This window comes from Pristis pectinata, chromosome X, assembly GCF_009764475.1.
Source record: "Pristis pectinata isolate sPriPec2 chromosome X, sPriPec2.1.pri, whole genome shotgun sequence".
Lineage (NCBI taxonomy): Eukaryota > Metazoa > Chordata > Chondrichthyes > Rhinopristiformes > Pristidae > Pristis > Pristis pectinata.
The window spans coordinates 9766279-9910457 of NC_067450.1; the positions used below are offsets into that span (position 1 = coordinate 9766279).

At 41.2% G+C, this 144179-nt stretch overlaps 1 protein-coding gene across 1 annotated transcript; it reads right to left on the reverse strand.

The window, feature by feature from the left end:
* Window positions 1-783: 783 nt before the first annotated feature.
* Window positions 784-114356, reverse strand: LOC127566856 (vitamin D3 receptor-like). Its single transcript, XM_052009344.1, has 10 exons — window positions 114280-114356; window positions 100620-100724; window positions 70331-70499; window positions 62983-63113; window positions 44408-44592; window positions 40118-40253; window positions 34345-34516; window positions 13205-13353; window positions 7771-7887; window positions 784-4911 (listed from the first exon to the last, which is right to left on the reverse strand). The coding sequence occupies exons 3-10, from the start codon at window positions 70480-70482 to the stop codon at window positions 4649-4651; spliced, it is 1305 nt and encodes a 434-aa protein (XP_051865304.1). The 5' UTR covers window positions 70483-70499; window positions 100620-100724; window positions 114280-114356; the 3' UTR covers window positions 784-4648.
* Between the last annotated feature and the right edge of the window lie 29823 nt (window positions 114357-144179).

The window sequence follows — 144179 nt, forward strand, 5'->3', positions numbered from 1 at the left end:
ACACAACAGGAATTAAATATATCAAACATGCCCACACTGCTAAGTGCAAGGTACAGAAGAACTTGGGATTTTGTGAGTATTCACGTAGATAAAGTGATATTCTAGTTCTGGCTTCTGTGGCAATGGATGAAAGTGAGATACATTCTTCCATTCCTTAAGTGAGTTTGAGGTAAAAGCTCACTTAAGGAAACTTGAAAAAATTAAGAAGTTAGCACAAGGCAAATTAAATTATTAGAATATTGTTTATTTTGTCCAGAGGTTAAATTATTTTTTGAGTGAGGCTGGAGACTTTGTTTCAAATTTTGGAAAAGACAGCCAATGCAAGGAACAAGTAACAGTAGCATTGGAAAAGATTCTGCAGCTTTAGATAATATCACAAGATACCTAGCAAAGAGGAATGCCATTTAACCCTTTTTTAATTATTCATGCAAAATGACTCAAAGTTATCCTCGATGCAGAATGCGACTGTTTCTTAAATGATTTCAGAAGTTTAGCCTTCAGAAATCCCCACATTGAATACTCTGATCAAAATCTTAAAATTTACCTTTTAGTACTTTGAACAAGTCTCCTGTTATTGATTTTAAAAAAGGGAATCATATGTGATACTCTTCATTTGTCGATATGAATGCACAGGATATGGTTTCCCCATAACTCGTTGAGCTGGACTGTATTCATGTGGTGGCTGGAGGATGCGGAATGAAGCAATACAGGCAACCCTCAAAAGACTAACATTATAAAAATGGCCTTGGCAGGAGAAGATAACTGGAACATCTATATAGCAATGTGCAGGTGAGTCATTTTTAAAATTCCTACTCTGCCAAAACTGACGTAAGATATGAAAAGAACTTGCACAGTTGCTGGCGTAAAAATGGAATATAAATTCTCTTATTTTTTAAAATAAAGATACATTTGTGGAATATTTGGGAGAGGGACGTGGAAGGATTCATACAGAGGGCAGATTATTGGTAGCTCATTAGGAACAGATGTATCTACACATGACCAGCACATTAAAGAAAAAGCACCACTTCACTACAATTAACTGCAGATTTGCCCATTCTCAGCAATAAACCATTAACTTTGTCATCAAGCAAGCCCAGAATAATGCAGCAGGATGCTATTTACACATATCTTGAACAAACCTCTTCTAAATCAGGAATAACATTACATTTTTTACACCTACAGAACTGAGCTCAGAAACAGAGCCACTATAACTTTTGGAGGTGGGGATAAAATGTTCTGCTGTCAAAGTAAAACTCTCTTATTTTTCCCAATAATAACAACCCTCTAGAAAATATACATTTCTTTTTGTATAAGATAAAACTGTACATTTTACAAAATATAAATTTACTTTCCTTATTTCTATTTGGTAAATTTATTTCTCCCAACCCAAAATGTCAGGTTCCAAGTATAAAGCACGTTGGATGAAAAAGTAACTATTTATTCTGAGCTACTATCGGATGGCTCACACAGGTCTCCTCGTCGTCTCGTACTGAAATTTGGTTAACCATGACCTAGAAATTCATGTGAATCCAGCAGTGAGGCACCAACAGTGGTAGTGGATTAGGGCCGCAGTGGTGGTCGGTGAGGGAGAAGGTTGAGGGTGTGGTCAGGACAATTGGGGAGGGGTGGGGGGGTAGGTGATTGGGAGGATTGCAATCTTGGTCTGGAGATGGGGTCTGCAGTGAGACCAGGGGGTGGGGTGGAGGGGATTGGTGCAACGTGGGAGCCAGGGGGATGGTGACTAGAATGGTTAAAGCCAGTTGAGGGCTTCTTGTGCATGACTATGATGCAAAAATCACATCGGAGGCGCTAGGATGATTCAAAGCTGGATATGCCCAGTTGGATTCCTGCAAATGATCTAGAAATGGTCGCTACTGCATTTCATTCCAGAGGAAAACTATTTTCATTCTGTGATTGAATTTCTAGTCAATGTTAATTATAATACAGCCACCAGAGGTTATCATAAAACATGCTCCCTTAGAAATAAAGAAGCCAGTTTTCCTGTCTGTCAACTTGCATAGGTACAGGAACCACGTTAAAGAACCACATCCTGCCCGTGGTATACTTTTGCATGAATGATATGCAGCTCCAGTGTGACGTATATAGCAGTAAGTGCTTTCACCCGATTATGAATTATCATTTCTCCAGGGTTGTATTACACACATTAGAATCATTTATACAACTCAAAGATTTTTATCTCGATAATGCTCAAAAAATTTGCCTATTTGTTGATAAGTTCTGCTTGTTCATTTAGTCAAGTCAATGCAATCTCTTGATGTCATTCGTACGTTCTATTCAATTTTCTTTTTAATTTCAAATTCCCTTTTCAATATTTAAGGCAGTAAGAATCATTACATCTATCATTTGTAACTGATTTCAAAAATAAAGTTTAGAGCAAGTGCAGGACACCCACATAAGCATCAGCCAGTTAGAGACACTGGCTGGGAAGGATTGTCTTTTGCAAATTAGTAAGATTCAGATCACCAGGGTACCTATTTCTACATTTTCACTCCCCGAGTCTAGATTCAGCACAGTACTTGATATACGCGAATATACCACAATGGTCAAAACAGATACCTTTAACAGCTCTATTTCTTTAAAACCTGAAGGGAATGCGGTTTCCTGAGTATGAAACAATGTTACTTGCTTCCAGAGAATAAGTGCATAAAATGCCTGCTGCTGCACAACACAGGAACTCTGGCTGATTGCTAGGGTGGGATAGACAGTGAATTATTCACAAACAAACCTATGTATTACAACTGTTTTGTGTACATATAGAGTGAGTGCATATTGTGCAAATATATAGACAATAAGGTCACAATCTGTTCGACAGGTCGGCCTGATGTCACTGCAGCATTTCCAGCTCATTCTAAAATCCAGAGTAAGAGAGAATTATTTAAATACCTATGGGTTCCCCAATAATTGGAAAGCAGAGCAATGTGTATTCTTCCTTTCCAGTAATTTTTACCCCTCATCTGAAGGTGTAAACTCACATGGGGGCACAGTTTCACAGGCACCCTTCGCCTTGCGCTGCGTAACTCAAACGATTGTTTTTGATTTAGTCTAGATAGCGAGCGGCAACTGGGAATTCTACTATGAAGATATCACCGTCAAGCCAACTTGAGTCTTCACCCAGCAACGTGCTATTCCAGCAGGAGCGTCCGCTGATCAGGAGCAGGCATTAATGTTGATTTACCTCTCCTTCAACTAGAGGTGTTAAGACCAAATGCCCCAACCATAAGTGGAATCAACTAATTCTGTACACAGCTGAACTGAACACAAACATTTCTGAGTTTAAAAATCAACATTCACAGGATACATTCTTGAAAATCAGGAAGCTCCAAATTGAAATTTTTAAAATAGGAACCATAAAAATAAAAGAATGTTTGGAAACGTGATGTATAATAGAGATTTGATGAAAGTGTACAACTCCAAGTTTTTACTGGTGAAGAGCTTCAATGCAAAAGGATATTGTTGCACAGTTCTGGAACTTGAACTGATTTAAAAACAACTTAAATAAATAGATACAATCTGCTTACATCTAGTTTTGCGAAAAAATTATTGAAAATTAGCCCTTCTTCCCAAGGGTGTGTAGGAATACTGGGGACCTGAGGGGACAGTAAAAGCCTCCCACGATTTCAGCTGCAACTTCCCAAATAAGTATGGGAAATATATTTTTTATTGTATGTTATATAAATATATTTTAAGTTGGACTTCAGTAGTGTAGATCATGACAATTACCAATACATCAATTTTCTGTCAATCACCTCCAGTGATTAACATTACCTGACGCTTGGAGACCAAGCACTAAGTATTTTTTTCTGGCATGTAGAAATGGTACAGGCTTTCAGGGCTGCACTTGATACTTGTAGTAGTCTTGTATTGAATAAGGGATGGACAATGCTGGTTCTATTGTCTTTGAGAAGTAAAAATGCTTCTGCTGTATCCAACTTACGTTCTGGGATTTCTAAAAAGTTAAATATTAAGAATGTAACTGTAAAAATAATTCTTTCCCTTCCAAAGTGTATGGGCAACACAGTCAAGACTAGCAAAAATAGTAATTTTTTGTTCTGAGGGGTTGTGGACCTGAAACTTTAATTCTGTTCCTCTTCCCACAGATGCTACCTGACATACCGAGCATTTCCAGTACTTTCTGGTTTTATTTCAGATTTCCAGCATCTGCAGTTTTTTTGATTTTCGTTTAATGGTAAAGTATTCCCTTGCAAAAACTGCACATACTTGTTACATGCTGCGGGCAATAATAGGTCACAGTATTCGTACTGTGACTAGTTAACATATCAGATGTATGTAGCTTATATACATCAATACATCTATTCAATATTTAAGATATTTCCTATCATTGCTCTTGTATAGTTGCATGTAAAAAGTACATATCTGTGAAGGGGAAATCTACCATTATTATTGGTTTTACATTGTACAGCACCTGTGCCATGGCATCTGTTTCAGAACTTTGCAATTACCACCCCACCTCTTCTCTCTTTAAATCAGTGGTCTAATAATTTAGAATAGCTTCATTAGTATCACATTTAATCACTGGAAGCTTAATTTTCAAAGGAAATGCTGTGAGTGCACCACCAAGCCTGCTACCCTGTGCGAACCTAATAAGTTAGAAATTAAAGCGAGTGATTCACTTATCTTCATCATTACTAAAGACCTCAAGCAAAAGTGGTGTGAGTTGCATGGTATGTGCAGGATGAAAAGACAGAAACCGGTACTGTTTGGCATGCTCCTCGCTCAGGCTCCGGAGGTCCGTCAGCTTCTGGATCATCTTTGGATACAACAACCGATTACCTGGGGGTGGATGCTTGACCCGGATGTATACCTGCAAAGTCTCAGATAGCCTATCTTGAATACGCTCCACTTGAGCACGGTCCTGTAATCCAGGACGATCTGAAAATGCAGACACAAACAATAGCTCATAAAACAGATTTCACAGTGGCATAAGCATGGAGAAGATGATAGTGTCAACCTTGAATCGGAATGTTGTGAAATCAAATCTCATGCTTAGGCCTCGAGCGCATATTCTGGACTGGCATGCTACTGCAAATTGAGGGAGCATGGTACTGTCAAAGATACCGTCTTTCTGGTGAGATGTTAAACTGAGGCCCCACGTGTCTTCTCAGTTGGATATAAGATACTATGACATTATTCAAAGAAGAGCAGAAACCCAGTGTCCTGACCAATGTACATCAAGAAACACCAATCTAAAAAACAACTATCAGATCATTATCACAGGATTTTGCTGAGCAGGGGACTAGGAATGGGAATGACTAGCTCTGCTAGAAGCCAGCATACCCTTGATGGCCTGAATTTGCTTCTTCTGCTTTGTAACAATTTTATGAATCTATAATTCTGTGATTATCATGATGATGATGCTTTAAAAGTACTTAATTGGCTTTGGACTGTCCATTTAAATATATTTACAGTAAACGGTTCTATGGTTCTAAACTCATTTTTCTGGCATTTATGCGTCTGGAATTCTCATGCAACTAGCATAAATTTCTAAGAATATTAAGCAATTTCTTAAAATATTTTCAGAACGTAAATTTGAATTTGGCTTCTTCATTCACACTATTTGCATGAGAGAAGGAAGGCAAGCAAGCAGACATAGGGGATCTGTTTAAGGAGGCTAGTAAGCCTAAATCTCCTCAGACTTCAACTTCAAGCAATGAAAGTTCTGTAGAACCTGATGAAATGCTGTTAGAGTATCCAGAACACAGTGAATAAATTGCACCGGCCTTTAGACATTAAGAATGAAGTGATATTAGTTTAAGCGGTAAGCCTAGCCCAGGTTAGGCTATGCATAGCCTTCATGAGATTGCTTAGTTTTTATGAAAATAAACTCAAACAGTGAATTTTATTACGTGTTATGCAAAATGAGTGTAAAAAGACATCTTTAGTATATTTACATTTATACTAAAGGACCGTACAGTTGTAGGCTGATTAGCAGCAACATCCTTTTTGAAGATTTGGGACGTAATGTGATGGTGACTACAGTCAATCATTTGATTTATTTTTTGCTGTATTTTACATTAATGCTGTTTAACCCTAAAATATAGAATTGCAGTGTGAACCATTGTTAATTAAAAGGGTAAGGAGATGATGTACAGTTTGGCAATTTAATTAAAAGTTTACGCATGGAATAATACTGTGTGATATACAGTAATGTTTTTCCAGAGCTATTCTCATGCAACCAGGACCCCCACACTCTCCACAGATGCTGGATGGCTGAGAATATACTACAATTCCTTAAGTCCACTTTTACCACTGTTTACCACAGCAGGTTTAGTTTTTGCTGGGCAAAAGGTGAACTAAATTAGTAAAATACTGAACAGCACAAAACAAAAGTAAAAACAATAAACAGGTTTGGATGAAAGTTATTTTCAGTTCCTTTCTTCCAGAATAGAAACTTTGTTGTTCTCATTGTGTTCTGAGATTTCAGACCATTCCATTACAAATGAACCTGAGTGTAATGTTAGCACAGAGGTAAATTAAGTTCTTAATTCATAAAGAAGTTGGCTTTCAAGTGTGAATTACATTTCAGGTGGGATACCTGAACCAACCTGTTGTCAACAATGAATGATAATTTGATATTACAGGGACCAATCACAATAATTACTGCAGCATCAACTGTATTCATTTAAACTCAGCACATTGGGTTGAACTCTCTTCTTGGTGGCTGGGATGGGGGGTGGGGGAAAGGGTATTCCACATGGGTAAAAGTTGACACTGGAGTCAGGTTTTTAAGAAAAAGAGAACTGGGAAACCTCGGCTTTCAAGTGTGATGAGAAGAATGGAATTTAGGAGGTAGAAAATTAGCTATAAGTTTAGCAATGGCAACTCAGTGAAGCTAGACACCTGACATGTTCATTTTTTTATTACATGAAGAAAAGGCATTGCTTGGGAGTCAGTCCAGGGAAAGCAGATCGGGTTTTGGAACTGGAATTGGTTTATTATTGTCATCTGTACCGAGGTACAGTGAAAAACTTGTCTTGCAAACCGTTCATACAGATCAATTCATTACACAGTGCATTGAGGTAGTACAAGGTAAAACAATAACAGAATGCAGAATAAAGTGTTACAGTTACAGAGAAAGTGCAGTGCAGGCAGACAATAAGGTGCAAGGTCATCACGAGGTAGATTGTGAGGTCAAGAGTCCATTTCATTGTATAAGGGAACCGTTCAATAGTCTTATAACAGTGGGACAGAAGCTGTCCTTGAGCCTGGTGGTACGTGCTTTCAGGCTTTAGTATCTTCTGCCCGATGGGAGGGGGAGAAGAGAGAATGTCCGGGGTGGGTGGTGTCTTTGATTATGTTGGCTGCTTCACCGAGGCAGCGAGAAGTATAGACAGAGTCCATGGAGGGGAGGCTGGTTTCCGTGACGCGCTGGGCTGTGTCCACAACTCTCTGCAGTTTCTTCGTCCCAGGCAGAGTAGTGTAAGTTTCTTTTCGATCTAGATTAAGGGCTTAATTTTTTCAATCAAGGCAAGATCAATGGAGTGAAGGTAACAGTTCATAACTGGGTAATGACAGAAACTGGAACCCTGGCTGATATCTTGCTCTATACACTCACTTGGCCAAGGACAAGTTGTGCACCCATCTGCAAGTCCCAGCCGAGTACAGAAAATACAGTACAGTCTGGCAATCATCACCACAAATGGTCTGCATGGATACCAAACCTGTGTGGGAGGCTGTCCTCATTTTTAGTGGCAATTTTGTTTTGTTTTAAACCATTGCTGCTGTTCTTACCTGGTGAAAGGAGGCAGATAGCCATGAGAAGAACATGTTCTTGTTCATGCAAATTTAGATTCTTTAGGCCAGCCTGAAATTTTACCAGTGGCTCCAGCAACTCCAGTGAATGGCCAGCTAGAAAGGATACAAAAGTGAAAATCTTTCTGGATACATTTTTTTAATACTCTCAGTTAACAAAATAACTAAAAACCTGGAAGTTAAACACTGGTTGAAAAAAAATCAGAAAGCCAATGTTACATCATATTGCATGTGGAGTTTCTTTCTCCTCATTCTTATAACGTTATGGTAGGATACTGAAATAACTCTGAAACTAAGTTATCATGAAAGAGTTATAATCATTTTTGTTCTTGCAGGTGAAACAAGAAGAATGCCGAGCTTGACATAGCCATGCACTAAATATCACACAAAATGCTGCCACGATGATGTTGATTAGCAGTGCTACCCATGATGCTGCTCCAATATTGTACAAAGTTTGATTTCACCAGCCAGTTTTCACCTGAAAAGGGAAACTAAGGTACATATCTACAGCTGACAAACCCAGAAATGCCAGCTATAAAACTACCTCTGTATCAAGCCCATTCTCAAAACTACAAACCTTTATATGTGAGTGGACAAAAGGGACATGTCTGGAGTATGCAAATCATTTAAAAAATAGAATGCCCTTGAAGGCCAATTATATACCTTTCTATTTTATTGTTTTCCCACACATAATTGGTGTATAACAAAACTGTAGCATTTATGAATGTGAAAACCTCTAGAGGATACATACAGATATACCAATGAAATATTTGCATGCAGCAATCAAAAGTAGAGGAAAACACCTGATGGAAAGTGCGAGGATTACTTCGCATGGTATCCTTGCAAATGCAAGTCAGAAGTCACTAAAAGACATCTTAAAATGTCTTGAGTCTTCAAGCCAGTTGCTTCATGTGTTACGTAGTAAACAGAAAGCTTTTCTTCTGTTGCAAGAACAAATTTAAGTGGGAACTCTGCGTGAATCCTAAGTAATTTTCCACTAAGAACATCACATAAATTACAACCTATAAGGACTTATAGTTCACTAACTCTGTCAAATCTCCTACAAAGGAACTATTTCCCTTAGCTGAGAGGTCAATAACCAGGGGGTGTTGGGCATAGATTTAAGGTATCTCGATGAATAACCTAGAAAGTTACAGGCCAAGAGCTGGGTGTGAGATTAGTTTAAATAGCTCCCTTTGTGATTGGAGTGAATGCTTTTATTCTGTGTTGTATGATTCAATGTAAACAGTATTCCAAATTGTGAGTCTAAGAAACTAAAGTCAAATATTTCATGAAAACAGCTGCAACAGGAAGCAAATTAGATTTTAGCCCAGAAATTCAATTGCATATTTATTTTAGCGTTACACAATTGAAAATGGATTTTTCCATGAGTGAAGTATGATAATGATCATTAGTAGGTCGTTTGCGTATCACTTGGAAAATTTGACCAGACATTTGCTGTCATGGGTCATCTTTGTGACCCCGATGTCACATCCACACCAGGGGCTCAAATTATGATGTCATTCCCTATCCAATACTCTTTGTTTAGAGGCTGACCATGTTTGCACACTCTTGGGCTAACATGGTCTTACTTCCATAGTGCCAACCTGGAAAGCTTGCAAGGGAAGTGAGATACTTAACCAAATCCTTGGTAGTGACAGCCTCCACACATGCCCCAACAACTCCCAATCTCCAGGCTGCTCCTTGAGCCTCTGATTTGCAGCCTCCCCAAACCTGCAATCTCCCACCCCAATCCCTACCAGCCGATTCTTTGACCTCAATCCCCCAATCTGTTCCAGCTTTTGATCTGCTGCTCCTCTGAATCCCAGACTCTGATCTCTTTCATTTCCCCCCACACCACTGCTGGGGAATCTCAATTATTCTACTCCTCACCCAACCCAACCCCACCCCCTACAAATGGTGGGCTGATAATTACTTCTGCCTCTTTCTCTCCTAGCCCTACCACCCCTCCTAATAAATAATAGTGCTGTTAAGTGCAGATCCCTCTCCCTCTATCACCTTGCCATGAGAAATGTACAAGTGAATAATGATGCCTTGCCCCAAGTCCCCAAGACCCCACCACCAAAGCACCATTGAATTGCGATCCCTTGTACCACCACATTTCCTCCCCCCCCCCCCCCCCCCCCCGTTGCACTAGAATGTGTAGGGCAATAATGTTTGATATCAGCTATTGTAGAACTGACCCACATATTAGAACAACACTGCACATATTCCATTCATGTTATTAGTGGGTGTCCTGGAAGAACAAATGAAAAACAGGCAATTCTAATGCAATAGCTGTCACTTTCATTGGTCACTCCATGAAGTGAAATGTCTCTGGGGTCAGATGCCCCAGAGAGGAGGTAACTCTTTCAAGGCATTGGTATCCTACATTTACTCTTTTCCATGATTTTGGGAACCACTGACTTGGGGGGGGGGGGGGGGGGGGGGGTTGCGCGGGTGGTGGTAATTAAGGAATTACTTTTCCTTCATTGTCTTGTTCCTTTTAACTAACCTGTGGGTACTCAGGAAGGAAGGGTAAATTAATCAGGAAATATTTGAGTTTATACAAAGGTAATATAGTCCAGCTTGCAATCTCACACAATCAACATCTTTTGAAGGGAACAGATGAATTAGCTGTGGTCTTTGACTGCTGATACTCCAGTATCTGAAAATGAATGATCACTTGAGAGATTTTTCACGCCAAGGAGGCAAATGAGCACATCTCCAGCTATGTTGTCTATCCAATTGTGATAAACAGGATCGCAGCACAAGAAACCCCACGAACAGTAATGTAGTAATATGGAGGAGAAATTCCATTGAGCACATTTCGATTAAGCATTTGCGCATTTGTAGCTTTGGCCTCAAAATAAATATTTTACACAATTAATCACTATATTTCTCGGGAAGAGTCCAATGTCAAATGGCTGTAAATAGATAGAGATGTCCTTTGTCTATTGTATGCCTTTTCTGATCCTTTGTGGATGGGATCACAGCTTTCACCACGTGACTCAATTTAACCAGTATGCAGTATGCACTCTGCCAGATTTTCCCTAGTTTACTCAAATACCCATCCTCAGAGTCTGTGGAGATCCCAGATGATGTGCCATTGCATCTGTGCGGCTATCCAAATGACAATGGTATGGAAAAGGTGCCCAATCTGTTATAATGATTGGAAGGCAGGAGTAAAAACCCAGGCACATTTTAAGATACTTTGTTTGATTGAAATTTGGGAGACTTCCCTCAGTGCATTATTAGTAATTTGTTTGATTATTATGCATTATACTCAGGGGTGATCCATGTAAACGGAATGCCTCAGAAGTTCTATCCCAGGTGAAGCTAGGACATTAAAGATGAGTAAAGTCTACTTGAGAGAGATGGGGTGGGGTGAGATATGTTACCTAGCTAACTTCCACATTGATTTCCTTCCATGTTATTTTGAAAGATTGGTGTGATCTGTCCATGATTTACATAGAATTCAATATCAAGGGGCATTAGATTCCAGTAGATTCTTCAGTTCAAGACCAGCATTTCCTCCGCACTAGATTCTACAAAAGAGAATACAGCATTGGCTAACTCAGGGAGGATGGATTTGTTAAACTAACTGAGTAATACACAAAACTGCATTGATTCTGTATAAGCACCTTTGATAAACCCAAGAACAATTGACAAGTTGAAATTTGGCAATTATTGGACAACCAATGAAGATATAAGCAACAGCGATCATGAATTTACTATTGCACTTTGCACAATTTTTAAAGCTGTTAGCAGACATGTTGACTCAACTACAGCAGCTCTTATTTTGCGGGCAACGTACCAAACATCCTACCTTGTAGCTGATGCAAAATCTGAGAGTGCAAAATTTTAATTTGTGCCTATTCATTTTGTGCTAATACTTTCATAGTTTTGTCCCTGAGGGGGAAGATTTCTTCCTCCTGCTATTTTCATTGAAATCAGAAAGGTGCCAAGAAATTGGATTTTATAGCGCTATGTTTATTGCACCATGCAATTTAATTTAATAAAAAATTATGGACTTACTGCACCTTTCATGAAGGCAATCATTTTCCTTCAAGATTCTTCATGTATCAGATGTGCTAAGCTAAGGAAGTAATTCTGGGATTTTAAGATCATCCACATATGGACCAAGGACAATGCAGGCTACTCCTACTAAAGCAGACCTTCACAGCATTCCACCACCCTTTCTGGACCTCCCACCTCCATGACCAGCGAACTGATGTCTGAGCACCCCTACCATCCACCAGGCCTAACCTAAGCCCCCCATGGATCTCCCACACCATTGCTCACCCTGACCACTGGCCCAGCCTTCACCTTGAACAAAAAAACTTCCTTGGCCCACAGTGCACTGCCTCGTTAATGTGCTATTACAGTTCGAGGCCTCGTTATTTTAGAATGGCTTTATGATCTCGATGCACATAATGATCAAAAGGAAACTCCCCTCAAACAATGCACAGGATTGATCACAGTTATTATCCTGTGACCTGTAAAACACCTGGCCAATTTTCCTCTACTTTATGTTCAGGGGACAAACAAAGATGATGACTCCCAAGTTATGTCACGTTGCCATCTCTTTTTGATGCAAAGGACTTGCTTGGGAGATCAGGTTTGGGGCAGAAGAAATGGTTATGCCCGCATCAAGCATAATCATGAACTATCCAATGGAAATTATGGACATGGACGTGAATTAGGCACTTGCCCACTTAGACTAGCACCCAGGGCCCAGAGCCTTGCACCTGACCCAGTTCAGATCGAAGAATCTGTGCGGCCACATCAAGTGGGTGGATCTTGTAAGCTTTCAAAACTAGCAGCCATTACCACTAGAAGTTAGACCCCATACCTTTTGTCTGCTTGTCTCAATAAGCAGAGACTAGTAACTAATTTTCAGCAGGTACTTATTATGAACTGGGAAACATTATAAATTTCCAGCTTTTGGAGAGGCATATGCATGCATACATTTAATGTAATGGGTGAACACTAATCCATGACTTTGCATTATAATATACATTTTTTTGGGGTGGTTATTGGGAGGATCTATGCCCCTGCTTTTCCTCCCTTGCACATGTTCTTATATTAAAGAATGACATAAAAATGTGCCAAGCCAAGTTAAATTAACAGAATATTTAATATTCTGTTTGATTAATCTAACTCACTCTTGTAAATGATTAGAGACATTTTTGACAATGATCGGTTAAACCTTTACTCAGTGGGAAGCGAACTAGAATGGTGAAGTCCTCAGGCTTTACATCAAATGGGAGGAGAACATGAGTGGCACTGAACATTTCTAACATCATTGTGGGTGCTCAGCATGTGGTTTTACCAGAACCTATCAAGCTAAATTGCAGTCATATATGGAGGATGTAGAATAAATATGGTTTTATTTCCTTTTATTGCTTACCTTTGGTGACGTCATTTACATTATATTTGAAATCATTTCCACAGTTCCAGGACATATCGTCCAATGTGAAGGACTCGTTTGATCGCAGCATAATAATTTCAATTGCACTTGACTTCAGAAGGGAAATTTGGTCATCCGCAGACAATTCCCTGAAGATTGAATAAGTTCTCTCCTTATTAAATATTTCTGCATCGGTACTTCTGTTGTACATTAAATTTTTGTTGATATTTCTCCTGTATCCTTACACCCTCCATCTATTATTCTGTTTCCTATTACTGCCTGTTACAGCTCATGGCCATTTTCTACCTTGGCCTCTTCAACTAAACAATTCTCATTTGATATTCTGTCCCAATTTTTCAGAGAAATAGTGTAGTCTATATCTTGCAAAGAGTAGAAGAGTACGAACAATAATCTACATCTGGAAAAGAGTAGTGAAGGAAGATGGAGGGAGGGTGGTGGAGGGGTGGGTGATGGGGATCAAATTGTAACAATGCTGACGGGGGTAGCAATCAAGCCCAAAACCTCTACACCTCTGACTTTTTGCTCATGTGGATAAAAGCCCCAATATGCAACATCATCTTTAAGCACCACTTCTTTTTACATCCCACTTCATTCTGCACTATGACTTCCAAAACATAGATACAAAAATATTGTTTAATCCAGATAAGGTTGAAATGAATAGAGTATGGGACGGAGCCATATCTATAGTCGGGTCTCAGTTCTGATCCTGTGCTAAGTTAGCTCATTTCAGCTGAGGCAGCTGTAGTGGTATTATGATTAGGCTTGGTGCCCATAGGCTAGGGAGGAGAAAATCTCTTTGAATCCCTCTGCTGGAAAATGTGTGGAAATAGCAAGCAAGACCGGGCTTTGTTGCAATGTTAATCAATTAATTTGCTGATGCCCAGAGAATGTACAACTGAGCGAGCAGCTGAATGATTGCAGTTGCAGAACTGTATGCCAGTTGAAGTTGCAGCCTTTAGGAGTGGAGTGAAGTAAATTAAAAGAGATATGGGCTTGAAGGCACATAAAAGCACTGCTGTACAGGGTGCACAGTGATGGTATTTTACTGCACACAAGGCCCCAGGCATCGTGCAAGGTCGAACCTGTCTAACAGAAAGACTTTCATCTGCAAGCTCCAGCCATTGCGGACAATGGAGATTGTATAGGAAATCAGTTGGTCAGTGGGTAGCGAGGGGTGTAGGGAGAGGAGAATGCGGACAAGAATGTTCCAAAATGGAGAGAGGGATGACTGCAATGGAAGAGAAGATGGATGTTGGGTTGGGTGAGGGTGGGGTTGGGGGGGGGAGGGTAGGGGTTTGGTTTCAGGCAGACAATCTGCGGGCACAAAGACATTGCCAGCGTGGAAGAATATAAATGCCTTCAACTCCCCAACTGTGGGTGGAACTGAAACTACAGGAAGTATAGCAAGCAGTGATAGGGCGGGTAACCACAGAGTAAGGTTGGGTCCACTTTAACAACTGCCAGAGCAGTTGTCGACCTTCTGGTTCAGGATGCTTCAGTGTGTGAGGCCCACAATGCTTGGAGGCCTTGAATGCAAAGTACAAAGAGCGTCGTATGATATTAGACATCATTGTGCATGCTAATAGCTTCCATGCTTTCCATGTCATAGGACCTGGAACAAAAACTGGAATTGTGATACCACACAAAAAAGACTGTTAGACGACTGAATTTCTATCTCACTGTTTCACAGAGCTCCATTCAGTGCTCAGTAATGGAAGAGAAGGAAAAAGGAAAGCTCAAGGTGGACAGGACAAAGGTCAGCTGTTAATGGTTAAGTTTTGACAGCTCCTTCATTGACATTATAAGTTATAGTGCCAGCAAAACAGTTACAAATTGGAAATTTTACAGGCAGCTCTTACAGATTCTGAAAAATTGCTTTTTTGCGGTCATCACTAATGCAACAAATAGCAGCCAATTCTTGCGCTCATTTGACTCACATATGATTGTATACGCATGTATAATTCTAAAAGGTTGAGCAAGATCATTTGGAATTGGTTTATTATTGTCACATGTACCGAGGTGCAGTGAAAGATGTATCTTGCATACCGTCCATACAGATCAATTCATTACACAGTGCATTGGGGTAGCACAGGGTAAAACAATACAGAATGCAGAATAAAGTGTAACAGCTACAGAGAAAGTGAAGTGCAGGTAGACAATAAGGTGCAAGGTTTGCAAAATGTAATTGTGTGCAGTGATTAAACTGTAATTTGTAAACATATACATATGCCAATTGCTAGTGTTCTTTTAAAGGGAAATGGGAACAAGATTATTTTGTTCATCATGGAGGGGGGAATGATCAGTACATCCATCTTTCAATGTAATGCCAATTTAAAAACAGTCAGTTACTTCTATTTTGCAATGTCTTAAAAACACAGAATCAGTCCCTGGACTAGAGTTTCCATGCAATGTATGGCTACACTGAACTGAACACCCACTGGACAAGGGAGATGGGCATCCTTTATACTGATGGAAACTCAAATCATGTCCCAGTTATGGCTGTGGCAATGAAAGCCAACTCGTGGAATGTACAGTCGAATGGTGCCAGCGTATGGCCCACAATCATGTGCTCCCACCCAATGCCAAACTGGTCCCCAAAACCTGGACATCAATAAATAGGTTGCCACTACCATCATTTGATAAAAATATCCAAATAGTTTGCTCTACTGAGACTATGCAAATTTTTAAAAAATTCTCACATCAGCCATTCTGCAGATTTGTTAATACCAAATCGCAGGCAGTTTTGTGTACAGAGCAACACACAGCAGGAACTTGGTTGAGATTGACCACACATATTTCGTGCAACCTACACTTGAATTGTGCTTTTAACACAGCATGGAATCCAAAAGCATATCTCTAAAAGTGAAAAGAACTGACACTAGCCCGAGTTTGGAGAGAGAACATACGGTTGGGTTTATTACATTTTAAGGAGACCCTGGGGTTCGGGAAAGGGGTCGGGTTAGGTGGAGGCACCAATGGTGTTTTGAAAAGAGTATGATGCACAGTGCACCAGAGGAAAAAGTGGAAGATCTGAGTGGGATTTAAGGCTGCAGGAGAAGACAGAGATAGATTTAATAGAGAGAGGACAAAAGAGGATATTGTGAGCAGACACGTTGAAGGCTGCAGAGAAGTTGGGGAAAACAAGAATAAGTGACCAAGGTTGACGCCATGGTGATGGGGAGGGGGGGATTGAGGGTTGTCATTGGTGACTTTGTCCAGATTGGTCTTGGTGCTATGGGTGGAACTAAAACCTAGATTCCAGCAATGGCAAAACAAGCTGTGATATGACATATGACCACAGAGCCAGGTTACAATTTTTGAAGACCTTAAAGATGAAAAGGTGAGACTTAGGGCAGTAGCTGGACAGAAGGTAGGTTTCGAGGTGGGCTTTTAAAGAAAAAAAAAGACAACTTTGAAAGGAGTGCACTAATGCACATGGAAAAAGCCATTATGTGGTCAAATGACCAGCAGTGATAAAAGGGTTGGATAATAAATCAAGGGAGCAGGAACTGGATGTCATGAAAAAACTAAGAGTAGAGCAAAATGGGGAGAACCTACAGGATTCAAATTCAGAAGAATGGGAGGAACATTTTGTAGCCCAAAGAAATCTATCAGTAATTAGGAAAAAGAGCTTCACTCCACCGATCAATGTTAGAGTTGAACCAAGTCCCTGAGGTGAAATAAATAACTTAAAAGTTACATAGTACCGTTTGATTTTCCAGTGCTTCAATACCAAGTATTCAGGCATTGTTACGCAAACAAATGTGGCAACCAAATTGCGCATAGAAAGGTCCAAACAGCAGCAAATGAGATGAATAAGCAGTTAATTTACTTCTTATCTTGCTGGTTGAGAGAGGAATGCTGATCAAGGCATGGGAGAACTTATGTTCTTTCAACTGTGCCATGAGGTCTTTGATACCTATCTGAACATGCGAACAGGGCTGGAGTTTAATCTTTTATCCAAAAGGTGACACGTCCGATAACGCAGTACTCCCTCGGTACTCCCTTGGCACTCCCGAGCTGTCGGGCCCCAACAGTGTACCTAGCCGGGTATTGACAACCTGTGTCAACCAACTGGCTAGAGTGTTCAAGGACATCTTCAACTTCTGCTGCGGTCTGAGGTTCCCACCTGCTTCAAAAGGGCAGCAATCATACCGGTGCCCAAGAAGAGCAGGGTGAGCTGCCTCGACGACTATTGCCCGGTAGCACTCACATCTACCGTAATGAAGTGCTTCAAGAGGTTGGTTATGGCTAGAATGAACTCCTGCCTGAGCAAGGACCTGGACCTGCTGCAATTCGCCTACTGCCACAATAGTTCCACAGCGGATGCAATCTCACTGGCTCTCCACTCGGCTTTGGAGCACCTAGACAACAGCAATACATACGTTAGGCTGCTATTTATCGATTATAGCTCAGTGTTCAACACCATCATCCCCTCAGCACTAATCAACAAGTTTCAAAACCTGGGCCTCTGTACCTCTCTCTGCAACTGGATCCTCGACTTCCTTATCGGGAGACCACAGTCAGTGCAGATCAGTGGTAACATCTCCTTGCTGACAATCAACACGGGCGCACCTCAAGGATGCGTGCTTAGCCCACTGCTCTACTCTCTCTACACTCATGACTGTGTGGCCAAGCACAGCTCAAACACCATCTATAAATTCGCCGATGACACCACTGTTGTTGGTAGAATCTCAGTGGCGATGAGGAGGTGTACAGGAGTGAGATAGATCAGTTGGTTGAGTGGTGTCGCAACAACAACCTTGTGCTCAACGTCAGCAAGACCAAGGAATTGATTGTGGACTTCCAGGAAGGAGAAGTCGGGAGAACACACACCAGTCCTCACTGAGGGGTCAGCTGTAGAAAAGGTGAGCAGCTTCAAGTTCCTGGGCGCCAACATCTCGGAGGATCTGTCCTGGGCCCAACACATTGATGCAATCATGAAGAAGGCACGCCAGCGGCTCCACTTCATCGGGAGTTTGAGGAGATTTGGTTTGTCACCAAAGACTCTTACACAGTTTTACAGACGTACGGTGGAGAGCATTCTGACTGGTTGCATCACAGCCTGGTATGGAGGCTCCAATGCACAGGATCACAAGAGGCTGCAGAGGGTTGTAGACTCAGCCAGCTCTATTACGGGCACAACTCTCCCCACCATCGAGGACATCTTCAAGAGGCTGTGCCTCAAGAAGGCGGTACCTCAAGAAGGCAGCATCCTTCATTAAGGACCCTCACCATCTGGGACATGCCCTCTTTCTCGTTACTACCACCGGGGCGGAGGTACAGGAGCCTGAAGACCCACACTCAATGATTCAGGAAAAGCTTCTTCCCCTCCGCCATCAGATTTCTGAACGGTCCATGAACCCATGAACACTACCTCGTTATTCCTTTTTGTTTGCACTATTTACTTATTTTTGTAATTTATAGTAATTTTTAGTCTTTCCACTGTACTGCTGCCGCAAAACAACAAATTTCACATCATATAAGTCAATGATAATAAATCCAATTCTGATACTGCAGTGAGGGATCAAACTAGGTTACAAATTCTGAGTGAGGTTTGGACCTACAGTTTCCTGTCTTAAAAGAAAGAATGGTCAAGGTTCAGACAAAGTGATGGTCATGTTATCATGAATCTATCAGATTTTCATAAATTTAGTGAAGGAAAGCTGGCACATTACCAGATTTGCCATACTTCCCCATCCCTCTGCTATTCTAAATCTAATCACTGACACATCGCTGGATTTCATGCCCACCTCTAATTTCTTACACATCGCTGGATCTTATGCACATCTCTAATTTCATTATTATCTGGTTTTGTCTAGGCTTAGAAAGATAGAAAGGATACTGAGGAGATTTGACGATATCGTCAACAATGGAAAATGAGTACCGATAGCAGAGGTTGGGAATGAAAATCAAAAATACTGCAGGTGCTGGAAATTGAAACAAAAACAGAAAATGCTGTAAATAAAACTCAGCAGGTCAAGTAGGGTCCGTGGAAAGAGAGGCAGTTAAAGTTTCAGGTCTGCAACCTTTCATCAGACCCGAAATGGGGACTGTTTCTCTTTCCACAGATGCTACCTGACCTGCTGAGTTTTTTCAACATTTCCTGCTTTTGTTGCAGGGGCTGGTGTGGTCTTCCTCTGGATCAAACTGAAATCTATAAAATCACATGGGGCCTAGATAGAAAGCCATTTCCCTTCCCTGAGAATTTAATAATTGGGGGTTATGGATTTAAAGTAATTAGTAGAAGGACTAGAGGGGAACTGAGATTTTTTTCACCCAAAGAACAATGGTCGTCTGAACTTATTGCTTTAAAAAATAGTAGAGACAGAAACTAGCATTGCTTGGAAGAAGTGGTGCAGCGGTTAACACTGCTCCCTCAGATCTTGAGAGACTTGGGTACGATCCTGACCTTGGGTGCTGTCTGTGTGGAATTTGCACGTTCTCCCTGTGACCACGTGGGCTCCCCCCCCCCCCAAGTTCTCCAGTTTCCTCCCACATCCCAAAGACATGCGGGTTGGTAGGCTAATTGGTTACTGTAAATTGTCCCTAGTGTAAGTGAGTGGCAGATGAATCGGTGGGGTGGGAGTTGATGCTCTTTTTGTCCATGATCTATCTCTCTATAACATGTCATTATGATTTTCCCTTGGATAATCAAAGGTCAATAACCTGTAACATTATATCTTCTGATATCCACATATTCTTGAACTATTGAGTGTTTCCAGCACTTTTTGTATAAATCAAATTTTCAATATCTGCATGGCTTTGCATTTCTTTCCCCTGGTTAAAGGTGCAGAATTTTGATTGCAGTTTTTATTCCAATTAAAACACCAGGCTCTGAATTCTTCCTGTACAAACACGTTCTTGAGCCTAGCTTTCAACAGCTGTGTTCTACATTTCAATTTCTTCTTCAAACAAAGATTGAAAGCTATGTAGTGGAAGGGTCTACAAGGGTTGGGTTATGATACAGCTTGGGTTATGATAGATTTGCATGATCAATAATGCCTTCTTAATCTAAGGGACTTCCTAAAATGGATGTGTTTGTGATGAGATTGATTTCATCACAGACTAATAAATTTTGCTCTTGATCGTGCACTGTCAGGAACAAAACTAGAAAGAATAGGGTAGACCTAGCATTGAACGTTGACATCAAAAATAGAAATAATTGCGTCATGGATCAATCAATACTATACAATAACTATATCCCACCAGTCATATCATACAACAGATGCACACTTGATTCCCAAATATATTCAACAATTTAACTATCACTTAAAAAAGCCAGAATACTTTCAGAAACACCTGGAACAAACACTCTAAAGTTAAATTGAATAACAATAGAGAACTTTGCCTTACTTTTCTTTACAGACATGTAAATCTATCATCTACCCTTGTATGATTGCACAGCTAGGACATAGAATTGGGTTTTATCTGGAACCTAGCATAACCTTCAAAGTTTCTTCAAGAATGCTTCCTGAACCCATGCAAAAATTAGCAAAAGAAATGAATGTGAACCTTATGGCATTCTGTCCCTGACTCATATCTCTTTTTTGGATTAAATCTGTCAACAAAACAGATAAATGCTCCACAAGAGCTAACAAACCACCTTGAGATATCAACAACAAACATAGTTTTCTGCCTTGCCAGTATCCTCTTCCACAGAAAGCCTGTAATCTGGGACACAAGGTATTTGTGCCTAAAATAAATTTTTATTTTCTTAGCATCAGAAGTGCTGTATAAATACATCCCTGCCTGCCAGCCCAGCAACAAGGAGAAGCATTGAAAATTTGCTTCTTCAGGAGAAGTGATTTAAAAAAAACTCAGATGGCTTTTATCGGGCATCCATACCTATCCTCAAGAAGGTGGTGAGCTGTTTTCTTGAACTGCTGCAGTCTATGTGGTTGCTCTTTGGGAAGCAAAATTGAAAATTTTGGTTCAATAAGGATGAAGCAACAGTAATATATTTCCGGTCCAGATGGTGCTTTACTTGGAGGAGAATCTGAGAGCTCATCACATTCCCATGTACTTGCTATTTTGCTCTTCCATCCCACCAATCACTCCCTGTCCTATGGCACTTCCCCATGTAAGTGCAGTGGATACAACGCCTGCCCTTTCACCACTTCCCTTCTCACCATCCAGGTACCCAAACACTCCTTGCAGGTGAAGCAGTGATTCACTTGCGTTTCTTCCAATCTAGTGTACTGGATTCAACGTTCACAATGTGACTTCCTCTACATTGGAGAAACCAAATGCAGATTTGGCGACTGCTTTATGGAACACCTGCGTTCAGTCTACTGGAGGGACCCTGAGCTTCCAGTTGCCTGTCACTTTAATTTTCCATCCCATTCCCACTCTAACCTTTCTGCGTGTGGCCTCCAGCACTGTTATACCAGGGCCCAACACAAGCTTGAGGAACAACGCCTCATTTCCGTCTGGTCACGTTGCAGCCTTATAGACGCAATATGAAATTCTCCAACTTCCTATAACTCTGTTTCTCTGTCTCTAGCAGAACCAGCTATTTCTGCTGTCAACCACCCATCTGCAATATTAGCTCAGTTCTTTCCCCCTCTCAATTAGCACACCCTGACCTGCTATTTGCAGCACATCACACTTCTTTGTCACCCTCTAAATGCCCCCACTAACCACAGCAACCCCAGCATTAACTTCTCACAGATATTCCCTTTGTCCTATGCATGCCTCCCTCTACATTCTTTGCAACTTTAAACTAACCTTTCTTCTCTTTTTCCCAGTTCTCTGTTTCTCTTTCCATAGATGCTGAATGATCTGCTGACTGTTCCCAGCATTTTCTGTTTTTATATCAGATTTCCAGCATCTACAGTTTGATTGATTTTCATTATCTGCTATTCTTCACCATGGAAATCACAGGTTTGTTCGGTGCTTTCAAAGAAACTTCCCAAGTTGTTGCATTGCATTCTGTAGATAATACACTGCCGACATGATATGGGTACCAATCAAGCAGACGGCTTTCTGCTGGGTGTTGTTGGAGGTATACTCATCCAGGTAAGGCAAGAGCATTCCAACACACTTCTGTCTTGTGCCTTATGAACTATTCACTGCAGAGTACCCAGTATCTGAACTGCTTTATTATCTAGGGCATTTATGTGGCTGGTCCAATTACACTTCTAGTCAACAGCGACCCTCAGTACATTGATGGTAAGGTGGTGATTGTATTACCATTATGTGCCAAGGAGATGGTAATGTACTCTTATTGGAACAGAGGAACAGGAGTAGGTTGTGTGGTTCCTTGAGCCTGTTCTGTCATTTGATCTGTGACGTAACTTCTTACACAAGTCTTTTCCCCACATCACTTAAAATTGACCTAGCATCAAATGCTGTTTGCAGGAGAGAGTATGAACTTCTTCTACCGTTTGTGTATAGAAGTGATCCTAATAGCTGGACTCTAATTTATGGATTAACCCACTTAGTCCTAGATTTCAAAACCAGTGGAAATAATTTCCCTCTATCGTATCAGTACACCTTAATATGAAAAACTTCAAACAAATCACTCCTTAAACTTCTAAATTCCAGTTTGTACAATCTACCCAGTACTTCTACTCATTTATGCTCCAGTCCTCTTGATATAGGGGCCAGCAATTCATGATGCTTTTTTTCTCTACCTGTCCTCAACATTTTAATGAATTACTTTCATGGATCTCCAAATTTCTTTGGAGTTCCACTGCGGTTAGCATAATGCTTTACAGAGCCAGCGAACTGGGTTCAATTCCCGCCGCTGTCTGTAAGGAGTTTGTACGTTCTCCCCGTGTCTGCGTGGGTTTCCTCCGGGTGCTCCGGTTTCCTCCCACATTCCAAAGACGTACAGGTTAGGAAGTTGGCGCCGGAAGCGTGGCGACACTTGCGGGCTGCCCCCAGAACACTCCACACAAAAGATGCATTTCACTGTGTGTTTCGATGTACACGTGACTAATAAAGATCTCTCTCTCTCTCTCTCTCTCTCTCTCTCTCTCTCTCTCTCTCTCTCTCATTATTTATAAAGTATAGTAATTCCTTGATTTATGAATGTTTGGTTTAGAATTTTTTTTATGACTCTTTGGGGTTTGGGTCTTCGATTTACAAAGTTATTTTTTGTTATAATGAATAGCATGCCATTCTCCGCCAATAGGAATACACTGTACCAAAATACACATAATGCATTTGCCCAGCCTTCTTTTATGAAATTTTGCTTAACAAAATGTTTTCCAGGAACTCATCCCTTTTGTAAATTGAGGAACAGCTGTACTCTGTTCTAGTAACTTTAAATCCTAAGTGGATGATCTTATATTTGCCTACATTGCCACAGTTTTGTTCCAATATTTCATTGTAATTTAATGTTTTTGTCTTCACCGGTTACAATGCCATCTATATCTGTATCATTAGCAAACCTTAGGTACATGACTTTCTATTCCAGTGAGATAGGGCCCCAACACATCCTTCTTGCACCACTTGTCACATCCATTATCCGAACTCAGCCAATTTCTTAGTTGTCACTAATCTGCCTGCAATTCCATTTTAACCGAAACTAACAGCCTTGTTGAGGGACTTAATTACATGGCTCTGAAAATCCATAGAAATAACAACCATTGACATTCTTCCACCTACTGGTTTGGTCATCCATTACAACAATTTCCTCCAGTTCAAAGTGTTTACACTTTACAAATCTATGCTGTTTTTTTTCTAATCAATTGAAAATTTTCAAGGCACAGTCACTCTATCCTTAAATCAAGATTCCAGTAATTTCCTGACAACAGAAGTTAGGCTAATGAGTCTATAAATCCCCGTTTCCTTCTCCCACCTTTCTTAAATGGTATAGTGGCATGCATAATTTTCGAATCAAAATTGTGAGACCTTTGGAAAATTATAGTTCGAGCATGTGTAGTGTTCTCACTTCCTTCCTTTAAAATCCTGGGACAGAAACCATCTGGTCTGGAGATTTTTCATCACTGTTATTTTGCTGACTTTAATTTTGGCAAGTGCCTCTATCTGAATCAATATTAGTTTTCTTGGGTTGGCCAGGATGCTATCCTTTCCTCTACAGTAAATATTGATATAAAATAATCATTTTAATTTATCTACTACTTTCTAGTTTTCATTTACAACATCATCATTATCTTTTTAAGGAGTCCGCAGTGCTCCTGACCACCCTCCTTTTCTTAGTATGACTGTCACTTGCAAGTTTATAGTTCACTTTTGTAGCTCTTAATATGTTTCATCAGCTTTTGCTGTCTATTATACCTCTCTCAGTCTATAGTTTTTGCTTTTTATTTTTATGCTGTCTTTTTGTCCTTTAGTCATCCACAGCAGGTTTTGTTTTGACAACCAGAGCTCTTGCTCCTTAGAGGTATAAGCTGATTCTGTTCCATGATTTTTTTTTAAACATCTTTCACAGCTCCACAATTGTTCTATCTGTTAGCAGACTTGCCAAGTTCACTATGGACAGTATCTGTCCCATCACATTGAGGTTTATCATAGCCAAATCTGGAACCTTATTAGCTCTCAAACAGAATATTTATGGTTGTAATTAGAGAAATGTTCATAAACTATTAGTATGTCATTTAAATCTGGCCTTAACAATATTAAGTCAACATATCACTGAAAATTATCCTTTACACACTCCAGTAATTTACTACTTTTCAAGCCAGTCTGTTTATCCTAATCATTATTAAAGTTAAAAAAAACTCTATTAACCCAACTTATTTTTCCTAATTTATGCATTCTGCCACTTTATAACTGCTAACAGAAAGTCTTTGCCAACCCCTTATAGGTCTTAAATTCTTTTTTATTTCTTAATTCTACCCATAAAGTCTGTACTCCCCATGTTCCTCTCATTACGTACCCCCCTGTCAATGACACAATTTCATCATACTCCCACCCACTCCTTGAACGGGGTGCCACAGGGATAGATGCTGGGGCCACAGCTGTTCATAATCTGTATCAATGATCGTTTGAGGGGATTAAGTGTAATATATTTATTTCTTGATGATATAAAACATTGGCAATGTGGGTTGTGAGGAGGATGCAGAGAGACTTTGGGGGATATGGACAGGTTAGGTGAATGAGCAGAGAGACGGCAGATGGAATATAATGTGGAAAATATCATCCACTTCGACAGAAAAAAATAGAAAGGCAGAGTATTTTTAAATGGTGTGACATTGAAAGCTGTTGGTGTTCAGAGGGACCCAGATGTCCTTGTCACAGAATCAATAAAAGTTAATATGCAGGTTTATCAAACAATTAGGAAGGCTAACAGTATGCAAGAGGGTTTCCACACAGAGTGGAGATGCATGTTCCAATTATATAGAGACCTGGTAAGACTGCATCTGGAGTATTGTGGAATGGTCTGGTCTTCCTACCCAAGAGGGAATGCAGTGAAAGTTCACTAGGTTGGTGCCTGGGATGGGGGATAATCCTACAAGGAGAGGTGAAGCAGACTGGGCCATTACTCTCTCGAGTTTACAAGAATGAGAGGTGATCTCATTGAAATGGGGCTTTACAGGGCAGATACAGAGATGATGTTTCCTCTGGGCTGAAGTTTCTAGAACCAGGGATCCCACTTTCAAAATAAGGGGTCAGTCATTCAGGACTGAGATGAAAAATTTCTTCACCCAGAGGGTGGCGAATCTGTGCAATTCTCTTCCCAAGAGGCTGTGGAGGTTCAGTCACGGAGTATAATAAAGATTGATAAGAGTTTTAGATAGTAAGGGAATTAAGGGATAAGGGGTTAGTGCAGAAAAGTGGTGCTGAGGTAAAAGGTCGGCTCTGATCTTACTGAATGATTGAGCAGTCACAAAGGGCTGAACAGCCTATTCTACTTCTATTTGTCCCCCATTTTCCCTCTCTTGTCTGTAGAAGAGATGGCTACAGCCTGAAATAAAAATAGAAATGTTGGAAATACTCTGCAGGTCAGGCAAAATCTGTGGAAAGGTGAACAGTGTTAATGTTTCAGGGTGATGACCTTTCATCAGAACTCGTACATCTAGCTTTTTCTGGTTTTAATTTTGATTTGCAGTATTTTGCTTTCAAATACTGCCTGACACTTGCCACTTTTGATTATACTCTGTCAATGGTTTCCTCCCACATTCCAAAGACGTACGGGTTAGGAAGTTGTGGGCATGCTATGTTGGCGGCGGAAGCATGGCGACACTCGCGGGCTGCCCCCAGAACACTCTACGCAAAAGATGCATTTCACTGTGCGTTTCGATGTACGCGTGACTAATAAAGATATCTTATAAATGAATGATGCCTAGAAATTTGATCATGTTGCATGGTAACTTTCAGCACAACACACCTGAAAGTCAATTTCTTTCCAGCTTGGAACATGATTATGATGGTTTCTTGATTGATCATGCCACTCTGGACACTTCTCGCCATGAATCCTGCTTGTACTGATACCACATTCTCTGTGTAGGATGTGCTTGTAATCACATTATTCTCCATCCTTTGAATTAAGCACTGCCTTGAGAATTGGACACATAGTTCTGAAGTACACCTGTATCTGGGCACTCTCAGTACAGCAAGGTTTTTCACTGCTGTTTGCTCTGTGACAGTGTGACTTGATGGAGGCACCTCTGCTCTCCTTCAGACACCCCCCGCCCTTCCGAACACCTACCTTCTCCCACATGGTACTGACACGACACACCAAACTCTCAACACCTTTATCCACTGGTCTCCTAATCCCCAGGCCGCAATCACTCCACACCCAGGCAATCTCATAACCCAATCCTTGATTGCAAATTCTTGACTCAAGGACAACCCCAAAACCACCCTTCCTCCCAACGGCCACCCTCCCCCACCTCCAAATCAATGACTTCCCCTCCCAACTCACCAATCTCTCTCCCCACTTGATTCCCCAGCCTCTCCATCACCAGAAGTCGTTCCCCTCACCATTTCAACTGCTGATCATCGGCCACATTAGAACCAATCAAAGACAGCTGACACTCACTTTGAAACCCTTCTGATCCCTAACCTCTGCCACTCCCGGCCCCTCTCCCCCTATAGGTCCTGGACACAGCTCCAGTTCAGGATTTATATTTATGCTCGCTGGCCAATGGTTTCCTGCTTTTTGTCTCCTTCCCTTCTCGAACAAGAGCATCATGTTTATGGTTTTCCAATCCACCGGTACCCTCCTGGACCTCAGAGAGTTTTGAAAAACACAACCGAAGGTCCTACCATCTCTCCAGCCACTTCCTTTAAATCCCTTGGCTGCAGGCAATTGTGTCCTGGCAACTTGCCTGCCTTTAGTTCCTGTTAGTTTTTCCAATGCTTTGTCCTTCGTGACAGGGATTGTTACATGTTCTTCCCTCTGATTTGAAACTGTTATCTTCAGGATATCTGCAATGTCCTCCACTGTGAAGTCTGATGCAAACTACTGGTTTAAATTATCTGCCACTTCCTTGTCTCCATTTTTAATTCCCCCGTCTCACCCCCCAGGACTCCCACACTTACCTCAGCTCCCCTCTTCCTTTCCATATATCCAGAGAAGCTCTTGCTGTGTGTTTTGATATTACTTGTCAGTTTCCTCTCATTATCAATTTTCTCCTCCCTTAGTAGCTTCTTAGTCTCTTGCTGCTGGTTCCTGAAAAATTCCCAGTCTTCTGGTCCACCACTAGCTTTTGCCACTTTGTATGCTCTAGTTTTTCTCTCTTTACAATATTTTTATTAAAACCATGAAAAAAATACAGAGTACATGCATCAAAAAAGAGAGTAAAAATACTACGAAATACGTTGTGTTAAATCATACTTCAGATCACAATACTCTAAATTAATAATCATATATAATATTTAATAAAGGGAAAAAATTGGAATATTTTATTATAAAAAATAATCTACTCCCACTACCAAAAACCGAAGCTGTTTGATGGGAAAAACAAGGAAAAACCCTTAAAAACATAACAGTATCAGCCAATATCTGCGTTTTAGTCACCAAATCAGAGATTTTGAAAATAATTCAAAAAAGGTCCCCACAAGATTTGCAGATGTCAATTTCTGAGGAAACTTGGAATGAAATTTTCAAGTTGGTTAATACTTCGTCATTATGCGCTCATCACTCTCTCCTTCAATTTAAAGTGGTCCATAGAGCTCACTTGTCTAAAGATAAACTATCCCGTTTTTATTCCGATATATCTCCTTACTGTGACAAATGTAATAATGGAGTGGCTTCCTTAATTCACGTGTTCTGGACGTGTCAGAGTATGCTCTAGTTTTTGATTTAATATTTTCTTTGACCTCCTTTGTTAAGCACGAAAGGTTCATCTTTCTCACTGAGACCCTCTTTCCAACTGGGATAAATTTGTAATTATGAAAAAGCTGTTTAAATACCTGCTATTGCTTATCTACTCACCTTTGCCTTAGTCTATTTTCCCAGTGAACTCAAGACAACTCTTCCTTCATACCTTTGTGAATGCCCTTTGTTAAGTTGAGGACATTGTATTTTGACTCTCTCTCTCTCTTTCTCTACCTCCCTCCCTTTCTTCCCATCACCTCTCTGCCCCTGCTCTCTTTCTCTCCCCTCTTCCTCCCTCTCTCACTTTCTTCTCCCTACCTCTTTCTCCCCCCACCTCTTTCTCCTCTATCCTTCTTCCCCTCTCTTCCCCTTCACTCCTCCCTCATTCCATCTCTCTCTTCCTCTGCCTTACGCTTTGTCATCTTCTCCCCCATGTCTCCCTTTCTCCACCTCCTCCCTCTTTCTTCTTTCTTTTTTATTCCTCCTCTCCCTTTCACTGCTCCTTGCCATCTCTGCCTCTTTGCTCCTCCTCACAGTCCTCTTCCCCTCTCTCCCCTTCTCTCCTGCCTCTCCTTCCTCTCTCATTCTTCCTCCACTCTCCTCCTCTCCCCTCCCCCTCCCATCTTTTTCCTTTAGACTCTATACTGTCCCTCTTTCTCCCCCTCTCTCCTGTTTTCCTCTCTCTCCCTTCATTTCTTTCTCTCTCCCTCTCTTCTCCACTTTTCCTTCCTCAAACTCTTTCTCTCTCTTTCGACACCCTTTCACAAGCTGGCCACTTGCAATATTAACCCCCCGATGATTCATCTGGCAAGGTGCTCAAATCATTACAATGACTATGCAGCATATAGTTGGCATTGGTATTGGTTTATTATTGTCACTTGTACCGAGGTACAGTGAAAATCTTGTCTTGCATACCGATCGTACAGATCAATTCATTACACAGTGCAGTTACACTGAGTCAGTACGGAGTGCATTGATGTAGTACAGGTAAAAACAATAACAGTACAGAGTAAAGTGTCAAGTACAGAGTAAAGTGCCATGTGTCTGCCCTCAGTGGTAATCAGATTTACCCCCCTTAGACTCATCTCAAGTTTTAAACACACCTTGGAGTTAAAGTAATCCCTTTGGAGTTAGAGTAATCCACAAATAATTCAAGTTTGGCTTTGTGTCTCGTTTTCTAACTTCTTTAAATGACCTGCATTTTGTACATAAAAGCAGTAATTTAACTTCAGTACTCCACTGGATGTAAAGTGCTTTGGGACGTCACCACTTAAGTGCAAGTCTTTAATTAAGCTCTAGAGGAAGCCTTAAAAAATTGATTCCTGAAATCCATTCAATGGAAGGGAATTGTGGCTCAGTAGTAATCTAGATGTGTGGGCTAATGATTCTGGGACATCATTTCAAACCAGGGCAGATTGAGGAATTTCAATTCAGTTAATTAAATAATCTGGAATTAAATATAAGGAGTTGTACTCTCAGTCATGGTAGCTATGAAATGAATAGGTTGTGATAAAAACCTATCTGGGTCACTGATATCCATCAAGGAAGGAAGTCTGCCATCTTTACGCAGTCTGGCCTATAAATTATTCCAAACCACAGTAACATGACTGACTCTTAATTGCCCTCTGAAAACTGCTGCAATAAAAGAGAACAAAATAAAACCAGACAGGTCATTCGAAATTGGACATGGTAATGTTGCTCACATGTCAGTCAACTTTGCAAAGTCCTTCTTGCAAACATTTGGGGACTGGTGTCTAAATTGGGAGAGCTGTTCCACAGATTAGTCAGACAACAGCCCGATGTAGTTATATTCACAGAATAATTACAGCCAATCCTCTGTAACAATCTCTACATACATCCTGTCCCAACAGCAGGACAGACCCACCAGAGGTGGCAGCACAGTGGTGTACAAGGCGGCCCTGGGAGTTAGGCAAGGAAACCTCCTCCTGATTACCACCTACTGTCCTCCCTCAGTTAATGAATCAGTGCTCCTTCACATTGAATAACACTTGGAAGCACTGAGAATACCCATGAATGGCATGGTAGCAGCACCATTGACTGAGCTGACTGAGACCTGAAGGACACAGCAGGTCAGAGGCTGGGTATCTGAGTGAGTGACTTGCATTCTGATGCCCTAAGGCCTTCCCACCATCTACATGGCATAAGCCTGGAGTATGATGGAACACTCTCCACTTATCTCAATAAGTACAAATCCAACAATTCTTAAGAAGCTGAACACCATATAGGACAAAGCAGTCTACTTGATTGGCACCCCATCCACCACCTTAAACATTCACTCCCTCTATCACCAGTGCACAGAGGCTCCTGTGCGTAGCATCTACAGAATAAAGCACAATGCATTTCCTCTTGTAGGCTCCTCCGTCAACAGCTTGTAAATCTGTGACCTCTATCACCAAGAAGGACATGGGTTTCAGGTGTATGGGAACATCACCACTGATGGTCTTCCTCCAAGTAGCACACCATCCTGACTTGGAAATGTCTCACCATTCCTTCAGCCTCACTGAGGCTAAATCCTGGAATCCAGCACTGTGGGAGTCAGATGGGCTGCAGCAGTTCAAGGTGGTGGTTCACCACTAACTTCTCAAGGACAATTTGGAAAAGGTGATGAATGCCTTGTCAGGAACACCCACATCCCAAAAAACTAAACTTAAAAATCCCCTGCCTCAAGCCTTTAACTATTCACATTTATTGTGAATGGTATTAACTTGCATTAAGCAACAATATACCCCACACATTCCCAGAAGGATGAAATACAACCTCCTAATTAACTCATGGGCCTCCACAAAGCACTGGATATTCTTGCCATATCAACTATAGAAATCCTTTCAAGAGCCACTTGTATCATTACAATTCTACCAATAGTTTTCTGCCTCTTTATGTGGACAGCAGCTCAGGAACATAAAAGTAGTAGTGCCTCAAACAGAATCCATTTCACCAACCTCTGAAGGGGAGCTACAAGATGAGTTTGTGAATTCCTGTCACAATTCATCTCGCCTAGATCAGCTAATAGGAATTTGACATGAATATCGCCTATGTATATTGGCTCGCCATTAGCTAAAAGATGCCACAGGGAATCAACTTCTGGTTCATTAAAGCCTTTCAGCTGCAGAGCACATTCAATCAACTTTTCAAGCATCCATCTCAATGCATCTGTTTAATATCAACTTGGTATAGCACACTCACTGGACCCCCGAAAGGGCCTCACCATTTTATTGAAATTTGTCAGACTTTGACACTAACCCAAGGAAATTTCTGATGCCAAAAAAAATAACAACTAACTTTATCCAATGGAAAAATGATTTAAAATCTTTTTTTTTGTAATAGCCTGCTCTCATATAGGAACCCAACCTGTGCCTCGGAGTGTTGGATGGGCTCATTGGTTGCTTGACCTGTCTACTGATCTTATCACTGCCCAATTTCTACTACATGATTAATTGCTCTAATGCTGAGTTCCACCAGGGATCCAGGAGAAATGATGCTGGCTCCCAACACCACTGTACTGTAACTTGCCCCACATTCTTCCTCAGTTAGCTTGCAAATGATGTGCATTGCACATTGAACATTGGAGAGTGATTTTTTCTTGTGTACAACACTTTCAAATACTGACATAAATCAAACTTACAGGGCTATCCAAGAGTATGGCTCAACTCAACAATAACTAAAGAAAAACCACCAATCAAATTGTTCAAGAAAAAGTGCACTTCAAATCTGAAAGTGTAATGATATTATAATCATGTGTCTTCTGGTTTTCAGTGTTTCTGTTTTGTTTCAAGACTTCCTTTTAAGGTTTCATTAATAAAATTGACAATAAATGCCAGTGACACCCATACCCCCTGTATTTAGACTATTGCTTGGATTTCTGTTATCTCTCACCTCTTGGCAACCATGGATGTTTTATGTGGTATGTCAAACTCCTCCCTATTATTGGTTGCTAAATTCACACAGTTCATTTGTAGTTTAACAGTTTGCTGTCACTATCCCTTAAGATATCCACATAAGAATCTGAGTACCTGATGATGTCTGATGAAAGGTTGTCAACCCAAAACATTAGCTCCAAAGATGTTGCCTGATTTGCTGAGCATTTCTAGCACTTCTTGTTGCATGCAGTTGTGTTATATTTCTCTTTTTCAAACTAAGATTATATTAGGATCACTGATAAATAAATACTCATTATTAACTATCTGGGCTCATTACCAAATTTAGTATGGCCTGTTCTGAAATATAATCATGCAGAAAACCATCTTAAATGTACAAAAGAAATTTATCTGACTTGAGTTACTCTGTTTTCCCAATCTGTATGAAAATTAAACTCTCTTGTAAAAACAGTTCTCTTTTAATACAAACCTCTCTGATATCTAAAACATAGTAGACAAAATTAGGATGAATTAGCAGGGTGACAGCGAATTGGCATGCAAACCAGCATGGGGCAAACAAAAATACTGAATACAGTAAGCTTCAGTTTATGTTCATAATCTGTGGCTTGTATTGGTCTCAAAATGTGTGGTTCGTGTTAAAAAATTGGCCCAATATAGGACTTCTGAGAGGGGAGGAAGAATATGACCTAGAAATTGCTTCACACCATTTTTTTGGCATCAAAATGGTGTTGTGGGTCACTCCAATGCTATTTGTAAGAGGTCACATAGAGAGCAAGATCATGAATTGTGAAGTTCACAGAACAGCATGGTCAGGTTTCCTATCATAACACTGCACTGATACAGACATTGGCTGATTCATTCTGGTGTTCCCTATTGATGTGTTGCAAGTTCTTGCAGTTCCCAGCATGCAGACCAGCAGGTGTGATCTTTGCACACAGTACAAACTACACTCTTCCAGCTACAGGGGAGTGTTGCTACTGAATGGATGGGAGGTGGGTGTGAGAGTGCTTCTGGGGGTGGGGGGGGGGGCAGTCAAAGAACCTGGACAGGCTGGTGAAAAACACAGCACATAGAAGGCATGTTGTTTGTGCATGGAGGTCATGGAGAATCTACAGGGATAAAGCCAGGTCTTCCTGGCAGGAAGTTGCCAGGAAGGTCTCTATGAGGATGAGTACAGTCTCTGAACACCTTCACTTTGGGGAAGGCTGCTATGCAGGCAAATACCCGTGCCCTCTCTACCTGCTCCTGCAGCTGGAGAGAAAGTAGATGAAATCTCCTTTCCTTGAGTGTGGTGTTTGGGGGACCTCCCTAATGCAGCAAACTGTGAGATGTGGCAGAGATCAGCTGCAGCAGGACCCTGAAATGGTCCTGAAGCGAGGAAGCTGAGAGTGACTGTGACCCTAACCTGCTTGGACAAAGTAGTCAAGGACTATATGTGAGGTTGTAGGAGGCTACAAATCTCAAAGAGCGTTGGCCCTTTAAATAAATTTCAGAGTAAACAGTTAGTGAAACATGGTTGCTTAATGAGTAAGTAAGAACTATCATTATTTAGAGCAATGTGGCTGAAAATTTCACTGTGGAGATATTTTGCATGTTGCACTATTTTTGATGTCATGGGGGGGGGTGGGTGGGGATAGGGGGTGGAGGTGGGGAAGTTTACACCAGAAAACAAAATGCTAGGGAGAATGATAATCCCATTACAAAATGAGATTTCCCAGTGGGTACCCAGATATCTGTAAATGAGTACAAATTTGCTCTAAACCAAGTTAATCCCATTTTCAATAATATAGCATTGATTGTTATGGCCTGCAGAAACTAATTTCTACCTTGTGTTTTGTTACTAGTTTTCCTGGGTTGAAGGTAAACAACAAGCATTCTTAACTAGACATTGGATATAGTTAGCTTCCCTCGATTCCTTCACTTCAGGTCCTACATTCACAGGTAAAGCAGTAATCACACAGAACTTCCTAGAATAAAACAAATACCTGAATCCAGGGATAGCCTTTGCAAAGCCGATGACCTTCTGTATGCTGTAACTGACAAGGTCAGCCAGATGAGGCAGCATGGCGAAATCTGGAACCTCCTTGGAAATTCCACAATCATCGTGGTGCATCCCAAAGATGTTGGAGAAATGTGACTTTGTTATCTGAGACATTTCTGTGTAGATTAGAAGGTAAAGTACAATATGATCAGCATCCTTGCAAATCCACTGCAACACCCTGATATCCATTTGAAATGACAATTAACAGCCCAAACCCACTGCGTCCACCATAGTGACATTGCAAAACTTGTCAACATGTTATTTGTACATAGATAACTTCAGAGAAATAAAGAAAATATTGTATTCATCTTCACCTTTCAATTATTCTAAACATAAGCGTGTTCTTGTGAATTAAAATGCATAAGTGGTAGAAATTAATTATGTTTCTACTACATGAGCATAGGAGAACTTAGTGTGTTGTCTGAATTGTCCAAAGCCATTTTTTTTGTTTCTACCACAAACTCCATTCCCTGACCACCATTTCTGCAAGTGTCTGAATCTGAGCCATACAAGCTTGGTGTTGTGTTTGACCCCTGAGTTCAACTCCAACCACCTCATCCAATCCCTCGCCAACACTGCCCCATACTGCTCCTGTAACATCCTCTGACTCTGGTCCTGCTGCAGGTCCTCTGCTGCAGAAACCCAGCACTTGTAACTTCTGGACTTGATTATCCAGGGACATGTGCAAGGGGTTGGAGTGGGTAGTAAACAAGGGCACACTCTTCTTCTCCCAATAATCATCCAAAAGTAATGTACAATGTGTGGTTGTGGACACATGCACACATCTTCACCCCAAAATATTAAGGAGTTAAATGTCCCTCCAAAAGTTGGCAAATTTAAATTCTGTGCACACTCCTCTGACTCTCCTAGTGCATTCCTGGCTACTTCTTATCTTTTATCCTTGATAAATCTGTGTTTATTCAATCCGTGCTGTACTTCAACTCACATCAAGTATTATTTATACATCAGCCCTGTGCTTGTTGATCTACAGTGGACCCTGCTTTGACAAAGCCTCATTTTTAAATTTGTCACCTTTGCTTTCAAATCCACCCTTGACAGCATTCCTATTCTTCAGCCTCTTCCAGATCCATAATTAATTCACCTGCACTCCTTCAATTCTGGCATCTGGTGCAGCTCCTATTTTGAGTGCTCCACCACTGCCTGGGCCCTAAACTCTGGAATTCCTTCCCTAAACCTGTCCACCTCTCTGCCTTTTTACTCTTTTAATGTGCTTCTTCAACCTTGTCTTGTCATGCTGGGCTTCATTAAGGGTGGGGATTTTCTTGAAGCCTATTCTGCCCATCAGCTGCTTAATTGCCACCACTTTTCATAACTGGATTGGGCAGGCTTGCATAGATTTGGTCTGATCTGTTGGGTGTGGGGTCTCTTAGCTTTGTCTATTGCACGTTGCTTTAACTGTTTGGCACATATGTAGTCATATGCATCAGCTTTACAGTTTATCATTTTTAGATACACCTGGTGCTGGTCCCTGCATGTTCTTCTGCACTCATTGACCCCTTGCTTGATAGTAATGGTAGAGTGAGGTATATACCAGGCCACGAAATTACAGATAGTGGTGGTGTATATTTCTGCTGCTGATGCTTGTCCACAGAACCTCATGGATGCCCTGTTTTGAGCTGTCAGATCTGTTCTGAGTCTATTTCCAGTATCTAGTTTTTTGCTCCAATTACCATTCTGAGTCTATCCCATTTAGCATGATGTAAGTGTCTTTGGTGCAAAGCAGGGACTTTAGCCCTACAATGACTGGTCACTTCTACCAATGCTGTTATGGATACATTGGTGAGGATGAGAAGTAGGTTTATCTGTAGTATTGATTTACTCATTATTTGCCATGGACCCAATCGGGCAGCTGTGTCCAACAGGATTTAGGAAGTTCAATCAGTGGTGGTGCTCCAAGGCCATGCTTGGTGTGAATATTGAAGTCTCCCACCCAGAGTACACTTTGTGTTCTTCTTTCAAATGTTGTTCAACATGGAGGAGCACTGATTCATCAGCTGAGGGAGGAGACAGTAGGTGATAATCAGGAGGAGATTTCCTTGGTCATGTTTGACCTGATGGTTTGAGACTTCAAGAAGCCTGATATACAAATAGACCCCTGTACAGGAAAACCTTATTTTTTAAATTCAGGATAGCCAATGAGTATGTACTATGAAATGCCCATGTTAAGCTGCAGGTTAACACAGCTGTAGTGGGCAATTGGTGACAGGAAGAGAGTGGATGTGGGATCTATGCCCAAAAGGAGTGCTGAATTGCAGAAAGACAGCAGCAAGCAGAAACAAATACATACAAAGTTGCTTGGCAAATCAAAAGCAGGAAGAAAAAGTTCAACGATCAAGCCGCAAGTCTTTATATATTATCAGGTGACGTAGAAGGCCATTCAGCCCATTGAGTCTTTGCCGGTTTTCAGACCAATCCCCCACATATTTTCCATGTTAAATATTCACTCTCACGTTCCCATTAACTCTCCCCAGATCCTCCCCCCTCTCACCCACACACTTGGGGCAATTTATGTTGGCCAATTAACCTACCGACCTGCACGTCTTTGGGATGTGGGAGGAAACCCACACAGTCACAGGGAGAACGTGCAAACTCCACACAGACAGCACCTAAGGTCAGGATTGAACCTGGGTGTCTGGAGCTGTGAGGCAGCAGCTCTACCTGCTGAGCCACTGTGCTGCCCAGTGAGGGAATGAAGAAGCGCAACACGTCAATTGACTTGGGGGCCACCCAGTCACTATTTTATGCAGATACTCAGTGAATAAGTAGCTGCACTGCAGATCATCATATGGAATTCATCATGGTAGCCCATTGTAGCTTAATAATTTTAAATGGGCCTTCTGGCATGGCTTCATGCTTGAAAAACAGCTTCAGTGCAGTTGAACAGAATGCACTTGTGCCGGAATACATAATCCTTGAATGTTGCGGGCACGGGGATTCCCCCAAGTGTAAAAATATGCTCACAGGTGTGAAATCTTTGAGATTTAATGCATTTGTTTTCCTCTTTCTTAACATCCTCTTTGGGGTTTCAATCACACAGATTCATCAATCTATTTTGAAGTAGATTACTCAAATGAATGGAGCTTTGCTTACTTTTTTTTAAAAATTGCAAACCTTCTCATACCAATCATTAAAAAAATAGGAGTAGGTCATTTGGCCCCTTGCACCTACTTTGCCATTTAAAAAGATATTTTACTTCAATGACACTTTCCTGCATTAACCCCATTTCCTTGATACCCAAAAATCTGTCAATCTATGTCAGAGAGTCACACAGCATGGAAACAGACCCTTTGACCTACTGAGTCCATGCCAACCCTCAAGCACTTGCTATATCTTGAATATACTCAGTGACTGATCTTCCACAGACTTCCTGGGTAGAGAATTCCAAAGATTTGTCACTGTCTGTGTGAAGAAATTTCTTCTCATCTCAATCCTGAATGGCCAACCCCTCATCTTAATTACTGCTGATTACTCCCCAATCAGTCTACTCTCAATCAACAGCAAAATGGTGGAAGCTGTAATCGATGGCGTTATCAATCGGCACTTAACCACCAATAACTTGCTTGCCGATACCCAGTTCCAGTTTGAGTTTTGCAAGGACCACTTGGCTTCAGACCTCATCACAGCCTTGAAATCCAGAGGTGAGGTAAGAGTGACTGCCCTTGACATCAAGGCAACGTTTGATAGCCCTGGTAAATCTGAAGTTAATGGACATCAAAAGTGCAAATACTCAGTGGGTGAAGTCATTTCTACACGGGGAAGGTGGTTGTGGTTGTTGGAGGTCAATCATCCCAGCCCCAGGACATTATTACAGGAGTTCCTCAGGGCAGTGTCCTGGGCCCAACCATCTTCAGCTGCTTCATCATTGTCCTTCCACCGTGAGATCAGAAGTGGGGATGTTCACTGATAATTACACAACATTAGTTTTATTCAAAACTTCTCAATAAATGAAACAGCCCGTGCCTGGATGCAGCAAAATCTAGAAAACATTCAGGCAAGGGCTGATAAGTGGCAAGTAACATTTGTGCTGCAAAAGTGCCAGGCAATGACTGCCTCCACCAAGAGAGTCTATCCGACTGTGCTTGACATTCAATGGCATTCATTATCATCACTGATTCCCTGGGGGAGTGGCCCCAATGACTAGGAATTTAATTTGATCCGTTACGTAAATTCTGTGCCTCCAAGTGCAGTTCAGAGGCTGGGTATCCTGTGGTAAGTAATTCATCTGCTGACTCCCCCAAAACTTTCCACTATCTACAAGGCATAAGTCAGGAGCATGAGATGGAATACTCTCCACTTGCTGGATGACTGCTGTTCCAACAACTCTCAGGAAGCTTGACACTATCCAAAACAAAGCAGCCTGCTCAATTGGCACCCCATCTACCACCCCAAACATTCATTCCCTCCAATATTGGCACATCCACAAAATGCACTGCAGTTTCTCATCCAGGCTATTCTGACAGCACTTTGCAAACACAACCCCTACCACCAAGAATGATAAGAACAGCAGGCCAATGAAAACAACACTACCTGCAGGTTCCCCTCCCAATCATACACCATCCTGACTTGGAAATATATTGCCAATCCTTCACTGTCACTGGGTCTAATTTCTAGAACTCCCTCCTCAACAGCACTGAGGAAGTACCTTCACCAGATGGACTGCAGTGTTCAGACGGTGGTTCATCACCACCTTACCAAGGGCAATAAGGGATGGGCAATAAATGGGAAACACCCAGATTCCCCCTCAAAAAAACATATCAATTAAAAAAGCCCCTCTTTCCTTCACAGCAGCCACAGTGTTTGTTCCTGATGTCTGGTTACCATGTGAAGTGTGCCATTCTGCAAAGCAGTGTTGACAGTTGGGCTGAATTGTGTGTGATCCCCCCAGCACACAAGCAGGTCCTGTTTAAGCACATGGTTCTAGTTATAAACCATCATAATGCTGTTTCAAGTGTCTTTCAGTGTTTATTTGCAGTATTTTACAGGAAACCAGAATGATTTAGTACACCAAAAATAGGTGAAATCCAATGTCCAGGCACAATTGTCTTTTCTCTTGAGAAGATTGAGGTCTTCTACAAGATTATGAAGTGGCTTCATAGGGTAGATGTAGAGATGTTTCCAGTAGTATATTTCAGAGGGACAAGTACACTTAAGAGGGAAGTCAGGAGGGCAAAGAGAGGACATGAGATAGTTTTGGCAGATAAGGTAAAGGAAAATCCCAAGAGATTCTACGTATATTAAAAGGGTAACACTAGGGGAAGAATAGGTCCCCTTAAGGATCAATGTGGTCAATGTGGAGCCACAGGATATGGGCGAGGTGTTAAATGAATATTTCTCATCTGCATTTACTGTGGAGAAGATCATGGAAACCAAGGAATTAAAGGAAAGGGATAGTAACGGATTGGAACATATCCACATTACAACAGAGGAGGTGCTGGCAGTCTTGAGGCAAACATCTTTCCCCACGTTCTAGTTAGAATGTGGAACTCACTACCACAAAGTGTAGTTAGACAAATAGCGTTTAAGGGGAAGTTAGATAATTTGTGTGGGAGAAGGCATTTGAAGTACATACTGATAGAGTGAAATTAGGAAATGCGTGCGAGAGTCCTGTGAAGCATAAACATGGGTATGGAGGCATTGGGTTAAGTGATCTTTTTCTGTGCTGCAAATTATTATTGTACTTTGGAAATATAACATACCCATGGATAGGCTGCAACCATCTGAAGATGATGAGTTAAAGGAACTAAAAGAATCTGCAGAGCAGAGATCCTGCGGTGACTCAATAGAAAAGGACTGTCCAGAAGCTTCCATTGCAGATGAACCCCGTACTGGTGGCTGTAAAAAAAACAAGGGACAATACAACTTAAGTCATCCATGGTATGTGTGCAGGGGAAAGAAGAAGAAAAGGGCTGTTGGAGAATGAGACTGCTTCTTCATTTGCCTGCCATACAGAATAAAAGATGAATAAATTGGCATTTATCTCACACTTTTCATGCTCTCAAGGCTCTTTAAGTCACTTCACAATTGGCAAGATGACAGTAGCTATGTTTGTAGGCACTAAGATCCCAAGAAACATGAGAGAGGTATGTAATGTATTTGGTTGTGGTGCTTCAGGGATGAATACAGGAAGAGTAGTGCCATAGGAGCTGTGTTCACCATACAGGCAGGCAGAGCCTCAGTTTGATGTCTCCACTGAAAAACAGCAGCCTAGAAATTCGATCACGTCGTCACGCAACCTTTTTGTGCACTGTGTTGTGCAATAGAATTTTAATGATTGCTTGATTGCTAAATGTAATCAAGTACTTGATGTGCTAGTAATGCACTCCTGGAATGTTGTTCTGGGTCCTCTATGCTATGATATGCATAAGCACAGAGGTTCCTGGACACAAGCAGTGATGTCAAATGGGACACAAACTTGTACTGACATCACTTGCATGAAATTGCGCTGTGCAGTTTGGACCCACTAACAGTGTGGGCCACACACACTGAAGCAGATCTAAACCAGAGGGCTGTGACCTACTTCAGTGCTATTTAAAAGGGACTGTTAGGGAGCCCAAGGTGTCTCATTATCTTATTCGGTAGGTGCTCTTTAAGTGTTCTTACTCGGTGGTTGCTTCCACCACCAAATCTCTGTCCACTTCACCACAGCTTTGCTGCGCTACCTTCAAATCCAATTGTCTTCTCTCAACCACCACTGATCATCTTCTCAACCAACACACCACACTCTCGACCATCCACCTGATCATATTTCCTTCCTCAGTTAATTCCCTGATAAATCCCGATTCTATCCTCCTTCCCATTATCTCTCTGACTGATCTACCCTGATAGTCATCCCACAACCGTAATCTGCTCCCAAGCTCAATTTTACCACAAGCTACATTCTTCACAACAGATGGAATATCCAGAGGGAAGAGCTTGGTACAAGGTTAGGTATGCAAGGCCTGTTTTTTTGGAAATAATAACTTGGGCTTCATGTCTAATAGAACATTGGAGCTTGGGGGCCAAACATTAAACAAGCATTATTGCCTCCATAGGTACATTACAATTTTTTGAATAACATCAAATAATGTAACGCTCCCAAGAATATTGGCCAGAAATTCAATTATATAATGCTGTGACTGAAAATTGAGTTTTCTTATCGCAAAGGAACTTAAGCCCCGTTGTTCTCCGGGAGTTGGTATGCTTGGGACCACCATGTTTCATCCTTCAGGCCACAGCTCCGCATTGTACCAACCCCACTCACCACTGACCAAGGTCATCCATGTGCTGCAAACCCTACCCCACTGAGGCCCAGACCCTGATCCTCCTGACCAGCACCATCTCCCACAAGGCCTCTTCTATCCTCCCAAAATCACAAAACCCCTCCAATCCTTGCAATCTCAGGGCACCCAATGGAGGCCTCAATCTCCAATTCTGCCCAGCCCCACCACCACTACCACCCTGGCTACTTATCTGATTGCTGCACCTGACTCCTGACCTCGATCCTTGCCCCTATCCCTCTGATTCTCAGCCTCTGCTCCATAATCCTCACTCCCCCTCACACCATCCTTGGTTGCTTGCTCCAGTGATGACCAATGTTTAACCTTAAATCTGTTTTAATCAAAAATATCACTGTCATAACACACATCAGTGCACGGACTCTAGGCAGTGTGCAGAAACCTAGAGTTCTTGTACCTAAAACAGAATACATTCCATGTTAAAAGTAATATCCCTTGAAGAAGGAAATATATGAAGGACAATATAACATTACTGATGTGAACATCCAGGGGAAAATTTCCACTTTGTGCTCTGTCTTCAACAAACTGGATTATAATTTCATTACATCTACCCCATTTGACACAATGCTCAAAGTAAAAATCATTGTTCATAACCAATATTACATATACAACATGAGAATAGTGTCCAGGGCCAGGGTCTTGGAGGAGGGAAGGATGCAGGCATGAGAGGGCAGGCAGTCAAGAGTTGGGTGCCTTGTAGTGGCGTATGGAGATTGGGGCCTTAACAAGGCTGGCTCCTTGATCAGCCCAGGTCAAGTGATGGATGGGTGGTGATTCAGTACTGCTGGGGATTGCCAAAGGAGAGGAGGCAAGGATTTTGACCTACATGAGCGGGACTCCAGCCCAAAGTATCATTATTAAAATCTGGTTGTTCAAGGAGTGCCCAGTAACAGGTACTCTTCAGAATTACATGTACTGATTTCCCAGGCACACTCCAAAAGAAGCATTGTATAGGGATGGCCATTTATTTTTGATGGGTATCGGAGCTGAATCACACCAATCCAGAGATTCTATTGAGCACTTTTATTTGCATATCAGCCTTGGACAACTGAAGCAAGTTCACTGGGCTAATGATCTGGAAGCACGAGTTCAAATCCCACCAATTGTGGAATTTAAATTCAGTTAATTAAATAACCCTGGGATTAAAAAGCCAGAATCAGTAATGGTAACCATGAAATGACTGGATTGCAGTAAAAACCCGTCTCGTTCATGAAGCTCCTTCAAGGAAGGAAACATGCCATCCTTACCTGGTCTGGACCACGCATCTCTGTGATTATTTCCCCTCTGAAATGGCCAACCAAGCCACTTAGTTTCAGAGGAATTTGGGATGAGCAATAAATGATAGACCTTGAGGAGGAGCAAACACATCCCAAAAATGAAAGAAAAAGGCCAGCTTTATTTTGGGTTTGCATCACAGTTAAATTTATTGTGGATTTGTGTCCAAATCTTAATTTGTCAGTCATCAGCCCGAGGACAACTAGCCCTACCCAGCACAATGCCAAAACGGTACCCAGTCAGGTAAGTTCCTTACATACCTTTCATCATGACTTCACTGCCTACCCTGCCCCTCAGAGCACATTGCTTTACATCAATCCCTCTTCCATGTGTCTCACAGCAAATGGCTCCAATGCCTACCCTGCCTCTCCTACATTCCCTTGCAGAACAGGGGTCTAATAGTTACTCTCCCCGTCACACAGCTCCTGTGCCTTTCCTGCACCCTGTCCCCCACAGCAAAGATGCTTCTTCCCACTGTCTCACCCCATTCTGACAAGAGCATGGCCCGATCCTGCACCTCAACCCCCAGCTAAAAATTGGTCTCACACCAGACAATTTGGCTTATTTTTAAGCTCGAAATTGTACAACACCCACACATGTGCACTTAATTTTGTGGTTGCAGGGAATTGGGGAGGCAATTTCTGAAACTGTCATTGGCATCTGCTGTAACGTGCAGCTTTTTTGATGCACTTGAATTTCTGGGCCATCATTTTCTCCATGACAACATGTCAACTGTACTTCAGTGGCTGGAAAATGTCTTGGGACATCCGGAAGTCATGTAAGATGCTTATACCTGCATGTTTTAAACAGAAAAATACTTTTTTTTAAATTTACTTCATTTTTATTTTGAAAATATGAATTTTTCCAGTGTAAGTGAACGAGCTGTTATCAAGTCTGATGACTTGTGAAATCAAGAACTAGGCAGCTTCCGCCAACTTGGTTTCTCCTCAGCATTAACTTACCCGCACCGCCCCCCCCCCCCCACCCACCATCACCACATCCCCTCCCCCCAGCTTACTCTATGTCACATGCCATTTATTGTATAATCATTTTTAATGGGAAGGAAAAGCAAAATGCTTTACAAATATTTTTAAAGGGATACTAATCTGAGAAAATTTACATAACTTTGTGCAAATCCTATTTTCAAAAAAATTTCAAATCTTGCTTGCTCCAAACTCACTCCCCAATTCTATCATCTCCCCAACCACCTCCCCTTCATCCACCCTCAAATCCCCCCAACAACCTGGTCAGAGCACAATGCTTGAACGTGGAAATACCATACAATTCAATGATGAGTTTAAATGGACTTTGCCTTTTTTCGTAATCTTATTAGCACTAACCTTTTCAATATTTATCTGAAAATATTTTTACACTGCAAGTAATCTCAATTTTTGTGGAATTCCTTGCCTAAACCCAACTCACACAGACAATACATACTCTGAACTGGTTAAAGTCCGAATACGATGTATCATATGTTTTATGGTGTGCTTCAATCAATAAGGCAATCAGTTTTTCTTGGTCATCTGTCAACTTTGGTTTTTTAGCCTCCTTTATGGCTTCTTCTTCTTTCCGTTTTAAAATCATCTCCTTTTTCCTCTGAACTTCTTCATCTGTTAAAATGACTGAGCAGAAGAAAGGGAAACATTTAAGTAGATAAACCATCTTGAGGTCTCTGTGATCTTACAGCTATGCACTGACTTACAGATTTCAACTAGCATTATAAGGCTCAGTATATGAGGCACAAAAATTAGTCTCCTTAATCAACTCTACAACATGTCCAACATACACAAGGACAAGTTGATATGAAGGGAAATATGGAAACAAATCACCATTTGTTCCATATATCACAACAGCAGTGACCCAACCATGATACCCATTGCCAGTAAAGCACCCTGATCATGGAGATATGAATGACTAAACAAATTAATTCATCTGAAATGTATAAATATCATACAAACAGAATTTACACCAGTGCAAAACTCTTCTAACAGCCTGCATCCCAGACTGTAAAATTTGTGCCTCAAATATTTCAAGATGTCTCTTCCAAAACAAGTGTTTTATTTTGCTTGTCCCTTTCATTGCCACATTTAGGATTCTGGGTTGAGACAGACATTTCCACAACGTGATATGTAATAATAGCTTCTCATGAAGCTATATGCTGTAAAATTTTCTGGAACTGTTTTCGTTAAGTTGGTGAAATAAATGAATAGCAGAAATTCTTGCCCACAGAATTTCCTAAAAGCAGTTTTCTTCATTTTTATTTCATGTAGCAACAAATTCCATTTATGTGGCATCTTCTGCAGAACATCAACTTCTGTTTGATAATGTTTCTGTCCAGCATCTTCTACATTGTGAAAATGGTTGAAGCTGCTGGACAGAAACATTATCAAACAGAAGTTGATGTTGAGCCACTAAAGATATTAGGACAGACAACTCAAAGCTTGAGCCAAGAGAGGTCTTATGTACCATCTTAAATGAGAAGAGAGAGGAAGAGAGCTGGAGAGGTTCAGAAAGGGAATGCCAATGGCACGGATGCCAACAGTGGAAAATGGGGATGAGCGAGGGGCCAAAGTTAAAGGAAGCGTAGATATCTGAGAGTTAAAATACCAGGGAAGAATAAAGAGGCAGGAAAGGATGAGACCATGGAGGGATCAGAAAACAGGAATGTAAATTTTAAAATTGAAGTATTGCTAAACTAGGAGCCGATGTAGTTCCAACTAGCAGAGGAATGAATGGGACTTGGATGACCTTAAGGTTACAGAGAGTAGAACAAGGAGTGTATTGGAATAATTAGGTCTAGAAATAACAAAAGGCATGGGTCAGGGTTTCAGCAGGAGAAAATAAATATCACTGTTATTTAATGATGCACTGGAATAGTCAAAGCACGTCCATTTGATTGATGGGATTTCCATTGCATGAAGGATAGGTATGCTTCTTGCATGGTGAGAAAATTCTATCTGGTATAAATGCACCTTGAAAAATCGTAAATTACATTGATGAAAAAAAAAATTCCATTCATACTAGTTGTTGAAACTATTTTAAACTTGAACAAGCGAATCTGCTGTGGTAGGTCAGAGGATATAACACAAGTTATTCTGCTGCTGATGTTAGATGTAACTTTGCCTGTGACTTGCAGGCCACAAAATCTAATTGCTTAAAGTAAACATTTGCTGAGATCAATTAATGATTACCAGTTTCTCTGCAGTTTGCCAGGTGCAGGAAATTCCCAAGGTCCTAAAAAAAAAAGAAAGTGACCGCCTTTTTTTTTAAATCGAAAAATGTTCCATATGCAGCAAATTGCGACTCTCTGTGCACCACAGATTCCAGTCCAGAACAAAGAAATGGAAAGCTGCTCTTTCCAACAGATGCAATAATCCTACATAGAGCATGTTGGTATGGTTGCAACTTAGATTCTAATGGGATAACCCTCAGCACAAAACCACTCCTAATGAAAAATTGTTTTTCCATTGCTGTTCAAAATCCAAGTCCATTCCAGATTTGAACACTAGGGTCTTTTCTAACAAATGTCTGGACAGGATGAGGGAAAAAAGCTAGCCAACTTGGAGCTATAAATCTCCTTCATCAGCTGTTCTCAACTTTACTCTTCTTCTTCTTAAGCTGCAAAGATTCCATCCTACGTGTTTCTCCTTCCGACATTCTCAGTGCTAAAATGAAGATGTGACACACTTTTCTATCCCAACATAAATTGTCAGTACATAAAAACTGTGAGATTTCTGACTTCATTTACACTTGTGTTAACTCTACAACTGATAGGCTGTGTAACTCATGCTTAGCATTACCGCATCACTACTCTCCAATTTCCATGATCATGACATTCTGCAGGGGCAACAGACAAAGCCTTTAAGCTTAAGCCTCTTTTAATCTACCACTCAGAGAACCTGAGGGCTTTAAAGGGGTGTGGAGTTTTAACAGAAATGCCTGGGTCACAGCGATGGTCCTCCAAGTTTATGACATTTCCCTCCTCCTTCATCGAACAATATTCCCTGGACAACAGAGTTTTGCTTGTCGTCGAAAATGCCCCTAGAGATCCAGTTAACATCAAGCACATGGCTGCCAACGTCCAGACAGCATTTTCTCTGCAAACCCCACTTTATTGTTACAATGGATGCCTAGGGTGCTATTGCTGTGCTCAAGGCTTACTACCTACTGTGCATAATAAGATTGTCATTTCAGAGTCAAGCAGCGATGACAAACCTACCATTCAGAAAAATTGGAAGAGGCACAAATCGAGATAGCCGTAGACTGCATCAGTGCCTCTTCGGAAGACATAAATTAAAAATTAATGGCATACCGAAGAAATCTGGCCAGAGTTTATGTGCAACTACCATGGGCGTACAAACCTCAAAAATTTCCAAGAAGACATTGTCAAGTTGACAAATAAGGCTGGGTTTGATGGGGTAGACCAGGATGATGTGGAAGAGTTATTGGCTTATGGTGAAGAGCTTTCAAATGAGGATTCTGTTAGAGCTTGAGCAATAGAAGTCACAAGGGGAGCAAGAAGTCACCAAAATAGCTCACTACAAAAAGATTTTCAGAGATATTCTTCTACACTAGAAAAGTAATAACCACCTTCAATGACGAGGATCCCAAAAATGGAGTGCAGCATTAAATGTAGCTGCATGACAGAAGATTGCTTTAAGGAGGTTTATCAGACAAAGAGGAGAGCTATCCAAATTCCATAGACACCTTCTTTAAGCCTCATTCATCAGCCACTCAGGAACAGTCTCAGGAAGAGCCCTTGCCATCAAAGCTGCTAGCTCAGCCAAGTTTGGATTCACCAGCACCACCACCATCCAAAACGCCAGTGACAACTTTGCCCCACACCTGCCTCACAACCCTGCCATTGCCTTGACGTGCAAAGCTCCCACTACCACTTACATACAAAGACACTGATTAGAACCTGGAGTGGACCATTTGGCCCCTCAAGCCTGCTCCACCATGTAATCAGATCATGGCTGATCTAACTCTAACCTCAACCGATGATAACTTTTGCCCTTTTGCTTATCAGGAATTTGCCTCAAAGACGATTCTCCTTCCATAACCCTTTGATGATGAGAGTTCCAAAGACTCATGGCCTTCTGAGAAAAATAATCCTCACATACAGTATACGTCTTGCATGTGACCCCTAGTTCTAGATTCTCCCACAGGAGGAAACATCCTTTCCACACCCACCCTGTCATGACTGTTCAGGAGCTTGTATGTTTCACTTGGTGTGTATTCTGAAAGGGTACATTGTGTATGTTTTTATCATCTTACTTTAAGACTTAATTGTTAATAAAATTATATTTTAGTATTTTACAATACTTGGGTTGATGTACTTTTAAGTGTTTACATTTCTTGACTCAAATTCTTGAGCTCTGGAACACAGAGAGAGTTTTTACATTGCAATTAATGGGAAAAGCCTTTTCAATTTACTGATTTTTACTCAACAAAACAGCTTCCAGGAACACAACCCTTTTGTAAATCAAAGAATATCAGTACTGACGTGTTGCAAGTTCTTGCAGTTATTACAATGTTGCCTAGCAGGTCTGATCTCTGAAACCAGCTCTCAAAGCAACATACCACAAGACAATAGTGTGTTGCTACTGAATGAATGAAATAATGGGAGGGGAATGGAAGAATGCTCACAGCGTATCAGAGAGAGAGGGATAGACTGGTGAAGAATAGCACCCGATGTTCTTTATGCACAAAAGTCATGGTGGCCCTCCAGGGCTACAGCCAGGTGCTCCTGGCGGGGGGTTGCCAGGGAAGTGTCTGTGGAGACACGAGTACAATCTCTGAACACCTGTACTTTGGGGAAGCCTGCAATGGAGGTAAATGCCAGTGATCACTCCATACTCTACAGCGAGAAATACATTCACACAAAACAAACAAAAATTGCTGTGCGGTGGTGCTCATGGCAAAATAGATAAGGTTTCCTCTTCTTGAGTGTGGAGTTTGGGGGTCACTCCTAGTGCACCAGTGAGTAGAAAACTGTGCAATGTGGCAGCAGGGCCCTGGAATGATCCTGAGGCCAGGAAGCTGAGTGATGCTGACCCTGGCCTCCATGGACAAAGCAATCAAAGCACCTAGATGCTGTATTTGGGGGTCACAGGAGGTTGGAGACCTCAGTGAGGATAAAGACTGCTGACTGAATGTTGGCCCTTTATACAGTTCCCATACATCCCAAGTTAGTGAAACCCGGTGCTTCTGTGGGTAAATGAGAACTGTCGTTTCTCAGACCGGTGAGGTTGAAATAAAAACAGAAAATGCTGGTCAGAGGCCTTCAAATCTGTCTCTCTCTCCACAGATGCTGCCCGACCTGCTAAGTGTTTCCAGCATTCCCTGTTTTTATTTCAAAATTTCCAGCATCTGCAGTTTTTTGATTCTCAAATCCCACTGAAGACCAATTTTGGGTGTTGCACTATTGTTGGTATCATTTAGTGGAGTTTTACACTGGGAAAAAGTGCTTACTGAAAAATGAGTATTCCAAAATGCATACAGAATAGCTGTACTCCTGGTTAACTGTAGTTTCAATTGTGCAGCCCTGTGTTTTACTGGTGTGGTGTGAAGGTATTTCTAGCTCTAGATTCAGGAAAAGAGTCTTGTCTGCTAGGATGGTGGAATATGGATAGATTTACAACAGTTTTATAGCCCTAATTTTTTTTATCCATACATCACTCGCAAGGGTCCACATCAACAAAAGTCCTTGCAAAATGATCCAAAATTACTTATCTTACTACCACATATTAATATTCCGTCAGAGTGGTGTACATATATTATCCAATGCAAGCATCTCAGATGATCAGACATAACCTCAAATTATTCTGGAATGACTAAATTAAAACCATATTTTATTAATCTGTAATAGGCAATGAGCATGAACTCAAGCACAACTTCCGCTGGTTTGACATGTCTTGACAGTGCCTCTTGCAACAAATTTCCATCAGCAACAGTATGCCTCCCACACTGAAGCAAAGACTATTCTCGCTTTAATTGTGCAAAACATGTTAACATGCCTCTAGTATATCTCACTTATTTCAACTCATCCACATTGCCCACTATATACAATTAGTTAAGCTTTTCCAAGTCAGCTGACAAACTCTAGCACAACGGAGCAGAAAGATAGCAACTGCCAACAGATCCACACACAGTTATCAAGGAAATCCTTGTGTGGCAGTACACTCCATATTGCAATCTATGAGAATCTCAGTTTGCGAAGCTAATATTAGTTAACTATGGAGATACAAGAGACTGCAGATGCTGGAATCTGGAGCAGCAAACAATCTGCTGGAGGAACTCAGTGGGTCAAATAGATTCAGTGGGGGGAGAGGAATGGTCGACATTTTGGGTCAAAACTCTGCATCAGGACTAAGGGCAGAGAGGGAAGATAGCCAGCATAAAGAGCACAGGGGGAATGGTGAGACAGGGGCCAGCGGATAGACCAGGGAGAGGTGAAAGATGACAGGCGGATTGAGCCAGGTAGGGGAGGAGTTGGGAGACAGAGGTAGATGGGTGATAGATGGAGGCAGACAAATAAAAGGGTAGATGGAGCCAGGTGTGAGGAGGGGTGGATGAAGGTGGAGACAGCTAAGAGAGTAATAAGCAGGAACACAAAGGCTACCAGTGCTGGAATCCGATAAGTAAGGTGATAATAACAACCATTACAGGAAAGGCGAAAGGCAGATGGAACCAACTATTATGAGCTATTATGAGTTTGACTTGCTGCTTAGAGCTCTTCAACTACCCATGAAACAGACACATGCATTAGCTGCATTTTGGAAAGCACATTCAAGCATTTTGTTTCATTTTTAGAGATCTCTCAGCAGAAATACTGAGCTCATAAGTACAAATCAATGCCAGTCACTTCTGTGCCTCAGCTTGAAAATGTGAGGATTTTCCATTTGTGTTGCTTAACTGGGAGATAATTAAAGCATGTTCCATACACTCATGTATTTCAGTTAAATGCAGATCCAAAAAGTCCAAAATGCTTACCTAAAAGATTGTATCTTGATACCACACGCAAAATCCAAATCAAAATTGGGCAGCCAGAACTAGCTGCTAATTCTCACTGGTTGCATCACTGCCTGGTATGGAGGCTCCAATACGGAGGATCGATAGAGGCTACAGAGGGTTGTAGACTCAGCCAACTCCATCACGGGCACAACCCTCCCCACCATCAAGGACATCTTCAAGAGGCGGTGCCTCAAGGCGGCGGCATCCATCATTAAGGACCCTCACCATACAGGACATGCCCTCTTCTCGTTACTACCATTGGGGAGGTGGTATAGGAGCCTGAAGACCCACACTCAATGTTTTAGGAACAGCTTCTTCTCCTCTGCCATCAGATTTCTGAACAGTCCATGAACCCATGAACACTACCTCATTATTCCTCTTTTGCACTATATTTATTTTTGTAACTTGTAGTAATTTTTATGTCTTTATGTCTTGCACTGTATTGCTGCCGCAAAACAACAAATTTCATGACATTTGGCAGTGATAATAAACCTGATTCTGTGGATCATGTAATAAGATAGACAGACAAATAAAATAACTTCAAATATTTTTTGAAATCCTTCAGGCATGCTCGAGTTTCCCACTGAGCTGAAGGTTTGCTACTGGAACTAAAGTTTGCATCAAAAATTATTTTTAAAAAAGTACATTTACCAGAAAATAATTAAAAATTACATGCTAGTAATTGTCTGAAGTTTACAGTTTACCCCCAAAATAGACGATAAAGTGTACAGCTGCTTTACATTTATAATTTCCAGAAATTGTCCTCCTCCAAGGAATGAAACCTCCAGGATAGCTTCCTTTTAAAACAAAGTAACCAGAAATTGTTTGCATTGTTAAAACAAAAAAGAACATGAATTCCAACACTTCCTGAGGTAACTTTAAACACAAAAATATGCAAACTATTTCTGGGCTAATATCTTGCAACTACAGTCTGCACAATTTTTCGTACTTGGAGTGATCTTCTAAATAGGACTGATTTGCTAAATAGGACTGATTTAAAGATGTGTGGTTAAGTAATGTCTTGTAGCACTCGTGCTGTTTTACTCATTTCTTGGCATACACCCACACTGTAAGCAGATGGATAATAAAAATTAAACAGCTACTGCCTCATCATACTTGTAGAGAAACAGTAATTTATGACACCATATTGTTTTCTTACTTGCAATAGACAAGGAAACATGGTTCGTACATCTCCTAGGAATAAATCAAATAACACTTCACCATATCTGGGGTGACCTCTGAAACTTCTTTCCAAACTATTTCGCTTTTGTTTCTTTGTGAGTTGTCACTTAAAAATATAGTATAGTGGATTTGGTAACTGTGGATTTGGTAATTGTGGATCAGAGGTACTTTTACACGGACTTATACTTCATCATGTTTCATTAGGGCACGTTTATTGTAACATTATTGCTTTTGCATTCATTGTGAGATGATACAAGAGAAGGCTATTCAGCCCATCAGGTCTCTGGCAGCTCCTTGCACAGCAATCCCATCAGTCCCACTCCCTCTTTTATTTTCCCTGTAACCCCACAACTTATTCTCTCAGACATTTCTTTGCCACCCACCACTTTCAGCAGCCATTTAACTTACCTTTGGGATGTGGGAGGAAACTGGAGCACCCAGAGGAAACCCATGTGGTCACAGGGAGAATGTGCAAACTCCACACAGACAGCCTCATTTGTCTAGCTGTACCAACCTCTGCTTTTACATGAAGCCCAGAGAAAACAAAATTTCAGACTGCGAAAAAGATTGATGGCAAGAAATGTATTTGCATAGTGCTGGCTTTTTCAGCCCGACACAATGGAAAGTGATCACACTGGTTCTCCAACTGAATCGCACAATTCCAGAAATTTGTCTGGGCGCTTTTTGCCGAGAATTGTGCTTGGGCAAGAAATGACCTATTTTCCACTTAAGATGCATCTGTAATGATGTCATTTCTTTGTGCAACAACCACTTGGTGTGTAACTGTGAGAAATTGTGTCACATTTTTCCAAATCACTCCAGTCATTGGTTAGGCACCAGGGAACCAGGTTTTCATGGCTCCATTTGCAATGCAACAGTGTAATTTAATAGGCTACTCATACATTTTGCTCAAACTTTAGTAGTCTGTTGAAGATCACTCTGGGGGCTGACGGTTGATTCTGAAGCTTGTTTCCATTGACTACAATGACTTTGGGGGAGATCCATTACTCTTTTAACACTTGAAACATCTTTACTATGGTTGCAGCTGTGGTGGTACCACTGGGTGAGCTGCACGTGCAAGGAATCGGAGGCAGCACAGGCGTAGTTAGGGACACGGAGGGAAGAGACCTCGAAGCGCTCACATCCATAAATCCTATCACCACGAAGTCTGAACTCAACCTCCCCAAGGAGGACATATCCTGAGATTAATGTTTACAAGTCAGTCATGATTGAGATCTCCAACTTCTGCACACAGAGCAGTAGCAATGCATGCCTGAATCATGGAAGCTTACATCATACAAGGAGGCCATTCAGTTCATTGCACCCATGCTGGCCAAAAGACGTAGTTATTTAGATCACTCCCACTTCCCAGCTCTTGGCCCATAGGCTCAAAGATTGAAGCTCTTCAAGTGCTTAAATGTGATTCAGTCATTTCTGCAGGACAAGTGGCTAACTACACACACATTGACAGGGCCAGGTGGTGGGACAGTGGAGGCAGTTTGTGCCTCACATATCCAGAAATTGACCAAAAGTTTAATACCTCAGCATGTCATGAGAGAAACAAGGGACTTTTAAATGCACAAGCTGTGAGAATGGAGAGAGGAAGATGTGTATCTGGTAAAATTTAACCATGTTTTTTCCTTCTCTGACCACCTGTAGGTTTTGACCATCCACAAGACTATAATAGTCACAGTATAGTCACATAGCAGTTGTTAGGAAAAATCCATCAGTTCAATATTAATAAGTGATTTTTGCCTCAGGCAGTGAGTTCTAACCTTCAGGCGATTTCTTCCCTCCTTGCTTTCTCCTCCTCACTACTAAGGGAAAAACTTCCTTCCTGTTCACTCTATCCAGGCCTCTTATAATTTTGTATCACAATGAAATTTTCATCAGATTCCTTTGACTCCAGTCTGTCATATTTGCTTACAACACAAAGGGAGGGCATTCAGCCCATCTAGTCTATGCTGGCTCTCAGAGCTCATCCATTGGTTCCATTCCCCCACTTATTTCCCTGTAACCTATCCTCTCTCACATTCATCAACTCCCCCCGATTGTCCTGCCACCCACCTACATTCAGGGCAACTTACAGCAGACAATTAACCTCGTAGCATATCCTTGGGATGAGGGAAGAAACTGGAGCACTCGGGGAAAACCAACATTGCCACAGGGAGAAGATGCAAACTTCACGCTGACAGCACCCAAGGTCAGGATCAAACCCAGATCACTGGAGCTGTAATTCTAGAGCCCTGGCAGCATCCTCATGGGGCTCCTCTGCACCATTACTCATGCTATCACACTCTTCCTGTTGTGTGGTGACCGGAACCGTACACAGGTGATAGGTGACAAAGGGCTGGAGAGGATGGAATCTGATAGGGGGAGGCTGGAGCATGGAATTAAGTAAGGAAGATGGGGAGGGCAGGTGGGAGCAGTGGGGGGAGTCTGCAACCCGATGGTATGAACTTTGAATCCTCTGACTTCCGGTAACCTGCTCCCCCTCTTCTCTCTCCTCCTGATCTCCCCAGTTCCTCCAACACCCACCCCAGCCCCCATCACCGTCTCTTCCCCCCTCCCCCGAACCCACTCCATCCACCCACCACCCACACACCCCTCCCACTGGGTCCCCTCCCCCCACTGTTCCCACCTGCCCTCCCCACCTCCCTTATTTGGTTCCATGCCCCACCTTCCTCTCCTGTCAGATCCCACCACCTGCAGCCCTCTGTCACCTCCACCTCTCACCTCCCAGCCTCTGTCACTGTCCCCACCCTCCCCTCCTCCATCTGTCCATCCCCCTCCTCACCTGGATCCACCCATCACCTCCCAGCCTCTGTCGCTGTCTCCACCCTCCCCTCCTTCATCTGCCTATCACCCCTCCTCACCTTCCAGCTCTTGCCCCACCACTTCCCCCCACCACACCTTTTATACTGGTTACCTCCCCTCTACCCTTCAGTCCGGATGAAGGGTCTCAACTCAAAACGTCCACTGTGCATTTCCCTCTGACCTGCATCTTTTTTGTTATTAACAAGTTTAACACAGTTAATGACAGTATTAGGTTGCCAAAAGGAGCAGTATGGTTGAAGACTGAGAAAGTTTCAGAATTCAGCAAAGGATGACCAAGAAATTGGTAAGGAAAGAGAAAGTGAAATATTGGAGTAATCAAGCAAGAAACATAAAAACAGACTGTAAAAGCTTCTATAGATATGTGAAAAGTTAATGTGGATCCCTTACAGATTGAATTCTGATAAATTATATTGGAGAATAAGGGAATGGAAGAGAAATTAAACAAATATTTTGTGTCTGCCTTTACAGAAGACAACACAGTAAACCTCCAGGAAATAGTAGAGAACAAGCTGAGTGAATGAGGAGCTGAAGGAGGTTAGCATCAGTAAGAAAAACCTATTGGGGAAATTAATGGGGCTCAAATCTCCTGATATCTCCTCAGGATAGGATGAGCTGTATCCCACTGTTCTGAAAGAGCTTGTTATGGAGATGAGATGGGTGACGCACAGGCTGTCACCTTGCAAAATTCTGTAGATTCCAGAACAATTCCCACAAATTGGAAGGTGGCAAATCTGCTATTTAAGAGAGGAAACAAGGAATTACAGAACAGTTAAGTTAACATCAGTAGTAGGGAAAATATCAGAATCTATTATCAAGGACATGGTAATGAACACTTAGAAAATAATAACAACATTGGGCAGAGTCAAAATGGATTTTTGAAAAGGAAATCATATTTGATGAATCTGTTGGGTTTTTTTGAGGTTGCAACTAGCAGAATAGATGAGGACAAACCAGCTGATGTGCTGCATTTGGACATGCAGGCTTTTAATAGGTGCTACACAAGAGGTTATTAAGCAAAATTAGAGCATAGGGGATTAGGGGCTCAGTGGGTGATGCACCCAGAGGGTGATGAATCTTTGGAATTCTCAACCCAAGTGTACTGTGGAGGCTGGGTCACTGAGTACATTCAAGACAGAGATTGATAATATTGTTGGATATTAAAGGAATCGAGGACATGGGTAAGTGCAGGAAAGTGGTACTGAGACAGAAGATCAGCCATGGTCTTACTGAATGGCAGAACAGATACGAAGGGCTGAATGGCTGACTCCTGCTTCAACTTCTTATGTTTTCATGTTCTTAGAAGAAACTTGTTTACTGAAAAAGCAGAACTCACCACAATAAGGATCCATATATACTTCTGGCAATTGCCCTTTTTTGTTCCTCAGTTCAACCTCATGTCAATCTTTCAAGCATATCACCCGTCCTCATAGTTGCAATAATTATTTTGGATCGGTTTCATGATAGAAGAGACGAAAAACATTCCAACAATAATAGATATCTGGAGGCTACAGAGGGAAGAACTTAAAATGATCTCCATCACTATTACTAGAGAAAACTGATAGGGTTGAATGCTGGCAAGTCCCTGGACCTGATAGCCGAACAGTTAGAAAATCTGAAGATAATCAAGCAGAGTCAACATGGTTTTATGAAAGGGAAGTCATGCTTGACAAATTTGCCAGAGTTCTTTGAGGATGTAACCAACAAGTTGGACAAAGGGGAACTAGTAGATGTAAAGGTTTGGATTTTCAGAAAGCATTCAGTGAGTGTCACATAAAGGGTTACCACACAAAATGGTAACCCTTTATGTGACAACTCACTGAATGCTTTCTGAAAATCACACTCTCATAAAATAAGAGTCACAGGGTTGGGGTAACAAATTGTCAGGTTAATACTAATACCAGTCTGCTTTACTGGGTTAATAATTAAATCATTTGAAAGCAAGACACAGCAGATAATGAAAATTTGAGATAAAACAGAAAATGCTGGAAATACTCGGCAGGTCAGGCAGCATCAATGGAGAGAGAAACAGAATTAATGCCTCTGGTTGATGATCTTTCGACAGAGCAGAGGAAAGTTGGAGGTAAAATAAGTTGTAAAATGCAAAGGGGGGAAGAGGAAGTCAGAACAAAAGGGAAGCCGTGTGACAGGATGCAAGGCTGGAGAGGTTGAAGGAGTGATGGAGCTGGATGAAAGAGGGATGTAAAGGAATGAGTGAATAACAGAGTTCATTCAAAATAGAGGTCAATAGATTTCTGGATTTTAAGGAGATCAGCAGTTATGGGGATAGTGCAGAAAATGGAGCCAAGTACTGTAAATGATGCGTGGCAGAGCAGGCTTGAAGGACCAGATAGCTTACTCCTCTTCTATTTCTTTCACTCTTCAGTTCTGAAGGCTGTAATGTGCCTGATCAGTAGATGAGGTGTTGTTCCTTGAGCTTGCTTTGGGCTTTGCTGGAACAGTGCAGGACAGAGGTCAGAGTGCGAGTGGGATAAACAATTAAAGAGATGGGAAACTCAGGGTCATGCTGGTAGATTAAACCAATCTGTGTTTCCACAGAGTAGAGGAGATCACGTTGTGAACAGTGTATGCAATACACTGAATTGAAAGAAGTAGAAGTAAGTGCATTATTCACATCAACATAAGAGAAAGGACAAGCAATGGGATCAGAGTTGGCCAAGGCTCCTCAGGCCTGCTCTGAGTGTTTGGGACTTGGAAAATGGGAAAGGAAGAAGTGAAAGAGCAGGTGTGGCATCTTCTTCGGTTGCACGGGAAAGTGCTGTGGGAAGGGAAATGGAGGTGAGAGAGTGTCCCAGAATGCTGAAATGGGAGGAGAGGGGAAGATGCCTCTGGTGGTGGCATTATGTTGGAGGTGTGGAGAGACTGGTGAGATGGAAGGAAAGGACAAGCAAAATCCTGAGCAGGACAGAGAGTGGAAGTATGTTGCCTCAGTCGTGCATATATGTCATGAAGTGAACAGTCAGAATGGAATTACAGTCTCATGTTGCAATTATACCAAAACATTGAGGATAACTCCCTCCACAAATGAGTTAGAATTATCTACGTCAAAAAAGTCAGAAATAGTGGAAGGGCTATGTGAATGAAACTGAACTTTTGCCCCAAGTTCCTGCTAATAACCTTGCAGTAAGCTGAACCATCTTGTAAAATGTTTATATTTTTTCTGGTTGTGTGTTATAAATTGTCAGATTCTCTTGGATGAGGAAATAACTGAATCTGCTAAAATTACATTTTATTTAATAAAGACATGAAATATGTATTTGGTCAATTTGTGGCAGTAACTCGCTCAGAAATGCCTGTTTTGGAAAAGAATCTGGGCAATTAATTGTGGGTAATTGAATGCTTGGCAGCTTTCCCAAACTATCTAACAATTAGATATGGTTGATGCGAGTGGTTTATAACATTCAGATTTTCCTTTGCCTGACATGTGACTGACACTTTTGAGATGCAACACCACAGGTGCATACTGGACAGCAGAGTGAATTATATAGATAGATACAGCTGAATATAGCACTCGAATTTTAGCTGGGCCACAGAACCCAACGATTAATTTGCTGCGGTCCAAAACTCAGTTTCAGTAGCCAAATCTATAAAAGCAACTTCAGACAGAAAATTAAAAACAGCAAGTTCTCAACCAAAATAAAAGACACTAATGTGAGCTCAAACTACTTATAAAAAAATTGCTTTCACTACTGTGTACAAATATCTGTCAGAAGGAGACTGATGCCACAAAGCAGTCTTACTGTTTATTGTTGACCACCTGTTGATTTTATCTTTCAGCTTTAAGTCCATTTGAAAGAGTTTGATTATTTGCCAGATTTAATTCTGGGAATACCATGAATTGGGCCAATATGGTATGTACAAGAGTTGTTGTGAGGGTTGGGTGCAGGGAAATTGGGACTATAGCCAGGGTTCAGAAGTAGTCGAGTCGTGGATGGGATAGCTATCTGCAGGTCGGGATTGGTGGTCGGGGGGTGTTGGGTTGGCTTGTTGGGAGTTTGATGGATTGGTGGGTCAGGAGATCAGTGGATGGGTATTTAGGGCAATGGAGAGGGGTTGGTGAGTGTACAGCGAGGTTCACAAACTTTGGGATGGGGGTGGATTCTGTATAGTTTGTACAAAGGTTATAAGCTGGGGAGTCAATGTCACTATGGCTGTGGGGGAGGGGGTAACAGCTGGGTGGAGAGCCCGAGAGGTAGTTGGGGAATAACTTAAAGGGGACCTTTGGGTGTTTGGGTCCCAGTATCTCCTCAAACCTGCTCAGGGAGGTCCCCTTTCAATTGTGCTGAAGCAACCTTCACAGGTGCTGTGAAAACCCATCTGCATGAGTGGTTCACAGACTGAAAGATACAGTATTGGCTTCCAGATGTGCACCACATGCCACCAGAACCATTGCCAAGGTCTGGGGTCCTCCATGTGTTAGAGCCTCAGATGCAAAAAGGACCAGGAATGCAAATCAAGAATTTTATGCAACTCACATAATACGTCCAAACTCCCACAGCGTTTCATTTTTCTTAAAAATTGGATTACGTAATGCTCTAAGATGTGGGACTATGCAATCAAATTTCTAGAAAAACATGCCAATATAATCAGTTGAACAAAAAAATCCTTTTGATTTCTAATAACACTATAAACATAGTAAATTAAGTCTTCATACATATGTACTGTAAATAGGAGATGGCTTCACCTCAAACCACTAATGTGGAAAGTAGACCTTTGATTTATTCAGTGAGGGAGAATCCACAAGACACATTAATTTGACCGACATTCTCACTATAACAGAAGAGTTGCTTTGGCACATCTGCGGAAATTTTCCTCAGATTATTGCCACTAAAATGGTGTGACGAAGTATATCGACTTGGTGATCTGTTTCTTCTCAAAACTAATTCTGCTCAGATCTCAAGTTTATTCACATCAGACAAGGCTTAGTTGGTAATTAATATTTTACTTGAAGCAGAGAGAGATGTAAAGCGTTGGCTGAAAATTCTTCCTTCCACCACTGTTTATTGAAGATTAAATACAATTTTAGACAAAGATTTGCACAAAACAGCTCCAGGGGCAAGATTTTCAGCTTCTGTACTCCTTTGCCAACACTATTTCCATCCATTAAAGTGAATGAAGGGAAAATGCAGTTGGTAAACTCAGAAGCATGACCCTGGGCTTTAACTCTGGAAAAGTACGATCTTGGAAACCATCTTGACAATCAATGAAATCCATAAAAATGACACATTCTGTTTAACATTACAAGGACCTGCAAAAAAGTCTTCTTAGAAATTTGCATGCATGTAAAAATTACTGTGCTATTGAATATATCCAGAAATTCTACTTATTGGCATTTATAAGAATCACTCCTTTTTCTTTTATTTTTAACCTGTTGCCTTAAACTATAAAAGCTTGGTCACAGATTTAATTGCTCAACACCATCGGGCTGTTTTATCTCCTGATACAGACTTGCCTCAACGGGTTGAATTATCTCTTGTACTGAATGTCGGATGGTAGAAAGGAATGCAGGTCCCCAAGTGGACCTACTGCATCCGTCAATAGTAGACAGCAGGAAGTAGATCAACCTTCTTGAGTGGGGAGAAAGAACCTAGTAGGGACTTAATTTTTTTGAAAACCAAGGTTAAGGTGGAAGCAGAGCATTTATTTATTACAGGATTTCCACAGGGGAGGGGAGAATGGAGAAATGAAAAATGGCAGTGTCTGCTAATTGTCAAACTTAACAACAAATATGCTTTACCTTCTCCAGTTAGACTAGGACAGATATATAATCTGCCAGGTATGTTCACAAACAATATTTCATTGTGATCACTACATCCTCTTTGATTCAATCACCAAGAGATGCTGTCATTACAATCCGTGCTGCTTCATCACCATATAGCACAATAAAGCAAGGCACATACCTATAAAGGTGCAGCTTTCTCTGAACCCTGTGTGTTCATAAGGTTTTTCTCCCATTCACCAGATAGATTATTGTTCAACTCAGTTTCAAACTCTGCAGGGGAGCAAGATTCAACAGCAGAAAAAAACAGTACCTCTGTTAACATGTTAAACAGCAACATTCTGAGGTGGGATTCCAGGAGAACAGGATAAATATTTCCAGTGATAACTAGTCTCATGAGTGAAGTTATTAATCCTCATTTAGAAAGACAATCAATGTGAATTTGTTTAGTGAAGGCAGTGTCTGTCTAACTGAACATTTTGAGAAGTAACGAGGAGGGTCAATAAGGGTGATTCATTTGATGTAGTCTACATAAATTTTAACAAGATCTTTGACAAAATCCTACATGACAGCTTGATCAGAAAAGTAAAAGCCTACAGGATCCAAAGGAAGTGGAAAGTTAGAGACAGTGGTAGAAAGCAAAGGGTAATGGACAATGCAATTTTTAGTGACTGGAAAACTGTATGCATTGGGGTTCCACAGGGCTCAGTGCTATGTGCCTTGCTTTATTGTGCTATGTGGTGATGAAGCAGCACAGATTGTAATGAAAACATTTCTTGGTGATCGAATCAAAGAGGATGTAGTGACCACAATGAAATATTGTTTGTGAACATACCTGATAGACTGTATATCTGTCTTGGTCTAACTGGAGAAGATGAGGACATTGAGTAAACTCTTCATTAGCATCCCTTAGGAGGTTTGACCACTGCATGAGGAAGGGGGAAAGGGGTCAAATATCAATTGGGTGGCGTAGGAGAAGGTGGGGTGTATTGGGTGGTATGAATGGAGTCACAATTGGTACGATATATTGTGTGCATGTGCACGTCCATCTGTTTGCAAAAGTGGCAAAGTGAAGGAGCAACACTTCTGTTGGTGTAAAGCTCACTTTGATGTATCATGTGAGAGCATAATATTTCTTCTGCCATTGCTTCATGGTGGGCATTTTCAAGAGTGGCGCAGACGAATATAGCCACCTTCTGCCAGCCTCTTGAATGGTGATTGTGGCAGATCGCCGTGCCCCACCCACCCTTGCACACAAGACCTCCATCCTTGTCTTTCACAATACTACATCATTTGGACTTTGGAAATAAGCAAAAGGCTGCACTTGTGACAGTGAATAGATAGGAAGTCTTTCAATGCCTTTCTTCCTTACTCTAACATTCAATGGTTGTTAAAGCTTAAAAATTATTCTGAGAAATGTGTTGCACCTTTTTGTGGAAGCCAGTGGTGCTCAATAGCAAATCGCAAAAAGGACCAAGATACAAATGTTCCTTTGTACCAATATATACAAAACAAAATTACTGTTATAATAGCTATTTTTTTTGTAAAAGTTGCTTGTTTCATTTTTTAAAAATTCAACTTGTTAAAGTTTTTAGAATTTTTTAAAATTTTCAATTGGCCTTGAGAACTGGGCACAGGTGATGAGGGAGAATAATCACAGAGATTGGACAGCAGTCAGAAAGGTAAATTACCTGTGGAGTGAGATAGACTGCAACTGACATTCAAAGTTGTAACTGATGTACACAACCGTAAAATTGGCTTTTGTCTGTAACTTCTGGTATGTGTGGTAATATCAATTGCTTTGAAAAGAGTATGACTGCATCATGCCAAATGATATTAAATCTAGGAAGCAGATTACAGAAAATGGGATAATCGCGAGCTCTCAGTTAGGCAGTTTTGTCACGGCAGAGGCAAAGTTCTCCTGCATTATGGGGGCAAAAGATAGTTATGAAATCTGCTGATTGATGAGAAAATATTTTTTTTAAATATTGCAACAAAAAATAACTGCAATGTTTCTGATGAGATTAACTAATGTGACGGAATCAAAATCATCTCCAGAGCTGGGTTTCCTTAATTACCAGGCACAAAGGACATTTTGTTCAGAGTGACAGCCACAGGGGCTTTACTGGACTTCATTGTTACAGCAATTCCAAGAGAAATATCATGTGCAGTTGATTAGTACAAATTGTGTCTCCCAATTTCATTAAAAACTTCTCATGTTTGAAGTGTAATTACTTACATTCTTTCATCATGCCAATATCTTGGCATCGCTTGAGTCTACATGCTTGGCAATGCCTTCTATTATCCTTCGTAATTGAACAACTGCCATTAAAAGGACACGTAAAATTGGCCTTTTTCTTCATGCTTCTCCTGCAAGGGGGTGGGGAGGAAACAAAAATAAAAACAAAGTTAATGATCAAGACTATACATACACAATTACAAAGGACAGGCACAGTCCACCTTAATTTCCTTTCTAAGACTGTGGCAACAATTTTTACAACTAACGAAAACAAAGTACGAGGCATCAGGAAGCATCGACAATTGAACAAGTTTGTATGCCATGAAACGTCAGGCTGGATGAAAACAGCAACTTCCCACAGACTTTCCAGTCTTAGCTGAGGCATCATAGGGGAGGCAGCAAGCAATGATGGAAAAGGAGAAGCAAGGAATCAATTACATTTCAATGCAATGCCACCAGATCACTAGTTCTCCTCACTTACCTTAAGAATGGCTATTCAACAAGGGCCTGGAGGGCCATTATTAAAAGTGCCTCAAACTGGAAGAAGTGCATTCGTACTGTTGTGGTAACTCAAATGAAAGAGTTCAAGAATATTTGTCTGGAAAAATAACTGCTTAACACTTATTTCAACACCATGCAACTAAAATCATTCCCCCCTCCCCCAGAGTGAAATGTAATAATGCCCATTTTTGGAGGGCAGAAGTCACCATTGTGTCCCTGATGGTCATGCAGTGGATGATATGTGATGCTTCTTTTGGAAGGTTAGTATGGAACTTAGACCAGGTTGTCCCAGGAGGGACAACCATTGATTACTCTGTACAGGACGACAGTACAGGACCACCAGGCCTTCACACCATAGTACTGGCTGATGATTCTTGCAAATCCCTTCTTACCTTCTACTCACCCAATGCACCCCTAACATTGCATTGACCCAGCCTCCACCACCTCCCCAATGTCCTTGGCTCCTTTGGAGGTCCCTATCGTCTTTGCAACCGCCTGACCTAGCAATTCTGCTACCCACAGGCCCTGATCTCCAAAGCCTCATCCACTGGCCAATAACGTGACCAATGCCCCTGAACCCTCAGCCTTGACCCTTGTCCAGCTCTCCAAATTGCAGCACCACATCTTCCCATCCAAATCCTCAGGGCCTCCACTGGTGTACGTGATCCTTGGCCCCAGTTTTCTGATAATCTTGGCATTCCATCCACACCTCCCCAGCAATGATTCAAGGCCCCAGCCCACTGTACAGATCTTTTCAGAATCCCTCCTCACCGTGCCACCTTACCCCCAACCCCAACTAATGAGTCCAGAAGTTCTCCATCCACCTTGACTCCGCCTCAGATCTGGGTGGTACATTTTTGTTATCAAAATGTGCAACTGAACTTTGCAGTGGGGAGCGTACAATCAAAATGGTTGTTAACACCTTGTTACAATGCCAGTCTAATGCACATATTTGGGTGTACTGGAATTTCCAAGCAGTTTTCTCCTCATTTTGGCTCCATCAATACAACTCTGAGGGCCCCGAAGTGTGCAGTGCAGCAGTCAGAGTGGGCTTCAAACTTTACAGGCCTAAGACAAACAGCTGGGGACAGAAAACTATTTTCTTAGATGTTAAATTTATGTCAGGAAAAAATAAAAATTGACGTAAATTAACAGTAGACACCACCAGCTGGCAATGATTTAATCTAATCGCAGATTTGAATTCCTAGGAATATTCTAGCCCAGGGAATGAACACATCATTGTTAACAATTTCCAGTTGTTTTCCACAAATTCAAAAGACCAACTGTGACATTTGTGAAAGAACACTAGGAATGCAACATCACATTGTTCATCTCTTTTACTCAAATAAATGCTGGAAGGATTGCACGGGATGTCTCACCACTTAAAGTTCTTTACAATTAGTAGGAGACACTGCTACTACTGGGAGTAGAGCTTGCAAGAAATAAAACTGCTATTTATGCATCTGACAGACATTCACAACTGGCTGCCTCCTGCCAGTAAAATAAAATGGTGCATCAACACACTAATCCTTCATATACTTGTCACATGATCAGTTTAATTTCACCTGCTACATATGGGTAAAGTAGGTTCGAGTGCAATAACCGATGATGATGAATAACACATGAAAAGCTTGGCTAGGCTATATCAATCTCATTTTAGCCTCAATATTACCTCACAATACACCCTGGATTAATCTTTCTTTTCTGTCTCTTCAACATAGAGCTTTTGCAAGAGAAGAAGAATTTGTGCCCTGGATTCAGAAGGTTGAGGATTCAAGTCTGTCTAGAGAGTTGAATATATAATTTAGGCAGGCTCTTCAGTGCAGTACATCATTCAGACACATGAGGCCTTGGCTTAATGATATTATACTGAAGAGTGGAATGGAATGGTCACAGATCAACTCTGGTGTTCAAATCTCCAGAGCAAATAACTTATCTCATAGAATTCATAGGAGGGATTGAAGCACTTCTTGTGATGGAAATATTCCACATACCACGTCATCCCAAGCTGGTTCACCCATCTGGCTGGAGACTGGTAATGGCACCAGTGGCACAGCAAATGTCTTTCTAATCTTTCCAACAAAGATAGGCTCTGTGAACCAACGAAAGGGAGAAACAGCTAAAATCTGCATTATGCAAATAAATCACAATGCTGCTGTTATATGGAAAAGTTATTGAATGCAAGAGTGCATGAGAAAGTGATCAAATGAACACAAGAGACTGAGAAAGAACATGAAAAACACTCTGATGCTGGAGGAACTCAGCAGGCCAGGCAGCGTCCGTAGAGAAAGGCAGGCGGTCAACGTTTCGGGTCAGGACCCGTCCTCAGGACTGAAGATAGGAAAAGGGGAAGCCCAATATATAGGAGGGAAAAGCAGAGCAGTGATAGGTGGACAAAAGTGGGGAGGCGAGGTGGACACAAGGTGGTGATAGGTAGATGTAGGTAAGAAATAGTGGTAGGCGGGTGTGGGAGCCAGCAGATCCATCAGTGGATGGGCCAAAAGTAAGGAGAAACAAAAAGGGGGTAGAAAAGAGAGGCTAGGAAAGGGAAGAAAAAAAAGAGGCATGGTTGGGGGGGGTGGGGGGCGGTGGGTGTGGGGATTACTTAAAGTGGGAGAATTCAATGTTCATGCTGTTAAGCTGCAAGGTTCCAAGACAAAATGAGGTGCTGTTTCTCCAGTTTGGGCTTGGGATTCTCCTGGCAGTGGAGGAGGCCGAGGACTGACATAGCAGTGATAGTGTGGGAGGGGGGAGTTGAAGTGACCGGCAACGGGAAGATGCAGTTCGCGTTTACGGACAGAGCGCAGGTTCGAGACCAAACGCAGACTAGGTGACCGTTTCGCAGAACATTTTCCGTCTTGGAACCTTGCAGCCTAACGACATGAACATTAAATTCTCCCACTTTAAGTAATCCCCACACCGACCCCCACATCACTCCCTCCCCCCTCCCCCGTCTTTTTTCTGCTCCTTTTTCTCTCCTTACCTTTGACCCATCCCCCGGTGGATCTGCTCTCCCCTCCTCCCCCGCACCTGCCTACTACTTTCTCTTAGCTGCATCTACCTATCACCACCCTGTGCCCACCTGCGTCCCCTCTCTTGTCCACCTATCACTGCTCTGCTTTTCCCTCCTATCTATTGGGCTTCCTCTTTTCCTATCTTCAGTCCTGAAGAAGGGTCCTGACCCGAAACGTTGACCGCCTGCTTTTCTCCACAGATGCTGCCTGGCCTGCTGAGTTCCTCCAGCATCATCGTGTTTTTCATCTAGATTCCAGCATCTGCAGTCCTTTGTTCCTCTGAGGAAGAAGGTGAATGAGTTCAGGAGACATGATAGCAAACACCATGAGGGTAAACGTGATATACAACAGTGATAGAGTGTACAAAAGAGAGGAGGAAGGTGAGGATGAGACAGAAAGAGAACATTGGGGATAATGAGGAATGGGAGTGGTGTAAAGGCACAAAGAAAGAAAATAGAAATATAAAACTATGCATTTTTAATAATATAAATGAAAGCAATATTGATTGGTGTTGTTGACCCTTGAGGTTAGTCTTGGTCATATCATAGTTTCAAGCATTTGTTATTCTATGAGGTCAGAGGGAAAAGCCAGACTGAAAGTCCTACTGAATGGTTTGGAATGCAAGGAGGTGAGAAGATTTAGTAGCTTGGATCTTTGCCAGTATTTAATGTGCTGCAGCTATGGACTAACTATCTGCAGTTTGCTAATTATTGAATAAGAAATTGTCATAACACGTGTCTGGTCTTCGAGGAAGTTGAATGACATCCAGAAAAAATATGCCATAAAACATTGGCTGAACACAGGCATGAGTAACCCATATAATATCTTTAAACCCAAGCCATGCACTGTTACTGTACACACTGTGACAGGTTCAACATATACTAAGCATGATCATAACAGCAAAGGAACAGGAGCAGCCCCTTGAGGTTATTCCCCGATTCAATGAAATCATGATTGCTCTACATCCTAACTCAAGCCATCTGCCCTGGCTCCTTATCCCTTAATACACTTGTTCGGCCAAAATCTAACCCAGATTTCCAATTATTAACTGACCTAATGTCTACTGCTTTCTGTGAGAGAAATCCACAACTTTACTACCCTTGAATGAACAAATGATTCCTAGTTTCATGCCCAAATGGTCTGGCTCTGATTTTTAGATCCTTGACCTAGACCCCTCAAACAATGGGATGCATCTTTCTATCCACCTTATAAATACCATTCAAAATCTGAAACTCAAATCTCTAATTAACCTTCTCTATTCCAGGGACTGCAAGACTAGATTATCTGACCTCTGGTAAGATTCTGGCAAACCTGTGTCGATTTCCTTCCAAAGCCAATGTATCCTTTCTAATGTTCAGACCCAGAACCATATACAGTACTCCAGCATGGTTATACCAGGTTTTAGTATAGCTGCACCATATCTCCCTCCCCTTTATGTTCTAGTCCTCTCAATACAAGATGAGCATTCACAATTGTTTTTTTTTAACCTGACCACTACTTTTTAGTGAGTTGTGTATACGGACAGCTAATTCTACTTGAAAGTCCACTTTTCACGATGTAAACAAAAATCTCTGATCAATCCTTTTTTTAACTGCGTTGAAATCCATTTGCCAGAGTTTTGTCAAATCACTTAATTTATCAATGTCTGTTTGTAATTCCATGCTTCCATCTACAGTATGTCACAGATTTTCATTTCATGGTAGCACTGGAGGGTTAACCTAGCAATTCATTCTGTCAGCTTTTTTGGGCAGAAGAGGGTAAAGGAAGGGAAAATAAGTAAAGGGAAAAGAAGAAATTCATTTAAAATATATTTTAAATATGTGCAAGTTACCTAGCTGAGAACATATTTTCTCAGGGCCTTGTAGATCTGGATTGACTGTGTCTACCCAAAGTTGGAACCCCCATTATAATGAATTGGGCCTGTTCCAAGGAAGGAAGTGTCTCCTCATCAGCCTCACCACTGGCCCAGCAACAATAGGGGGAAATCTGAATTGCGATAACAGTTGCCTTGCAGGAAATTTGACATTTTTTTTTCCTAACAAGAGCAGATATATTTACACAAACATGATAGAGTATTTTCAACCTCACTTTGTCTATCCTTCCCATTTAATTCAATGATAGGAAGGGATAGTAAGCATGTAACTGAACTTTGATGCTGTTTCTTCACTTGGAACACCATTAGTAGAGAACATCATTATTTTTTTTGTTTCTGTTTAGCTATTTATTTTTCTTTTATTTGGCTTATAATGGCAGGTAGAATTTCCATTTGATATAAAAACAGAGAATGCTGAAGATACTCTGCAGATTAGGCATCATCTGTGGAAAGAGAAACAGAATCAAATTTCAGGTCCATGACCTTTCAGCATTTTCTGTTCTGATGAGAGGATAGCAAACCAAACTGTTAATTCTGTTTCTCACACTGCTGATGCTTCCAGACAAAGGAAAGTAGGAGCAGGAGTAGAACACTCAGCCCCTCAACACTGTCCTGTTAGTCAATATAATCACAGCTGATCTACCCAAGGCCTTAACCTCTCTTAAACCCACATTAAAATCCATTTGCCATTAAAACCTATTTTCACCTACTCACTCAACCTTTCTGCTTTTATTCTAGACTTCCAGCGTCTATGGTATTTGGCTTTTGGATTCCCAAATGATCAAGTGGGCATGTAACCTGCTCCTAATCCTCTTCCTGGTCACCCTGCTACCAGCTTGTAAGGGAATACACAATGGCAACCTAGAGTAATTTCCATATTATCTTATTACTTTCCCACGTAGAACACCAATCCTGATGTAGGGTTTCGACCCAAAACATCAACAATTCCTTTACCCCGCCCAGATTCTGCTCAGCCCACTGAGCTCCTCCAGCAGTTTGTTTGTTGCACCAAGCCTAGCTTTGCAGTTCCAAGTTCAGAAGTTTTATTACTGGCTTCATAGCTATGGTTCTGAACACTGCTAGTCCAACTCAATTTGTTGGAGCTCAAACACTGTCCTGAACAAGACACCAATGATGGACATCACTATTGTTGTGTAATACATCAATAACAAGCTAGCAACTTGACAATTTTTCAATACTGGATTTACTTATCAATTTGCAGAGAACCAGTGATTTCCATTCCTTTCTTTATGGTTGGGAGTTTAGGACAACAGGACTTTAAGAACAAGTTATTGCAAGCTTGAGTTTTGCAGAAATATCCATACATCTTTATCTCAAAGACAATGCATTTTTTCAGCAAGAAGTGGGGAATTAGCCAGAGGCTTGGAACACTGCTATTTTGCCAAATGCACTTATTTTGCAGAATTCTGTTAAAATACAATTTTTAAAACTCAGTTGGCTTACATACTGTTTAGGGATTGCAAATTCCAGTATCTGGTGTCACCCACCTGCTACATTGTAGCAGGTATGTAACAATTCATCAGATTAATCCCGAAACCCAGTTCAGAATATAACTGGATAATGGAACAACAAAGGATCTCAAGTTAAGTGATGGAACATTAATGTGCAATACTTCATGATTTTAATACAATCCTTGATCTGACGCACTAAATACTGGCTCAATTGAAACATCCAAAAGGGAATCAGACTGAATCCTTATTTGGTAAGAGGCAGAGAAAATATTTTGGAACAAAATTTCTCTTTATTGCTTATGTTATTTTAATGCATCCTTTCATGAGTATTGAGATTTTCGAGTTGAAACTACACGGTTGGGAATGACGTGTCCCCAATCTCCTGCCTCTGGAACTCTGCCACCAGAGAGTACTATGACACAGTTTAAAAAAAACCTATTTTTTTTAAACAGAATATAGAATATTTCAGACTTAACACAGCATCTTACCTGAAGAAACCTTTACAGCCTTCACATGTCATAGCATTGAAATGGAAACCAGTTGCTTTGTCCCCACAAACTCCACATATCCGCGGACAATTTCTATCAAATTCATCATCTTCAGGCTGATATACAGAAGTGCTCTCTGCCATCTGCTCCATTTCTATAATTCTTGTAACTGTAAAAAAGAAAAATAGGTCTTTTCTTTAAGAGTATTTTAATAGCTATGTCAAACAGGAATTACAGATAAAATGTGGTTACATAGTATCTTTTGCAATACAGTGCAGCACACTTCAGTCAGTGGCCTGAACTCTAGCAGTAGCTGTGATGATTCTGAAATTCATTCACAAGATGGTGCTACTGGCAAGGCCAGCAATTATTGCTCATTACTAACTGCCCTTGAGAAGATGGTAATGAACCACTCTGTCAACTTCTGGTGAAGGTGCTCCCCAACATGCTGTTGAGGAAGGAATTCCAGGATTTAGACCAAAGACTGTTGAAGGATTGGCAATATTTTTCCCAGTCTAGATAGACTTTGAGGGGAACATGGAGATGGTGCTGTTTTCATGCTATTGCTGTCCTTGTCCTTCTTGGTATGAGAAGTCACAGGATTTGGAGGTCCTGCTGAAGAACGCTTCATGAGTTACTGCAGCAGATCATGTAGATGGTACACAATATAGGCATGGTATGTTAGTGGTAGAAGCAATGAATGTTTAAAGAAATAGATATGATGATAGACACATGGGCTGCTTTATCCTGGATGGCATCGAACATCTTGAATACTGTTGGGTCTCCATTTAACCAGCACCTAATCAATGGTACACCACCACCCCACCCCATCCCCCTACCAACCCCTTCAGGATGTTGTGGGGACTTGGTGATGGTGATGCTGTTGGATGCCAAAGTGAGGTTGTCTTTTATTAGGGTGGTTATTGCCTGGCACGTGTGGCACAAATGATACTTATCAATTATCAACATGCCTAATGCTGTCCAATTCTTCTGCATGCTGGCACATACTGCTTCACTTTTTGAAGCATTTGTCAGTGGTATCGAATACTGTGTGGTCATTGGTGAATGTCCCCACTTCTGACTTTGTGAAAGAGGGAAGATGATGAAACACCTTAAGATGTTTGGGCACTGCCCTGAGGAACTCATGTAGCATCTTTCGAAAGACTTGGGGAATTGAGGTCCTCAGAAATTGGACTAAGGATAAATCCAATGTATCTGTTCTCACCCCTAACCCAATTATTACAATACAGACCACTTGATTATGGTACTTCTAGACTAAACTGAGATCTGACCCGATTTACTCTCCATCATAAAGACTGCATTCTTCCACTCTGCAACACTGTCTAGTTCCCATTTCTGTTGCTGAAACTTTAGTCCAGGTTTTTCAGAGGACTCTGCCGATGACTTTGAAAATCAAAAATACAGCAGATACTGAAAATCTGAAACATAAACAGAAAATGTTGAAAACACTCAGGTCAGGCAGCATCGATGGAAAGAGAAACAGAGATAATGTTTCAGGTCTGAGACCCTTCGCCAGACCTAAAGGAGAGAGAAAATAAGTTAGTTTTAAGTAGCGGAGAAGTTGAGGGAGGAATGGGTAGAGCAGTGGGAATATCTGGTGATGACTTTCCCTGTGGCAGCCAGCAAGGAGACCCCTCTGCCGTTAGTAGAGTTTGATTTGTCTCTTTTCTTAAAGATGGTCTCGGTAATGGCATCTCGGAGGTTCACTAGTACATTCGCCTCTTTTCAAATGTTGTTTTGACTGTAACTCTTCACCACGGAGTTTTAGGATTTCAGTGGGGATGCCCTCTGCTCCCATAACCTTGTTATTTTTGAGTTAAGATATGGCATTCTCAACTTCTTGTCAGTCAGAAGTGGCAGTGAGGTTGGATGGAAACAAGTGCGCTCACATTATGGATCGAGTCACGGTTGGTATACAATATTCCTTACTGTCACACAGACTGTTCCACATTAACCCTTAGGAGAGTTTGTTAGTTGCCATCTAATTCTTTACATCCTTACAATTTGTTGCTAAAATTGAAGCTTCAACTGTTCCTTTTGGATTCATAAGTTGTCCATGTAATGATGCTGGTGACTATCTACCACCTGATCTGTTATGGTTAAAACATTCACTATCATGGTACATATATTGCAGTACATATACATAATTGCACTTTAATGAACACCACAAAGAGAATCTGCTTAATTCCATCTGTTGTGACTGACTACAGCAAGATCAAGGACATAGAATGGAAACTGATGTGGAAAATACATCATCTATAGTGATGATGATCTAACCTGTACAGCATGAATAACTCAGGAGGGCAAAGTCCCAATGACTAATACAGATGCATGGAAGAAGCCTGAAGCAATCTGTCTGTCTCACATATATTTGTGAGTTTGTCTGTCAGCACCTGATCTCAGTTTACCATCTTCCCAACAGAATAAATAGCAATGTTAAATCACATGCAGCAAAAAAAATAGAAACCTAGAAAATAGGAGGAGTAGGCCATTCAGCCCTTCATCACCATTCCACTGTTCAGTACGATTGTGGCTGATCCTCTATCTTAATAGATGTTCCTGTTCTCTGCCCATACCTCTTGATGGCTTTTGTGTCTAGAAATATTTGTCTCCTTAAATATATTCAGTGACTTGGCCTCCACAGTCTTCTGTGGTAGAGGATTCCACAGGTTCACCACCCTCTGGGTGAAGAAGAACCTCCTCATTTCAATATCTAACCTTATATCCTGAGACGATGATCTCCTCATTCTAGACTCCCCAGACAGGAAACATACACCCTGCATCAAGTCTGTCTGGCTGTGTGAGAATTTTGTACTCTTAAATGAGATCACATCTCATTCTTCTAAACTCTAGTGAATGCGGGCCTAGTGAACCGACACCTATACTCAGATCTTCTTGCAATGGAGGATAAGATAACCATTTACCTTTTTGACAGTTTGCTGCATCTGCACGTTCCTTTTATACATTGATATTTCCCAATCTCTCACCACTTAAATAGTATCTGCCTTTGTTTTTTTTACTGAAGTGGATACCTTCATATTTCAAACCATGGAAGCCTTTTCTTTTTCCCCCTTGGCCAGTTGAATTTTCCACACTCCTCTCAAAAGTGATAACTTTTGCTTAAGTATACCTCCATAGAAGCAGAGTCATTCAGCACAGAAATGGGCACTCTGCTCCACCAAGTCTGCATTAACCCAGTTACACTAATCCCTTTTCATTCTTTCCACATTCCCATCAACTCCCCCTACACTCTACCACTCACCTACACACTACAAAAAATTCAGAGTGACCAATTAACCTACCAACCGCATGCCTTTGGGGTGTGGGAGGAAACCAGAGCACCCGGGGGAAACCCACACTGCTGCTGAGAGGCAGTGGCTCCACTAGTTGCTCCACACTGTATTCCAGTATCTCTTCTACTTATTCTTTATATCTGTGCTGAGGTGTATGACAAGAGATGCTGTGACTGTAAAAGAATATCATGATCATCCCTGATCTTTTTCTCACCTAACTGCGTTCAGACATATCATTAGACATTGATGAGGAGCAGCTCCCCTTGCTCCATCATCACATCTGCCCCAGGCCTTCAGCTTCACCAGGTGAGATTAAGCACATCAACAAGTACTAACATCCTTGCAGAATTCATGCATATTTATTTTTGCTTCTGTGTCGCACTTTATACTAATGGATGATTAAACATTCAGAGGCAAAAATAAAACATATTAGAACAGCAACTCAGTGCTAGGATGAATCTTTATGATGACTTGCCAAAGCAGAAATATCTCCAAATGTGCTGCTGAAAGCAAACCTGCTTATTTTGTGCATATTTGTTGCATTCTAAAACAAAGGATTTATATATATTTTTTTAAAAAACTATTTTACCAGTATTCGAAACATAGAACCAAAAGTTTTGACGAGCTTTATAACCAACAATAATACTCAATTTTTAAAACTGTACCTGGTCACATAATTGAAGCAAAATTATATTTTTCAGGGATTCTTAAAATTGTGACTACTGGAGGAGGAGTTAAGGGAATAAAATACTGTAACTAGTTAGAGAAACTTAACTCTGGACATTCATTAGTTATGCAAGGCAGATTACCAATTAATTGCCTGATAAATGGTCTTCATTCTTCAAATAATATGCAAAAGAGGAATTTAGTCTGGGCACCGAACACATGAAAAGGCCATAGAGATATTAGAAAAGGGAATGATGCATGTGTTCTCATACTCTCACATCATTTAAAGAGTAGTTGAATGAAATAATTAGATCTATGAGTTTGAGACCTCTGGGTCCTTTTATTATGGAAAGAGCAGAAACCAGCATTAGGTAGAACTGAGCAAAATGGAAGACTATGGAAATAGTGTCCAGCACAAGCTCAGGTGTAAAAGAAGTATTTTGCAGATGGACTCACAAGCTCAAAGTTACCAAGTTTGAAACATAACTATGTGGTGGAGGAAGTGCCTGGAAATTGTAATCACTCCTAAATAGAATTTCCAATCAAACATTGCGGGTTAACTTGCACCTATTCATGCCGGTGCAGTTTGCACGTGGTATTTGATCTTCATCCTTGTGTGATGTCTACATATATTTGGCTAAACATCTGATTTCATCCGCTCTTGAGGTGTTCGACATGCATTGCGGTACCTTAAACATTTGTGAAATTGGACAACATATTTTTGTCCAAATTTCACAAATGTTTAAGGCATTGCAGTGGTGCTTTACACACAGAATGTTGTGGAAAAAGCAGCATCTGTGCAATTCCCACTGGGAATTTCATAAATGGCTCTCAGCTACTGTGCCTTTATTGAGCTGATCACTGTGTAAAGCCTTAGACCTTACAAGAACTCCCCCAACAGTAGTCACAGAACTGCTGCATTAAAAGGCTCCCATGGAAGTGATGGAAAACACAGGGAAGAAGGGATGCAGCATTCTCCTGTGTCTCTTACCTCCCACATGATGGCCTGCCCCTTTCGAGTCTTGTTGTTGCAAGTGGCAAGTTGACCAAGGAGGCCATTGTGCATAGCATGCAGCTCTGATGTGATTTGTACAAGAAGACTGCAAACAGTGAAGGGAGCACTGACGCAGCTTCCACTATCCAGAGCATTGAAAACTTGGTCTGCAGATATTGGGTGTAAGACGTTAATGCCCCACTGCAGATCTTTAATTAAAGTCTCATTGTAGACCTCAGTGCAACGTGCTCCTCATTTTATTGTGAGTGCTCAATTAATGGCATAGCTTGCACCCAATGCTCCAATTTATGCCAGAAATAGAGGAAATGGGTGGGGTCCGGGGGGGGGGGGGTGGGGGGTGGTGGAGGTGGAGGAGTGCATGACCTGTGATGTCATTGAGTGCGCATCTGTCACCAGAAATATGTCAGCTGCACTATGGTGAATCAGCATAAGAGTGACCATTGGGAAATTGGCCTGGACAATGTTGGACACAGAAATTATTACCAACCTGGTCTACCCTGCATAAACTATCTTTTATATGCGACTTCCTCATGGAAAATAGGCTGTAATGATTGTGCGAGTTTCCTCTGGGTGCTCTGGTTTCCTCCCACATTCCAAAGACATACGGGTTAGGAAGTTGTGGGCATGCTATGTTTGCGCCGGAAGAGTGGCGACACTTGCGGGCTGCCCCCAGGACATTCTCAAGTAACACAAAAAGATGTATTTCACTGTGTGTTTCAATGTACATGTGACTAATAAATATCAAATTTCTAGGCCACATTGTCCGCACACTGCTGTTTTTAAGTAATTGATACAGGAGTCAAAATGATTAGAGGCTCCGTGCCTCACACATACCAATCCATTCCTCTGCTAATTGAGATCAGGGCTCCGGCCCCCAAAAGGATACTCTGCAACAAGCCATTGCTAAGTGTATTGCATGTTGCAGCATCAATCTTAGTGGTTGTAAGGGAATCTCTGCCGGGGAGTGAGCCTGCCTCCCATTTTGCTGACACAGATCTCAGCATCCTGGTGGATGTGGTGGAACGTAGGAGCCAAATCCTATGCACAAGCAATTTCTGGAGGCTCCCACAAGTGGGGTGAAACACATGGCAAGGAGTGGCCACAGAACCAATGGCAGTGCAAAAAAAGGAGGCTGCCTATTCCATTGAAGTACTGATCACCCGGTAACGGTAATATGTACTTAGTGATTTTACCTCAATGTTTAATTGGAAGCATAGCACAAAGATTGTGCACAGCATGATGTGGGTGAGTACCCTGCCCTACTCATCGAATCACTTGACAATCTGTACTAGTTATGGCTGTTGACCTTGTCCTAGCACTCCATGCCATCACTGTCCACATGTGACTTTCCAACAATTCTCCACTGACAGTGCAGATCCCAGGGAATGCTCTAGAGCAGGAGCTTCCTCTGAGGGGAACTGAGGTGCCTGCCATTAAAGGGCAGGAAGAAAATCCATTGGCTCAGATAATGGCATGAGGTACTTGCACTTTTAAAGTTCCTTGCTTCTGATTACTTTAGATACATTTGTTAGAAAACTCACTTTATTCCTGTTTCAAGCTTCCCTCTGGATTGCCCTATTGAAGTGGAATGCCAAGATCCTTGTGGGATTTGTGCCTATTGAACAGAGTGATAACATCTATAATGCCTCATCTTAACACATGCATTGTTCAAGGTAGAGGTTATTCAAACAAAGTCTATTGTATCAAACTGTGCTCCAACTTTCTGAAGCCTCCACTATTATCCCATCTGCACATTTCATTGAAATGGTAAGATTGAAATGAATAAGTGAGGGAATTTTAATTAACAAAGCTTACAACATTAAAGTTAAAAGCATTAATAAATAAACAATAATATTAAATGTCACCCTTGTGTTAACCTGAGTGATAGCTTTCCAGCCCTGCTTGCTGGATCTACTACTTCAACACAGCATTCACCCTATAAGCAGCAGTAAAACTGGTGAAAGATGGCTCAATTTCAATCAGGTGCACTGCAGACCCCTGTGATGGATGATTATGAGCAGCTCTGGCCCTAGAAGGGCCAGTTGGTGACTGCACTGTCTCAGGTCAATGAGTGCTGTCTGGAGCACAGGGGAGGACATTGTCAGACAACTAGTTATGGGCAAGATGCTGACCTGAGAGAGAACGACATTTTCATGGTCCACAGTGCCACTGGCACTCTCCTAAGACAAGACCTCCAACAGGCTGGTTACCTGGTGTGACCCAGATTGCAACGTTACTTTCACTATCTCTGGACCTGCACCAACATAGGCTATCAGCACCCCGATGGCAGCAGCTTGCTATCATTAAGTGACACCTCTCTGCTCCTGAGGAACAGCAGTGTGCTGCAGCAAGCAGAGCTCTCATTGGAATGGCCGTAGAATTCATTGAAGGATGAAGGTTTTCTATGGTCACTCCTGTGCCTCCATTGAAGCAGAACTTTGCTCATCTGGGAGTGAGCTGTGGATGTGTCCATGCAGGTTGGTACTGACATGCACACCACTTCCTGAGTGGAGATGATGTACTCTTGGCAGAGGTTAGAGTTTGACTTCATGCTCCTTGACAACATTTGCTTGTATCCATAATAGTCCTGTCATGTGGGCTCCCCTATCATAGTCCTCACCAAGTTTCAGTGACAGTATCTATCCCTCCAGGGATCTAACAGACTAACTTCCTATCCCTCTGGCCTAACAGCAGCCCGCTAGTCCCAAGTCTTCCTCGACATGAAAAATGTGCCTCTAATCTAGTTTCTTTCACTCCTGCAGCATTGGTATCTGAATCGGTGCTTAGTGGAGTCAGGCGCAATGACACAAAGTCATACCCCTCCTCTAACTCCTCCCCACGTGCAGGATCAGGAGTCATGACGACAAGGTTTGAGGGTTGGATCAACAGATAGAATCTGCTGTGGCTCTGTAACGACATTGACATAAAGAGCTTGATATGTGTAAACAGAACATTCATGGTTGTGGGGGAGATATAAAAGGGCTGGCTAGAAACTTGCATACCTTCTGACATCCTCATCACTAGCAGGAGGTGACAACCTGGGTAACTCCAGGGCTAAAGCCTTGACGTCAATGCCCATGAATAGATCAGCAGGTGTGCAGAATACTAATTGCTTCTCTTGTGAAAGTGTGGTGGGCAAAACACTGTGCCCTCAAAACATGCCTACACATTTTCATGAAGATTACAGTTGCATTCCATGTCCCAGCTGCACCACAGTGAATAGACATAGGTTAACCATGCACCTCTGCTTTAGCACACCTGTTTAGGTGAGAATGCATTTCTAGGTCATTGAGCCTTTGATAAACAATGCTCTCTAACACCTAAGTAATCATGAGGGGTTCACCTGTGTACATAATGCTGAAGCAGTAGTACCTTAAAATAAGAGAGTCACATTACATCATTAAATGAAGTAAATAGGTAAATAACCCACCCTAAAATAATTTCAATTAAATTTAATCTTGAAGGCCTTTTAACTTGGAATTCTTAACCGTAGCCATGGGCAGCCACATCACTGCAGAATAAACTCACAGATGACCACTATGGAAATAGGATGCTAATCTTCAGGGATTTAAACAAACAGCATTCCTTAGTTTGAAAGCTAATCTTCTTGTATTATGTAGTAAATTATGGCCGGTTTCTGTGTGAGCCCCCCACAACCCTAAGTGTAGTAGGAGTACGTGGTAGGTGATCATAGCAAATACAAGGTGTGAAAGAATATACGTGAATAAATCTACAGGTCATGAGGAAGATCAACTATAAAACAGCATCTTGTCACTAATAGATGGATATTTAAAGCTGCAGTTCTGACACTAATCCATTTTACGTCCACACTTATCTGAATCAAGTCACTGGTTTAAAAGATTCAACAACATCCTGCATTTATATAGTGTCTTTAGAGTGGAAAAGTGTCCCAAGGGGCTTCATGGAAGCAAAATCAGATAAATGGATGCTGAACGAAAGGAGAAGTTAGGAGGGGTAACTGAAATTTGTCAAAAGTGTGAATTTTAAAAAGTGCAAATGGAGAAGAGGGAGATGGAGGGGCAGATTAAAAGCATCATGTTATATACCTAAAATATTAATACACGTCATTGCAGTACCTATCTCATAACAAATGGAAATGTACTTTCTACAACGAAGAACAGCCAAAACAAAATAGGCAATCATTACTTTGAAAGAATTAACAGATCACAAGCATTGTTGAATTAATCTGGGGGGGGGGGGGGGTGGGTGGGTGTTATCGGACTTTCTCCAAGATGACACCAATTACTGTAAAATATGTTGTATCAAGTCATTTGCCCAGAAACTCAATTGCATAATGCTGCTTTCTAGATTTGCTTCACAGTGAAACACAATAAAAAAAATTTGTGTTGTTCCACACCACTCAGGAAATTTGACTGGCCACTTCCTGGCATGAATTACCTTTGTACCCCAACACAAATTCTTCATCACAGACACACACACACACACGCACACAATAACATCAATCCCCACATAATATTTTCAAACATTTTGGGGGAACTCAGCCTAATTTGTTCTGGGAGCAACCATCATTGATTTGTACCAGCGCAGGTTGGTCTTCACACCAGACTTCCGGTTTGGGGCTCCTAAATGATATGCATTTACTTTTCATTCTTCTGTCTTTGCTCCCACAATGCATTAACCATTCCTTATGTTGCTCTGAAGCACCTCCCCGCCTCTGATCCTCCCGACTCCTTAACAAAATGATCCTCGAGGTCCCTCCAATGATCTTGACACCCCACCCCCAATGCTTTAGATGGAGGGCCTGATCTGCAACCCTCACCATCCAACCCCTCCCACTTATCCAATTTCCATCCCTGCTCATTCCAGACTCCCGCCCCCACCCCAAAAGATCCCTGCTGTTCTTCCCACAATCTCAGTGCAGACCCCAATCATTCTTCCCCCTGCCAAATTTCAGTTGGGCCTTGGATGCAGTTGAAGTGTGCATGGTGGTTAGTGAGGCTTGAGACTAAAACCGTTGCTGTTGCCTTGCTTCAATGCCAAATAAATTCTAGTGCTTTGTTTGCATGTTCTTGAATCCCATGAACATCTTACACATCAACACCACCTCAGGCTTTAACCTAAATGACATTGTTACAGATTACGGCTTACATTTTGGATAAATTGGTAAATTGGTTTATTATTGTCACATGTACCAAGGTACAGTGAAAAACTGTTCTGCATGCCATCCATAAAGATCATTTCATTACAGCAGTTCATTGAGGTAGTACAAAGGAAAACAATAACAGAATGCAGAATATAGTGTTGCAGTTACAGAGAAAGTGCAGTGCCCGCAGACAATAAGGTGCAACATCATATCAAGGTAGATTGTGAGGTCAAGTGTCCATCTTATATTGCAATAGGATTCAGAAATAAATAAACAATAAGTATGTAATTTCAACATCCAATGTTGAGTAAATTACACAGAACCAACAGAGTCTCGTTCTCAATTTTCCCAATAGTCTTCAAATCACAATACTTAAGTAATCAGATCAGAGAAATCAGACACTGCAATAAAAGGATCAAGTGCCAAATCATTGTAGAGGAGCGTATAGTCCGTTTTATTAAGTAGCAACATTGATTCCTGCAGCTATTTTCTCCCTTAGTCCCAATTATTTCACTTTTTAAATTTAGCTGTGCCCAAGAATGAACAAAAATAAATAAAATGTCAGCAAATTTTACTGAACTGGTCATCTCATATGTACATGACTGTGAAGGACAACACTGTAGTTCCATACAGGGAAGTGAACTCACCTGGTGCTAATATCTGTTACAGAGTCTCCAGCAGCAGGCAGTTTTGGGCACTCAGTCTTCCAGTCTCCTGCTCTGAATGCAGTGGTGGCAATCAATGCACAGAAAAATTAAACTTCCCCCTCTTCAGGGTACTGTGGTAACTGACATGACTTGGATAAAATATATTTCAATTTTTTTTCAGGGTCTCTTAGCTGAAAGGCAGGGAATTTCTTGCACAGAGAATTACTGCCACTTCAAATGATTCCAGCAGCTTTTACCATTACCAATGGAAAAAGTGGTTAGTTTACTCAAATGAAATATTCACTGGGATTAACAATCAAAAGCAAAACTGGGAACTGTTAAAGAGAGCACAACAAATTAGGAAACACACTACAACCTTGTTGATTTAGAGTCCACAGGGACTCAAGTAGGCTGGGGGAAGGGAGAAAGAGGTATTCTCTACTGCGACATCCTGGAAAAAAATAACTTCACCTGGGAAAATACAAACATAAACACAACTGCTTGGCTTGTCACAAGCCACTCTCAACCTGTTAAAATGTCTTTGCTCTTTAGCAGGCTCAGGTGAACTCACTGTACATTTTTGTTATTCTCGCTTTTACACAACTTACCTTTTATACAATTTACACGTCCATTTTTATGTGACACCCCTTTACAATTCAATTGAAAATTGAGACATTGCCATACGCAGGAAAGCAAACTGAATAAAGTACCATGATAAAGGTTTATTGAAATAGATTATTTGGATTATTAATCATTCACTTGAGATCCACAAGTTAGTTACAAGACAAGCAAAAATACATCCACTTAAATCTTGCCCCAAGTTCTGCTGCAAATACTGGCTATCCACGTAGTTATACTACAGTGCTTCCAAAGCTGGATTCTAAATCACACCCAAATCACACTACACAATGATGCAAAGTTGCTGTGGCCCATGTAGGACATTTAAACATTTTGATCTTCATGAAATTAACAGTGCAAAAGCTTATATTGATATAGCATCTTTAACATTGTAAGTCATAGAGACTTACAGCACATAAACAGGCCCTTCAGCCCAGAGTCTGTGCCAGCCATCAAGCACTCATTTACACTAATCCCATTTTATTCTCCCCACATTCCCATCAACTCCCCCTAGATTCTACCCCTAACCTACATACATTTACAGTGACCAACTCACAGACCTTTGGGGCATGGGAGGAAACCAGAGCACCCAGGGGAAACCTACACAGTCACAGGGAGCACCTGTAAACTCCACATTGACAGCACCTGAGATCAGGATTGAACCTGGGTCACTGGAGCTGTGAGGCAGCATCTCTATGAAATGTGCCTCCATGCTGCCTCATAATGTCCCAAGGTGCCTCATGTGAGCAATATTAGACATGAATATTGGACATGAAGCCAGAGAAGAAATTGCTGGGGCCCAGGCAGAGATATTTGTATCATCGTTAGCCACGGGTGAGATACCAGAAGACTGGAGGATGGCTAACGGTGTGCCTTATTTAAGAGCTGCAAGGACAAACCAGGGAACTACAGGCCGGTGAGCCTAACATCAGTGGTGGGAAAGTTACTAGAGGGGATTCTCAGGGACAGGATCTATCTACATTTGGAAAGGCAAGGACTGATTAGGGATAGTCAACCTAGCTTTGTGCATGGGAAGTCATGTCTTATGAATTTAATTGAGTTTGTTGAAGAGGTTAAGAGGATTGATGACAGAAGGACGGTTGACAAGGTTTTGCAATGATAGGCTGGTCGAAAAGTTTAGATCACATGGGATCCTGGGTATGCTATTGGATACAAAATTGGCTTGTTGGCATGAGTCAGACCAGTTGGAGTAGAGGGTTGCTTTTCAGATTAGAGGCCCATGACCAGTGGTGTGTCAAAGGGATTGGTGCTGGGCCTCCTGTTGTTTGTCGTATACATTAAAGATTTCAATGAGAATGTAGGGTTAGTAAGTTTCTGGATGACACCGAAATTAGTGGTGCAGTGGACAGTGAAGACAACAGTGGACACAACAGGACCTAGATCAACTGGGAATGTGGGCCAAGGAATGGCAGATGGAATTTAACTCAGACAAATGTGAAGAGTTGCATTTTGGGAAGTTAAACCAGGGCAGGACTTGCACAGTAAATGACAGGGCCCTGGGGTGTGTTGTAGAACAGAAGACCAAGGGGTACAAGTACATAGTTTCCTGAAAGTGGTGACACAGGTAGACAAGGTGGTGAAGGAGGTGACTGGCAAGAGCAGGGCACTGAGTACATGAGTTGGGACGTCATGTTCTACAAGACATTGATGAGACTGCACTTGAGTATTGTGTGCAGTTCTGGTTGCCTAGCTATAGAAAGGATGTCACCAAGCTGGAAAGGGTGCAGAAAAGATTTACGAGGATGTTGCCAGGACTGTATGGCTTGAGGTATAAGGGGAGACTGGATAGGCTGGGGCTGTTTTCCCCGGAGCGAAGGAGGCTGAGGGGTGACCTTAGAGGTTTGTAAAACCACGAGGGGCATAGATATGGTCACAGTCATTTTCCCAGGGTAGTGGAGTCTAAAACTAGAAGGCACAGGTTTATGGTGAGAGGGGAGAAGTTTAAAGGGGACCTGAGGGGCAACTTTTTTCACACAGAGGGTGGTGGGTATATGGAACGAGCTGCCAGAGGAAGTGGTAGAGGTGGGTACAATTACAACGTTTAAAAGACATTTGGACAGGTACATGGATAGGAAAGGTTTAGAGGGATATGGACCAAATGCAGGCAAATGGGATTGGCTCAGATAGGCACTTTGGTCACCTTGGATGAGATGGGCAAAAGGGCCTGTTTCCATGCTGTATGACTATGACTTTATGACTTTACCCAATCCACATAAAGGGACATGACAGCAGCTAAGGAGGTAGATTTTAAATTGCATCTAAAGGAGCAGAAAGAGGCAAAGAGGTTTAGGGAGGGAACTCTGGCCCTTGTGGTCTAACTAGCTAAAGCCATTGTCACCAATGGTGAAAGAAACAGAGAAATTTGAAGGCAATAATCAGTAATTTAAAAATAACTAATTGCAAAATCAGAAGATGGTCTGGGTCAATCAGCACAGTGACAAGGGTGAACAGAACTTTGTGCAAGTTAGGATAAAGGCAACACAGTTTTGGATGTGCTCAAGAATATGGTGGGTGGGATGCAAAACTGGCATTACTCCCAGTTACCTTTTCCCCTCATCCATTTTGATCTGATGGCATTTTCTATTTGACTTCTCAATAAAAGTTAAAACAAAATTGAAACTAATGGTAAAGATTTTGCAGCTCTCATTGGAGGATATACTCATATACCATCAGCACTCAGAGAACACACCAGTTAAGACATCTGGTTTAAAAAGATATTTTGTTAAAGGAAACTTAGGTTTACTAGGAGCTTACTCCCTACATATTTTAACGGGAAAATTGTTGGATTCTGGAGGCCTGTTGATTATAAGAACTATTCTTGGCAAACATTACACCCTGGACAAAACATTCACAGGTGGAAGTACTTTAAACAAGACCCTCATTTGCATTCAATTAAGCCACTACTGTTAACCTCCAGTAGTAATTAGAAGTATGTTCAGCCAACATGGTTTGAAATTTTCCAATATATTCTGCAATTGCCACAAAATTTTACACATTGATATTAACCAATGCAAGTCTGCAATAAGGCAATGCAAGAACTTTAAAACTCTGTTAAATAGCAGATCATACTTGTGCGAATGTATTTGCTTAAAATTAAATCCCCCAGTCAGTACGATTTAAAACACGAACAGATCCTTGATGAAGTACTTTATTGGATAATGTGATGGACTGATAATGGGAAGAATTTGGATGGCATCATCAGAACAGCATACTGGGCAGAAGGGGAGTAACATTTTCCGTAATATACCAGTGATGGTGTTGCTCACAGCAAATAGGAAGATATAATCCACAACAAATTTTTCTCCTCCTGTACATGAACATGTTCAACCTAGTCTGATCCTTTAAGATCAAGTTTAAATTGCCACACATTCGTTAATTTAATTGCCATAACTGAGGGAGGCCTGCGTGCATTTCCACATTTTTAACTCCAGATCAAAGAACTCAGGATAAAAATTACTTTTTCTAGTGTTTTTGGTCACAACAAATAGAATGCTCTGTTGCATGAAAAAGACTAGGATCTAAACAACAATTGCCTTGAAACTGAACCACACAAAATCCATTAACATCTTTTTTAAATGTGTAAACAATGCATAAAAGGCACTTGCATCCATTTCCTATTGAAGTTTCTCCCAGTGAGAAATTCCTGTCTGGGAGCTTCCTGTTGTGAATTGCCCCAATGCAGGTAAAATAGTTCCCACATGCAATGATGTCATTGACGTGCATGGCGCCCATTAATTACTAACCAGCAGACACTGGATCAAAAGGTCACGATTTACACCCTTCATAATGAATTCATTGCTTAACAAGGAGCAAAGTAAGTGTGCTGAAAGCAAATTCTGCAGGATTTAAAGAGATGTTGCTGGAATATTATTTTTTAAAATGTACAAATCACCCATCGTTTCCTCTGTGAATTTTATTGTATTAGAAACATCTGCCACCCCCGAGCATGGGGGCGTGAGTGTGGCCCCTGGCTCATCCCCTACTTGATTATAGCACTGCCCATCGCTCACTCCCCCCCTCAACACTGGCCTTATCAGGCTGCTCCTTACCTCATGCACTATTAATATCCACTCACCACCCCACCCTCCAATTTCCCTCCTTCTTTCTGATTCTCCTCTTGATCTCTCCCCTCGTCCCTCGATTTCCCACCCTCTCATTCCATTTCATATATTGCGCCCCCCCTCCCCCATATCCCCATTTCCCTGAGGCTGTCATGGAGAAATCCCTTTAACAATGCTGACCTTTATCCCATGGGTTAGTGCACAAATGACGCTGCTGCTGCCAGTCCAGCAAGCGGCAGTGACTGTAAAACATGCAGGTCAGATTTTAATCTCTCTTAAAAGGTAGATCATGATAACCATTTCTTAAAGCAACAATGTCTAAATTTCACAACTTTGATAACACCAATTTAGCATTAGGGCAAAGCTTAGCTTCCACTTATTGCACCAGAAATGGGTGTAATCCAATTTCTAGGCTAAAATGCAATCTGCTTAACCTCAAGGCCAAATATTCTGTTGTTAAGAAAATTAAGGCTCAGCTAATATCTGTTTGAACAAGGAATTTTGCATACATGCTGGTCGATTTCATATTCCAAGTTAAGAACAAGCACTTATGGTGCTTTGCCTCTACATACAATCTTGTGATGCAGAGTGCTTCCAGAAATGGTACTAGGGTTTACAAAAAAATCCAACATTGGCGTAGTCCACAGGTTATTAATGACTGGCACTAACTTTCCTAGAAACACGCACAAAGTTAGTTAACGCCATGTTAATGTGATGTTTGTCTGTGCAATGCTGTTTCTTTGGCATCATGCTGATACATTTCTCTACTTAAGTGTCATTAATCTAATATTCAGTTTAGCACTTTCTTCAATTCTGTCCCTGTAGGGGTTTAAAAACCAGCTTCATTCACTGGTCGTAATATTAAGCTGGGAGAACAATGTAGCAATCATTGCTCATTACCTTACTGAGTAGTTTATTTTGGGGAGGAATTCAATCACTGAATTCAAATACAAATGTTCTATGTGCTTTGTTCAGATATGTTCTGGTTTGTGTCTTTCACAATCTAACAGTTACTTTGATTCACAAAGACCCAGTAATTTCTTTGGAAGTATTTGCCAGAATTGTGGAGGCTAATCAAAGCTGACAGTTCCTTTAGTTGATGCAAAGGAAAAAGAAATCATGATGTGAGAGAAAAAGTTTTGCACATAGTTTTCTATGCAAAAACTATGTAGTCTATGAAGTATATTATTTTCTACTATGAGGAGTTATTGCTCAAGTGTAAAAATGGTATTAGCACTATTCTCAGACTATTAATGATTAATAAATGTGTTTGGCAGTTAGAAGCCCAAAAATATCTAGGCACAGGATTGCACCAGTACCTTAAGTCCTCTCTTTATCTTAGATTCAAGTGAAACATTGTAGCATGCTAAGAGCTTACTGAAGCATTATTAAGGACAGAGCAAGGACTCCAAACAAAAAGTCGAAATCTCCAAAATAAATTTGAACGGTGGACAGTTGCAAGGGACATAGGTATGCATAAGATAACCTTTTTTTAAAAAAACATTGATTGAGTTTGCTTAATTGTTTTTAGTTATGCTTGTAAGGATTCCATCTTTTAAAAATAATCTCAACTTCTTTATTGTTTCATTGATTTAGTTATGGACATGGACATTCAGAAGCATTCAAGATCCTTGACAGATTTGACAGTTAGCAAAGCCTATGGGCATGGCTGAACTACATGTCAATTCTTTTTTTGTAGCAGTTTCATGGTCTGGGCTTGCTCTAGCTAGTCCACATGACAGTATGTCATGCAAGGCTCTGCCACCATACAGGGGAGTGGCACTCAACATTTTGCATTGGAACATCTTCAGTCAGCAAGTTGACACTGGCAGATCTGGAAAAGGGAAAAAACCTATTGCATAGGTCAGCTATGAGCCAAGTGAGCTGGCAGCAAATTCTCGCCCAATAAATTATAATAGATGCAAGTTATTGAGCTGAAGGGATCTGGTTCAGAGTAGAAATAGAACAGTTGAAAAATTCATCCTGGGTCAGTAACTCTACATGCGCTATGTAGTTGCATCAGTACTTTATTCTTGGTCACTGAAATTCATTCCCTTCGGAAGTAGAGTGCAATGTGCTAATGCAATTAAATAGCATGATCAGTGCTACTGACCAGGGATGAATTTCTAGGCATTTATTTTGTACTTTACAAGGATTTTACATACAATATACATGCAGTATTTCATATAGTTTTTGAACCAAACATTGTATGTAATTTGTACAATATTTTGCCATTTAAACCTTTCAGCGAGTTGATGCAAAAAGATTTGTGGGGCAATGAAGCACTGGAAGCTGCAGAATATAAATGCATCAAAGCCAAGGAATAATTAATGTAAAATATAATTAAGATAGATTATAGATTTACTGAATACATTGGAACAAAGAAGGACATAACCAATGAAAAATCGCACATAACATTTTACCTATTAGAGCTGTAGGTGACAACAACCTAATAGAACATTCCACTGTAATGGCCAATGCTGTTGTGCAACTCACTCACTGCTGAAGTTTTTTTGAAATCTTAAATCTCCATTTTGGGGCCACAGGGTGAATGCTGTAATACACTGGCTTGAAATATACATGTGTTTTGCAGGTAGTGTAGCGGTTAGTGTAATGGTATTACAGCGCCAGCGACCCGGGTTCAATTCCAGCCGCTGTCTGCAAGGAGTTTGTATGTTCTCCATGGGTCTGCGTGGGTTTCCTCCGGGTGCTCTGGTTTCCTCCCACATTCTAAAGACGTACAGGTTAGGAAGTTGTGTGCATGCTATGTTGGCACCAGAAGTGTGGCAATAGTTGCAGGCTGACCCCAGAACACTCTACGCAAAAGATGCATTTCACTGTGTGCTTCGATGTACGCGTGACTAATAAAGATATCTTATCTTAAGTGGTTCCATAGAGGGCCACCTGCAAGGTCCCTTTTGAAGGTCAGCTTGTTTGTGACTTCCATACCTGCATGTACAACATGGAAGTTAGAGGTGAGCAGGAGGTCCGATGCTAGTGCTCTTTCCCTGGAAGAGTTTGCCTAATTGTCTAATTTCCACACTGGAATGGAAGTCCAGGGCAGATCAAAAGTGTCTCGAGCTAAGGGGTTAAATGCACTTTACATTCGGCCCCTTAACTTTTGATCAGCCATGTCTGGCAATATGTCGGGCAACCTATTCATTTAAAAGAGATTACCAACCTTGATTGAAAAAGTAAGCTTCTTTTTATTTTACTTAATCTTCACATAATTAATTTATAGGTCTTGGAAGTGTTTCTAAGTATATTTATCATTTCTAATAGTTGTATTTAAATTTATTAAATCCTTTTGAATTGTTCTTTAATGTCTCCGATCATTAGAGACATTTAAAAGCAGTTTCTCACTAGCCAGGACAAGGCAGCCTACTTGACTGGCACTCCATCTGCCACTTTAAACATACACTCCCTTCACCACTGACACATTGTGGCTGCACTGTGTACAGTCAACAAAATGCACTGCAGTTACTTGGCTTTTGCTACTCTGGCAGGATATTCCGGACACACAACCTCTTCTATAAAGGACAAGGAGAGTGTGTGAATAGCAACACCCAAGTTCCTCTCCAATTCACACACCAAGTATACTTGGAAATCTCTTGCCATTCCTTCATCATTGCTGGGTTCAAGTCCTGGAACTTCCTTTCCAAAAGCATTTTAGTACCTTCACCAGGAGGACTGCAGCAGTTCAGGAAAGTGGTTTACCATCACAGTCAAGATAGTCAGGGATGGGCAATAAATGCTTGCCAGTGATGCTCACATCCCCAAAAAAAAACAAAAAAAAACACTCCCTACTCTTTCTATTAAGCTCAACACAAGTTGGAGGAACAGTGAACTTGATCTTCTCTTCATCAGCAAGCCATCTCGATTTGTTGCAGTTTCCAAACCATGCATCAGCTTGGATTAACTACTCCAGTAATACTAAAGAAACAAAGGACTACAGATGCTGGAATCTAGATGAAAAAAAACCAAGATGATGCTGGAGGAACTCAGCAGGTCAGGCAGCATTCATGGAGAAAGTCCTGAAGAAGTGTCCTGACCCAAAACATTGACCGTCTGCTTTTCTCCACGGATGCTGCCTGACTGCCAAGTTCCTCCAGCATCTTGTTTTTTTTATATATACAACTACTCCAGTAATGGATTTACAGCCAGCATTGACATAGGCTTTATTTATCTATGTGCATGCAATGAATGACTGAATCCTCACTATGACCTCTACTTGCATTCCTCTAAGTGGTATGAAGGGATTTGCTGCTAATACTATATGAAGAACAATGTTGTAGTTTCCCAGTACTAGATACTCATTGCACATGTCACAAGATTTTCCCCCAAACACTGCAATACTTCTGCCTTGTTAATATGGGGAGCAGAAAGGTGCCTTGAGTACTTGCTCTCAAGGAATTAATGGTATCATCCAGTGTGGTGTCTTTGATTTCAAGTACATTCAGCCAATAAGTAATGAGGGTTCCAGTGAGGGAGAGCACTGCAGGAGGTGTTGGCCAATCTCTCATTAGCCTCCAAAAACACACCATCTGCATCTGCAGTTGGATTCTTGATCAACTGAAATAAAGCTCTGTAATTAACATGGCTGAAAGACTAACAAAATGAAACAAACTGCTTATACATTAATGATCAGAAGTACACACTTTCAGCAGTGCTGTGGCTTCCTGGAGGTTTTTAAGGGCTGGAGCCCTGACATGTTTTAGTAATACAAGTGTCTGCAGCTGCATTAAATTCAATGTTTAATTTGTGCTTTTCACATAAGATGGCTTTGGCTAGTGAAAACACACTTGCACCTTCACACAAGGATAGGAATCTAAACCTGCATTCAGGCTACACTGTCATGAGAAGATGTGGAGAGACGAAGCATCACTGGATTTATGCTCCAATTCTGGAGCAAACAGAACTTCTTGGTATTCTGTTTTGACAACACAGGATACTATCATTGCACTAGGCAGGGCTGCTTTAAAACTTGGCACACATTCGCTTCTGAAATCTCTCACTGTTCCACCTAATGTGCTACTTTAAGCAAAATAACTTCCTTAAACAAAATCACTTTGCAACAAAGAGTTTATTCATTCAAGGGATGTGGTTTTGGTGGTAATACCAGCATTTAATGCCCACCCCTAATTACCCCTGAGAAAGTAGCAGCAGCCCACTTTCTCAGACTGCTGCAGCGTGTATGGTGAAGTCACTTCTGTAGTGTGGGTAGGGAGTATTAGGATTTTCACTCTGCTACTGAGACACAGGTAGTCAGGACACCCACACAGACCCCAACACTCAGACGCAAGTAATGTAGTTAGGCCTGCAGCAAAAACACATTTAACTCAAAATGGACCAGGCAGTTAATAATATAAAGACAGTTTTGAGATCTTCACTTATAAATTCAGCTGAGCTTCATGTCCCAGCATGTTGTGAGGAACCAACAGGATTTCCAAATGAACTTTTAAAACAGGCTGTGAGGTGAAGGACAAGCTGTAAAATCCAAGGAAACAGAGTAATCAGACCACACAATGACAAGCATTTGTTTAAGTCTAACCCCATCTTCCTTGAACCTCTGTGGTCTGGCTGTCCACAAGACTTACAAATCCAGAGAAATAGTGGTTAGCGTAATGCTATTACAGTGCCAGTGACCCAGGTTCAATTCCGGCCACTGTCTGTAAGGAGTTTGTACGTGCTCCCTGTGACTGCGTGGGTTTCCTCCAGGTGCTCCAGTTTCCTCCCACATTCCAAAGATGTACGGGTTGGGAAGTTGTGGGTGTACTATGTTGGCACCAGAAGAGTGGCAACACTTGCGGGCTGCCCCCAAGAACACTCTACACAAAAGATGTATTTCACTGTGTGTTTCGATGTACATGTGACTAATAAAGAAATCTTATCTTAGATATGGATTCAACCCTAAAAAGCTTTTGAAAATGTTAAAGCTCAAATCATTGTTAGAGTGAAATATTTTCTCCAGGCTTTCAAAATGCTGATAAACCCAGAATTTTCTCATCAAAACACCCGTGCATCTAAAAGGTTAAAATATCAAAGAAGTGTGTTTTGGGTAAACTTCAGCATCTCTCAAGCAAGGCTTATTTACATACAGAGTCCACCAAGGATGAGTTGTGTTTTAAATCATCTAGAGTTAAAGGGAATGGTACATGTGAGTAATATTTAAAGTTCAAGGCAACAGTGTGTTGAAGGGAATAGCAGATTAGTATTTGTAAGCACAATCTTCCTTTCATAGTTTATTGAGTTGCATGCTATGTTAGCCTTGAGCAGTTCTACTGCACCCAGCAGACAGGTTCAAGTCAAATTCAGGAATCATAATAAATCAGAGAGGGGGTGAGAGGCCCTACACAAAGCAGGCACACATCCACAAGGACACCCTCACAGACCCCCACAAACATATCCCCACAGACCCTCCTCCCCCACCCATGGAAACATGTAGTCAAACACACCCATACATGAACTTACAGACAGAAATCCACACAGCCCCCTATCTAACGATGGAACATGCAAGCAAACACCACGCCCCTACACTCAATACAGGGCAGCAGGCACCAATAGAGACCCTCACGTACAGATATGGCAAGAATGTTCTTTTGTGGATTAATCAGCAAGGTCCCTTCTTTGCCTTTCAAGCCAAAAAAGTGAGGAATTACAGGCTGGGTCAGCAGACAGGTGGGTGGGGGCCCCTTCTCAGGCTCAGACTGCCCAGATCAGAGAGGTTTCACCTCATAGGCACTGGGCAACCTCAGCCCAAAACATGGGTACTTCAGAGTAAGCTGTTGCACACCTTGGACACACACATCTTATTTCTTCTCATGATTCCTCAATTATTGAGATGACAAGCAGGTAACCAGGGAAAGAGTAGGACACTTTAGGGACCAAAGTGTCAATCTGTGCATGGAACCGGAAGACATTGCTGAGCTCTTAAATGAATACTTCTCGTTTGCATTCACAATGGAGAAGGATTTTGCATTTGGAGAGTTCAGGGATGGGGATGGTGACATTCTAGAATAAATTACCATTGAAAAGGGAGGTTTTACATGTTTTAGCAAGTTAAGAGCGGATAAATCAAGGCCTGGTGAGATGTACCCCAGGCTGCTATGGGAGGCAAGGGAAGACATTGCTGGGGCTCTGAACAGAAGTTTTTATATCTTTGCTGATCACAGTTGAGGTGCCAGATGAATGAAAGACAGTGAATATCATACCTTTATTCAAGAAGGGCAGCAGGGATAAGCCGGGTAAATGTAACATCAGTGGGAGGAAAATTATGTACAAAATTCTGAGGGACAGGATTAATCTGCACTTGGAGAGGTGCCAAATCACAGTACTGTCTTTTGACACTAGTGTCACGCACAGAGGTGCTGTATGTTGTAACAGAGGCTTGATGCACATTAGCTTTCTATTGCCCTTGGATTGCCTGACATGGAACTCAAATGGTTCTGTAGTGATGAGGAGAGACACCAATATTGAAAATAGCTCAGCACAAAGAGGATCCATTTCACAATGGTGTTTCATCTGGTTGGTTTGAAAACTATATTCAGTGAAAAATTAATTGGATTAACTATTGCCCTTTAGGTTTATAGACTGCATTAACTCAAACAATTACTTCACAGAATCTCATGATCCACCTTGTTAGCAATAACCTGTAATAGTACTTTGTGACTGCACAGACATACATCAAGAAAGATGCCTCTGTAGCAGATTGTTAGACACATTTGATTGGAATACTCAAAGATCTTTCATAGCAGCAACTTAATCCTGTGAGGCAATGCTCTTTCCTTGGTGAATGGCCAAAATAACCACAGGTGCCGTGGATCAAAAATGTGGCTGTGTGATAAATCTATTAAAGAGGCTCTCAGCTGAGGCATATGCAGCATGGAGCACCTGCTCCTGCCTTTCTAGAGTTGTTTTTCCATCGCAAATACAATGTTAAGTCACTGGTTGTAAACTCATCATGTGCAGCTAAGTGTAATGTCCTGGAACATTTGTCCTCCTGCAATTATGTAGGATTTCACTTAGCTCAGTTTGAGAGATCTATTGGTGTTGAAGGGAATAGTATCTTATCAGTGGTATATTTTGCAATGGTCCCTTGTCCATTGACAGTAAATAGCTGTAGTTTTGTGTGGCCAATTAGTCATGACCTGGTATACTCACCATACTTCATGGTGGAAACATGGAGTGGGCTGGTTATGAGAACCACTGAACAATTAAATTATCCCTGATTGCATCTCCAGAGATGCTCTCCCTCCTACAGTGCTTCACATGATCCACATACCCTGCTATTTGTACTTGATGCTGATCCACTTCCTCTCCTGCCCAAGCTTATGCTCTCCCTCTTGTACTTATTCCTCAAGCAAGGGCTGAGCATTCTGTTCTGTTCTGTGCAGCAATGAGGACAAAGTGTGAAGGTTTGTTTGGTGCAAACTTACTGCACCCTTGGACTATGTAATGTGACAAACAATCTACTGGAGGAACTCAGCAGGTTGAGCAGCATCTGTGGAGGGGAAAGGAATTGTTGATGTTTCGGGTTGAAACCCTGCATCAAAATCCTGATACAGGGTTTCAACCCGAAACATCAACAACTCCTTTCCTCCAACAGGTGCTCCTCGACCTGCTGAGTTCTGCCAGAAGATTGTTTGTTGCTCCAGAATCCAGCATCTGCAGTCTCTTGTGCCTTCAAGTGGAATTTCATCTTGAGCGAACCGACTGCATTGTCCACTGGGGTCTTGGTGGTTGCCATTTGCTGTCACTGATGTTCAGCTGGAGCTTCTGGAACACAGACAAAAGTCACAGAAGGAGAGGATAGCCTTCTTTCTCAAGATCCAGCCCTCAGAACAGTGTAGGTGCAGGAGGTGGTTGGCCTGGGAATGAAGGAATTGTGGATGTTCTAGATACCTGATTTTGGCCACAAGAGAACTCTATGCATGGTCGATCATGACTTGAACACTGAGTGACGACAAACCTTTGTGATTCATGAACAGCTCAGGGTTCTGATGGAGCGCCTGAAGCTCCACAAGTACAACTCATCATCACCCCAACTCTGAAACCATGGGCTTTTATTTTCTGCAATAACTTTTGATCCAGCACTTTATCAAGTGCCTTCTCAGAATCTTACTACATACACCATTTCCCCTTTATCCACCTCATTACTTCAAAGGACTCCAAAAAATTGATCAACTATGATTTTTCTTTCACAAAAATCACACTCACTGTCAATTATCAATATTTTTCTAAGCACCCTGCTATAACATCTTTAGTACTAGCTTCCAACCTTTTCTCTGTGACAGATATTAATCTAACTGGCCCAGAGTTTCCAGCCTTCTGTCTCCCTCCCTTTTTAAATAAAGGGGTTACGTTTGCTATTTTCCAATCTAATGGAACTTTCCTCAAATCTAGGGAGTTTTGGAAAGTTAAAAGTAACATATTGACTATCTCACTCGCCAATTCTTTTAAGACTTTAGGATGAAGTCCGTCAGGACCCAAAGACTTGTCAGCCTGGCAGCTCTAACAATTTGCTTAGTACCACTCTTCTGGTGATGAATTTTCCTCTCTCCACTCTGATTCTCAATTTACAGTTATTTATGGGCTATTACTTGTATCCTCTATTGTGAAGACCAATGTAAAATACCTGCTTGTTTCCCATTATTGACACCTCAGACTCATTTTCTATGAGAACTAATGCTCACTTTTCTTTAAAATATCTGCAGGAACCTATATTATCTGTTTTTACAGTTCCAGCTAACTTTATCTCATATTCTAACATTTCCTTCATTATTAATCTTTTAGTCATTCTTTGCTGTATTTTATATCCTGTCCAGTCTTCTGATCTGCCACCCATCTTTGTGCAATCATATGCTTTTCCTTTTAGTCTGATACTATATCTTATTATTTTTAAGTTAACCATGATCGATGGGTCTGTCCCTTGGAATTTTTCCTTCTTGTTGGAATGCATCTATTCTGTGTATTTGGAAAGATCCCCTTAAATGTCCGTCACTGCATCTCGATTGACTGAACCCTTAACCTAATACACCAGTTCACTTACCTAGCTCTGCTTTCATACCTTCATGATTGCCCTTATTTAAGTTTTGCTTGGTAAAGGCGTTAATTGATTGGCAAAGGGGTTAAGGGTTACAGGGAGAAGGCAGGAGAATGGGGTAGAAAAAAAAATCAGCCATGATTGAATGGCAGAGCAGACTTGATGGGCTGAATGGCCTAATTCTGCTCTTGTATCTTATGGTCTTAAAACATTAGTCTTGAATCCATTCTTCTCTCTCTCAAACTGACTGTAAAATTCAGTCATATTATGATTACTACTATCTAGGGATGCTTTCATTAGGAGGTCATTAATTAATCCTGCCTCATTCACAAAGCTGAAAAAAGATACAGTTCTATGGGATTGAATTTCTAGGCAAACCCATTTTACTGATGTTGATTGAAGGGTAAATAATGGCCAGGCTGTGGGGATAACCTCTCACACCATCTCTGCAACTTAAAACTAACATGTTTTCTCAGTTTCCCAGTTGTGGTGAAGGGTCTTCAACCTGAAGCATCAACTTTCCACAGATGCTTTATGACCTGCTGGGTATTTCCAACAGCCAGACAGCTTTGGATAACAAAAAGGGAGGAAGTGAAAATAGTTTAGAGCAGCAATTCATTCCTGAAGCTATTGAACTTTCAAAAGGCAAAGAATCTCAAATACTGCCATATTTAAAGCACTCTCCCTTTGTATTTAACTAGCATTGTGTCATTTCCAATTTTTCATCAATTTTTGGACCATTTTGACTTTGGGTACCCTTTATCAGAGCCACTCATGGTCACTGCATCATGAGAATGAACTCATTTTAGGAGTTACCACTCAGAATGGCTTAGAAGCCAACTTAGTTTTTTTTATAAGATGTCTTTATTCGTCACATGTACATCGAAACACACAGTTAAATACATCTTTTTGCATTGAGTGTTCTGGGGGCAGCTCGCAAGCGTCGCCACACTTCCGGCACCAACATAGCATGCCTACAACTTCCTAACCCATACGTCTTTGGAATGTGGGAGGAAACCAGAGCACCCGGAGGAAACCCATGCAGACATGGGGAGAACGTACAAACTCCTTACAGACAGTGGCTGGAATTGAATCCGGGTCGCTGGCGCTGTAATAGTGTTATGTTAACCGCTACATTACCGTGCCTTTCAAAAAGCATGCTGCTATCAACGAAATGAATGGTTTCTTGAAACTTTCTTTTTTGGTATATTGCAAAATTTTTTGAACAGAAAGCACCCCCACCCCCCAAATTTCCATTTCACTTCAAATATAAGTCTAAACAGGTATACATTACAGTAATTTCTAAAGTCTAGTCATTGGTGTAAGGTTCACTAACTTGGAAATCCAATCCATTTGAAACAGCTGGTCTAATCTATACAACATCTGAATGGTGGATTCACTGCCATTTACAGAAATGAACTGCAACTTTGTTAATGAAATTGCTTTGCTGGAGGCTGTAGGGAAGTCAGCTGAAAACTAAAGAACATACAGTGCAAATTACAGCAGAAAATACTGGCAATGCAAAGATGACACCAATAGAAAGCAACAAGATGGGTTAACATTAAAGTTCTGATAAAGCCCAATCAGTCAAAGTGTTGAACAGACATGACATACTTGTTGCTCAGATCTATTATTTTCCAATTTTTAACCAAGATTTCTAGCATTTGTAGTGTTCTTTTCCTTAATTGTTAACTGTGCACAGACTACTGAAGTTTAAGGTATTAAGATTAACATTAAACTATTCTGTGAAGACAGGAGAGGGGGACAGCTTATCTATTTTTCAAATGAATAGCATGTCAAGAGTGACAGAATCTTGGAGAAGTTACAAGGTAAACAGAGGTGTCAAATGAGAAGACCAAAGCTTACCTGCTTCATAATTGTGTCTCTAACTTAACATAAAATTTAAAGATTTCAAACCTCTCCAGTTGCCTGTTATTGTGTCAAGGTACTTGTGTCAAGTTTATGAGGTCACTTCATTCCACACTGGCTTGCTGCAGTATTCAGCAATAATTATGTAGTAATTTATGTTAAGGTTCACAGAGAAGGTTTGACAGCCATTTAGCAAATGCTGTTTACAAGGAAAAACAGCATCAGTGTGCCATTGTATCACAAAGTGTAAAGACAATAAATACTGCAGTGCACTGGCTCCCTACATGCTGCTAGAAATACAATGGTTTTACATAAGAACACATAACCGATTCTTTCACCTACATCACACAACCTCTTATGATTCAGACTTAACGTATTCTAAGCATGTTCACAACAAGACAGACAAATTCTAAAAGTAAGCTCTTGTCTCTTAAAGTAGTAAATATAGGTTATTTGGCTGTAGCATAAATAAATACTCTTTTCTTGATTGAGGCACAAGTGAGGGGGGAATACAAAGGCGGACAAATTTTACTTTAGGTAAAATAAATAGCTGCAACAACTATAAACCAACTACTCGGTGAATGCTATTCACCTGTAAGCAGGGGTGAAAGCCTTAATCTGGAATTGCACATTGGGAAGTGATAAGGAAGATGACTATAAAAGTGACTGAAGTGAGATTTTAACTTAGTTTAAACTTATCTTAAATTGATTGGGACAATAATGCAACAACTGTTACAAGGGAAAGGGATTTCGAGTTAACACAAGGCTGTTATGATAATTTGTGCAGAATCAAGAAGAGGAGAAAACATCATAGATTTGATTGAGTAATGGGGGGTTATCAAAGCTTCATTACAAATTTCAGGTCCATAATAACAGGTACCAGTTATATGACACAATAACTTCACATTACAACAGCTGGAGGATTACTAGTTTTAAGAGGACCAACCCTGTGTGCTTCTGGAGTCCAGAGGGCTTGGTAAGTATATTGTTTGAACAATGTTCAACACCACTCTCGACTCCTCAGACACTTAAGTAGTAGTCCATGTCTCGACAACAGTATTGGCAAGTAACATCCACGGTACACAATTGCCAATCAAAGACCATCTTCAACAAGAGTGTCTCATCACCAAGTCATCTACCATCAATGCCCTGGAGATCACAGTAGACCAGAAACTCAACTGGACCAGCCATAAAAATACTGTGGAACCAACCGCAGTTAAGAGATGGGGTCTCTTGTGATGAATGGCTCCCATTCCTGACATCCCAAAAATGTTTCCACCATCCACAAGGCACATCAGGATTGCAGAATACTATCCACTTGCCTGGATGAAAACAGTACCAACACCCCCCAATAAATTCAATACTATCCAGAATAAATCAGCCCACTTAATTGGCACCCCAACCACTAGACTAAACTTTCAATCCAGACAGTAAAAATTTCTAGAAAACTAAGTCATAGGTGCTGCAAGGCAAGTTGTAAGGAAACAAAGTAGTCCATGGGAGACAAAAATACAGATAGTGTTACTTAAATAGAAAGAAAATAATGTGCATGGAAAATGCAGGAGAGAATCTGAGAGTCCCAAATGACAATAAATTAAAGCTACTGAGACAACATTGGCAGTAATGAGTAAAGCAAACATTCACTCACTAACAGGCAAAGATAACCTGATCAAAAACAATTGCAAAGGCATCAGTTAATTTATTATGCCAACACACATCATTGCTATAAAACTTTATGACTATAGTGCAATTAAACATTGCCTCACTGATCTTTGTCAGGATATAGGCTGATGCTTTAATATTCTCCAAATATGGAAAACTCGGCAGATATCTCACTAGTTGTACACATTTGACCTATGCCAAAAAAAAACACATTTTGTATTGAACATTGAGACTGCAAAATATCCTAAAGGATATTTTTCAGTCACTGTTACAACACAGGAAACAGTCAAAGCACATTGCAATGATCCCATAAACAGCAATGTGATAATGACCAAATGATTTAGTGATATCGAGGGATAAAAATTGGTCAGGACACAGTGGTAACTGCTCTGTGCTTCAAGCTGATGATATAACTAAGAGAGCAGATGGAGCTTTGGTGTACAATTCTGAAAGATGCCACGTCTGACAATGTGGCATTCACTCAGCACTGTACTCAATTGCAAGCCTAAGTTTTTGTGCTCAAATGGAACATCCCAGCTTCCATTGCAGCACAAGCAGCTTCACCTAATATCCAAGTTTTGCAGACTACTCATCACAGCTTATAATCAAAGGGCTTCAAGAACGTTGAGCATTCCTGCAATTTAATCTCCAAACGGAGTTTCTGTCGATTTTGTCTCCTACTGAGAGCCCTTTTTTCTGTTCCTCCTCCTGCCTTTTCAAACAGCTCTGTGCTCATTTTCCCAGCCATGCTTGAGGCCAAGAGATATTCTACCAGGCTATTCACGTCTGGAAGCAACTGGCTGGTGTTCAAACCCTTAAGTCACCAGAAAAGTAATTTAGTATCAGCTGGAACGTTCCCTGTAGAATATTGAAAAGAACCAAAGAATAGCATAGAATTTTACCAACAACGAAAAGAAATAATTAATCAACCAACCTGCTCGTTAACTATCCCTTTCACTAACACTGGTGGGGAATCCTTCATGCTCTTGAGCCCAGTTTTACCTGTGGAAGGTTAAGGGAGCTCCGACATGGCAGTATCAACATTAAATCAGTGATGTCACAATCTGCCTGTTCTGCATGTTTAATAATGGCACTAGAACTGCACACATATTCCAGAAACATCATTTCAGAACCTTAAGGTACTATGCAGTTCCCAGAAAAGTCCACAAAATCTGAATTTTGCTCTGTATTTTCCTTACATCAGTAGACAATCCAGAAAGAAGGGAATTCCATTTCTCGTTATTCTTACCTTCCCTATTTGGTGAGCAACATCGACTTCCTGTTTTGCTGTATTAGATCTTCATCTTTAATTGCTGAATTTTTAAGCAAAATTTTGAAAACAATTTCATGCAACCTGCCAATAAAGAAAATAATGTTTTAGTCACATTATGTTGTATTTAAATACCTCGTCATATACTACAACTTGATTGTCACGGTATATTCAGGGTAAGCCTTTGTTCTTTGAATCATCTCAAATCATTCTTACGAATTACAATGTAAAATTGATTAACATAGCAATTCCCACAGAAAACAAAACTGCTCTTGAATTAGTCTAGTCTATCAGAGATTGTTGTTGCATAATCCAACTACCTACATCAGACCTTGCTCTTTTGTAGAAGCATGAAGATGAGCTTGCATAATTTAGTCTTTAGTGAATGCTACTTAAACTACACAATGCATAGAAGCTGATACTGTTGTGTGTATCATATGGAAGCAGCAAACTATCGACACAGCAGCTGAACTAGAAATGCTAGACAGGTTCATCCATCACCACAACTGCTCCTGTTCCTCTCAGATATCAGCTATTCTTTACATGACATGCACTAGGTTTACATTGCCAGGAGTGAATTATTGGCTTTTATCCACTATGCATGGTATTTTAGCAGGAGAGAGGGGAGAAGGTAGAAAAGTGGGAAGGAGGTAGACCTCATTAAGACTGATGGCCAACTCCCATAGGTTTTCTTTCAGATTTTTGAGGATGCACAGTTGCAACCCATATTCCTCCCACTGGGAGTACTTATTTATATAAAAGGACTATGATTTTCAAGGGTTTTGCAAGCTTTTAGATCTCCACCCACAACTTACCATGCAACCAGATTCCTTTTCTTTTGCTGTGAGAATTTCAACAATGAGAAACAAATAACAAACTTACCTTCATCACCATTTTACCATCTTTTGAAAATCTAAAGCAGATTTGTGATACTTAGAAATGAAATCTTAAAATAGCTAGATATTTACTTCAGAAAAAGGAAGCCCTTTTTTTTTATTCATACTAGGGATGCAAGGACTGGTAGCAAGACCTGTATTTATTGCCCATCATTAATTGTTTCAAGAAAGTGATGGCGAGTCATATTCCTGAACTGCTGCTGGCAGTTTGATGGACTTCAGAGGGGTATTAAGGACGAACCACATTGATGTGTGCCTGAAATCACATAATCCAGAATGGGTAAGGATGGCAGAATTCTGTCCCCCACAGGATTAATGAACTACATTTTTAATAGAGACTTTCACTCAGACCAGCTTTTTTTTTTACATTCTTATAAAGAAATTCAATTCTCTCTTAATGGTTATGCATCACTCCAAGGATCTGGTAGCTCGCCATTACTTCACCTGAGTGGTCATTCAGTGGCTGCACATTTAAACATGGATTATAAAGATACAAAATATTTAACTATTCATTGGCAGTGCTGAAGCAGATGCTACAACACTGAATAACGGTGGATCTCTCCAAGGATTGATGATTACAGAAATATCGGGATTGACAATGTGTTTATTCTTCAGGAAAGGTGTCCAATGACTAGGACATGATCAGAACCTGACAATGTACATAGTTTGCAAAAGCATCACCTTACTATAACCAGCTGATACAAAGGATATCTTAATATGAAATGGTTCCACTGAGAACATGTATCCTGTTCAGAACAAAGAAATATTGGAGATTTTCCCTACTTTGTTTTACTATTAGAGGAATGGATCAGTTATAATTTAGTGGTATCTCAATTTAAGCCCAAGATTTGAATAGTGCTTTCTATATACAAGAGGCTCTTTCACTACTTTCACAAACTCTTAAGGGGTGCCTAAACAGGTAATTACCCTCTTTTCAAGGATCCAATCTTACAGATTGTCAGTAGAAATCTGAACTTTTCATTCAAATTTCTTCTAAGCTCCTAATTTTTTGTTCTCTTAATGCCCCCATTTTCTGGAATCCTCTAATATTTAAAATAACATAACTACTTAATGGAACTCATCAGGACTACAAATAATTAGCCTTTTGTGTCTTCCTTCTACAAGCTTTGGACTTTTAAGAACAAATGTTTGGTGTCATTTAAATTTTACTTGACTTATTTCCTCTTTTTCAAACCTTGGTAGTGGCCAAAACCTAATCCTGGTTTCCAAATAAGGCTTAGGTTAGTTTACTCAGACTGCAAAAATCAAATAATAATACTGGAAATAATTGAGTGGAATGTATTTGGAGCACTCTTGCACCCAATCATTTTAAAACCATGTTTTAATTCACTGGCTTGTTCTGTAATGCAAAAAAAATGCTGCAATATAGGAAAAGTACCATCAGCAGCATTGGTAGACTGCAAACATTTGATCCGTCTTACTTAAAAAAAACTGCTTTTATAACATAATATCATTAGGTTCAGTTTGCTAACAGATGGATTACACAATGGAATTATGGCCTCCAGAAACAACTTTTGCTGTACCTATCCAGATATTCAAGGATGTAATTATGCTAGTGAACATATATGGGGCGAGAAACCACTGGTCCAAGGAAAACAGAACATGTGTGATGAACAACCAACCTGCAAGGACAGGAATGACAGTACTGATTGATTTATTGAGAGTAATATTCAACTGCACACTGGTTTCTGATTGGGAATTAAACACATTTTAGACCAGGATATCTATGCAACTGGTGGGCCACATACAATGTGTAAACCCTAATAATCCAGCAGCAAATCCATGCATCTCTGGTTCTATTTGTATTTATATTATTTATATTTCTTATTCACTAGTTTGTCCAGGGTGTTAGGCAAAGCCTTGGGGGGGGGGGGGGGGGGGGGGTGGAAGGTTGGTGAAGTGTGGAACTATGGTACAGTGCCACTCTTGTACTGAAAATTTACAGGAAAGGGAAGTATTTTGGGGGTAATTCACACAATACTAATTAACAATTACAATTTTTGTAATGGCCTTTCTGTATTGGCCCCAGAACATTTTCTAGCCTTTTGTCCACATGAATAAATCACCAGAATTCTATTACCTACTCTGCAATGAACAACCAAACACTGAATACATTGGCTGAGCACGGTTAGCTAATATGGAGTGAATGACTGAAATGCATCTCAATCAAATCAGTTGCCAGCAGACGCAACGTGGAGTAGTTCACGGAATAACAGTTAAAGCTCTGCGATTTCAAGTTAATTACAGGTAAAGATTACTGATGACTCAAGTTGAAGGAATTGACAAACATTATTACAAGGAGATCATGCTCTTCGTTGGCTTGTTTTTTTGTTACTAGGAGACGGCACTGATTGTATTATTTTGTAAGGTGTCTGGTATCCTTTTATATTACAGTAAAGCAGATAATTGCACTCTGGGGACTTTGGTGGTACCAGACTGGCAGATTTTCCAGACTATTGGATATTATTCCTATTAATACAATACACTTTTAATTCACCTTTTTGAGCTGTTACTCGGGAGTACAATAAATTTTCCAGTGAACCAGGTGAGCTTAAAGGGAGCAGGGACAAAAAAACCCACTGGAATTTAAAATGGGAAAAGGGCCACAGTGGGTTTAAATGGAGTGTGAAAATGGCACATCAGTGTGTGTTTAAAGGGAACATGGGAAACAGGGCATCGAACAATGAGATAGTGGATTATTGGAGTTTTACTGCATATACACATTTCTAGTATCATACTATACTCAACTCTTGTTGTCCTGTATACATCATGGTCCCTGCTCAGCCCCCATGTTACCTCACAAGCAACAAGCCCCTACGAAGCCCATATATTAATCCAATCTTTTATTTTTAAGCACATCAGAAATAATCATGCTAGTTTGCAAAGCGCTGAAAGAAAAGTCAGCAGAAACAAACATTAATTGGTGAAAAGGGTCCTATTGGCTTGGTTTGCTTAACAAGCAAACTTTGATTTGGGATTCACAAATTTAGTTTACTAGGCCAGCAAAAAGAACGTGATGGAAGGTGGCTGATGTCCTGTGCTCCAAGTATCACACCCCTATTCAATGAAGCAATATAGGAAGAAATAGCATGACCTCACAAAATATGTCAAGGTGAGCTCTTAAGCCAATAACTAACACATAGCCTCACACAAAATCTGGTCTATAAATATAAGATGCTGTAAATGTTAATGGCTTCATGCTTCATCTGCTCATTTTAGAAAAGACCTCCAGGAATAGGAGGGAGCCTTCCATATGGGATAGGAGGAGGGTCTCTCATGCTCAGCAGTCTATCCGGCTGGAAGATTGGTGTGGAAGCCACTGAGGCCCAAACACAGAGGGGAGACTGCACAAAATCTAACTGGTGTACGTATCAATGACGTATTCTCAACCTAAAACCACCCACCTTTGATCAAATGCGAACACCTTTATCAGCAGACGTGCTACTACATTCCCAAAAAAATAGACTGATTGCGATTCATGTCTGCATCCCTCACATTTTGTCTTTTCAGGCTACGAGGAGAAGCCCCAGCTTTTCTCTGCCACAACCAGGACCAACGAGAGAGGATGAGGAACTGGGGCTGGAATAGGAGGAGGTGGTTTTTGGAAGGAGGAGAGGATGACAATAATGCCCCATACACCTTATAGATACTGGCACTGCCTGGAAAGAACCAGGTAGGTCAGAAGGCTGTGTGCTGCAGAGAGATACCAGGCATGGGTGGGCTGCAGTCAGGCAGGATATGTTGGTAATTTGGCATGGGCATCAGAGGGTGCCTAACCCAGAAGTGTCTGGATGAAGACTGTGCTCTTTCATGAGAAGGTTGTTGTGAATGCAGAGTAATTTGGTACATTGTCAGGCCTGGGTGATTGAATACAGGCAATGGCACAGGGGATGGCTCTCACAGTGTTTCTGCACAGCTAGAAGAGCATTATTTCCATTCTGGAGGAGAAATGCACTCCTTGGAACATCACCCCATAATGATAGGGTGGTCTAAAAAGGAACATGCCTCATGCACTCCTCTGCACCAATCCCTTCACACAGTGGCTTGTCCCTTCAGTCAGATGCCAACTGCCACTGGTAACACAGGCAGAAGCCACTTGACACCCTACTGTCTGTATGTAATCTTATGCCAATGCACATAGACCGGTGGAATAGCAATATCCCACTTGCTAGCATTTAATTGGCCTCAATGAGCACTGCCCTTCTCATTGAGCACTTAAGTGCCACCCATGAGTAGATTGCTGTTTTCTGGAATAGAGAGATGGTACACATTAGCAGCTAGCTGTCCTGCAGGCACAGAGGAAAGATGAACACCAGCAGATTGCTCAGTTGCAGGAACTGACAGTGACACCTACAAACAGTTCACTCTCTTCCAGGAGCAGAGATATGCCATCTATGAACACAGCTCTCATCCCCAAACATTTCCACATCACGAACAGAGTTCGACTCTGAGTAAGCTGAGAGCTGACTCAGAGGAGAATGCTGTAGAAAGCAGAGACCAGAGATCCAAGGTCTGTCAGCTGTCTCTGTGATGGGTCGGGAACTTGGTGTGTGGTCTAGGCCACAGTAGATATAAATATTGTTGTATACCCAGCCTTGGAACATCACCCCATAATGATAGAGTGGTTCAAGGAGGAACAGATCTCATACAGAGATAGGTACTTTAAAAGGATTACACATGGAAATAATCCACATCACTACTGTAATCTTGTCACAAATTATTGATTAGCAGCAATGCTTCAAATCTGTGTACGAGTGCATATCATGATAGCTGGGTCCATACAGAGGCTAATGTCATCATTACGTGCCTTAATGACGTACTTCCAGATAACAGGGTATGGATTTCCATTCAAAGGTTGCATTATTTTCTGAACGAAGACATTGATTTTCAGGACTATCATCTAAAGTGGTGCCATTGCTCATTACTTTCTCACTCTTCACTGATGCAGATGGCGAGTGGAAAGCTTTCAAATCCATATTGTTTATTCTGAAATGCTTTCAAATATTAAGGCATTATGCTTCACTGCCGGATGCACATAAGTATCCTTGAGTTAGCAGTTTGCATACCTGCCATGTAATTATGCTGATGTAGGAATGGGACCACTGAATTCCAGTTGATTTATCTTCCAGAAGTCTTCTGCCAGTATGTTGTTTTCCTAAAAGTCTTGGCATTCCGCTCTCCGGAGGGAGTCCAATAAGAGGCAGAAGGTTGCAATCAAGGCTTCACTGGAAGGTGCAACATCTCCTCAGTACTATGCTGGGTAGAATCAGCCTCATCTCCGCATGGTCTCCAGTGTTGAATCAGTCGACCTGTTTGTGAGAGTCAACGGTGAATCCCTAGTTGCCGAGTGTTACTATTTGACGGTGTGAAGAGAGTGACTGATTGTATCATTAGGTGACCATTTTATCTCTTGGAGTGTTCGATGTGACTTCAACTCAATCTCGTGACTCAAAGTGAGTTCAAAAGTTGTTGGTTGAGGATGGAAGATTTTAATGTTAACCCCTGATTGCAAGGCCTGATCGCCTCCAGGCCATTTAATTGAATATACTCTTTACATTTATGAAGACCACTTAACTTCTGTCATCTACAGTGCCTATTATGTAGCCCAAAGATTTAACGCATTCAACCAGCAAAGTAGCTCTCTAGTAGGCATTTGTGTGCTGATTTGAAAGGGTTTAATGTACACATTAAACATAAATTTGGAGCAGTAGTAGGCCACTCAGCCCCTCGAGGCTGCTCCACCATATAATAAGATCATGGCTGCTCTGATTGTAACCTCACTCTGCATTCCCGTCTACCCAGAGTAACTTTTCAGCCCCTTATCAAATAGTTATGACTGTCCGAGAGAAAACATTTTGCCTAACCTGCTTCTTAAATGGATGACCCGTTATCGTTAAACAGTGAACCTAGTTCTGGATTCTCCCACAAGAGGAAACATCCTCTCCATGTCCACCCTGTCAAGACCCCTCAGGATCTTGTTTCAATCAAGTCCTCTCACTCTAAACTCCAACAGATACAAGACTGTCCAACCTCACTCCCCATAAGACAGACTGCCCATTCCTGGTATGTCTCTAGGAAACCTTCTGAACTGCTTCCCACACTCCAGCATCCTTCCTTACATAAGAAAACCAATATTGAACAGTTCTCCAGATGAGGTGTCACAAATGCACTATATAACCTCACTACTTCTGTATTCAATTCTCTTAGCATTAAACATTCTATTCATTTTCCTAATTACTTGCTATACCAGCATACTAGCCATTCGTGAACCATGCACTAGGAAACTCAGATCCTTCTTCATTTCAAAGTTCTGCAATCTCTCGCAATTTAGATAACACATTTGCTTTTTATGTTTCCTGATAAAGTTGATAATTTCAAATTTCCCACATTCAACAGCACTTGCCAGATCTTTGCCTCACTTTAATCTTTCTCTATCCTTTTGGAGCCTCCTTATGTCCTCTTCACAACTTAATGTCATCAGTATATTTCGCAACCATCCCTTTGGTGCCTTCACCCAAATCATTTACATTAAATGGTAACAAGCCAAGGGCCCAGTGCCAATCCATTTGTTACATCTTGCCATCTAAAAAAAGAACCATTTATGCCCGCCTTCTGTTTCCAGAGAATCTTCTATCCACATTAATATGTTACCTCCTGCACCATGAGCTTTTATTTTCTGCAATAACCTTTGATGTGGAACTTTATCAAGTGCTCTCTGGAAATCTGAGTATAGTACATCCACCAGTTCTACTTCATCCACAGCACAAGTTACCTCTTCGAAGAATGTAATGCATAATGAAGGTGTCAGAAATGTGAGCTGATGAACCCAGGATGATTTCTTTTCTGTGTTTAAACTGGTGCAGCTCACCTCCACCTCAGCACATGAGGAGCAATGTATCTGTGACCAGCAGCTTTCAGGTGGTTTGTATTCCATCTTGCTGTTAAATGAGTATGAAGTATGCAGAGAATTAAATATTGCAAGGGGATAATCAATGTCTGTGCTATGTCTTCATAAAACTCTTCTGCTCAGGAATCCCTAGCAGCATGGGTAGAATAGGCTCCCTCCTATACGGAGCCACATGTTCTTGCTCCTGATCTCGTTGGGGCAATTCATTCAGTGTCAGAGGCTCCCCATCAGACTCACCTGTGTCCTCCTCCTGCTCTATGCTGGTCTTCCTCATGTGCCTCTTGTCCTCTAGCAGTTCATCTCCTGGCAGGCTGCTTCAGGGATGTTATCAGGCAACAAGGGCTCTGAAAAAGGATCTCTGACCTGACATATTAACGCAGTTTCTCTTTCCAGATGCTGCCTGACCTGCTGAGTGTTTTCAGCATTTTCTGTTTTTATCTGTGGATACGATGCTTTTCAGTAAGGTCAAGATAGCATCTTTGACTCTGAGAGCTCTCTGGGCATGAGTTCTTTATACTCCTCACCAAGGCCTTTGTCACCTGTAATGCCTAGCCTGAAGCTCCCACTCAAAATGTGCTGCTAGCAGTACTGCCATAGCGACAACTATTAGATTAGTTAATCAAGACATTACGTGGCCAATAAACACTAGATGCTAATGCTTTCAAACCGTGAGCACTGTAAGGTGTGGGAGCAGTCTCCAGTAAGGTTTGAAGCCACCTTCCAAAATCTCCTGTTGTTAGCTGAGTGGCCCCCTAAATAGCATCTCAATGCAGAATGCAACAGATTGTGGATTTTTTTTTGACTGCCTGAGTACACTCATTTTATGCACCTGTGAACTCCAATCAATGTCAACAGCACCAGAAAATGGCGTTGCATGATTATTAACGTCATTAAGTGTGCACACGGCAATGGGAAAATATCAGACAGGTTTGTGTGGATCCTGCACAGATGTGACAAGTTGAGCTTCCAGAAGAGTTCACAACATAATTTACTCTGGGTTACACTATTTTTCCAATCACATTGTGCCAAGAAAACCAGAGATATGCCATGCAATTTCTAGGCAAACATTTGATTGTCATCTCCAGGATGTGTGCTGCACAGAAGAGAACAAATGTTGCTTAAAGAAAACTTTCACACTTCTCAATGATCTATTAACATGATTCACAATTAAATTAGCCATGACCAGCATTGTTCTCTGTTGAAAATTTCCCCTGTAATTATCCAAAATGCTTTTTCCTAATGAGCATACTTCCTAATGGAAGGGGGCCAGGGAGCTTTTCTGCATTGCACAGAAAATACAACTCTTTTCATTGTCTAATATGAGCCGAAGCACAAGAAATAGCCAAATCACTAGACCTGAGCTATGAATTGGTCTTGTTTTTACCTTGCATTTAGAGTTCAGCATTACATATGTAGGACTTGTATGCTCAGATGTAAAAAAAATGCTTTTTAACTGTGATGCAGGATTAACTAAGTGCATCATCTTGTGTTAAATGCTTGATCTTTTCTGTGATATACAATTGAATATCAACCATTCACTGATATGCAGGTCAAGTCCAACACTGGAAACAACTGAAAGCAGCATTACACAGAATGCTTCTGGCTTGATCAATGAATGTCATATGTGATTCAGTACTATCCTATCCCAGTCAGAAGCTACAGGTTTAGCATACCTAAAGTATACTTTAGCATACTTAAGAACACTGAACAGCACACCTTAAGAGTACTGCTCACAGTACTAGTCTCTTCACTTGAACCTTATAATTTGTAAATTCTCAGCTATCACTCACTTATGAGTCAGAAAATGGTGGGTTCAAGTCCTTATGAAAAATTTTTGTACAAGTATCTAGGCTGGTACTCCAATAGAAGCCATTACGCCAAGGTCCTGGCTATTCTTCGTATTGACGTAAAAGGTTCCATAACACTATTTCAGAGCAGGGGCAGTTCTTCCAGTTGCCCTGCCCAACGTTAACCCTTCAATTAAACTATCACATTACCGAGCTAGGCTTTGCTGTGCATCTTTTGGCTGTTGTTTTTCCCTATATCACAAAAGGCCTTATACTTCAAAAATACTTAACTGGCTACATAGTACTCTGGGGTATCCTAAAGCTTTGAAATACACTGGGCTAGAAATTCTTCTCTGTAATGCATTTTTTTGTGTGTACATGAAGGAATTTAATCTATAACCCCACGGCTTTTAGTCTTTTGTTGTTGGTTTGCTGCTGGACATATACAACAATGTCAGGATGCAACACCCATTTTGATGATACATATGGCAAATGTTGTAAGCCACTCACAGAAAATCAGGTCTTAGCAAGAGAGCAGAGGTCAACTTCTGAGTTACTTAGGAGACACAAGAGACTGCAGATGCTGGAATCTGGAGCAACAAACAATCTGCTGGAAGAACTCAGCGGGTCAAGCAGCATCTGTGGGAGGAATTGTCGACAGTTTGGGTCAAAACCCTGCACCAGGACTGAGTTACTTAACTGGGACCAGCCTTACTTAGTGGCATTGCAGTGACCTTCTTGAATGTCAAGTACTTTACCTCTTTGCATTCTCTACCACCACCACTCCTCTGCTTTTCCACACCCATCCAACCACTCCCACGCTGCAATTTTGACAGTGACCCTTCCCCCATCTGGCTAATAGAGTATCCCACTCCTGGTGTCCCATCCCTCATTGCACCAATCCTCAACGCCCCAGCCCTAACCCTCAATGTCCTTATTCCAAGTGCTCTCACAACCATCACCTACTCACTTCCACCACCTTGATCCTTGACCTAATTGTTTTTCTCCACTAGCTCCACAGGAAAGGCAGTTGTACACCTGTTTGTATGCATGGCCTTTTCTATTGTGGACAATGCCTCGGGCTTCATGACAGAATTTTGCTGACTGGAGCCTTGCATAAAATGGACATAGGCACCCCATGCCCTTTTCAGCATGAAAGGAAGCTTGATTACAGTGTAAATTCAAGACTCCATTACCAATAAATCTACCCATTTGTTACAGTACTCATCTTCACTAGTAATGGTGTCTCACTAGATCCGAAGTCCAAGCCACTGTTGATACTGCAGACCCTGCCAATGTGTGAGAAGTTTGCTTAGACATAATACTTATTGCAGCTCATTTATTCCTAATTTAGATACATTAGTAGCTCCCTTGTACCACTTGACCAAAGCTAACAAAATGCGAATGGCCTGAAATTAACAAGTCTACAGAAAACTTTGTGTTTACGTACGTACTACGGCCAAGGGAAAACTACTTGAATGATTGTAAATGTGAGCCCAGTTGGTCTTGCTGCTATTCTCAGAGAAACAAAGCTGATCAAATGCCAATTGTCATGATGCGAGTAGATAGTTAACCTAATTTCACAGAGAGAAGCACTGTCTGTCTCTTGGGGCATTTTACATTTTCATCTGTATCTAAGTAACAAAATTTAACTGACCACAGGCTGCTTGTTAGTCTTTTTAACATTCCTAATAGCCCACTTATATTGAGTGCGGGATTCTTCAATTTTTAACATTCCTAATAGCCCACTTATATTGAGTGCTGGATTCTTCAATTAATCATGGTCCAAAAGCATGATTATCATATTACATATCAGCCTGGAAAAGTTAAATCCTGCTGATTATCTTTTCCCTCATCCATGCCTAGAATAGGTCTCACTTGTGAAGATCAAATCACAGAACAGAATATCAGGTACGTGACTGTGAATGCAGTGCCCAAAACAATGACATTGAGTGAAATGAAAAGCTACAATGAAGGTAGAAGTTGCTCCATCACTGTGTATGACAATGATTGAATCGCAAAACTGGAAACAGGTCATGGAAACGACACCCTCTCACAATACTGCATGTACACAGCAAGTTCACAACAAACTCAGGACTGCACCCACCTCGCATCTTGGCTATGAGCTTACTCCTCATCATCCTGCAGTCACCAATGGAATACAAGTTAGACATCGCTCATGAAGGAAATGAAAGAATTGTGAAGACTCAACAATTGTCCTGCATGCTGAGCAAGTACAAAGTCAAACCTATAAGAACCAATACAAATGTCAGAAATGCCCTATGGGCCATGGGTTGACATAGTTTGTGATGGATACTCTGGCAATCATTTGCTTATAACTAATGACAACTATAGTAGGCTACTCCTTGTAGAAACGGTCAGCTCTATATCCACAGAAGCTACCATTCTGAAGCTTGATTGCATCTGTGTGCCATTTGGTTGACAATAGATAACTTCACTGACAACTTCAGGCAATTTGTCACCTTCTTGGGAGTTACACAATGCAAAAATAAAATCATACCCTGCAGGCCACACACTGATGGTGGAAATGCAGAGATTTATATGAATACGAAAGGAAGTCATTGATACTGCTCAAGTCAAAAGGCAAACCACGGAAGCAAGAACTTCACCACGTTTTACAAAACTATAGAGCAACATCGCATTCAACAACAGGAAGACAACCAGCTACACTCATCTTTGAGCGTGCGTGGCTCCCAGAGATACTGTGCAAGATAGATGATCAACACCACGTGAGTATGACAAAACCAAGAAAAACAGCATAAAAGCAAAAGGCAGAGAAAGACTTGAAATTCAGATCTACACCATTACAGCCTGGGGATACAATTCTTGTAAAATGCAAAACCACATAGGCCAGCAAGTAATTCCACATGACATGCAGCCATCTGAAGCCTATGATCACAGCACCACACTGTTTGCAAAGCTACACATGAAACCAGACATTCTTCAAAGCACTTAAAACACCATCCACTATCTGTGAATCCAAACTTCAAGGATGAAGAAGAAACTAAAGAATCCCGGAGGATATAACAGTCAATGTTCTCGCATCCTGAAGGCACTAAGCTTTATCCATTGTGTAAACTTAAACCTCCCTCATAGCTGAAAGAATCTGCAACAATGTGATATAAAAGACCAAGAAAATGAGAATAGTTCTTTTGATTATCATGGGGAAGGATGCAGTGTTATATTATTGCTTTGGTTAGTATATTTCCTTTGTGCATATTTCCTTCTTAAAGCTGTGTATAGTTCTGAACATGCCCAGTAGCTCAGGCATGGCAATAAAGCAGCCGTTGTTTACCTTATGCAGAGCAGCAAATCTGTAGAATTAATTACAGAAACAAAAGGCTAAACAGTCACAGTTTACAAAATCAAGGAAAATTGAGGGCAGAATTGCAACAATGAAGATAATCTTGGTTTGGGCAGAAATAGGTTATTGAGATAAGGAGATGGAAAGGCTTGAAAGGATTCAAAACAAGAATAAAAATTAACAATTGAAGCGTTCCTGAATTGGGAAGCCAGTTAGGTCAGCTGTACAGTGGTGATGAACACACTTTTTATTGACATTAAAATCATATCTGTTAACCCTATTAAAAGATAGCGACTGTAACAACATCCAACCTATTTTAAACAGGTTATCAATGTCAGCATTTCCAAACAATCTCTTTTGTCAGACACCTTTAATATTCCCTCAGCATTGAGAGGAGTCCAAGAAATAATTTGTCTATTGCTTTGACTTTATTAAGGTGGTTAAGCACATCAAATGCGCTTCATTAAATGTTATTAAAATATATACTGCAGTCCATTGGACTATTTTATACAAAGTGAGTTTAGCAAAAGATTTTTAAAGATGTCCAATCTTTATTCATCCACGTCTCCATGTATTTTTTTCCAAACCTAAATAGATCATATTTCTAAGAGATTATCCTGTTTCAGGAATTTCAGTGCAATTTGCTCATTTGCAAAGTGGTAACTCAGCTCTATATTACGAGTTTCAACAGCATTCTGCTCACCTGGTACTGTATAACCAAATGGTTTCCAGCAAAGTGCTAAACTTCTTCATTTCAGCATTGTGGCAGGATCTTCCTGCAAGTTGTAAAGAGGTAAACATTTTACAACTTTTAATGATCTCCCTTACTCAGGGTAACATTAACAAGTGGAACTTGTATAATTTTTTTTTACCTCACGTTATTCAACTGCATTTTTTTTTCCCCAGGGGAAATTGGACCAAGTTATCTCAGGAGTGCCTGATGTTGAACACTCCCAAGACAACTTGGTCTTCCGAACAGATGGTGGACAAAAATAATTAGAGAGTCAGAGCATCATTCAGTCATATAGCACAAAAACAGGCCCTTTGGCCCATTCAGTCCACACCAACCATCAAGCATGCACTTACGCTAATCCCATTTTATTTGTCCCACATTCCCAGGATAATTATATCACTAACATCTTTTGTGCCCCTACACCACTTGACAACACACCATACCAACCCTCATCACTCCCTTGATCTCACAGCCTCACCCCAATCTTCCAAGTCCCTGATCTCCTAATCTGCTGACACTGCAATCTCCTCAGTCCAAGCCCCAGTATCCTGATCTGTATACCCTCATCTCCATTTATTCATCAATCTGCAGGAAGGCCAAGCCGCACCCTCTCCAATGACACCTCAACCAAACCAACCATCAGTGCTGATATCCTGATAACCTACTGTGTTACTGGGCAATAGCGTGTTTTAAAAAAATATGCGGAGCAGGCTCGATGGGCCAAATGGCCTACTACTGCTCCTTTGTCTTGTGATCTATTACTCTTTAAAGGTCACAATGAAGCAGGCTTCACAGGAGCTGTGAAAGTCTGCTTCAGCACGAGTGGCCGACATACCATGCAAGCCCTGCATGCAAATTGAAAATTGCAGAGGCGATATCCAAATGCACATTACATGGTGCTGGATGCCACTGCACGTCTGGGGTTCTCAATTTGTTGCATATCTGATGCGCAAAGGATCTAGATCATAACTGCAGGCTTCGCAGTTCACACGGTATTCACCGGATTTTCATTAGTGCTTTACTTCCACTAAAAATTGGGTCACAGAGTACCAAAATGTGCGATGGGATCTAATTTCTAGACAACTGAACTTCAGTAGTGAGAGGGCATTGGGTTTCCATCACACTAAAGCTTCTCCACTCTCCTGCCACCAATATCAACAAATCTCCTTCAAGCTTTTTCTACTGTGTTGCTGGGCAATAGTGTGCTTTTTTAAAAAAAAAATTCTTATTAGGACACAGTAGGAGGCCATTTGGCCCAACATGGTCAATGCTGGCTCAGATCAGTCCCATTCCCCTTCTTATTTCCCTGCAACTTATTTCAAATTACCATCCATTTACCCTCGATTCTTTTTGCCATATACCTACACTAAGGGACAATTTACAGCAGCCAATTAACTGACCTGCATGTCTTTGAGATGTGGAGGAACCAAGAGCACCCAGAGAAAACTCACACGGTTATAGGGAGAATATGCAAACTCCACACAGGTCAGGATTAAATTCGGGTTGCTGGAACTATGAGGCAGCAGCTCTAACTGCTGCACCAGTGTGCATTATTTAGTAAACCTTTTGTCCAGACATTCACTCCAACAAATAAGTAAAACATTTTTCAGCTTTATGCAACTGAATTTTTTTTTTCTGGAGTGAAACACAATAATAAGCATTTCTGGGTCATTTTATGGTGTTTTGGAATGTAGACCAGGCACCTCAGAAGGCGAGTGACCCTTAAGCCCCACACATGATGTCTGTATCAGGGACACACAGAGTAATGTAATCCCCATGCAATGCTCTTTTTGGGCAACCTGGTTTTCCCAGTATGGTGCCAAAGTGGGATGCCTGCCAGCTCCACCTAATATTCAGTTTATTCTGGAGTCTCACTTTACCTCGTAGCTCCCTCCTTCCACCAACCATTCACTGACCTTCCCCCTGCCCTAGATCTGTTACCCCACAATCACAGACACCCCAGAATGTTGCTTCCTACTCAAAAGTGCCTGGCACCCATCGATTTCACTTCCATAAGCTTACATGCCCATCCCACCATTCAAACTTTGTGGTATTCTAATCCCATCACACTCAACTACCACCAAATTGGTAGTTTGTTTATTATTGTCACATGTACCAAGGTACATTGAAAAACTTTGTTTTGCATGCCTTCCATACACAAAGTCCATGGAAGGGAGACCAAAAAAAAAAGGTAGGTGGGTGGGGGAGGGGGAGAAGGTGTAATAAACTGTACGGTGATAGGTAGAAGAGGCAAAGGGCTGGAGGAGGAGGAATCCGGTAGGAGAGGGCAGTGGACCATGGGATAAAGGATGGAGGAGGGGAGGAGAGGAGATGGGCAGGTTATCAAGGCGGGGGGGGAAGGGAGCCACAGGAATAAGGGAAGACAAAAGGAGTGGGGGGGGGGGGAAGAAAAAAAAAGGGGGGGGGGGTTACCGGGAGTTAGAGAAATCAATGTTGAGGCCATCAGGTTGGAGGCTCCCAAGGCGGAATAAGAGGTGTTGTTCCTCCAACCTGCGCCTGGCCTGAACGTGGCAGTAGAGGAGGCCATGGATAGACATGTCAGTGTGGGAGTGGGATGTGGAATTGAAGTGGGTGGCCACTGGGAGGTCCTGGCTGTTGTGGCAGATGGAGCAAAAGTGCTCAACGAAGCGGTCACCCAATCTGCGTCAGGTCTCACTGATGTACAGGAGGCTGCACCGGGAACACCGGATGCAATAAATGTCACCCTCAGACTCACAGGTGAAGTGCTGCCTCACCTGGAAGGATTGTCTGGGACCCTGAATGATGGTGAGGGAGGTGGTGTAGGGACAGGTGTAGCACTTGGTGCAGTTGCAGGCATAAGTGCCAAGGCAGTTATCAGTGGGGAGGGACGAGTGGACAAGGGAGTCGCAGAGAGAGCAGTCCCTATGGAAAGCAGAGAGAGGAGGTGAGGGGAAGATACGCCTGGTGGTAGGATCCCGTTGGAGGTGGCGGAAGTTGTGCAGAATCATGTGTTGGATATGGAGGCTCGTGGGGTGGTAGGTGAGGACAAGGGGAACCCTGTCCCTGTTATGTCAGTGGGGGGAGGGGGAGAGGGCAGACGTGCGGGAAGTGGAGGAGATACAGTTAAGGGTAGCATTGATGGTGATGGAAGGGGAACCCTGGTTACTGAAAAACCTAGAATGGAAAGCCTCATCATGGGAACAGATGCGGCGGAGGAACTTGGAGAAGGGGATGGTGTCCTTACAAGTGACAGGGTGAGAAGAGGTGTAGTCAAGGTAACTGTGGGAGTCAGTGGGTTTGTAGAAGATGTCTGTGGTTAATCTGTCTCCGGAGAAGGAGACAGAGATCCAGAAAGGGGGGGGGAGAGGTGTCAGAGATGGACCAAGTGAATCTGAGGGCAGGGTGGAAGTTGGAGGCAAAGTTGATGAAATTGACGAGCTCAGCACGGGTGCAGGAAGCAGCACCGATGCAGTCATCAATGTAGCGGAGAAAGAGTTGGGGGGTATTACCGGTGTAGGCTTGGAATGTGGACTGTTCCACGTAGCTGACGAAGAGGCAGGCATAGCTGGGGCCCATGCGAGTGCCCATGGCTACACCTTTAGTTTGGAGAACGTGGGAGGAGCCGAAAGGAAATTTGTTAAGGGCGAGTACCAGTTCTGCCAGACAGAGGAGGGTGATGGTGGAGGGGAACTAGTTGGGTCTGTTATCGAGAAAGAAACAGAGAGCCTTAAGGCCCTCCTGATGGTGGATGGAAGTGTACAGAGACTCGACGTCCATGGTGAAAATGAGGCGGTCAGGGCCAAGGAACTGGAAGTTGTTGAAGTGATGGAGAACATGCAAGGTGTCACGGACATGGGAAGGGACTGAACCAAGGGGGACAATATGGAGTCAAGATATGAGGACACAAGTTCAGTGGGGCAGGAGGCTGGTTTTTGTGATGTACTGAGCTGTGTCCACAACTCTGCAGTTTCTTGCAGTCTCTGGCAGAACAGTTGCCATACCAAGCATCCAGATAGGATGCCTTCTATGGTGCATTGATAAAAATTGGTGAGGGTCGAAGGGGAGCCAAATTTCTTTAGTCTCCTGAGGAAGTAGAGATGCTGGTGTGCTTTACTGGCCATGGCATCTATGTGATAAGTTTTTCATTGCACCTGTGTATACATGTACTTTGACTGGTGACCAGAGGTCAGGATTGAACCCTGGTCAGTAGAGTCAGGAGGCAGCAGCTCTACTAGCTACACGACTGTGCATTGCTGTGCACTGTGCTTGCTCACCATTCAAACATTGCTGAGCTCTGATGCCACTACCTTGGGCCTATGGCCACTGGCCATCCTGAACCCAGCCTCTGAACAGTACAGGGCAGCACATTTGAAGGTGAAAGTATGACATGCCTGGTCAATTATGCCCAAGGCAGCAGAGAGGCAATAACCGTCTACACCCATCTGTTAGCACTAGAATTTCTAGGCAACCATATATTATTTCCTCAAATTTTAATTAAATCAAACAGTTTAAGCTGCCTCCTAATTCAAGTTCAATAGAAATGGTCTATTTTTCTACAACAGAGGAACAACAATTTGACTTTAACTTTATATTTTACATTTAAAAGTACTAAAACATCCCAAAGTTCTTAAATGTAGTTGGAGATGTTTGTTAGAACATAGATGCCAAAATAGCATAGTTTTTAAAAAGAGAAGTGGAAAAAGGTATTTTGAAAAGATAAATTGTCTGAAGAAAGAATAGTCATATGGAATAGTGCAATGGGACGAAGGAAAAATCCTTTCAGAGAGCTGGCTGAAAATCGGTTCCTTCTGTATTGTAAAGCTATACTATTTTTAGTAAATGTGGTCAACTCTGAACTGCCTCCTCAGTTTAGGAAATTAGGGATGGCCAATAAATGCTGGCATTGCCAGCCATGACAACACATCTTGAATTTTAAAAAAAGCATGAATTCCTTTCACTGAACAAACACTTCCACTCATGGCAAAAATAAAAATAACGAATCAAAGAAACTTATGTACATAATTTTTCAGGTTCAATATATAAAAAAATTCCTCGTGATTAAATTAAATAGGGAAACAATGTGTGGACACAATCTGGCTCCACAATGAATTGCAGCAAATGGAACCCATTCCATTAATTGCAGATCATATTAATATTGCTTGGCTTGATATTATCAAAACATCAGTGCTATCCCCAGGCAAGTAAACACGAAGTAATTAGTTTGTAAACTTATGGAAAAAGAAATCAACCTGCATTCACTTTTTATAATTAGAGAAAGCCAAATAAAGAGGGCCAAGGTCTTTGGAAAATAAAACGTTATAAACTGGCTGTTTAAATCCGTCCTCTCCAGACACCACAGTAAGTACAAGCTTGCTTATGATAGCATAGAGGGGAATTGTACATCTTTCAAATTGTTATGTAGCCCATGGGTATGACAAGGTGCTTTCAAATGAAGTTATTTGAAATAGGTTATGAAGAGGAATATTTTTAAAAATTATCCACTGTCCCTATTCCTGATTTCTCTGCAGTGATGCATGTCAGGCAGCAACTAGATCAAAGTTACCACTGATGTCCTCAAATAATATACTAATACTCATTATTTATATGAAGGCTGGTTACTTTGATGATGCGCTGAAAAAAAATGTTTTTCTCCCTGTTGAATAATGTTCCAGTAAAACAATTCAGAAAAGATGAGGATTGGAGCACAAGTAAATTACGGTGGAGGGGACCATTCAGACAAGGTGATACAGACAGGGTAGCCAACAAACTGCCTACTCTCATTGTGTAAGGGATATCAATAACTATGTTAGGACAACAAAGACCTTTGAATATTTGGTACTTTACATTTATTGTTACACATTTCGACATGATGAATACCGATTGTTTACTTAGAATGAGTCAGTATTAGCTTAATCATTCCTGCCAGGACCAAAACAACATTCTATAATATACTTCTGAAATATGAATAGAAAGCTTTAACTACAAAAATACTGTAGAAACAACCTCATCAATCAATCAGCATTTACATTAGGGTGTGGGTGATAACCCCAGGAAATGTTCCATATTTCAACAGGTGTCTCAGCTGTAGGAACTTGCACTGTTTATTGTGTGTCTGAATCTCAGCAATTGCTGACTTTTTATCCCGAAGTACCTGATTACTTTTGAGGTTTAAAGACTTTTTGAAAGAAGCATCCAGTCATGATCCTTAAAATCTGATTAAAGCTAAAGATTAGAGAAGACAGATTTATTGTTTTAAGACTGAGCTCTTGGGAGTTTAGCTGCTGCTGCACAGAAGGTGTTTATGTACATAATCATCATGTAGATTTAGGGTAAATGGAGTTTCAACTGACTCCACTAACTAATAACAGCAAATTACTTGTGGTGTTCAATGCAGTAGTCGGGGATCCAGAGCCTATTTGTGATTCTACCTGCTAACATGATTTCTGTCAGATAATTGCAGATTCCTGTAAAGTTGCCTTATGTCAATGAAGTAAGTAAATTGCTCATAAATTTCAAGCTCCAAGTTAATGCCTAGGTGCCTTTCCTTTAAAATAATTATTTTAAATCTACAAATGTGATGATTGATTTGCAATGGGCTTGCATCAGATGCAAGATACCTACACAATTATGCAGAATAAATGTGGTTTTATGAAAGATAAATTGTGTTTGACAAATCTAGAGGTTTTTTTTGAGGATGGTTAAGGCAGAACTTGAGGATATGATACATTCAGACTTTCACAACACATTCGAGAAGCTGTTAAACAAGATTAGAATTTATGGGATTAGGGGAGATATTGGTATGGATTGAGGGTTGATTAATGGACAGAACAGGGAGAAGGCATAAATTTGCCATTTTCAGTGGGTAACACATTAGTGCCTGGGACTATTATAACTGTATCAATGATGTAGTTGATTTGGGGAAGGATAGTGAAGTTGTACACAATCCTTCAAGAGTCATATCAAAGCCTTAAATAACTAACAAGACCCTTACTCTTGTACTCTAATCTCTTGCAATAAAGGCCAAAATGCTATTCACCCTCCTGATCACTTGCTGTACATGCACTTTGATTTAGTTATCTGCACTCAAGAATCACTTTGAATTCCAACATTTCTTCCCATCAAATGGATAATTTCACATTTCCTGCAAATGTTTTAAAACAGACTATCTGATCATTATCACATTGCTTTTAGTGGGAGCTTGCTGTGAACAAACTAGCTGTTGTGTTTCCTACAGTACAATGGTGACTACATTTCAAAAGTACTTCATTGGCTGTAAAGTACCTTGGAATATTCTGTAAGAGATGTGAAAGGAACTGTTTAAATGCAAGTCTATCTGTGTCCCGTTTTACAATTGTTTGTCTTTCCTTAATGGTCATCCTCACAATATGCACTCCATTTATCAGGTGTCACTAGAGTTACTCGTGCTCTCTTCTTTCCTACCTAGCAAGAGAGCACAAAACAGAAGGAGAGGGTGAGAACTGGAGGGTGCTGAAATTCAGAAGAATTTCAATTTCCTCAACTGTTGGAGATAAAAGACTAGAATCATGAACATGTATAGCACAGAAGGGTGCTAGCCAACCATAAGAAATGGGACTGCTCATGGACCTGGTGAAACAACTAAAAATCAGCAATCATAATTTGCAACGGAGGATGAGAGGTGACCTGATAGAGGTGTATAAGATAAGAGGCATTGATCGTGTGGATAGTCAGAGGCTTTTTCCCGGGGCTGAAATGATTGCCACAAGAGGACACAGGTTTAAGGTGCTGGGGAATAGGTACAGAGGAGATGTCAGGGGTAAGTTTTTTTTCTCAGAGTGGTGAATGCGTGGAATGGGCTGCCGGCAACGGTGGTGGAGGCGGATACGATAGGATCGTTTAAGAGACTTTTGGATAGGTACATGGAGCTGAGAAAAATAGAGGGCTACGGGTAGGCCTAGTAATTTCTAAGGTAGGGACATGTTCGGCACAGCTTCGTGGGCTGAAGGGCCTGAATTGTGCTGTAGGTTTTCTATGTTTCTATAATTTATAATTACAGTCATTAGCGAGCACAATATGATAAATTGTAATTGCTTGACAGCACTAATCATATCTCGTTATTCTACCAGAGCCTTCACACGTGCACCAGCAGTCCATGGGTTTTGCATACGATATTCCTGAGACTGATTCTGAGGGAATGATCACTGGTGGGAGGATTGGGAGTGGCCAATCTGAAGCAAAAAAAAACTCATTGCATGGCACACTTCCACCAATTTGGGTCTCTGAGATGATTGTGATATTGGTTCCCAATAAGAATGTAAAAATGCTATTATTTGTTTTGGTGCCTGAAGCTTCCTTACATGGCAAATCCCAAAGGAAGCACTCCAAATTTCATTCAGCTTAGAGTAGTTTACCATGCACTAATCACAGCAATGTTTCAGCCCTTCAAAAAAGGTACACCTGCCATGGCAGCCAGACAAAAAGGAACACATGTGGCTGCCATGGAGCACATGAAGGGAGGGAGCCCCTGGATTGTTGGAGATCATCATCATCTTGATAAGTGAGATTATGTCCTCTGAGCAAGGAAAGGTCAGAAGGCCCACTGGGGCAGCCACAAGAGGAGCATGATAGGAGGCAGCTGATGTCCTGTACTCCAGAAGTGACACTCTGAAAGTAATGGAGCAATGTAGGAAGAAAATCATGATCTCTTAAATACCCCTCAGTTAAACTACTGATAACTTGAACACACACACCTCAAGCTTATAAATTAACAAATCTCATTTTTGATAAAAAACCACTAGCAACGGGAGGGTGGCCACCAACACAAGAGAATGAGAGAGCAGCAACAGGTACAGCATCAGGAATATAGGCAGGTTAAGAAGGATGATAATGATGAAAACAATGAGCATAATCTGTCACCATGCTCGATGCTGCATACAATCACCTCTGGTACAGGCTTCATGAGGCAGATGCACATCACACAGGGATAGTCACTGAGCAATAGTGGGCTGCAGTCAGACATGAGGCAAAGGCAAGCTGGCATAAGGAGGTTCCCCACAAGAGTTTGGAAGTCCAAACATTTGGACTGGCTTGGAGGAAGACTACAATTGAGAGGTTTTTGCGAGAAGGTTGATGTGGATGCACATGGAGATGGTTGATGCGATGTCAGGCCTGCCTGACCGAATTCAGAAGATGGCAAGCAGCTTGGTGGAGTCCATCTCCCTTTTCAAGAGGTTGTGTGGAGGCAGAAAAGCATCACTTCTACTTTGGAGGTGACACACACTTCTTTGCAATAGATTGGCACCAATTCCATTATAGAGCAGCAGCTGCCATGAGGCACAGGTGGAAGCCACTTGAAGTCTTGCTGGCTCCAAGCAGTTGCGTGTAGATCCAGGTGGAGCTTGTTCTGCGCTACTTGGAAAATAGGTTGTTGCTCTTTAGGAATGGCAAGATCCTACTTGTCAGCAGTCGCATGCCCTTGCTGAATAGAGATACCACTCACGAGCAGACTGCTGCTCTCCCTGGAGGGATGCTAATTTTGAGCATCTTGCTGGTCTTCTGCATGTGGAACATCTCTAGGAGAGGTGCCCTACACCACTTTGGTTTCCCCTGGCTTCAGCTATTTCATGAGCAGAGTGCAGCTCAGAATGAACTGAGATTACACATAGACGGCTGAATAATACTGTGAGCTGAGGTCTGTCAGCCACCTCTGCAGTGGGTCTCAACATTGAAGTGATGGCAGTGTGGTCTGGGTCACAGCGGTTTGGAACTCCAGGATTCACCCAGTTCCTCTGGCATGGAGGAGCCAGACACTGCTCTCTCTACTCATGTGTTTAACATTTTCCCTTCCACCTCCGTCTTTCAGATAAGAGGGACAGAAGGCACCTGGTTGAATTTCCAGAATGTCACTATTCAACTCAGAAAACTATAAATTGCTTTGTATTTGGGGGAACATTCATTTTTACATGCACAATGCTGAAAAATGCAGTGCCAGGATTGAGTTTCTAGGTGATTATCTATAACATATACTTGTTGCGAATGTTAAGTTTTGAAAAATATAATTCCATAAAAGACTAGATCAGATTGATTCAAACAGATGGAGAAAATCTATTATTATAGTGCTTTTCGTGAAAGCTACTAAAATCATATATAAAGTAAGAGAGAAAATATGGAAATAAATTCAGCAATCAGCACAGGTCTAAACATTCCTCCTCCTTTTCAAAGTAGGATAGCTAATAAAAATTCCAAGAGGATGAAATCTAAGTGTTTTTGTTTGAGTAGATTGGATTATACAATATTATTCACTATGCAATGGTCATACTAAAAATTCAAAAAGCCAGAACAGCAGTAGAAATAGTAGAAAAACCTGTATAAGAAAGTAATAGGGAATGCAATGGAAGACTCAATTTTCTTCAAAATTTAGTTTACTCCATGTTTAATTTACTATGTTGACTTTACAGTCAAATTGCAGATAAGCAATTTGGGAGTAGGCAAATTACAAAGTGACATTTTCTGCAAAACAGAATTTTACAAGTGTTTGCTGTCCTTTTTTGGCCATTTACTTTTCTCCCTGTTGGCTGATATTTCTGACCAATCTGGTATCTGTTTAAAATGAAGAACTACTGTTTTTGAGCCAAATTTCTGAAGAGTGTAGTTAGGTAGTTTGCAGAATTTAAAAAGAATCTTAAAAATCTACATGGAGATTTAACATTCCAACCAATTTTCCTTTCTTGGTTTCCATCATTGCTTGTCTTCCCAAACTAAAAAAAAACTCTGAAGTTCATTGTTCCAGTGACAGTCGACATTCAGGTTTTTCTCTTTCTAGTCTGCTGCTGCAATCACACATACAGATACAAATTTGGTGTGCCGGGAACATCAGATAAGATAAAGGTATTTATTTATTAGTCACATTGTACATAGAAACACACAGTGAAATGCGTCTTTTTGCATTACTGAGAATGTGCTGGGGGCAGCCCGCAAGTGTCGCCACTCTTCCGGTGCCAACATAGCATGCCCACAGCTCCTAACCCGTACGTCTTTGGAATGTGGGAGGAAGCCGAAGCACCCGGAGGAAACCCACGCAGGCACACAGGGAGAATATACAAACTCCTTACAGAGGGCGGTGGGAATCGAACCCGGGTCGCTGGCACTGTAATAGTGTTACGCTAACCGCTACACTACCGTGCCGCCACTTCAGGCACAAATCACGCAGATTATGAGTTTATGGCCCAAGCTATTAATAAACTAATAAAATCCCTAATAAATCTTAATTGGGTTAAGTTTACATATATTGTTCCAGGCTATGGGTTGTCAAATGAAGCTGAAATTATTATTTAATTAACATCCAGTACTGATATCCTTGACGATACCAATTCACTCGGCTCAAAAATTTTTTCTGCAAAAAGCACACAAAACATTTGCATGACACAGATGCAGAGGAAACAGATTCTCTCCTGGCATGTCATGTTTTGAGTAGAAGCCAGAAGTGCAGAGGTTGAGAGATGTCATAGATGTTCAAGATAACAAGTCCCCTATCCCTGGAATTATTTTAGTAAATTTTTTCAGCATCCAACCTAAAGCCTTCACATTTGTCCTAAAGAATGGTGATCAGAGTTGGCGCAATATTCTAGTTGTGGCCGTTACAGAGGCTCATCATAACTTTCTTATATTGGAACTCTTTGCCTCGATTTATGAATCCCAGAATCCACATGCTTTACTAATTGCTCTTGCAACATGTCCTGTCACTCAAATATACAGGCAAAATACACCAATATCTTCTTGTCTAGAAATTGAACTTTAGATATTTTTGATGCGCTAAATGAATCTAAATGAAGCCACAAAAAAAATCTTGGAAGTTTAGAATATCCTTGTTTTAAGAAATTATTATTGTGGTTTATTCTCTAAGTAGCATAGAAACCCAACCTATGCATTTTCCAGTGCTGCTTCTTACTGCTGTGAACTGAACAATGGGAATGGGTCAGCACTGTTAAAGGGATTTCGCCACCATTGAGACAAGAAATTCTGCAGATGCTGGAATCTGGAGCAATACACAAAATGCTGGAGGAACTCAGCAGGTCAGGCAGCATCCATGGAGGGAAATAAACAGTCAACGTTTCAGGCCGAGACCCTTCATCAGGACTGGAAAGGAAGAGGGCAGAGGGCAGAGGGGGAGGAGCACAGGCTGGCAGGTGCATTATTTCCTCCTCCCCCCAACCTTCTTATTCTGCCTTCTGCCCCCTTCCTTTCCAGTCCTGAAGAAGAGTCTCGGCCTGAAATGTCGACTGTTTATTTCCCTCCACAGATGCTGCCTAACCTGCTGAGTTCCTCCAGCACTTGGTATATTCCACCACCATGGTGAGGTCAAAGGGTAGGCAGGAGCATGAAACAGTGCAGGATGGTGGGAGAAAGATAAATTTGGCTGGAGACAGGGTTTCAACAATGCACAAGCCACCAAGCTCTGGAGTACTCTTCCCTCCTCCCCCAACTCCCCTGCTCCTCCCTCCCCATTGTGTTGCTCCAGTTTTCAGTGTGATGTACTCCTGGTTTTATTGTGGGTAAATTATGAAGTTCCTAGGTTGCGAACAAGTGGCAATCACATGTGGGAAATACATGGGCAAATGAAACCCATGTTAGAATGAATTACAATAGGAAGTGTCCAGTCCAATTTCCCACTGGGCAAAACTTCCACCAGAAAGGGGGCCAAAAATTTAAACAGTAAAATTTTGCTTTTTATGCACAATTTACACATAAAGACAGGAGCAAACACATCTCTAATTTCTCAACATTTGTCCCTACACCTCCTTTATATTATTTTGCCTCTTCCTATTCCTCCCATCAAAATGCACCAATTTGCACTTCTCCATGTTAAAGTTTCTCTGCACATGCCTGCCCAAGTCTTAAGTCAGCACTATTCTCCCCATTTTTAATATATTTCCAAGTATATTTTATCATGTGTCATCTGCAAATCTTGAGGTTGTTCCCCATGCATTGAAATCCACGTGAAATCACACAGAAAAGTAGTGATTCCAGTAGTGACCTCTGAGGAACACTGCTTTCCATCTTCCCCCAGTCCTGAAAAGTGTTCACCACTACCATTTTCTGGTCTCTAAACCAATTTCACACACCACTGTCTCCTTTAATCCATAGACTTCAACCTTGCTGACAAGCTTATATCATGACACTTTATCAAATGTCTTTGAAATTCCTTATTCACTAATTCAACCCCACTGCTCTCATCAACCCTTTCTATTACACCAAAACATTTTGTCAGGCAAGTTAAACAAAAATGTTTACAAATCGTACCAGACTCCATCAAATAATTTACACTGATCCAAGTAGCTGTTAATTTTATCCAGATTATTGTTTCTAAAAGTTTCCCCACCACAGAGGTTAAAATGACTACCCTATAGCTCATCATTTTTCCCTTCTTGAATAAGGAAAGATTTGCATTTCTCTAGTTCTCTGGCACTGCCACCGCCTCCAGCCTGCACCAAAGGAGGATTAGAAGATTATGGCCAGTACCTCCCCAATTTTCAATCTTACTTCCCTCAGAATCTTAATTCTCTCAATCTTACTTCCCCCATATACATTAGAAACTGGTGATTTATTTCACTTCAAGTGCAGCTAACCTTTTGAGTACCTCTACTCCATCCAGCATCTTAAATACCCATTCTTTTACTGTTATTGTGGCAGTATCTTCTTCTCTGGTAAAGAAAGATGCAAAGTACTTATTTTGTGCCATACCCTCCAGTAGCTCTCTATGTTGGTCCCTAATCAGCTCCAGCCCTCCTATTACTACAGATTTATCATCCCCACCGATTCCTGGGAATTTCTGGTCCATGACCGCAAAGTGGAGAAACAGCATTTGGGATGGTATTGGGAACCTCAAGTCCATGCATCAGAAGCACAAAAGCCCCGCACGAGTGGCAGAAGGTGCAGACCACCCCACAAATTACCCATCCACCTGCCCCATCAAGCACCTCCCGCCCCATCTGTGGAAGAGTCTGGGGTTCCCACATCAGCCTCATTGAAAATGGGCATAAATAATCCTTGTGTTAGCTCCTGATTGAATCTCGTCATTCTCTCTTGCCCTGCTCACTTTCTTTCTCACTGCACTTTTTACATTCAGCCAGATTCTCACTTGGATTATCAACCTTGACATCTGTCATACACCCCCTTTTTCTGCTTCATCTTACACTTCACCTCTTTCATTATCCAGGTGTTTTAGCTTTGGTTGTCCTACCTTTACCCCAGGTGGGAACATGCTAGACTGTACATAAACTATCCTTGCTGTAAGGGATGTGCATTGTTCAATTAGTTTTCCATATTAATCTTTCATTCTACTTTATTGAGGTCTGTTTTCAAGTGACTAAAATAGGTCCTCAAGTATTTTTACTTTCGATTGTTTTGATGTTTTGATGATAAGTACAATTATAATTAACAAAATGTTAAGAATGGTCTAAGTTTTGTAGACCCTTTCCAAAACATTTTGAATTGGTAAGGTCATTTTAATTACCAGTTAGCTGGCTCTATATGGTAATGCAAGATGACGGCAAAATACAAATTGAACTAAAATATAGATTTGAGGCAAAAACAGAAAGATTTTGCTCTGGAAATTGGGGACTACTCTCCCAAAAAAAATACTTGTTTATGAAAAGCCTAAAGTGACTACAGTACAGAACTCTACTACACTCTGGTACAATTTTTTGATGTACTATTTGGACTTGGATGAAGTCCAATTTCCCTGAATACAGCCCTCAAAGTTAATTACAGAAGCACGTTATGAATTTTAGTAATCGTGGTAGAGTTAGGAACTTGAATCCAACAGAAGGTTCTGCTCCTGGGCTCACAAACCCAAAGTCAAGGGTGACATCTGGTTTAACATTACTTAATTCTACATTGGTAAGTGGCTTGTGGACAATGGTATTAAAAACTTGAACCACAGATGTCAAGAATCCTGCATCCAGCAACAGTAAAGTAGCCTTGGCCATCAGACCAAAATGTTTGTTAATTTTGTTCTGCTGAAAGTTTATCATTTTCAATGGGACATCGGGTTACAAATGGGGAGAAACAGGTCAGCTGGGAAAAAAAAACAACTCAAAAATATCTCAAAATAGGCACATAATGTGCTGTCCCCCTTCCTGGAATGGAGTTCTGATAAATCAAAATAAAAAGTATACACACACTATGAATAAACAGCACTGAAGTCAAAGGATAACATGCCTGTAAACATTGTGAGATTAATACAAGAAGAAAAGGAAGAACTTAATATTGGGAATTTTTTTCCCCCCTCAGACATAGAAACTCAATTTTATTTGTCTTTTGGCTGACATCCATTTGAAAGCATGCATCATTGAGATCTATGGCTGTCAGCCAGTCTCCTGGGCATACTGCCCAAATTTGAGCAAGTCTGACCACATTATTTTACAAGATTTTAACTGCTTCAATTCAAAACTAGCTGGAATTCCAATTATTTGGGGGACAAGCAAAACAGATAAAACCCCTATGTTTTTTTGACTCTTGAGAGGAGTTTTATCCATTGAGCAAAACAGTTGTTTCCAGTTTAAGAACATTTAAAAGGAATTCTCATCCTGTATCTGATATACTGGTCTGTGTAGTTTAAGCTTTACTTTAGCTCCTTCCAAAAATGGCACGATAGGCCACTGGAACAGCATTACTGAAGAGTGTATTCTTGAGAACCATCAGTTCAAGGAAGGTATAGTTCTTGGCTCACAGGCCTGCACATTTTTGGTAGAATGACAAAGCCCTAAAATGAAGCAAGGCAACTGTACTATTTGGCAAGTTAGGGATGGCCTTTAATGGGTACTCAATGGCTCTTAAAAGCCCACTTGCTCATTGAAGAGTTATTATCCAATAAGCAGGTTGAATAACTTGATAAGTAGTCTGACTGATATTCTTTGTCAACACATTCAGTGGAGCTGAACAACCTGGCATTTAAGCAACAAAGAACCTCCAGTCAAAATTAATTCTGAGGGCTAGTCAGTTTTGCCTGATCCAAACAGAAACTGTGTTCATGGTCCTTTGGATAACTATCCAAAATCTGAGTTCTTTCACCAGAAAACTATACATATGGACTGCATATAGGGATATGTGATGCTGACCCCTTAATGATTACATTTGCAGAGAAATGACCACAATGCACATCACATCTCACTTTTGATCATGTCCTCATTTAAACAGAAGTACCAGCAACCCTAACAGGAAAAATGTTGTATAAAATTGAACTAGAGATCTTTCAAAGTTCTATGAGTAGTACTGGTGAGAGCATGAGATGATAAAACTTGAAGGCTGTGCATTTGAACTCCATGCCAAACAAGGAAACTCTTGTGGTTTTTGGAAACTGGTTAATCATGAGCAACTCTGCTGAGGAAAGCTCCTTTCTGGTTTTGATAAAACTCTCAACAGTATAATCTCACACAAACTGGAACTAGTTACTGCCAATTCCAACAACAACAAAAAAAACTTGTATTTGTACAGTGTATTTAACAAAGAAATGTGTCCCAAGGTGCTTCTCCGGAACATTATCAAACAAATAACAACACCAAGTCACATAAGGAGATATTGAGGTAGATAACCAAAATGCATGGTCAAAGGGGAAGGTTTAAAGGAGCATCTTAAAACAGGAAGAGATGTGAAGAACTTAGCAAGAGAAATACAGAGTTTAGGACCCAGACACTTGGAAGTATGGCACTAATGGTGGAACAATAAAAGTCAGGGATATTCATGAAGTTAGGATTGGAGAAGCGCAGAGATATGGGAGGCTTGTAAGGCACATGTGAAAATGTAGTCTATATTTCACTTTGTTGTGCTGTTGACATTACTGGAGAGTTTAAATTCTTTAAATGGAAAAAAAAGCAGTGGATTGTTGGCAGATCAGCAACATCAATCCACCTTTATTTTCCTATATTTGGGATATTGCTTAAAAGGTGGTTTGATTGCTCAGATTCAATCGCTCAGCTGAATTCAGAGCTAGGTATGCAAGCCTGTGGGAAGAAAACCACCCACACATCATGCAAACTAACAATCTTACTCAAAAACCACAAAAATGGCTGAAGCGGGAAATGAAACTATCAAATTGATATATTCTGCCGATGACATGGTGAAAGCTACATTTATCTGAGCAAGAAACTAATGAATGATTCTGTTAACCTGCCCCATGCTATATCTAACTAATGCGTGTTGATGCTCCCTTAACAGGGAAAGTATCCCTTTACCAGCAATGATAAACATTTTAACCAGCACAACAATAAAACATAGGTGCTGCAGGCTAGATTGTGTATGCAGTACAGTATTTCCCTTTATTTTAATAAAAAGTCCAGTGGAGTTTCCACAAAATAAAATTTCTGAAGATTTATTTTCCATATCAAACTAGCAGACATGGATAACAATGTATTGAAGATATTTTAAGTACATTCCACAAACATTTAACAAGAAAAAAAAAGGATGAAAGCATTTCTTGTTTTAATAGCCATCATACAATCTTGCAAATTTATTGCCTGCAAAACCAGCCTTTAAAGCCACATTCCAAAAACAAAAATAGATATTTTGAAGTGAATGAGATTATTATTATATTTATAAAGTATATTATCTTGCATGTTAAATTAAAAGAACAGTCCAGATGTCTCTTCAAACTCATTAAGGTCTCTTGTTTCACCACCTGTATCAGTAATCCATTTCCTAATTTTACTGCCCTTTTAAACAGAGTTTCTCTTATTTCCTTTTGTCATCCTTATAGTGTAAATACAAGTTCTTTCTGCACAAGTTCTGCAATTCACAAAGGCTCTTGGATTTAATGTGCCCAAATCAGTCAAATTTTGACCATTTCTATCATGTTATTCCTCAGTTTCATATTCAAGAGAGAAAACATAAAAGTCCATCAATCATTCCTCATCTATTGCTCTTTTAATTTATGGGATCAACTGTGGCTCTTCTTTGTACCCATGCAATAATTGAATTGTGAGACTACAAATTCATACACTATACCAAATGTGGTCTCACCGGGATTAAGTATAGTTCTAGTCTTTTCTGGACTTATGCCCTTTCTATTAATTCCTTGTGCTTTTTTCTATAAAACAACAATCTAGAAGCATTGTGTCAAAGGTTTCATTAACCAGGCTATTACAACACTCCATGCGAGTTGTGTCTGGTATATTTTACAAGATTCAAACAGAATATTATTTTCCTATAATATTTTACAACTAACCTTCAGACAAACAAATTTTTCCAATCTATTTTTTCCTACATTTATTTGATCAGTTTTCATGATAGTAAATGCTCTGTTATAGTTATCTGGTATGATTTATCTATGAAACACCAGTAATAGTCTTGATAGCCTATGATACAGAGTGTCCAGACGGGTAAGAGAACGCATTAATTTTTGGGTTGCTTCTGTTGAGGCAATAAATTACACACTTTACCTTCTACATTTAAGTGAAGTCTTCACAGGATCTGCAGCTATTCTCTATTTCTCAAAGCTTCTTGCTGATTTTCCAGCACTGCTGTTTTCCATCACTCGAGTGTAGGCGATCTGTTGTGCCCTCTTCCAGCGTCTGTAGTCTAGTCCCAGATCTGGCCACTCCCAAACCAGGTCTATATGAGAATGCTTCAATTTTTATTTATTTTGTTCTGTTTTTTTTTTAAAAACATGCCCAGCATTTTCCAACCTTCATTTCACTCTCAGCCCTTGTATCCTTCAGGGCACCCATCACATAGTTGCCTTCAAACCGACACCCCAAAATAAGCCACCCCACACCATGGTCCATCTTCACATTCTTCATGCTAAGTACTTTAATTGACTAAAGATTGCTATGAAGAGAATGTGATTTTACAAAAGGGAATGATTTATGATTCTTTAGCCCAAAATTGGATCATGAAGCAGTTTTTTTGAAAAAAAAGCAATGAATGATCAAAAATCAATTTTACATAGGTACTTCTAGGTGTGATCCATATTAGGGCACCTGATCTTTCCTTGGAGACAGGTGCACACCTAATGACATGATGCACTTTTCTGCCCTCACCAACATAAATTAGAGCTTAAACCTCCAGACAATGATCGTCAAGGATGTAGCACAAGATAATGCTATGCTTATTGCCTTTCGCTATTTGAAGGGACACTCTGCTCACGTGGAGACACTTTACTGGACAGCTTTAGAACTAAATGTAGTCTACTCAGACACCTTTCAGAGGCTATAACTACCACTGAATGTTTTCCCCTAGCTTTTAGCAGCTGAGCTGCTCATCCAATGGTTGACTCAGTGATGGCAATGTTGGCAGTATTCAGTTACTCAAGGCTTTGGAATAGGCTTAGTATTCCAGCAAGATCAGGTATTTCAGAAGCTGAGGTAAACAGATACTCATCTGAGAAGACCCTATTCCCACAGAATCTTCAGAGACACCAGATCCTACCTGGACACATATGATGACCGAAAGGTTCATGACAGAGATAGGCAACATCCTACAACACAATTTTGCCCTTGCTCTTGTGACCAGACTGCTCTCAGTGGAGATCCAAGTTACAGTAACTCTCAATGTCCTAGACACTGGATCATTCCAGGTGCCAGCTACAGACCTAGGCCACAGAGAGGCCTCACCACAGAGAGGTCATCCAGGCTTTTAACTCCTCAAAGAACAACTTCATCTATTTTGATCTCAGTTAGGAGCCAAGCACTGAGATTTGCCAGCATTGCTGGCTTCGCACAAATGCAGGCAGCTTGATTGCATTGACTTCACGTATGCGCCTATAAAAGGCTTCCATTAATAACCCACACCTCTTCCTCAATAGAAAGTTTCCATTTCCTCAAAGTATACTGCTCATTGCTCATGAGGAGAATTTCTAGTTAGTCACTGCCACGTTTCCACACTGCTGGACATTTTCGGTAGCTAGTCCTCCAGAATCCATCCTTGAAAGGAGTGCAAGGACTACTCTCTACTTCTCTGGATCCTCACACCAATTCAGACACCAACTGCAACAATTGAGTGCTAATACAACAAAAGCCACACCATTAACAGCATTGTAATGAAAGCTCCATAAGAGTCAACTGCTTGCTTCTGTCTGGGGGCACCTTGCAACCAGAGACTTCGTGGCGTGCTGCATACTGCACAAAATAGCCAACTGTAAACCACTGGTGCCAGAGGAAGAGTAGCATGCAGACCAGGGGATGAGGAACAGCAAGTTCTGCAGAAACAAGAGATTAAGGAAGGCTTATTGGTTTATCCCAGCTGAAGATCAACAGGCTCATCACACAACTGAACAGAGGAAGGAAGCATTGTCCACATGGACTATAACAGACTCCCTCATTGAGAAACTCATTCAGCAGACTCCAATGTAAACCAAGTAACCCTATCCAAACTGCAATCCTTACCACCAATATAGCAAATACATGTATAAAGACATGGGAGCAGGCCATTTGGCCCATCAGGTCCATGCCAGCTCCTACCAGAGCAATCCCATCACTCTCATTCCCCTCATCTTGCCCAGTATCTCTACAACTTATTCCCTCACATGCCCATGAACTCTTTGGTTTTTAAAAAAATCACACCCTTACACTAGAGGCAATTTACAATGAACAACTAACCTGCCAGCACATCTTTGGGACGTGGGAGGAAACTGGAGCATCTGGAGGAAAACCATGCGGTTGCAGGGAGAACGTGCAAAACTCCACACAGACAGCACAGAGGTTGGGATTGAACCTGGGTCACTGGAGATGTGAGGCAGCAGCACCACCAACCACCATCACCATGACACCCTAATAATTAGCTGGAAAACCCCAGATAATGCATTATGTGCCCTCCATTGGTCCGTGACCATGCAGTTTTTAAAGCTCTTCAGATACACATACAGGCACTGTTTAAACATAAAAGGAGACAGTGGCAGAAACCCTTAAGGCAGTGAGTGCCAGACCCCAACCACCCTAAATATGTTTTCCTTCGTCTCTTTGCCAATCATACAGGAGAATTTTTGTATCATCTACAGTCTCTGATTTGGTACTATGGGGTATCAGGTGCAATGATCCATTTTGTCATCATCAGCCCTCTCCTACTGCTCTGAATCATGCTGTTTTGGCAAGAGTGTAACAGGGGGCCTCTCTTGATACCTTTCAAAGACAAAAGAAAATAGTTCTACTTGCAATATCTGCCCAAAGCACCTGAAGGATGATGCAACAGCAGAGATGGTAATGAAGGTGTCTACTGTTGATCAAATCAACAGGATATGCAGTAATCATTAGGAACACAGTTTGAGAGCATACTTGTAGATTTTGTATACCCTCTGTTTGTGAGATGGTTTGGGCCTCTGCTGCTCATGAGGAAGAGGATGGTCTCCTCAAACCTGGGAGGCACTATACGTGAGAGGACTCCCCTCCCATTTGGGTGCCTCCCTCCTATTCTTCATTGTTTTAACCTAATGAAGGAGATGGACATTGAATGACCTTGACACTATCTTAGCCATGGAGGCATGATATCTGTGTGCAGGTGGAGTGGTTTGGAATTAAATGGAGTGAGGGTGTAGCAGAAGACAGGATGAATAGTTGTGTGGCTGCACTTTTATGCTTCGTTGTACATGTGTCTTTTCACTGGTGTACAACCTATGTTGCCGCATCTTGTGAGGTCTTGAAGCTCACTCTAAAAACCAACTGAACTAGTTAACCCAGTGAGACTGGAGTTTCATGGAACCCATCAACATTTGAAAGATTAAAGCAAAAACACAAGTACAATGCAAGTGCAATTTTCAGAATGAAAATCAATGCTTAATATATCAATAAGTTTATTTTGAATTACAGCTAACGACCAGAAACTAAGGGGAGGGTAACATATGAAGCCAGGGGTGAGGAATTTATGGGCAAAAAAAATCCAAATCCTGTTGAATTTGTAGGAGCCTACGAGTAGTAATGTTGGCAAACTACACGTGATACTGATCATAGAGCTTTATACAAAGTCAAATTTGTGGAGATGGAGGAAAATAATATTACTATATAGTAATAGTAGCTAAAAGGGTATTGAAATAGTTGAGTCTGGAAGTGATAGAAGCATAAATGAGGGCTTTAAAAGGCAAATGAGCAGAGAAGAGAATGGAGACGTGCATTATCACAGACATGGAATCAAGTGGTCTCCACAATGGAGAGGATTAAAAGGTTAGAAACACAGCTTAGAGTCACATTGAATGCTTAGGATGCAAACAGGTCAGTTTAAAACATGGTCAATTCTTAATTGCTTTCTGTAGTGGTCTATATGGTAATATCAACTGGCTTAGGATATAATTATCTTAGCATTTATTATCCATCTATAAATATTCCTGCAGTCTTGTCCATGATTTTTACCTCCAGAGGATGAACAGAAGGCTACTTTGTACTGAGGATGTAGTCTAAGCTTCAGAATATGTAAATACTTTGGTTAACAATCAATGCTAGTACATTAGCACACACATAGCTATGATTGCAAAAGAATGATACGAAACACCAGCTCCCAGAATTGATGCTGCTAAGCCAACTCCTTTACCCCAGTGGCTGAACAATGGAGTCTTTCTTTAAAAAATAGTTATACAATTCTGGAGTCAAGAGAAAGAGGATGGATTTTGGAACTGTAAACAAGAAGAGCAGCAAAGGTTCTGCTCAGCTGCGATCAGAACTAAGGTCAATGTAAAGGTATCATAAAATACTAAACTGTCTGCTTCAAACAATGCATGGAAATGATTGAAATTCAAAGTAACTCAGTCACGTGGGTTATATGCTGACACAAGGCTTCAGTGTGGAATTGCCTTTCTACAATACTATAGAAACAAATCATGAGCCAATATAAACTAGAGTGACAAAACTGTCAATGAAACCTTACTAAGTTGTATAGCATGGTGGCAGACCAATTATGACCTCAGAACTTGAATCTATAGCAGCGATTATAGTCAGCATGGCTTTCTGTCGGGGAGGTCAAGTCTCACAAACAGGATAGTTTCCGCCCCCCCCCCCCCCCCCGAGGAGGTCACAAAGATGATTGATGAGGGTCGGGCAGTGGATATTATCTAGATGGACTTTAGTAAAGCATTTGATAAGGTTTCTCATGGTAGGCTGATCCAGAAGATTAAGTCACATGGGATCCACAGTGAGTTAGTAAGCAGGATACAAAATTGGCTTGGTTGTAGAAAATAGAGGGTATTGGTAGAGGGGTGCTATTCTGACTGGAGGTCTGTGACCAGTGGTGTCCTGCAAAGATCAGTGCTGGGACCTCTTGTTTGTAATACGATTTGGACAAGAATGTAGGTGGTCTGATTTGTAAGTTTGCAGGCAAAAAATAAATGGTGGAATTGCAGATCATTTTAAAGCTTGTCAAATGGTACAGCAGGATATAGATCAGTTGGAAATACGAGCAGAGAAGTGGCAGATGGAGGTTAATCTGAACAAATGCAAGGTGGTGCACTTTGGGAGGTCAAATGCAAGAGGAAAGTATATAGAAAATAGCAGGATCCTTAGGAGCACAGAGGGATCTTGAGGTGCAAGTCCATAGCTTGCTGAAAGTGGCAACACGTGGATAGGGTGATAAAGGTGTACAGCATGTTTGCCTTCATCAGTCAGGGTGAGGAGTATAAAAGTTTGCAAGTCATGCTGCAGCTGCATATAAAAATAAAACTGGTTTGGCCACATTTGGAGTATTGTGTGCAGTTCTGATTGCCACATTACAGGAAGGATGTGGAGATTTTGGAGCTGGCGTGGAAGAGGTTCACCATGTTGCCTGGATTGGAGTGTAGTAGCCATAAGGAGATTGGACAAACTTGGATTGTTTGTTTTTGCTGGAGTGTAGGAGGCTAAGGGGCAACCTGATAGAGATATATAAAATTATAAGAGACAACGATAGGGTAGGTGGTTATTCCCCTCTCTCCCCCCCCCCCCCCCCCACACCTCAGTGTGGAAATGTCAACTACAAAAGGGCATAGGTTTAAAGTGAGAAGGCAAAAGTTAGAAGGAGGAGATTTACAAGGAAAGTTTTTATTCCACCCCCCACAGAGGGTGGTAGGTGCTTGGAACACACCTCCAGGGGAAGTGGAGGAAGCAAATAGCATTTAGACAGACACATGAACAGACAGGGAATGGAGGGATACAGACCATGTTCAGGGAGATGGATTTAGTCTGGATTGGCATTGTAGTCAGTGCAGAAATGGTGGGCCAAAGGGCCTGTTCCTGTGCTGTACTGTTCTGTGTTCTACATTGCCAAAATTTTTGATCACACTGGGCTTTTAACATTTAGCAGAGAGAGGCCATGCATTAATAGGTAGCTCTCCCACTTGCACAGAGATAGGGCACAGGTAAACTCATCCATCTTCTGCAGAAGCAGGCGCATGTAACTCCCACACCCCTTTATCACGAGCAGAGTCCTGCTCAGACCGTGTAGAGTGCTGACTGTGAGGGGAAGAGTAAAGACAGCAGGGGCCAGGCACCTGTGAACTGGGCTGTCAGTTGCTCAGCTCTGGCTTGAGGAGCAGCAAAAAAAAATGCCAATGACTTCATATTGCCAGCAGGTTGTTGCACTGTTGTTCACCCAGTACCCCGAGAGGTGGCCTGGTGTGCAGGTTCAGGCCACTGCTATCACCCCTCAGAGCCTCTCAGACAGCATGCTCACCTGTGCACCTCAGCCAACATCCCAGATGGCTCCTTCAATTGGCCAAGGCCCAGTGTCAGAAGCCAGCCCCAAGGAAAGAGATTCTCATGGGTCATCCAGGACATCTGTGTGGACTCAGAGGGGAAAAAGGAGCAGCCTTCCAGCAGCCAGACTGCAGTCACAGAGGGGACACTGATGTAGCACTAGGATACCAAAACTCATTAAAAAAAAGGTTGTCAAATACAAATAGTGCTAGGATGTGCAATTTTAGAGAAAATTGTCCTGATTTTCTATGTTATTTCATGCTGCTTTGTTATACATGATCAAGACACTAGCAATGTTCAAATGCATTTTCATACAGGATACATTATGGACTGAAGTGTACAGAAATATATTATACTGGCGTGCAGCCACTGGCATTATTGCATACCCTGTGATGCCTCACCTAGAAAAGATTGCTAATGTCATGTATTTTCACCTCAAACGTATTCCACAAAAACCTGCATTACTGTCAAGACAGTGAGGGATACTTTTCCATCAAAAATGTTTTGCCTCACTGCAGTGCAGCACATGATTGTGAAATAATTATATTGATGCTATGTTATTCTACAGTGACTGAGGATGACCTCCAACGTGAAGTTGATTTCTACCTTGGGATCCCTCTCCCCCGTTTGGTCTTTTATGATACTTATAATGGAAACCTCTGATGAAGGGACTCCTGAAAGAAGCTGAGAAATGAGAGCAATGGTGCAACATCAGCTCTATGTTGCCTGTCCTCTTGGGGCCCCGTTTTTGTGTGGGATTGAAAGCAACAGGAATAAGTCAGTGTTAGTCAAAAGTGATTGCTTACGCAGAAAAACTGAATGTTACAATAATCAAATCCAATTGTCATGAGCCGAGAGAAACATGATTTGAAAATTTCCTCAGCTCTCCAATGTGTACTGCAAATGGTCAATTGGTACAATGGCTTAATGAGCATCACTTGAAACTTTAGGAGGGATTTCTCAACATTAAATGAGTGGCTTGAAATGTTAGCTGCTCAATGCAAATTGTGTGCCAATCTGATCAATAGATTGTGATGTACACTACTGTTAGCTGCATTGGTTACAATGGTAACTACCAGTCACCAAAGTTGAACAGCAATCCAAGGCCTACAAGCCCTCAACTACCATTTATACCAGCAGGGTGGAGTTCCTTTGAGGGAAGAATATTTTGTACAGAGGTCACAGCACTATAATTTCAGATGGAGCTGCAGAGCATGGGAAGGAATATTAAACATCATCTGGACACCCCTGCCCATTATCAACAACATACTACACCTATAATGACTGGAGGAAGTCTGTTAGTTTCCAAAGCAGACTATAAATTTGCAAGCTTCTGAGAAGCATCTTTCTGTCAGGGAATCCCTTGTAGCCCACACCTCCTCCTTCTGGTCAGCTGAGAGATAGTTGTTGATGTTGAACTGGAACATCCCCTGGAAGTCTTCATTGTCCTCCTGCTCTTCTTCCTCCTGCTGATTTTAAGGTTGTGTCTCATGGCCCTTGGATTCAGTTACTTTTGCTGCTCTTCCTCTGGCACCAGCTACTGCCTGCTATTTGCAAGGTTGTGCGGTAGGCTGCACACAACAGTGACATCTCCACAGCTGCTGGCAATGAACTGCAGGGCAGTCAAAAACTGGTGAAGGCAACCTAATCTCATTTTGAGAGGACCAGTGACAATTTCCACAATGATGGCTCCTGTTGTCTCAGAGCTCATCTGATATGGTTTGAATGAGAACTGATAGAAGGAACTATGGAACTATGGGGGGGGGGGGGGGGGGGGGGCAGGAAGATAGTCTTTCTCCCAGGATCCATCCTTTAGACCAGTGCTGTCCATGGAAAGTGTCCACAAATGTGGACTCTCTCATGATGGAGTATTGAGTGCTGCTAGGAAACAAGGCACTGAACATCAAGAAATTTCCTTATGATCCACAACCATCTGCATATTTAGGGAATGAAAACCTCTTCCATTCATGGTTGAGAAATCAAGAAAAGAGTGCAATGAGACTAATTATAGTAAAACTGTTCCAAAGTCACTGTGAAAATTTGATCCACAATTTATGTTAATGTGGGCAGAAAAAATGCACTGTGCAATGACTGATGTCACTAGGTATGCTTCTGCTACTGGGAAAACATCAAGCATGCTAATATTGATCTCACCTGGAAGTACCTGGTCCAAATTTGTGATTTCCCCTGGAAACAAAAATCGCTATCACAATCTACTTTAGATACAATTAATGTAAAAAGATTATTACACAATGCAATTCCTATGATCAGTCTTCTTACACCAGCTAGCCACTTAGCAATCTTTTGCTATAGAGAAACCAGCCCTTGAAATTATTTGCTGCATCCCACTCTTAACACAATGTGGTTCTGGCGTGCGAGTGCAGCCGTACAAAATCAAGGTCAATAGGGCAGGGCTGCTCAGAACTTCAGTATTAGTCTCACCTCTTTCTAAAATAAACCTACAACCCCATTTCAAGGGAAGATCTTAATAAGCAGAAATCAGAATGCTTTTGCATTAGAAAGGAAGAAGACATTCAGTGCAAAAATATTTCAGGTGCAATGAAAACATTAAAATGTTACAGATTTCATTAAACATTTAAAACATGCAGGTAAAGATGTCTATTGTGATTCAATAACTTCATGTTTCACTTGAAAACCTCAGTCAGTACTCTGCTTCAAGGCAACAGAGCAGTCTCAGCGTGCAGATGCTTTTCTTCTTGTACATCAGCAGGATTGTGTCAAAGCAAATAGCTGTCTGATTAGCAACTGAAAGATATACCTCCTTATATCAGAAAGAGATTTGAGTTTTTCCACCAACTATCTGAAAACAAACTACAGATGTGTTTTCATAACAAGGTCACATTGCCTTTGAGCTAAAAATTAAATCAGAGAAAGCAAGAAAATGAGAGAGATGTAGACAGGAATGTTGGGCACATTTCCCAGTTAGGAGAAACTCTCCTGTACGAGAGCCTGCTGTGGAGCTCAACCAGCTGGCATCAGATTCCATTCTACAGCCTTTCCTTGGTGGTCCACGTGTTGTACTTATCAGGTGTCACAGCCTTAAACTTTAGCTAGAATGTATTGAAGAATGTCCTCTGAACTTTTCCCCTTTCCCCAAAGTGGTCACCTTACGAGAACCTTGGCCTCTAACCTGTATTGCAATTCAGTATGATCGTGGCCAACCCAAGTTCATGTTGTCACTCAACCCTTAATCTTTTGATTCTCTTAATGTCCAAAAGAGAATTAACCATCCTGAATATATGAATGACTAAGCATCCACTTCTGAAACAGAGGATTTCAACTATTCACAATGCTTGGAGGTGGTGCAGTGTAGGTTCATTACACTGATTCTTGGAATGTGACCATTTTCCCACAGGGGCAGATTAATTAGCATGGGCCTATCCTTACTGGAATTTAGAAGAATGGGGTGGGGTTCACAGGGTAGATGTTAAGCTGTAACTTTTGGCTGTAGAGTCTAAAACTAGCAGGCATCATCTCAGGATATGGGGTCACTCATTTAAGAATCCAATAAGGAGAAGTTTCTGAAGTTACAAAGACTACAAGTATATATGGTGTTCTAGTTGTGGTTTCACCAAGGACCTGTAGTTGTAGCAATACATCCTTATCCCCAAATTCCAGCTCCTGCAATAAAAACCACCATGTGTTTGTTTTTATAAATGCTTACCTGTGTCTGTATACTTGCTTTCAAGATTTCATGCATCAGCATTTCCAGATTCCCCAATGCCCACCTTAAACACTTAATACCTACCACCTTCAAATGTTCTAGCCACTCCATCCCCAAGTGCTTAACCATTATCAAATGCTCACTTATCCACATCTCCAAATCATTCCCATCTCAAAATCTCAGTTCAAATTCTCACTGGTGAGACTCAAAACCCTCTTGACTGCATTTTCATTAGTCACATTGCTGTTTCCCAAACCTCAATGAGCCTTCACAAATTTACAACTTCCATACTCATCTGATTCCCAACAGTCTTTGCTGATCCTCTAACAAATCATTGCAAATCCACTACTTATCTCCCAAACATACCCCATCATTCATCATGAGCAATGCCAAGATTTCAACTGTGCATTTCTCAAGGTCCAAATTTGTGGTGATCAATTGACAGAAACTATCTGAAAACTTTAGCCAAATCAAATTCCTCGAATATGCATCTTGAGCCTTACCATGAGATTGAGAAGGAAGGTCGGGGTTTAAGCCCTACTTCAGAAGTAGGACTTCAGCACAAAATGTAGGCTGGTCCATAATAAATGGTACTGAAGAAACACTGCAACCAGTTCTAGTCTCCACATTGAGGTAGATGCAAACATCCCATGGTACAAGTGTCAGGTTCTCTCAGTATTCTGCACAACATTCATACCTCAATCACAATAGATTAATTGGTCATTTACTTAGTTTGTTGTGTGGAAAACCAGCCTCCCCTCCACAAACTCTGTCTACACTTCCCACTGCCTTGGAAAACAGCCAACATAATCAAGGACACCACCCTGGTCATTCTCTCTTCTCCCCTCTCCCGTCGAGCCGAAGATATAAAAGCTTGAGAGCACGTACCACCAGGCTCAAGGACAGCTTCTATCCTACTGTTATCAGACCTCTCATATGCTAAAAGATGAACTTTTGATCTCCCAATCTACCTTGCTGTGGCCCTTGCACTTTGTAACTCTAATACTATATTCTGCATTCTATTAACTTTCTACTACCTCGATGTATGTACTTGTGTACGGCATGATCTGTCTGGATGGCACACAAACAAAGCTTTTCACTGTATCTCATTACATGTGATGATACTAAACCAATACCAAAACTTGTGTGCAAATTTTGCAGCAGTTTTTGCCACAAAAGTAGTTAATTTGGTTGTGAAGAATACAAATGCAAGCTTGTTTGTGAAAATGTTTTCCCCACCCCTTTTCCTTCAAATTCCTAACTTTAAAGGAAGGTTTAAAGGAAGGTTGCTGATAGTAATAAAAATTACATTTCCCTTCAACCTGATGAAACTGCAGTTTATTTTTTCTGCCAGTAAAGATTTTACCTGAAACAGTTGTTGGATTTTGTGATTCTTTATGATTACAAATGAAAACACTTGCTTGCAAAGATGTTTAAATTCCTTAATGGAAAATTTAAATTAATTTTTGAGCAATTTTTTTCCCAACTACAAAAGGACATTTGGAATAACTGTGCTGATTTTTGTAGAGCTGTTTCTCTAAAAAGCCTTGGTTTTTCTTCAGACTATCAAAGGATGTTATTCT

What these genes read in the sequence shown, in the direction of transcription:
- LOC127566856 (XM_052009344.1), bottom strand. Translation starts at nt 70,482, where the DNA reads ATGGAGCAGATGGCAGAGAGCACTTCTGTATATCAGCCTGAAGATGAT. An exon ending in TATTGGCATGATGAAAGAAT is followed by an intron (nt 44,593 to 62,982) that starts GTAAGTAATTAC and finishes TCTTCTGCTCAG; the next exon opens with TCATTTTAACAGATGAAGAA. An exon ending in AAGGCTATCCCTGGATTCAG is followed by an intron (nt 13,354 to 34,344) that starts GTATTTGTTTTA and finishes TTCAATCTTCAG; the next exon opens with GGAATTGTCTGCGGATGACC.